The sequence below is a fragment of the Primulina tabacum genome, chromosome 12, assembly GCF_025594145.1.
Source record: "Primulina tabacum isolate GXHZ01 chromosome 12, ASM2559414v2, whole genome shotgun sequence".
Lineage (NCBI taxonomy): Eukaryota > Viridiplantae > Streptophyta > Magnoliopsida > Lamiales > Gesneriaceae > Primulina > Primulina tabacum.
In genome coordinates this window covers 4,672,623-4,816,076 of record NC_134561.1, presented here as the reverse complement: position 1 = coordinate 4,816,076, position 143,454 = coordinate 4,672,623, and the positions used below count along the sequence as shown (strand labels likewise).

The following is a 143,454-nucleotide window of genomic DNA, read 5'->3' as shown; positions in this document are numbered from 1 at the left end:
CCAAGCATAGCAGTGCGAGCACACCTCGGCCTGAGGCATGCGCGCGGCCACGCCACATCACGCGCTACCGCGCGCGCACACAAGCAATTCATCGAACAGAAGGGCGTGCGCGGCCGCGCCACTTCATGCGCAGCCGTGCGCGCAAGAACATAGGCGAGAGACCAGAAGCTTGCGCGTGGCCGCACGGCCGCGCCACTTCACGCGCAGCCGTGCGCGCAAGAACATAGGCGAGAGACCAGGAACCTGCGCGTGGCTGCGCGACATCACGCGTAACCGTGCGCGCACAGAAGAAACATGAAGACAGAGGCGCGCGCGGCCGCGCCACTTCATGCGCAACCGCGCGCGCCGTGCGTCCAGAAAAGTATAAAAGACGCGAGTTAGGTCAGAAACGGGGATTCAGCCGCCTTGGGAAAGAAACACACGAGAGAAACGCCGTTTTAGAGGAAAAAACACACGAGAGAGAGGCGCAGACAAGAGACTAAGATCCAGAGTGCGAAGAACGATCACGAATACGAAGAACGACAGATCTGGGGACGGAGACGACACTTCGGATTTGTCATCTATTCTCTCGCCTTTATATTTTCTTGTATTTCGATGTCTAAACCTTCGAATATGTGTTGGTTTTATTTAGAATTCATTATGAACTAATTTTTCTAGTCTAGAAAATGACGTAACTTTGTGGATACGATGATTTGGCGCAGTGGTTTATTTGATTGGATTCCGCCCTTGTTTAAATGTGTTCTCTGTGTTTATTTCACTGCAATTTACTGGCCATAAATTGTTTGTTGTTTGATTAATTCTATAACTCGGGAGAGAGACTAGGATTATAGATCATTAGAGACACATCGTTGAATGTTTATAGCGTTCGGAAGGCGTTTAACTTTAGCGAGGCTTAGGTAAGAACATTATTTGCATTTATCAATTAAACTTAGATTTTATTAGGAATAATTGAATCGAAGTTTGATTGATACAATTTATTCGTCACTTGGGAAAGGGGGAATAAAATAATTAAGTGTTCTTGGTCATTAAATAATTGGAATTCGTGAATATAAATTTAATTGGGAATAATTATCGTGGAAACTTGGTGAAATCATTTCTCTAGATATTTTCTCTCGTTATTCCTCAACTCGGTGATTAGATTAATTATTTGTTTTCAATTAATTCGTTTAAGTAAACCAAATCTCTTTTGATTTTTCTAAATAAAGTTGAGACTATTTTAATTACAAGCATTGATATAATTTTAGTTTACACTCCTCGTGGGATCGACACTCGTATACAAAATTTCATTTTACTATAACTTGACATCATGCGCTTACGAGCAATCAAGAAAACACGCAACAACAACTCCCTTCCAACATCCAACACCACATTCACACCCATTTCCACAACTCAACTAACATCTAACAATCACAATATCAAACCAATAGTAATCAAACACAAAGTAGAGCCACCACATGCAAGAGTAATAAATAACAATATATGTGGGGAAGGGACCCAAGTGAAGTGAAATGCATAGAGATGTATGCAAGAAAATTGCCTAACTGAAGTGCAATACACATGCATGTATGTGTAAAATGGGTTTGATTGAAGTACAATGTAGACATGCATGTCGGGTTAGTCGCTGGTAAAGTGGGAGTTGGACTTGTAGACGCGACTCAGAAAAAGCAAGCACATCGGCAGTTGGCTTGTATTGTAATGGAGGAACGAAGGCTGGGTGCGTGAAAGCGGAACACAGTGGCTAGGTGTCGCGCATAAAGGAGGAACACAACTAGTTGGTAGCTCATTGCAGCAGACACAGCTTTGTTAGGAAGGACCACATGACTGAAGCAGAAACGGCGATAGCTGGGTGTTAGGCGATGACAACAATGATAGTCAATGGTGGTGTAATACCTAAAGTAAATATCACAATTTGTTAATTTAGTGATGTGATATTATTAAATAATTAACGATTTTTAAAGAATGAAATATGACATATATTGGTCATATGAAGTCCAAATGATTTGAAACTTGGATATAACGTAGCAAACTCAAAGATATAGAAGTTTTATGTTTTGAGTTTTGGAAAATTTGATCATTTGACTGATCCAAACGGATATATCAGTATTAAAAATGTTAGATATTATATTATATTATATAATATTATAAAAAAGATAAATATGAAAAGTGACCAAATGAATCAGAATTCATTCCACGCTATTTATAAAAGAGGGGAGAGAAGCAGAAAATAAGAATACAGTTTTGAATTTTTTTTTCGATCTTGGGACTTATCAGTTTATCCAATCGACGAACCGACTTCAGTTCTTGAATCGTTGACACGAGATCTTCGATTTATGTATAAATTTTATATTTTTGGTGATGTTTGTGGTGATATTTGAAATTCGTCGATTTCTGGAATAAATCCGCTAAATTGTTAAATTATATATAAATTTAAAATTGTTGAATAATGTATGATTTTAACGAAGTAGAGAAGATTATAGTGATGTTGTTTTGAATTATTCCTAATTTAATATAACGAGGGATTTTAATCGTTGAATTGAAACTGGAGAGTTGTTTGTCAGGTGTTATTAATTCTGATTATATATTTGGAGTCTACAAAATATAGGCTACATGTTGATATAAATTTTTTGTAGTTTAACTGATGTTGTAAAATAGCCTATTATTTGAAGTTAAATGATTATGGTGTATTTGATGGTAGTATTGTGAACTAAATACACCAAAATATTAAATTATTGAACGATAAGAATTTATAATCGAGTTTTATATTTTGTTGAATTAATTGTTGTTGGGCTATTTGATGTTATATATTGAGGCTGTTATGATTGTGTTGATACGATGACAATGATCTGATAATTGTTGTTGAATTATTTAGATACGTCACAAGCCTCGAGATCAAAAAAATAGCCTGATTTTATATATAATCGATTATCAGGTACGTGTTGACGTACGAGCATATGTTGTCATTGTTTAGTATTGATAAATAATATTGTGTTGAAAGATGGTAAATCACCGGAATTGAGTGATTTGATATTATATTTGTTGTTGATTATTATTGTTGATATTGTTGGTTGTCGTTGTTGTTGTTCGATCGACGATATTGTTGTCGCCGGATTAGGGGTACGAAATATCGTTGATGTTACTCGATCGATGATATTGTTGTCGCCGGAGTAAGGGTGCAGCGTATCGTTGATGTTGTTCGATCGACGATACTGCTGTCGCCAGAGTAGGGGTACGATGTATAATTGATATTGTTGTTACAATAGTATGAGAGTGGTGTCGTTGATATCGTTGGTGGTTTGATTGTCTAGAAATAGCAAATGGAGTATTTTTGTTATGATTTCAGTTTTATTTTATATTGTTGTTAATATAACTATTATGTGTTAAGATGATGATTGTTGTGTATGCTCACCTTTCGGGGGTTGTTTATGTTTGACAGTTTACAGGACTAGTGTGTCTAGTCAAACAGTCATGTAGTTGATAGTGTATAGAGACAATATAGCTTATTGTCTTATTTGAGTTATGTGTGTATTTATTTTACTGTTTTTGCTACACTGATGTAGATAGTCTGATGACTGCACTATTTTGTCATGTATGCATTATATTATTACGTCGTTGAAAAGAAAATTTTTATGTATATGGCGTCACATGTTATATGATTACGTGACGAGGTTTGGGGCGCCAGAGGTGGTTACCGACTGTAAGGTCTAGATTTCGCATACCCAAACCCACACACTATTTGTAGAGGTCAGGCCTTATTTAAAGTACCGATAACCCATATAATCAACACAAGGCCTAACATTTATAAATAATCATAATTTATTTATTAAAAAGAAACAATGAGTCAATCTCTCAATCATATCAATGAGTAAATAAATTAGTCTTCCAAAGAACTAGCCAAAAATATATTAAGGAAAATAATCCGCAAATCCTAAAAGAACTCAAATGAAAGAATTCAAGTCTCCAAACTTTACGGAACATCCTCTAAGTCATCATCATCCTCAATGATCTCTTCTATATATTCTACGTATTCGTCTTCCTCATTCAGATTATTACCTGAAAACAAAATTATTCAGTACACTCTTGTATCCAGCCACTAATTCGATCTCAAGGATAACGACAAAAGCTTTCACAAAAATAAATAATAAATACACATTTAAATAGGATGACAGAATGAGATAATAACAGAATGACAAAACTCAGATAAGAATTTCTATCATGCAGCACTTTGACCATAGGGAAACAAGAGGTGGCTCGCATGCTTCCCCACATGCAGCACTTTGACCCGCAGGAACCAAGAGGCGACTCACATGACAGACATAACAAAACAACATCCACAATGGACCCCATCATGCAGCAATTTGACCATAGGAAAACAAGAGGTGGCTCACATGTATCCCACATGCAGCACTTTGACCCGCAGGAACCAAGAGGTGGCTCACATGACATACATATCATCCAAAATATCACCAAAACATAACCAAATACAGAATTCCAACAAATAAGGAACAGTAAAGCATCGATAACAGCAATATGCATCCAAATTCATTATTGTGGAGCTTTTACGAAATAATGTCGGAGTAGGAGTGTACACACCTGATGTCTTTAGCTTAATTGTGAATACTAAATCGGGAATCTTGAGTAATAACAAAATCTATAACCAAAGTTATTTTAATTAGATAATCATGACTATCCCACAATAATATCATTGTTAATTAATAGAAAACAAAATGACACTTTCAATTTGTTTTCTTAATATCATGATTGGTCATTATTAAACTTGACTATCTAGTTTGCACCAAATCACACCAGTAACATTCAACCATCTCTTACTTTGACCGAGGGACCAAGACTTTTATTTAGGTACTGAAGCTTGCTAATTACATAAAAACAATTGCAAGTTTTCTACAAATTAGACCTTTATTTCAACTAAATTTACTAACCAATTCAGTCACAACTCATACTTCCAGAATATGAAATTTAAAGATATTCTCTTTAACCATACACGTATAAAGAAAATCACAAATTTAATTACTTTGCTAAACTAACAGTGATCAAATTTTGAAGTCACTAATCTGTTATTATGAACTGTATTCTACGACAAACCCAAATTCTATTCAATCCACCCCATCAATCTCATTTCCAAATCAATATATATATCAAAGTTTCCTTGATAAGAGAAGGAGAACAACTTAACAATATTACCCCAAAATACAAACTAACCTTGAATTAGAAGTGCACACAACCTAGGCAACTTGTTGGGTGAAGAAGTCTTTTTTTTTTTTTTTTTTGAACGGAGCTGATGAGATTTTTCTTTGGGTAGGGTTCTCTTTCTTTCTTTTTTTTTTATTTACAAATGTATGTGTGTATACGTTATGCAAGAAAATGAGCCAGCAACTAATTATTGTTTATTTTGTAAGCCCATTAATTAGTTAGGTTCTTATAGACATATATTTACGAAATTTAATTGGCTAGGGTTTGGGGTGTTACATTTCATCTCTCCTAAGAAAATTTCGACCTCGAAATTAGTATGCATGTCACACATATGCTCAAACAAGGCACTCAACAAATAAAGGAATGCAATGTATGTGAAACGTCCTGCCCTTTTTATTGCTTTAAAAGTACTAGAATTTTTTTTTTTTAACACTCAATTTTCAGCCATGTACCTTTCTCACATGAAAATATTTTTATAAAATATTTTACCCTTTAAAATTAAACATTAATCATCTACCATTTTAAAAACCAAGTGAAATAGTGATAAAATGAAATCGTCGCATATTTTACCAAACCTAAAAAGCAATAATTTGAAAAGAATAGCCCATACTAAACCTCTCAAAAAGCTCTCAAATGCATAAATAAATAATCTTAAAAATCTTTAACTTAAATCATAAAGCATAATGCGAAAAATGTAGCGCTGGTCCTCGAGTTGTGTGCTCCTTCAGTCCAGTCAAATCACTCATCAAGTCCTCCCTCAATACCACCTGCATCCATCACACCTAGTGAGTCTAAAGACTCAACACACCATAATCTTTATAACGAGTAATACGTAATACAGTCAACATATAACGGTGAAAAATACTTGTACTTAAAATATCGTTTTCATGAAGATGCATAAACATAAACATTTTCGTAAACATTTTCATGATGCATAAAACTTTAAACATAAACATTTTCATAAAATACTTTTTCATGACATGCAATCATAAACCTTAACTTTTTTCCTTTTTCCTCAACATGACATGACATAAAACCTTTAACATGATCATGAACATTTTTCTTTTCTTTTTCTCTTTTCTTTTGTTGAATTCAGATCGTTAATTGTGACTTTCCTGATCATGCTCATGAGGGTCGATGGATCCATCTACATAAAACCACAGTACTGGGCGGCGGGGGACACCAGCAACACTCTCACCGGTCAACTAGGCCCTGACCTATCATGATTCCAATAGAAATACGATCGTCGGGGCTTCCTCTGAGGCCTTTTCCCATAAATGGGCTCCCTCTGGGGCCTTTTCCCCTCACGATATTCCCATTCTTCCGTTACCACATATCCGTTACCACATATTCGCAATGATGGAAACACGATCGTCGGGCTCCCACTAGGACCATAACCCTCACGACGTCGCCAACATTAACGAATTAGTCACAATTATTTCACATCCTTCAACATTTTTCATTCACATCACTTTAGAAAAATCATGAATATCATTACGTTTTTTCATTTTTGAAACCAAGCATGCAACATGTATTTTAAGTGTCTTCTTAAATCATAAAAATCCCTTAGACATTTAAAAATCATCATTTAATCATGAACAATTCATAAACATTTAAAAATAATCATATTTTCATAAAAATAGCATTTAGGGCCTTTACTAATTTCTAGGGGTAAAAAGACCGTTTTACCCCTAGACTCGACATTTTACGTTTTTGACTTTTTTCTTGATTTCTTGACTCTAACATGTCCCAAATAACTATTTAAGCTTACATGAATTTTCCCATATTTTTATTTAGCTTAAAACGAGGACTATTAATTTAATCTTTAAATAAGACGTATTAACGCTTTTTAATCCCGAATTAAACCAAACCTTAATATAAAATTCCCAAATTAAAAACTTAGACTTATAATAATTATTTAAGCTTAAACCTAATTTTTCATAATTTTATTAAGCTTAAAACTAGGCGTTTCAATTAACCCGTTAATTAGCGTTTCGTGCGGCGATTAAATTCCGAATAAATCCAAAACTCAATATTTTGATCCCAAATTTTAAATATAACATTTTTTATGATTTATTCTACCCTTCCAAGTCATGAGCTACCCCCGTGGACCCTTGGATTCATTTTTTAGTTCTTTAATTTCGTAATATGACACCTAAGTGAACCCACCGAGCCATCTCCCGATTTACTCGAGCCACGTCCGAGCCACCTTGAACCAATACCTAGCCAACCCATCTAGGGACCCTACTGTGCAAGCCCCGCCCAAACTCATGACCCTAACCCGTTCAAAAAGCCTGCTGAACTTGACCCAATTTTGCACTTATCATAGAACTCACGCCTATAGACTCCTAGTGCCACTAGGACACCTCCAGCCGAGCCACCACCGAGCCCAAACGACCCTAACCTTCCCTGGACCACGCCCAAACCAAGCCCAGACCAAGCCCAGACCAGCCCAACCCCTGGACCCCACGCAGCGAGCCACCACAATCAGCATAGCAGCCTCGCGTGAACTTGCTTCTCCCGCTTTCCTGTTTCTTCTTGAGCCAGCAGAGACTCAAGCCACTCCAGCCCCTGCCCCAACCCTTGACCATGACCCTGGGATCCTGCTGAACCTACCCTGAGCCCCCCATCACCAGCAGCGAGCCCCTTGGCCGCTGCTGTACTCCACCAGCGCGCGAGGAGTCCTTGCTTTAAAGGACTCCTCCTAGGCTGCAACCAAGGAGTCCTAGCCATGCTAGGACCCTTCCTGACCCTTACCCATGTCCAGCACGAGCCCCCCCTCGAGACCTGGTCGAACCCCAAGCCCCCATGCAAAGAAACGAGCCATGCACCTCAACAAGCACACAACAAACTCACGGTTCCTTGTTCTGTACAAATCCTACGGTTCCAGTTCTATTCTATCCTGTTGTGCGGTCCGTGGGTTGTGTTTCTAGGACTCTAACTTATGTAAAAACATGCTGGTTCAATCCCTAACTCATGGCAGTACCTTAACACATATTAAACAAGTTTTTTGGGTGAAAACACAAGCCTTAAAGATTACTTATGATGCAAATCCGAAAATAATACATGATGCAACTTGTTTTCCATGCAAAAAACAATTAAATAAATACTATGGTATGATGGATGAGTAAAAGGTGAATTATGGCGTGCCTTTACGTATTTTACGCACGGAAAAACGTTGACAATTGCGAAGAACGGCGACGAGGAGACGACGGCTTGAAACTCTTGCAAATTTTCAACTTTTTCCTTCAATTTATTGTGTGTGCCGTGTAGTATTTCCGATGGGGAGAGTTTTAATTGTGTAAAAGAAGTGGGCGTGTGTTATGAAAAGGGTTTGGGTGGGTTTTGAATATTAAATACTTAATTAAGTTACTAATTAAGCTTAGGCCCATTAGATAGATTAATTAGGCCCATTAGTGCTTAATTAGAATTTAATTAAAATATTAAAAATAATTTAGTTTTATAAAGTTTGGGAATTTATTAGCCGGGTGGCCAAAAAGCTCGTATTTTAGTTGAAAAACCCGCACCGATAAATTTTACGTCCCGGCGTATAAATCACCTCAAAAACCCCTTATTTTTTCAAAAAGCATCTCCCAAATTTTAAACAACTATTTAATAAAAATCATTTTCTATTTTTCAGCCCTCGGTCTCCGTTCCTCGATCACAACTCGAATAAACTTTAAAAATACATTTTAATGCAATCATGTAGAAAAATATAATTTAAACATATCAATATGCACCACAAAAATAATTAATGCGATTAAAACATTTAATTAAAATACAAAAAAATTTAATAATTGCATGCACGTGGTTTGCGTGGACCTTCGAATTTTCGTGGCGTTACAGTATGAATTGAATAAAAAATGTTTTGGGACTACCTATGTGTCTTACCCAAATAGCTCGGGTTTGGATTTTCTCATCTGGTCCTCTAGTTCCCAAGTCGCTTCTTCGACACCATTTCTAAGCCACTGGACTTTCACCAAGCGAATGGTTTTGTTACTTAACCTTCTTTCCTTGCTGTCCAAGATCTTTCATGGCTTCTCTTCATATTGTAAAGCATCATTTAACTCTACTTCGTCGACTTTCAACACATGACTTTCATCAGGTTCATATTTTCTAAGTAGTGAAATGTGAAATACATCGTGAATCTTGGATAGTTGTTGTGGCAATTCCAATCGATACGCCAAGTCACCAATCTTCTCAAAAATCTCGTAGGGACCGACATATCGAGGCGATAGTTTCCCATGCATCCCAAATCTCATAGTTTGTGGGGACCCGGGCTCTAACTCAATTCTTTTCGGGATTGATCGGATCCTTGTTCAAAAATACGGGTCAAAATTTTTCTTTTAACATTAAATCAAATGTTTACAACTCAAGCACAATATAATTCTATATTCATTTCACAGTATAATTCTATATTCATTTCATTACAACAACATAATATACATGCCTCGTTTTATTCATATTCTACAAACCAGTATTTAAGTACAGTACATGTCAAAAGTACACTACTAGTTCCTCTGCTACGCCCGTGATCACCACGCTATGTCCATCTCTCATCTCTGTCGCGACCCTGATCCTGCCCCACCTGTTGTTATGCACACATACAGACCATAACAACAGCCGGAAACTTCGGTGAGAACAAATCCCAGTATAAAACATGTATGCATGCTGATACATAATCATAAATCATGAATGAAAACAATAACAATAGGTTCCATAGTCTATGAAACCAATCTATATAAGCATACAATTCAAATCAAATCATGTCTTGACTCGACTCAACTCTAACTCTAGGGATCCCGGTGTGAATAAGACGTCACTGTCTGTCACCTACCCTCCCAATCGGGGTAACTGTACGTCTTATTCCTAGACTTCGGTCATGTCCGTATCGAATGTCTACAATCGGAGGATATCTGCTCCTATGCGTCGATACACCGAACGTCTAGAAGTTTGGCAAATCTGCCAGTGACTCTCCTATCTCAAATGCATGGATATAAATCTATAAATGCATAATCATATCAAAAGATTTGAATATAATCTATAAACAAATCATAATCATATCAAAAGACAAGCAACTAATCTAATATGTGATTTTGTTGGGAAACTCAAATTGAATCTTATTTGAGTTGTGTCTTCCCCAAACAAAACATGCATTATACCTTTCGTCGTAGTATAATCGTCGTCGTAGTCGAAGTCTTGTTCCCAAATTTACCAATACAAATCTGAAATGGAATAATCAATGTGTATTCTATCAAACTTCTACTCAATTCAACACATATATGAATTGATAATCAATCTCAATACAAATCGACGGTACAACGGCATAATCCTGCGATACCGATCACTCAATAACATCATAATCAATCACAATCAACTCATACTCCTCATTAAAATATAATGTATCATACTAAACTCTTCACTATCTTAACTCAATATACATGCTGGAAAATCGACACCATCTCAAACGGTATCCGAAAATCGATCCGATTGTATTTCCATACTCACCATAATCATAAGAACATATAATATAACTCATATCTGATTTTCTCATACAACTCAACTTCAAAACATGCTGAAAGGAAACAATACGTACATTCCCTTGTAGCCTTCAAAGAGAGGAATCCAAATCTATATTTAGATTCAAGTTTTAATGTATAAATCTCACACAATCACAATTATAACTTTGGGAGAACATGAGGAATTGTTGAAGATGCTCTCGGTTCTGAATTCTGAAATGAGAAAGACTAAATCAGTCCAATATCTATATATATATATGCCATGTGTCACAACAAGTAACAAAGGTGGATTTCTCGCATGCAGCACCGCGGGTGCGGTCACTCTTCACCGCGGGTGCGCTGTGCCCACGGCATGCCTTTCATTTTCTGAAATTCGATGACCGCGGGTGCGGTCCCTCCTTGACCGCGGGTGCGGTCTTGCTTCGAATAAAATTTCCTACCCTACTGGACATCAACCGCGGGTGCACTCTCTCTGGACCGCGGGTGCGGTGACCCTACGGTAAAAATGGCCATCTTTCTGTCCATGCACCGCGGGTGCGGTGCTTCTCTAGGCGCGGGGGCGGTCTCCCTTCAAGCAACATTTCATCTTTGCATTTTAAATATGACCATCTAGGGCATTACATTTCTCCGCCTCTTAGATATTAGTTCGTCCTCGAACGTGAAATCAATTAATCAAAGTATGTAAAAACAGCAGTAAAATCAAAAGCTGAATAAATACTCACATCATGAGAATAACTCGGGATATCTCTGTCTCATATCTGCTTCTGTCTCCCAAGTCGCTTCCTCGGTGCCATGACGACTCCACTGGACTTTCACTAGTGGAATAGTCTTCGTTCTGAGCTGTTTCTCTTTCCGATCAAGAATCTGTATCTGTTGTTCAACATAACTCAACGTCTGATCCAGCTCAGCTTCGTCAGGCCGAATGACATGAGAATAATCTGGCATGTATCTACGTAGCATCGATACATGAAAAACGTCATGTGTCCCGGATAGAGAAGGAGGAAGAGCCAGTCGATATGCTCGATCGCCAATCTTCTAAAAAATCTCGTATGGACCGATGTATCTAGGAGATAATTTCCCACGCTTGCCAAATCTGACAATGCCTCTGAAGGGAAAAATCTTCAAGAATACTCTGTCCCCTTTTTCAAATACAAGCGGTCTACGTCTGATATTGGCATATTTGGCTTGCCTATCCTGTGCTGTTTTCATTCTCTTCTGGATTATCTTCACCTTCTCAGTCATCTCTCGAATCATATCAGGCCCAAGTTCTGGTACCTCAGATATATCATCCCAGTACAACGGAGATCTGCACTTCTTGCCATACAATGCTTCAAATGGTGTCATCTCTATGCTCGTTTGATAGCTGTTGTTGTACGAGAATTCACACAACGGTAGTGAATCTTGCCAACTAGTGCCAAAGTCTAGCACTACAGCTCTCAGCATATCCTCTAAAGTCTGGATAGTCCGCTCTGACTGTCCATCTGTCTGGGGATGATAAGCAGTGCTCAGGTTCAATGTCGTACCTAAAGCTTGCTGCAGACTGTGCCAAAAGTGAGAAGTGAATCGTGGATCACGATCTGATACGATAGACTTCGGCACACCATGTAATCTGACTACCTCTTGGACATATATCTCAGCCATCTGATCATGTCTGTACGTCATTCTGTACGGAATAAAACACGCTGATTTGGTTAATCTGTCTATCACAACCCAAATCGCGTCACAACCCCGGGATGATCGAGGTAACTTCGTCACGAAAACCATGGAAATGTGATCCCATTTCCATTCAGGAATAGACAAACTCTGAAGTAAACCTCCGGGCTTCTTTCTTTCGGCCTTCACCTGTTGGCAATTTAAGCACTTACACACATATTCGGCAATATCTGATTTCATCTGTTTCCACCAGAACTGTGTCTTCAAGTCGTTGTACATCTTTCTGCCACCAGGGTGAATACTGAACCGACTACAGTGCGCTGCTGACAATATCTGTTGTTTCAACTCTGAAACATCTGGAACTACAATACGGTTATTCACATACAGGACAAAATCATGTACCTGATATTCAGACTGATGTCCTGATCTGACCATCTGAATTGACTTCTGTATATTCTGATATGTTCTTTGAGCTTCTTTGATTTTCATAATCAAATCTGGCTCAACTTGAATCGTGCCAAGTCTCAATGGTCTACTATCTGTGTCAAATGCTAAACCAGACAAACAACAATCTTCAACTAAATTCGAAACACCTATCGTCGATAAGGATAGGGCACAAACCTTTCGACTCAAGGCATCTGCTGCTGCATTTGACTTCCCTGGATAGTACTTGATCTCGCAATCAAAATCTTTCAGTAGATCAAGCCATCTACGCTGCCTCATGTTCAACTCTGACTGAGAAAACAGATACTTCAGGCTTTTATGGTCAGAGTAAATCTCAAATTTCTCACCATAAAGATAATGACGCCAAATCTTTAATGCAAATACGATAGCCGCCAATTCAAGATCATGAATGGGATATCGAATCTCGTGTGGCTTCAGCTGTCTAGAGGCATATGCAATCACGTGACCCCGTTGCATAAGAACACATCCCAGCCCTCTGTGAGATGCATCACAATATACAACGAAATCGCCAGTACCTGAAGGAATCATCAAGACAGGTGCATTGGTCAGCCTCTTCTTCAACTCTAGGAAGCTAGACTCGCAATCCTCCGACCACACAAATGGTGTATTCTTTTGCGTCAACTGGGTAATCGGCTTCGCAATGCTGGAGAAATCTTTAATGAATCGTCTATAGTACCCTGCTAGACCCATGAAATTGCGTATCTCAGGCACCGAAGTCGGTCTCGGCCAACTGATCACAGCTTCCACTTTACTCGGATCCACAGAAATACCATCTCCAGATATAATATGACCCAAGAAGACAACCTGTCTCAGCCAAAACTCACACTTTGACAGTTTCGCATATAATCCTTCATTTCTTAGTGTTTGCAACACAATTCTCAAATGATTGGCATGCTCATTCAGATTCTTAGAGTACACCAAAATATCATCAATAAAAACAATCACAAATTCATCTAAATACCTCTGAAAGACACGGTTCATTAGTCCCATGAACACCGCTGGAGCATTCGTTAAACCAAAAGGCATGACAATAAATTCGTAATGTCTATACCTGGTTCGGAATGTTGTCTTTGGTATATCAATATCTCGTACTTGCAGCTGGTGATATCCAGATCTCAGATCGATCTTGGAATAGATAGATGATCCCTGCAACTGATCAAATAAGTCGTCGATACGAGGCAAAGGATATTTGTTCTTTATCGTTGCCTTGTTCAGTTGCCTGTAATCTATACACAATCTCATAGAACCGTCTTTCTTTCGCACAAATAGCACTGATGCGCCCCAAGGAGACACACTCGGTCTAATGTATCCCTTGGTCAGAAGATCTTCTAATTGTGCTTTCAATTCTTTCAACTCTATAGGCGTCATCCTATACGGAGCTCGAGATATAGGAACGGTACCTGGAATAAGATCAATACTAAAATCTACCTCTCGGGCTGGAGGTAACCCCGGGATCTCATCTGGAAATACATCTGCAAATTCCCGTACTACTGGCAAATCTGCCAATGCCGGGCTCAATTTCAGTAAATCTATTGAATAAATAAGGAACCCCTCCGCTCCTTTTTGTAACAATCTACTCATAGTCAGAGCAGATACTAAGGGAATCCGAGATCTGGAACCCTTACCGTAGAATTTCCACTCCTCTGTCATTTCAGGTCTGAATCTGACAATCTTGTGAAAACAGTCTACGGTGGCTCTGTACTTAGTCAACATGTCAATCCAGACAATACAATCAAAATCAGATAAACCAAGTACAACACATTCTAAATCGATCTCATGCCCTTCAAACTGTAGTAAGCAATGTCTAACTGAAGTCACAGATATCAGACCACTTCCCAACGGAGAAGAAATAGACACTACAGTAGACAATGACTCTACAGGCAATGCATGTGTCAATGCAAAACATTCTGATATGAATGTATGTGATGCACCTGTATCTATCAATACATATGCAGGATAACCGCAAAGAAAACAGTTACCTGCAATCACATCGTCTGGCGCATCCTGGGCTTGCTCCTCGGTCAGTGCAAACACCCTAGCCTGCTGTCTAGGAGGTTGACTCACAGTCTGGCTACCTCCCGATCTCTGCTGGGACTGTGCAGATGGCGGCGGGAACGAATGTACGGACGTCTGTCTCTCAATCTGAGGCACTGATGCAGATGACCCTGTACTCTGGGATCGCTGTGCACCTCTATGGGGACAAACTCTGGCAAAGTGTCCCTGTTGCCTGCATATGTTACATCTGCCCATCACTCCCTGACACTGCTCAGTGGCATGCCTGCCTCCACACGAACTGCAATAAACACCACTATACTCTGATCTCTGACCCTGACCTCTCTGTCGGGATCCACTGGAGCTCGACGAACTGCTCCCTGATTTCTTAAACTGCTTGCCCTTTGCTTTCAAAAAAATCCTTCTTCACACTACTACTGATTCCACTATCAAATCGAGGAGGAGGTGGTGGAAACTGTGTGGCGAGCGGTGGCGGTCTCTGACCCTGAACACTATAGGAAGTTCCTCGCTGCCTCATCAAGCCAGCCTCTGCTCCCTTCGCTCGATTCAGCGCCTCAGAAAAGGTGTTGGGTCGCCCCGTGTTCACCAAGGTGAAGATATCCGGATTCAAACCATTTATGAATTGATCGGTGACCGCCTCGTCATTCCCTGCTACATGAGGTGCAAATCGAAGCAAGGACGAGAATTTGGCAACATACTCCTCTATGTTCCATTGCCCCTGTCTCAAGTTGGCGAACTCTGCCCCTTTGTCTTTTCGGTATGACACTGGAAAGAAACGTTGATAAAATTCATCTTTAAAGACTTTCCAAGTAATATCAATACCTCGATGTTCTAAGGCTCGTTTCGCCGTTAGCCACCAACTCTTGGCCACTTCTTGCAATTGATGCCCAATCAGCTTCACTCTACGTTTATCTGTATAGGCAAGTGATTCAAATAACATCTCTATATCATCCAACCAGCTTTCGCAATCCGCTGCATTCTCAGTGCCTTTCAAAGTCGGGGGTCGGAATGACTGAAACCGCTTCAACAGAGTCTCCATCGGGGTAGCGGTTACGTCCATATGGGTACCTGACGTACTCCCTTGTTCTGGCACTTGTCTTGCAGCTGGTTGCGGTATCCTTCTAGGCGGCATATCTGGTTATCAAACAAATTAGTACACAAGCTATACAATCTGTCCCAGCCCTCCTCTGATCATATACCTTTGATCCAGAATCGGTTCTGATTCAGTCTTGGCAATTATATGTTGTAAATCAACTCAGATACAATACAACATATAATAAGGAAAGCAATAAATCATGCTAGCACATCAAAAGCAAGGAAGAAGACTCGATCTACCCCGCTCATTCTATTCTATCTCAGTTTACAGAACCTACTGCTCTGATACCACCTGTTGTGGGGACCCGGGCTCTAACTCAATTCTTTTCGGGATTAATCGGATCCTTGTTCAAAAATACGGGTCAAAATTTTGCTTTTAACATTAAATCAAATGTTTACAACTCATGCACAATATAATTCTATATTCATTTCATTACAACAACATAATATACATGCCTCGTTTTATTCATATTCTACAAACCAGTATTTAAGTACACTACATGTCAAAAGTACACTACTAGTTCCTCTGCTACGCCCGTGATCACCACGCTATGTCCATCTCTCATCTCTGTCGCGACCCTGATCCTGTCCCACCTGTTGTTATGCACACATACAGACATAACAACAGCCGGAAACTCCGATGAGAACAAATCCCAGTATAAAACATGTATGCATGCTGATACATAATCATAAATCATGAATGAAAACAATAACAATAGGTTCCATAGTCTATGAAACCAATCTATATAAGCATACAATTCAAATCAAATCATGTCTTGACTCGACTCAACTCTAAATCTAGGGATCCCGGTGTGAATAAGACGTCACTGTCTGTCATCTACCCTCCCAATCGGGGTAACTGTACGTCTTATTCCTAGACTTCGGTCATGTCCGTATCGAATGTCTACAATCGGAGGATATCTGCTCCTATGCGTCGATACACCGAACGTCTAGAAGTTTGGCAAATCTGCCAGTGACTCTCCTATCTCAAATGCATGGATATAAATCTATAAATGCATAATCATATCAAAAGATTTGAATATAATCTATAAACAAATCATAATCATATCAAAAGACAAGCAACTAATCTAGTATGTGATTTTGTTGGGAAACTCAAATTGAATCTTATTTGAGTTGTGTCTTCCCCAAACAAAACATGCATTATACCTTTCGTCGTAGTATAATCGTCGTCGTAGTCGAAGTCTTGTTCCCAAATTTACCAATACAAATCTGAAATGGCATAATCAATGTGTATTCTATCAAACTTCTACTCAATTCAACACATATATGAATTGATAATCAATCTCAATACAAATCGATGGTACAACGGCATAATCCTGCGATATCGATCACTCAATAACATCATAATCAATCACAATCAACTCATACTCCTCATTAAAATATAATGTATCATACTGAACTCTTCACTATCTTAACTCAATATACATGCTGGAAAATCGACACCATCTCAAACGGTATCCGAAAATCGATCCGATTGTATTTCCATACTCACCATAATCATAAGAACATATAATATAACTCATATATGATTTTCTCATACAACTCAACTTCAAAACATGCTGAAAGGAAACAATACGTACATTCCCTTGTAGCCTTCAAAGAGAGGAATCCAAATCTATATTTAGATTCAAGTTTTAATGTATAAATCTCACACAATCACAATTATAACTTTGGGAGAACTTGAGGAATTGTTGAAGATGCTCTCGGTTCTGAATTCTGAAATGAGAAAGACTAAATCAGTCCAATATCTATATATATATATTCCATGTGTCACAACAAGTAACAAAGGTGGATTTCTCGCATGCAGCACCGCGGGTGCGGTCACTCTTCACCGCGGGTGCGCTGTGCCCACGGCATGCCTTTCATTTTCTGAAATTCGACGACTGCGGGTGCGGTCTTGCTTCGAATAAAATTTCCTACCCTGCTGGACATCAACCGCGGGTGCACTCTCTCTGGACCGCGGGTGCGGTGACCCTACGGTAAAAATGGCCATCTTTCTGTCCATGCACCGCGGGTGCGGTGCTTCTCTAGGCGCGGGGGCGGTCTCCATTCAAGCAACATTTCATCTTTGCATTTTAAATATGACCATCTAGGGCATTACATAGTTCCTCGGAAAGGAGATATCTTCAAGAATACTTTATCTCCCACTTGAAATTCTAGTGGCCTTCTTCGATCGGCATATTTCTTTTGTCTGTCTTGAGCCGCTATCAATCTTTCTTTATCAATTGAACTTTTTCGATCATTTGCTGGATTTCATCCAGACCTGTAAGACTTCGTTCGCCTACTTCTTCCCAAAATAGTGGAGAACGACATTTCTTTCCATAAAGTGCCTCAAAAGGTGCCATACCAATGTTGTCATGATAGCTATTGTTATAAGCAAACTCCACCAACGGTAAAGCTTCTTGTCATCCCATGTTAAAATCCATCACAATGGTTCTTAACATATCTTCGAGTGTCAAGATGGTTCTTTCAGAGTGCCCATCCGTTTGAGGATGGTATGCAGTGCTCATATTCAGTCTTGTTCCCAAAGCATCTTGAAAGCTTTCCCAAAATCTTGAAGCAAATCTCGGGTCTCTGTCTGACACTATCAAATTGGAACACCGTGATACTTCAAGATTTCTTTAATGTATAATTGTGCCATTTCCTTGAATTTATAACTTTTTCGGTATGGAATAAAATGTGCAGACTTTGTCAATCTATCCACTATTACCCAAACTGTATCACAATTCTTAGGGGATTTCGGCAAGTGAGTTACAAAATCCATAGTGATATGATCCCATTTCCATTCCAGAATTTTGAGATTCTTGAGTAATCCACCGGGTCTTCTGTGCTCAATTTTAACTTGTTGGCATGCTAGGCATTTCAATACAAAATCTGCTATATCCCTCTTCATGCCTTTCCCCCAAAACTTTTCCTTCAAGTCTTTATGCATTTTCCTGCCTCCTGGATGTACGCTAAAATAACTAGAATGAGCCTCTTTCAAAATTTCTTGTCTCAAGTCCTTATCACTTGGTATAACCCATTGACCATTTAGTTTCAATGAATCATCTGTTGCAATCCCAAATCCAGACTTGTGGCCTTCAGTAGCCAATCTTCTCAACTTCTGAATCTTTTTGTCATCATTCTGGGCATCTCTTATTCGTTGATAAATACTTGGCTCAACTGTGATTGTAGCAACTTTGATTGGTTGGTGCTTTCCACTGAACATAAATCCCAACATACAACAATCCTCAATTAGCTTAGAAACTCCCTTAGTCACTTGCACAACATTCAATGTGTTTCGACTCAAGGCATCTGCAACTTGGTTTCCCTTGCCTGGATGGATTGTAAGATATATTACAATCGTAATCTTTCACTAAGGCCATCCACCTCCTCTGTCTCATATTCAAATCTGGCTGAGTGAAGATATACTTGAGGCTCTTCTGATCAGAAAATATATCAAACTTAACCCCATAAAGATAGTGTCGCCATATTTTCAATGAAAACACTACGGCTGCTAGCTCTAAGTGGTGAACTGGGTATTTCAGCTCATGCGGCTTTAATTATCGTGCGGCATAGGCGACTACATGTCCATTTTGCATCAAAACACATCCTAAACCTTTGTGTGAGGCATCAGTATACACTGCAAATCCTTCAGTACCTTCAGGAATAGTTAAGACAGGTGCACTCGTTAATTTCTACTTGAGCTCTTCAAAGCTTTTCTCACATTCTTCTGACCATTGAAACTTTACTTCTTTCTATGTTAGCTGGGTTAATGGTTTTGCTATTTTTGAGAATCCCGCGATGAACCTTCGGTAGTATCCTGCTAGACCCAAAAAGCTCCGAATATCTGGCACGGACTTTGATCTTGACCAATTAAGTACTGCTTCAACTTTAGTCAGACCAACTGATATGCCCTGTGCTGATATCACGTGGCCTAAGAAAGTTACTTGACTTAGCCAAAATTCACACTTACTCAGCTTTGCATAAAGTCGATGTTCTCTCAAAGTTTGCAATATTATTCTCAGGTGTTCTTCATGTTCGTCCTCTGTCCTTGAGTATAACAAAATGTCATCGATAAAAACTATGACAAATCGATCCAGAAATTCCTTGAACACTCGATTCATCAGATCCATGAATAATGCTGGAGCATTGGTCAATCCAAATGGCATCACTAAAAATTCATAGTGACCAAATCAAGTTCTAAATGCTGTTTTTGGTACGTCTGCCTCCGTCACTCTCAATTGGTGGTATTCAGATCTTAGGTCTATCTTTGAGTAAATAGCAGTACCTTGCAATTGGTCAAACAGATCGTCAATTCTCAGCAGTGGGTACTTATTCTTTATTGTTGCTCTATTAATTTGTCTATAGTCAATACATAAGCGCATCAATCCATCCTTTTTCTTCACAAATAACATTGGGGCACCCCTAGGTGAATTGCTAGGTCTGATGTACCCTTTATCTAGTTGCTCTTGCAATTGATTCTTCAATTCGGCTGGGGCCATCCGGTATGGTGCTCTTGAAAAGGGTTCGGTCCCTGGTGGTAGGTCAATACAGAATTCCACTTCTCTCGTTGGTGGAAGTCCCGGTATTTCTTCTGGAAAAATATCAGGAAAGTCTTGGACCACACGGATACCATCAATACTCTTCTTGGCTTCTTCTGCTTTCGTTGCATAAATCAAGCACACATCACATCCAGTCTTTAGTAGTCTTTGCATTTTTATAGCAGATATCAGAGGGACTTTTTCTCTCGAACCTTTCCCATAAAATATGAATTTATTCCCGTCTTCAGATTCAAACTGTGCCACACGTTGATGACAATCTAGTTTCGCCCTACATCTCTTCATTATGTCCATACCCACAATACAGTCAAAATCATTCATGTCCAATACTATTATGTTAGATATTATTTTGTGGCCCTCTTGAGTTAATTCACAGTCCTTAATTATTTTCTTGGTTATCAACTATGGGGACCCGGACGCTAATTCATTTCTTAATCATTTTTGGGAATGATTAGATCAATTAAATAAACATGGTCTAAATTTTTTTTTAAAATACAAATGCGGAAACGTAATGTAATCAATCTGATATACATATCAAAAGTAAAGTACATGTCTTGTACTCAATACATTAACTCAAGCTAGGGTTCAACTATTATATATCAAGTGCTGAAGCCTATCTACTTCTGATCCGGATCTCCACGCTAACCTGTCCTCTCTCATTCTCTTCTTGACCCTGATCATGTCCCACCTATTGTCATGCACACATACAAACACAACAACAGCCGGATAACTCCGGTGATAATATAATCCCAGTATAAACTATGTAAACATGCAATCATAAAAAAACATATATAAAAGCATATAACAGTATCAATAACATGTATCAAATCTCAAAACATGAATGATGTAAAATTGTAAATCAACTCGTGACTCGTCATCTGAGACTCGACTCATTTCTAATCTAGGGATCCCGGTTCCTGGACATTGTCTCATATATCGAATCTCAGCGATAGGAATAAATCAACTCCTAAGCAAACATCGATATAAACCAAACATCCAGTGTCTTGGCATATCCGCCACAGACTTGGCATATCCTGCCAATGACTAGGCATCTCCGCCCATGATTCAATACACGCTTTGCTATAAATCAATATAATAAGCATCTCAATCTCAGACATTGCAACATATCAAGGCAATGACAATTAAGTATGTGATTTTGGGAAACTCAAGTTAAATCAAACTCGAGTTGTGCAATCCCGGATAAACATTGATTTATACCTTTCTTTTCTGTCAATCTGACTCTGTCGAAGTCTCGGATTCAAAGCATGTCAATATCAATCTGGCAATGACAATATTGAGGAGTATAATATCAATATGCCACTCAATCAATACTGGATATAATCAGAACTAGATCAAATTCTGTTTCAACGGCATAACGGCACAATCTCAATATACCCAGCGATACAATATCAATCAGATATCAATTCCACAACTCATGATCAATCACATTACAAATCTGATATCAATCTCAATCAAATCGACTCTGAAAATCATAACAGTTTCATACGGTAACCGTTCCTCGATCTGGCTTCGATTATACGATGTTTACTATATCAAGAACACCATATATGAATCATATTTGATTCCTTCAATGTCATATTTTCAAATCATTATAAAACATAGTAAAACTTACGTCCAGTTGAAGCCTGTGTTGATAGGAACACAATACTGAAGTCGGATTGAAATTCTGACGGGCGGATCTTTCACAAACTTCAAATTCTTAAAATAAAAGGCGTAAGGATTTCTAGTAATTCTCTGAAGCCTTCTTTTCGTTCCTTCTTGTTTCTTGCTGAAAGAATTGATACAACATATATATCTTGCATGGTGAGGGCAAGTGGCTTCATCTATGCACTGCACGTCTCGCGCATATGCGCGACCCTACTCGGCGCATATGCACGAGACATTCTGTCTCGGCGCGTAACATCACGGCAGCTCGCGCATATGCGCGTCGTTGCCCGGCGCATATGCGCGAGGTCCTTTGCAACTCTCTGCCATCCTCGCGCATATGCGCAGGTCCTGGTCGCGCATATGCGCGAGGTTCTCTGCCTACCTCGCGCATATGCGCGATATCCGGTCGCGCATATGCGCGAGGGGTTCAGTCCTCTCACATAATTCGTATCTTCGCTCGTCTTTCCCGGTCTGATCCGTTCTGTCTATAATCACATCAATTTATCAACAAATCATTTCAGATTACAATAATCAAAATCTCGGGCATTACATCAACACTTTTCCCAACGGTGTAGAAACAGTAAGAGTCTCAGACATAATAGAATCATGCAATGAATGTGCCGATACAAATCTCAAAGATATGAAAGAATGAGTAGCCCCACTATCAATCAAAACATATGCACGAATTCCATGAATAGAGCTTGTACCTGCAATTACATCATCTCCAGCCTCCTCTGTTTGTTCTTCAGTCAATGCATAAACACGAGCCTGTGGTTTTTGTTGTGCCTGGCCTACATTAGTGTTCTTATTCTGGACAGGACGACGAATGACACGAACTGTTCTAAATTTATGTCCTTGCTGCCCCACCTGGTCTGGTCGAGCTTTTGGCTGGGTACAGTCCTTGGCTATATGATCTGTCTTATCACATCTGAAACACGTCCTAGTAGTTCGGTAACAAGTAGAAGTATGATGGTTCCCTCCACAAGTATCACACTTGGCTTTCGCAAAATAATCTTGATGACTAGTCCTTTTATCCTCTTCAAAATAGTCCTTTGTAATATTGGTGTTGATCGCTTCCCTGAACTAGTAACACCACTCAAAATCTCCTGAGTAACTGCTGCAAGGCCACTCTCGGCGAGCTTTGCCCGATCTAATAATTCAGCATATGTGTTTGATCTGTTAGCTACCACACGATCATAGATTTGGGGTTTCAGCCCCATAAGAAAACGATGCATCTTCTCTTGCATGTTTCTTGCAACCCAAGGGGCATATCAGATCAAGGTACTGAACTTCTTAGCATATTCGGCCACACACATGGTCCCCTGTTTTAATTCAAAGAACTCTGTAACTTTTGAATCTCTTTCCGCTTAAGGAAAATATTCTTCCAAGAATGCTTTCTTAAAATCCCCCCAGGTAATCACACCTTGTGTTTCTTCCAGAAGAGCCTTGACACTTTCCCACCAATCATATGCATCATCTTTCAATAAGTAAACTGCAAGACGTACTTTGCTCCCATAAGCCTCCAAACTTTGTTCCATGCGATGCATCCAGCTATCAGCCTGGAAATGACATATGCATCATCTATCAATAAGTAAATGACACTTTCAATTTGTTTTCTTAATATCATGATTGGTCATTATTAAACTTGACTATCTAGTTTGCACCAAATCACACCAGTAACATTCAACCATCTCTTACTTTGACCGAGGTACCAAGAATTTTATTTAGGTACTGAGGCTTGCTAATTACATAAAAAAAATTGCAAGTTTTCTACAAATTAGATCTTTATTTCAACTAAATTTACTAACCAATTCAGTCACAACTCATAAATCCAGAATATGAAATTTAAAGGTATTCTCTTTAACAATACACGTATAAAGAAAATCACAAATTTAATTACTTTGCTAAACTAACGGTAATCAAATTTTGAAGTCACTAATCTGTTATTATGAACTGTATTCTACGACAAACCCAAATTCTATTCGATCCACCCCATCAATCTCATTTCCAAATCAATATATATATTAAAGTTTCCTTGATAAGAGAAGGAGAACAACTTAACAATATTACCTCAAATACAAAATAACCTTGAATTAGAAGTGCACACAACCTAGGCAGTAGGAGTCAGTAAACTTGTTGGGTGAAGAAGTCTTTTTTTTTTTTTGAACGGCGCTGATGAGATTTTTCTTTGCGTAGGGTTCTCTTTCTTTCTTTTTTTATTTACAAATGTATGTGTGTATACGTTATGCAAGAAAATGAGCCAGCAACTAATTATTGTTTATTATGTAAGCCCATTAATTAGTTAGGTTCTTATATACATATATTTACGAAATTTAATTGGCTAGGATTTGGGGTGTTACACCGACCTAGAGTGAAGTTTTGGTGAGTCTATGTGATGGAGCAATAAAAATGTTTGAAAAAAGTTGTGCAGAAAATCGGTGAACAAAAAAAGAAGAACAAGGCATTTGAAATTTTGAATTTGTCATGTTGATTAGAATGAGGACCAGCATTCCTCTTTTCAAAGTTACAATCGAATTTGGAATGAAATGTTGGCTTAATGGCTTTGTGAGAATGGTAGCGGGCTTTGATAATTAAAATAAATAGATTTAGATTAGAGAACTTGTATAAATGTTATTTAGTCCAATCAACCAATGCTTGCAGGGTATTTGCGCATGCAATAGTCAGAACTAGATTTTAGTTATGCCCAAACTGGTGCCCCAGATGGCAGTAGAAGCGAGAAGATCAGAAAAACATCAAACCAATTCAAATTTTTGAATCATATAGCGTGTAGACAGGGAAGATCGGGGGAAGATAATGGGAGTTGGGAAACTAATCAAAATCTGAAATGACACAAAATCTGCAAAAACATTTTGCAAAATTTCATGTTTTTCAATCTGATACCCCATGGATGGGCTTATAACCCCTGGTTCATCCCAAGCCCAAATGGAAGACAGGCCCATCAAGGGCCCATGTATTCTTCTATAAATATCAGGTTTGAGTGTTCAGTTGATAAATTCAATATATGGTTTTCAGCAGCACCCTTAGCTGCTCCCCTCATATATCCTCAGTCTCTAACTTGAGCGTCGGAGGGGATACGACAGGACACCTTCCTGGCCCCCTCCTAACGATCTTATTTGTGATTTCGGGCTCAGGGTAATTTCAAAACCTGCATCTGGACTAGTGACACTTGCGAGAATCGGACCCTAAATTTCCCGTGAGTATCACTTGGCGCCGTCTGTGGGAAAACTTGAGTTGAGACGTAGAGATTGTAGGCAAGAGAGGGAGTAGAAGAGCTACCTCAGCATCATCGCGTCCTCAGAGGGGACCAAACAATCTCATGTTGAGACAAGACAAGAACAATCGCATGACGAGACAAGGGTCCAGCAACCCCGTCCCAATGAGAATGTGGGGAACTTGACCCTGGAGCAGTTGGGCCGCTTTATCACTCGGACAGTAGATGAGGCTATGAAGAGGAACCAAGAATCTATGTTTACTGAAGAGCAGGCCACTCGCCAGGAGCAAGAGGAAAATGCTGAGGGCCACCAGAGCAGGGTTGAAGAGACAAAGCCCCACCAAAGTGGGGAGATTGGTGAGATGAGAGAAATGTGGAAGGAAATACAGATGTTGAGGCAGCAGTTGGGAAGCAGAGCGCCGGCACCCAAGAGAGGAAGTCCCTTTTCACTAGCCATTTTAGAAGAAGAACTTCCTCCAAATTTTCGACAGTCGAATGTGGGAGAGTACGATGGACATACTGACCCCGAGGAACACTTGGGGAGATTTGAGAATGCGGCCCTGTTACAACAATATTCAGATTGGGTCAGGTGCAGGGTATTTCTGGGCACATTGGTGAGGTCAGCCCAGCAATGGTTTAACACCTTGCAGCCCAACTCCATACGATCTTTCGAGGATTTTTCCGCTGCTTTCTTGCACAGATTTGTTAGCAGCAAAAAACACCCAAAAAACTATTTGAGCCTGTTCGTGATGAAACAACAAGAAGCTAAAACTTTGCGAGTGTTTGTCCAGCGTTTCAACAACGCAGCGCTGGAGATACCAGCGGCCACTCCTGACATCATGATAAGTGTCTTTACCTAGGGACTTAGAGGAGGAGAGTTCTTTAAATCATTAGTGAAGAAACCTCCATCAAGTTATGATGATCTATTATCTCGGGCGGAAAAATATGTAAATCTTGAAGATGCCCAGCGGCATAAGAGGATGGAGCAGCGGCCTGGAGGAAGTAGAGCTGAGGGAGCAGAAAGAGGAGGTAGGAAGAGAGGCGCGGGCGAGAGGGAGGGTGATAAGGCTAGGGGCAGAGGACAATTCTCATCCCATATTCTTCTAGATGGGAGTCGTGACAAGGTGATGGAAGTGAGGGAGCCCGAGGGAAGGTGGGAGAAGTCGCAAAGGGTTGAGTGCAGTGCTGGATTGCCTTCGCGGGATAGACGAGAAGGATCCTCATCCAGGAGTCGACAGAGGTCTCGCTCATCCCCTAAGCGTGGTCAAGGCCCTCCATGGATAAATCAGAGGATCGGGGAGCAGAGAAGGGAAGGTAGAGGTCAAGATGTCCCTCAGGAGCCTGTTGAGCCGAGAAGGGGAATGAACGAGGATAACCACCCTACGAGAGGAATTATTCATATGATCTCGGGAGGTGCTACTGATGGAGAATCTGGGCGAGCTCGGAAGGCATATGGGAGAAGGTTGGAGAACTTTTAGATATCTAAGGGTGAAGACTTACCACAAGATCCCATCATCAGCTTTGGACCGGAAGACCTCCGAGGCGTTGTGACTCCACATAACGATGCATTGGTGGTGACGGCCACCATTGCCAATTATGATGTGGCGAGGATATTTATTGATAATTGAAGCTCCGTAAACGTCTTGTTCAAGAGCACTTTGGATCAGATGAAGGTGGAAGGATTTGAGTTCGAACCGATCTCTACTCCTCTATATAGGTTTGCAGGACATGCCATCCCGCCGCTGGGTCAGATTGTTCTCCCTCTATCTTTGGGACATGAACCTCGGCGAGTAATAAAGATGACAACATTTACCGTGGTGGACACCCCATCCGCTTATAATGGAATTCTGGGGCGGTCAACCCTAAAGAATTTCAGAGCTGTAGCTTCCACCTATCATCAGAAATTGAAATTTCATGTCGGGAAGGGAGTTGGAGTCTTGTGCGGAGACCAAAAAGCCGCGCGTCGATGTTATGAGGGGGTAGTGAGGGAGGAGGGGAAAAGAGCGCGTTTGATAGTTAGCATGATTATGAAAGGAAGAAGTGTGTGACTTGGTCCTGTTGAAGGTACAATAAGAGCAGAGGAGAAAGATGGACCCAAAGTGGGATGGACTTTTCAGAGTGACTGAGAAATTTAATTCTGGAGCTTATTGCTTGGAGAATGCTCAAAGCAAGGCATTAAGGAGTCCCTGGAATGCTTACCACCTTAGGGAATATCATTCTGGATTTTATCGTTGATGTATTTCATCTTTGCATTTTCCAATGTAATCAGTTGGAATTCAATAAAATCAAGTTCTTCTTTTCAATTCATGAATGTTGGTAAATTATGAAAGTTAGAAAAATTTAATTTTCCTGCTAAGGCATCGCCTAGCAGAGGAGCAGAGGTGAGTAGGAGAGAAATTTATTTTTCTACTAAGGCATCGCCTAGCAGAGGAGCAGAGTTAGAGAGGAGGAGAATTAAATTTTCCTGCTAAGTCATCGCCTAGCAGAGGAGCAGAGGTGAGTAGGAGAGAAATTTTATTTTCCTGCTGAGACATCGCCTAGCAGAGGAGCAGAGTCGGGGAGGAAAAAAAAATTATTTTCCTGCTAAGGCATCGCCTAGCAGAGGAGCAGAGTTGAGGAGGAGAAAAATTTTATTTTCCTGCTGAGACATCGCCTAGCAGAGGAGCAGAGTCGGGGAGGAAAAAAAAATTATTTTCCTGCTAAGGCATCGCCTAGCAGAGGAGCAGAGTTGAGGAGGAGAAAAATTTTATTTTCCTGCTAAGGCATCGCATAGCAGAGGAGCAGAGTTGAGGTGGAAAAAAAATATTAAATTTTCCTGCTAAGGCATTGCCTAGCAGAGGAGCAGAGTTAGAGGAGGAGAATTAAATTTTCCTGCTAAGGCATCGCCTAGCAGAGGAGCAGAGGTGAGTAGGAGAGAAATTTTATTTTCCTTCTAAGGCATCGCCTAGCAGAGGAGCAGAGTCGGGGAGAAGAAAAATTTTATTTTCTTGCTAAGGCATCGCCTAGCAGAGGAGCAGAGTTAGAGAGGAGGAGAATTAAATTTCCTGCTAAGGCATCGCCTAGAAGAGGAGCCGAGTTAGAGAGGAGGAGAATTAAATTTTCCTGCTAAGGCATCGCCTTGCAGAGGAGTAGAGGTGAGTAGGAGAGAAATTTTATTTTCCTTCTAAGGCATCGCCTAGCAGAGGAGCAGAGTTGGGGAGGAGAAAAATTTTATTTTCCTGCTAAGGCATCACCTAGCAGAGGAGCAGAGTTAGAGAGGAGGAGAATTAAATTTCCCCGCTAAGGCATCGCCTAGCAGAGAAGCAGAGTTTGGGAGCTGTTGAATTTTATTTTCCTGCTAAGGTATCACCTAGCAGAGGAGTGAGAGGGTGGGGGTGTTGAATTTTATTTCCCTGCTAAGGTATCACCTAGCAGAGGAGTGAGAGGGTGGGGGTGTTGAATTTTTATTTTCCTGCTAAGATATCACCTAGAAGAGGGGTTAGAGGGTGGAGGTGTTGAATTTTATTTTCCTGCTATGGCGTCGCCTAGCAGAGGAGTTAGAGGGTGAAGGTGGAGAATTATTATTTTCCTGCTAAGGCATCGCCTAGCATAGGAGTTAGGGAGGGGGGTGTTGAATTTTTATTTTCCTGCTAAGGCATTGCCTAGCAGAGGAGTTAAAGGGTGGAGGTGTTGAATCTTATTTTTCTGCTATGGCGTCGCCTAGCAGAGGATTTAGAGGGTGAAACTGGAGAATTATTATTTTTCTGCTAAGGCATCGCCTAGCAGAGGAGTTAGAGAGGGGTGGTGTTGAATTTTTATTTTCCTGCTAAGGTATCACCTAGTAGAGGAGTTAGAGGGTGGAGGTGTTGAATCTTATTTTCCTGCTATGGCGTTGCCTAGCAGAGGATTTAGAGGGTGAAGGTGGAGAATTTTTATTTTCCTGTTAAGACGTCGCCTAGCAGAGGAGTTAGAGGGTGAAGGTGGAGAATTTTTATTTTCCTGCAAAGGCGCGGCTTAGCAGAGGAGTTATGAGATGATAAGGAAAGAGTTTTATTTTCCTGCTAAGAACTATTTTAGCAGAGGAGTCAAGGGTGCGGGGAAGTGGAAACTATTTTCCTTCAAAAGTTTAGTAGAGGACCTTGAAGATGGGGGCGACGAGGGCATACTGTGTTAGAAAAATTTATTTCGTTTTTCGTTAACGAACAATGTTTGCCGCTGTGAAAATTACGGGGATCGACCTGCCCAGTCAGGTCACGGGGATCGACCTGCCCGATCAGGTCACGGGGATCGACCTGCCCGGTCAGGTCGTGGGGGTTTGGGGGCAACGCCCTCAAAAGCTATTTAGTAATCACACAATCATTCGCAAGGGAATGTATCAAAATTCTCAACGTACTGGATGAGCGCTCGGGCGAGCAAGGAGCTGGGCGAGCTGGCGAGGGGTGTCTTGGGCAGGCGAGCAAGGGCCTGGGCGAGCTGGCGAGGGGTGTCTTGGGCGAGCCTGCAGCGTTGGCTTGGGCGAAGCTGGGCAAGCTGTCCAGGGGTGTCTTGGGCTGGCGAGCAAGGGCCTGGGTGAGCTGGCGAGGGGTGTTTTGGGCGAGCCTGCAGCGTTGGCTTGGGCGAAGCCAGGCGAGCCTGTAGCGTGGGGCAAGCCTGCAGCGTTGGCTTGGGCGAAGCTGGGCGAGGCGAGGGGTGTCTTGGGTGACGAGACAAAGGCGAGGCGAGACGAAAGGGGGCGAGGCGAGGCTAGGGCGAGGCGTGACTTGGGCGAGGCCAGGGTGAGGCGAGGCAAGGGCGAGGTGAGGGCGAGCTGGGCGTTCGGGCGAGCAAGGCGCTCGGGCGAGCACGGAGTAGTGGCTGGGCGCTCGGGCGAGAACGGGGCTGGGCGAGCGTGACAAGCGGGGCGCTCGGGCGAGGGCTGGCTGGGCGAGGCGAGGCTTTTGCTTGGGCGGTGGCTGCGTGTTGGGCTGTGGTTGCGCGTTGGGAGAGGAGCTGTCTCGGGCGGGGTGAGGCGGTGGCTGGGCGAGCATGGCGAGCGGGACGCTCGGGCGAAAACGGGCTAGGCGAGGCGAGGCGTTGGCTTGGGCGGTGGTTGCGCGTTGTCTCGGGCGGTGTGGGGCGATGGCTGGGCGAGGCTCGGGCGGTGGTTTGAGTGAGGCGGTGGCTAGGGGGGTGTACGACGGTGATGACGGGCTGATGATGCGGTTGCGTTAGGGTTAGCACGGCTGGGGAAAGCTGATAAATGAAATTGAAGAAAAAATTCTGTATGGGTAGAGTGAGAATGAAAGCAGGATTACGATTTGATTTGTTTCCAAATCTTTGGAGACTGACAAACGGCTAGAAGAAAATGCACAACTTGTACCCGGTGACCCAAGGACAGCACAGCTAATCGAACTTCGAACCTGCGATTCAGTTCGACTCGGGAGGGGGAGACTGGTTATACCCCGTGGATGGGCCCATTACCCCTGGTCCATCCCAAGCCCAAATGGAAGACAGGCCCATCAAGGGCCCATGTATTCTTCTATAAATATCAGGTTTGAGTGTTCAGTTGAAAAATTCAATATATGGTTTTCAGCAGCACCTTTAGCTGCTCCCCTCATATATCCTCAGTCTCTGAGTTGAGCGTCGGAGGGGCTACGCCAGGACACCCTCCTGGCCCCCTCCTAACGATCTTATTTGTGATATCAGGCTCAGGGTAATTTCAAAACCTGCGTCTGGACTAGTGACACTTGCGGGAATCGGACCCTAAATTTTTCGTGAGTATGGAGACTGGTGATACCCCATGGATGGGCCCATTACCCCTGGTCCATCCCAAGCCCAAATGTAAGACAGGCCCATCAAATGCCCATGTATTCTTCTATAAATATCAGGTTTGAGTGTTCAGTTGATAAATTCAATATATGGTTTTCAGCAGCACCCTTAGCTGCTCCCCTCATATATCCTCAGTCTCTGACTTGAGCGTCGGAGGGGCTACGCCAGGACACCCTCATGGCCCCCTCCTAACGATCTTATTTGTGATTTCAGGTTCAGGGTAATTTCAAAACCTGCGTCTGGACTAGTGACACTTGCGAAAATCGGACCCTAAATTTTCCGTGAGTATCACAATCTATTTTTAAATATTTTACGTCTTTTTCATTTCAGATTTTAATATATTTTGCATATTTTGTGAATTTTTTGTGATTTGTAATATATAATAATGACATAAGTTTATTTATTCAATTTTCAAATTAGTTTAATTTATTTTTATCATATCAAATTTGAGATTCAATTTCGTTTGCTTAGTTATCGAAATTTGTGCAAGCAATACTATAGATATTTCTTTATATTCAGATTTTCAAAAAAAATCACTCCAAAACATATATAATTTGGCTTGAAAAAAAACATACGTAATTTAAAAATAAATTTTAAGGCAAATTCCAGATCTCAAAGATTAATTACTTGCATTATACTCCAAAGTCTTCACATTCTCCTGACAAACTCCAGCTTGCATCAACCAAGACTCGTGCATTGGATCTTCGGAGAACTCATCGTGTTTGTTAATTTGTTTCCTGCAGAAAATTGTCGGACAGATCGGTGTGTCCGATATCTAGGCCTGTGATTTTTGCTCACGGTAATGGGTTTCATTGTTTTGATATGTATCCGTTCGTGGAGTTGTTTTTGAATTTATGATTTGTTCTCTGTTTTCGATTCATGTTTTCTCTTCTGGGTTCTACGCGTATGTGTTGTAGGTGAAATGGGATTATATCAGTTTTCGAAGCCATAACAGGAAAAATAGAAGTTTAATTTCAATTAAATACTTATTTCGTTCTTTAAATAATTTTGTTGTTGTGAGATAACGCGGTGAATAAAAATGTATACTTTATGATGTTAAAGTACATTTTTCTAAATGCTACCCATGTGAGTGGGGTGGCAGCCAGTGTTATGAAAATGAACAGGAACTGATAGAAATAAGCTCTGATTTATTTTAATGAAGGATGTTGCTCATGAGAAAGAATATGTTGACATCTTGTGTTTGTTATTTTTGTCCGAGGACTTCTCAAAATGCCGAGTGTACCACATCAATACCACTTGGTGTCATTGATATAATAAGAAAATCTGTCAAAATGCTGAGTGTGCCGATGATGTTAAATGTTTTAAGGCAACTTGGATACACATGGCATGTGCTCGGTCACTGAATGTATTTGGAATCTGTTCTATTGAATCTTGTTTCTACTTTAGTTCGGATAAATCTGTTCCTCCTGAAACTTCCTAGTTATTTATTTGTTATAACACTGTTGCCTGTCTAACTTGTATGAAGTGGGCAAACATGATGTATAAAGCAGTAAGCCTGCTCTCGTGTTGTCCAGTAAAAAAGAACAACCATTTTAAGGTATTTGTAAGAGCGAGAATTAAGATAAGGAGGATTGAATCAACATTATGATCTAGCCGTCCATGTTGCTTCAGATATTGAACGATAACTTTAGGACAATTAGTTGCTGTTTTCCTGCTTTATTAAAATTTTTATCCAGCCTAAGTTGCAGCCTCAGCCAGAAAATAAACGTTCTTGAGAATTTTAACTTCAGTCCTTAGTGTTCAATCTTTACTCTTTTGTAGCCAATAGTTTATGGTTTGATGCTTTATTCTAGTTTTACTAAAACTACATGGACACCCATTTTATCTTTTTCTTCAGTCGTGGTCTTTCTATACACCCTCAACCTTTTGAATTCAGTAACCTTCCTCACCTCGTAAGTCTGGAGGTTTAGCGTATAATGCTACCTGTTTATATGCAATTCTGGAAGTTAGACGTGTTTTATTTGATTTTGGTAAGTGAGGATATGTCTTCTATGAACTGTTATTTCCTGCCATGTGTTTTTCCTCTACCATTTTAAATTGATGATGTGTTTATGTCAGGATCTGATATCATCCTCAAGGTATCGGCGACCTGGGAAATAGTGCATAAGAAAGTGTTTTGCTTGTATAAAATCGAATGAAATGAAAGGTTTGAGCTCACCGTTGAACAGCACGGCAATTTTACCATCCCCAGTTCTGCTGTGGAGATTCAAGGTAGCACTCTTATTGTTTTCATAGAAACACTAATCGTTTAGCTGAGAAATGAGAAATTGTGGTACAAAGAACAACTATGAACTTTCCAAGTGTTTTTTTTTCTTTTCATTTTTTTTAATCTTTGTTGAATTTATCTAAAATTATTTAGCATAAAGTGAAAGGTGTTGAGGGGCAATGCATAATCTATTTGTTCAAATTTGTTTTTGCTGTTTGAATGGGAATCAACCGAAAAAAGAGAGTCAATTTTTAAATAAAATAGATGGAAAATCGTAGAATGGTGACATTGAAAATTTGTATTCAGGTAATGAACGGAAACAAGATCTGTTTGTGCAGTAGTATTATCCTTACTGTGCAAAGTGTGTACTATAAGGTTTATTTTCTGTTTTCGTCTTTTACTGTGGTATATAAACGTTCCCTGTGATAAATGCCGAAGTACGTTTATTATTTGACTCTGGTCGCAAAGCATTTTTGAAATGTTTTGTTTGATAAGATTATGTTGCTTGGTGATTCTTTTACTTAAATGTCTTGTTTAGATCTTGTTGTATGCTTTTCTTGCTAACTGTAGAATTCTTGCGCAATTTTAGTTATACACTTTTGGCAATAGACTGAGTTTTTCGCTATGCCTTCTTTACGGTCTTCAATTTTGATTAAGTGATTGGTATCTCAACACACAGGGCTATTTATGGTTCCAATTTAGTTTTATCATTTTGTTTATGGAGTTGACTCAAATCATTCACTTTCGCTTTCACTGTCTTTATGACATCTTACCACAACTTCAGTTTAATTTCATAAGCTTTTGGTAAGCATGCAATGTTGTTTAACTCTCTTGGATTAAAGTTATATTCTTTTCTGCATGTTGAAAATTTTAGCTCATTCTGATGTGTAGGTACTCTTATTTATCTTATGGGGATTCAGTTGTTGCAAGGTCAGCTTCCATACTCTTTTGATAACACACATATGCATTTAATGATTCCTTTTATTCATATAATACAAATATATGGCATTTTACCTACCTGTTCGGCTTGGGGTTGCCTAATTCTTATTTGGAAGTGGAAACTATTGGAATTTTGCATGGGAAACAATCTATTTCCAGTTGGCGCATTATGCATTGTTACACTCTAAATGTGCAGATTGGATGGGATTCGGTTATGAGAATGAACACAGACCTGAGAGATTTATTTTTATACGAGGCTTTTTTGTATTATAATCCACTTCTTCTTGTGGTAAGTTAAGCTTTATTAGTTTGTTTTGAGCTAACATATGGATTCTGAAACAAAGCATTGCCATTTGAGTTGCATTATCATGTATCAACTCCTATTTCTGCTTTAACACTGTTATTTTTTGTCTCTCGTAGACCATGATGGTTTGGCTTTGGGGAATATGTTTATGGGTTTTTTCCCAGGCTAATGTTGGTTATGCTAAAATTTTTGACTTAGATCCAAATCATCTCACTCATCGAGAAATATGGAAGGTATGCATTGTTGTGAAATTTCATTGATTTGTGCTCTGCCCATTTATTGACCCCCTGTCTGTGCCCGTAAATGTAGCTGAACCTGTCTATCTCTAGGCTGATTTTGTACACATCTTTAACTTAATATCTGGACCTTCTTTTGATTGACCATACTTGTTCTTCTCTATGCATTCTGCTGGATCTTCTACATAGGAACTTTATTTCTTCTCATTGTGTTCTGCTCTTTTTTTTATCATTCCATAACTTATGTATTTTTCGAAATATGACAAAGTTTGGTCTTCATATGGACTTGATTTTTGCATTCCCAAAATTGAGTAGAAAATTGTCCGCAACTGCAAATAATTCAAAAATCTGTCTCTATGTGTCTGTTTCTCTACTTCAAATTTTATTATCATGTTACCCATAAACCATTTAACATTGCAGAGTGCTACCTGGATGACGATCATTGTCCCAACTAGCATGACAGCATATCTATATCTTTATTCACATGGAGAAGTTTTATTGGCTGCATTCCAACCAGTGTAATAGATAACTCCTCTTCTTCAATTCATTTTGATGCTTCATCCATTTCAGATGCCTCTTGCTAATGATTTGATGGTATATCATATATGATGAATTTTTTGGAGCTCTAATTTTTAAGCACATTTCTATATTGCATTTGTTTTGCCACATAGCTTGAAAGGGAAAAGAACCAGGGACACTGGAACCATTCTCAAAAAGAGATTTTAAGCATGTTCTATTTTGCATTTGTGTTGCCACATAGCTTGAAAGGGAAAATGAATAGGGACAGTAAAACCATTTTCAAAAGAGATAATTTAGCAACTCCTCAATCGATAGCGGAGCTTTTAGACGGTTTGAGAAAGAAAAATAACTGGATACACGAGAAGTATGTTCATAAAGGATATTTTGGCGACCATTTGTTGTGAATGCAGAATTTTTGGCTAACACGACCCCTTTCTGGCCCTTGTGTCTTCCTTTCATATGTTGACAATTGTCAGTTATATGACAACTCCCATACCTAACCGGGCCACATCAAAATCTTCTATATGCATTTTCTTCTTCTGCAATTGAATGAACATGATATGACTAATTTGATCAATTGATTTTTGCTGAAATTTTTCTGCACTTTGATCTTTTCAAGTAAAATATGAGTACATGTGGTAGGAAATCATTATATTGAAATTTATAGATGTATTTGACCATCTATTGCTTCAGAATTGTGGTATAAATGTTTCTTGGTCGATATAAATAAATGGACGACAAGAGGAATAAGAGAAAATTTTATTCAGTTTATTCTTGCATAAACAAGGCCAGTGTAGAGTACACTTAAATAGACAAACACCACAAAATCATATAAAAATAAAATCCCAATAAATTGGGATAATATCTTGGCATACTAAACTTAATCAAATCAATTATTATTGATTCTATCAAATCAAAGAATATTATTCTAATTGATTCTATCAAATCAACACTCCCCTAAGTTGGTGCAAAGAAGTCCATCATGTCCAACTTGCTCACTTGCTCTTCAAAGAGTTGTCTTGACAGGCCCTAAGTTAGGATGTCTGCAAGTTGCAGTGTGCTTGGAACGAATGGCATGCAAATAAGTCATTCGTCAAATTTCTCTTTTATAAAGTGTATGTTGATTCCAATGTGTTTGGTCCTTTCATGAAAAACAAGATTGTGAACAATGTTGGTCGCTGTTTTATTGTCACAAAACAACTTTAACGGAAAATTCACTGACCTCTTCAACTCATCCATGAACCTTTTTTAACCATAAAAATTCTCAAACTCCTTGAGCCATGGATCCAAATTCGGGTGTTTCTTGCAACGACATTTTACTTTTTACTTCTTCAGCTTACCATGTTACCCTAGATCAATGTTCACTAACCTGAAGCTGATATACGGTCAGTGATTGATCTAGCCCAGTCAACATCAGTGTACAATTCAATTTCTTTCTTCTCACCTTTTTCAAAGAAAAGTCTTTTTCCTGGTGTCCTTTTTAGATGCCGCATAATCGTGAAGATGTTCTTCATACAGTGAGTGCATACATCGAAAGCAATGTCAGGTCGGGTCTTAGATAGATAAATCAGTCTTCCAACCAATCATTGATATCTCCCTTTATCAACCGGAAGGAACATGACACGACAATTAAAATCAGTAGTTAATTTACCTATAGACGATAAATTATACGATAGGAAGGAACATGCAACACATTTTTATGTGCCAAAGAAGTAGAGACGGTAACGGTTCCTTTCCCGGTACCAGGAGAAAAAGAACCATAAACAATTTTAACCTTTTGATTCTCGGCGTAAGGAATATAGGAGGAAAAAAATTATGAAGAACCCGTCATATGATCCGTAGCACTTGAATCCAGAATCCACGAGCTATTACGAATCGAAGTTACAACGTTTGGAAGAGATACCTGTTTGGGCTAGTGAACAGGAAGGATTGGAGGGGTTCGAGCGAGTTTGAAACAATTGGTACATGTGATCCAGTTGATCCTCTGTGAAGGGAAGAGGTTCTGAGTAAGATGGTTGCTGTCCAGAGTCGATACTGCTTGTTTGAAAGACGCATCTATTGCTATCATCCCTGTTGGATTGTTGTCTGTATTCTTTTTTAGATGGGTGGCTTTCCTGTGTTTTTGCCAACAAGTATCGATGGTATGTCATAGATTGTTGCACTCTTGTAAAAGGGTTTTGATTTCCCACTCTTTCGGTCCTCATAGAGGTTATTGTTCTTGTTAACCATTGCAGAGCTTTTGTAACTATCAGCAAATCAATGGAATTTGGTAGCATCACATGGCGTCGAGCCTTTTCCCTACGCACTTCAGAGAAGACTTCACAAATTTTTGGAAGAGGGTTGCGGCCAAGTATGCGGCCGCGAACCTCGTCCATTTCTTTATCCAGACCAACAAGAAAGATGAACACACTGCCCTTTTCCTTCTTTTTTCATACTGAATGATGTTCTTTCTGCTTTCCCATTCCTCCACTACAAAGAGATCCAACTCCTATCGGAGAATCATAAACTCATTGTAATATCTTGTAACATCACGAAATCCTTGTTGTATCCTCCACGTGCGAGTGTTAAGCTTGTATAGTTGAGAGTAATTTTCCAGATCCGAGTATGTCTGTCGAATAGCCTTTCACACTTCTCGAGCTGTCAGAAGAAACATAAACGGTTTTTCGATCGCGGGTTCCATTGAGTTGATCAACCATGATGTGACCAAGGAATTTTCAGATCGACATTGTTTATATTTTGCATGAGTCGAGGTTGGAGGCTTCACCTCTCCATTCAAATAACCTAATTTTCTTTTGCCGTCGATAACAAGACGGACATATTGTGATAATTCATCCCATTCAATAGGTAAATCGTTATTTGAAAGGAGGCTGTATCGGAGAGGACAATGCTCGAAGGAGGTTGTCCTCTGATGTGTTATCATCGCCGTTTGTGGCAGAAAAAGCAGATCCGGCGCCAACAATAGCTGCTTTGAAGTTCATGACCAATCATCGGTCTCTTATTTCATGTAGAAATAAATGCACGACAAGAGGAATAAGAGAGCTTTATTCAGTTTATTTCTGTATTATACAAGGCTGGTGTAGAGTACACTTAAAACAGGAAAACACCACAAAATCATATCAAAATAAAACCCCAATAGATCTTGGAGGAGATTTTGCCTTACTAAACTTGATCGAATCAAATATTATCCTAATTGATTCTATAAAATCAACCAATATTATCCTAATTGATTCTATCAAATCAACAGATGTGAAGAGTTGCTTAAGGTGCTGTTGAAGAAAGAAATGAATAGATTGAGGTGTGAATATAATTTTGAAAGAGGTTCTTCCTCGAAGGGTCATGAGATTTTGTTATGAAGATTCTCATTTGGAATATCAGGGGAAGGGGGGACGTGAAAAAAAGAGAACTAGTTCGAACGGTGACACGGAAAGCAAATCCGGAATTAGTGGTGATCCAGGAAACTAAGAAAGAACACATTGATAAGTGTTTTGTGACTAGTTTGTGGAAGTCCAGATTCGTGGATTGGGTCTTTTTGCCCTCGGAAGGACGTGCGGGAGGTATAATAGTCATGTGGGATCCGAGGGTGGTTGTGGTTAGTGATAACTTGATAGGGGAATTTTCAGTTTCAATTCGAATTTGGGGTGTTGATGATACGAGCTGGTGGTTCTCGGCAATTTATGGACCTGTTAAGCCGCAAGATAGGGAGAGATTTTGGGATGAATTATCAGGTTTGAGTTCTATTTGCGATGATAAATGGTGCTTGGGAGGTGATTTCAATGTGGTCAGGAATACCGGAGAAAAGATGAACAGTCTTACATCCACCACAAGTATGTTATGTTTTGACAGATGATAGGAGAACTAGGCCTCCATGACCCTCCACTGTTGAATGCAAAGTACACGTGGTCAAATTTCAGGCGGATCCTATTTGTTGCCGACTAGACAGATTTCTGTTCACTAATGGATGGAGGGATATTTTCCCTCACTTCAGATAAACAGTGTTACCCAGGATTACTTCGGACCACTACCCGGTGATGTTTGATACAAATAAGTCGAAATGGGGGCCGTCACCGTTTAGATTTGAGAATGTTTGGCTTTCACATCACAGTTTTAAAGCCCTGGTTCAGAATTCGTGGAATGAAGGGGTGATTCAAGGTTGGGAAGGGTATAAATTCATGACAAAGCTTAAAAAATTGAAAGTTCAGATTGTGAGTTGGAATAAAGAGGTATTCGGCGATGTAGGTGTCAGATATGAGGAGTTGAGATCCAAGATAGAGCAGTTGGATGAGTTAGAATCTGATGGAGTATGGTCAGAGATTTTGCAATCCGAGAGAAGGGCAGCGAGATGTGAGCTGGAAAAGGTGGCATTTAAAAGATTCCAACTGGAGAGTCAGAAAGCTAAACTGAGATGGTTGAGGGAAGGTGACCAAAATTCAAAATTTTTCCATTCATTGTTGACTAACAGAAGGAGTGGATCGATTGTAGATAAGGTGGAGTTGGAAAATGAGTCAGTGGTTACGGACGAGGGGGAAATTGAGGAAAACATTATCAAATATTTTAGGAATCTTTATAGGAATTCAGAGGGGGATGGGGGAGGTTTGGATGGATTGGAGTGGTGCCCTTTGGATACGGTTGAAGCGGAAGGACTGGAGATTCCTTTCTTGGAGATTGAAGTTAAAAAGGCGGTGTTTGAGAGTGATGGTTCCAAAGCTCCAGGGCCTGACGGGTACACATTGGCATTTTACCAAAAGAATTGGGAAACGATTAAGGAGGATCTTATGAAATTTTTCGCTGAATTCTTCGAAGGAGGGGTGGTAAATGGCGTTACTAATGAAACGTACGTTTGCCTCATTCCTAAGAAACAAGATGCCATTAAGATCAATGATTTTCGGCCAATAAGTTTGACAACAAGTTTGTATAAAATCTTAGCCAAAGTGTTGACTAACAGAGTTAAGAAAGTGTTGAGCAAAACAGTCGCCGATAACCAATGTGCATTTTTACAAGGTAGACAAATTATGGACTGCTGCCTTGTGGCCAATGAAGTTGTTGAAGAGCACCGCAAGAAGAAGAAGGCGGGTTGGGTTTTTAAGATTGATTTTGAGAAAGCATATGATAATGTCGACTGGAGATTTCTTGATTTCGTGTTACTTAAGAAAGGATTTGGAGATAGATGGAGGAAGTGGATAAGAGGGTGTGTGTCAAATGTCTCATTTTCGATTTTTATCAATGGTAAACCGAGGGGAAAGATAAAAGGGGAAAGAGGTATTCGTCAAGGAGATCCTCTTTCTCCTTTTCTTTTCAATTTAGTGGTTGATGCCTTGGGGAAGTTGGTTGACAAGGCTAAGGATTTGGATGAGGTAAAAAGGTTAGTGGTGGGGAGAGGAAAAGTAGAAATTTCGCATATTCAATTTGCAGATGACACGTTGTTCTTGGTACAAACAAAGAGACATGTGAAGGCACTAGTGGAAATAATTAAATTATTCGGACTTAAATCGGGGTTGAAGATTAATTTTCAAAAAAGTTCTCTTCTGGGGATTAATCTCGATGATAATGAAGTACTCGATCTGGCACATGAAATTGGATGTAAAAAAGAAGATTGGCCAATAAAATACCTCGGGGTACCGTTGGGAGGTAAGCCTTTGACTTTAGACTTTTGGGAACCAGTCATTTCCAAGATGTTGAAAAAACTTTCAAGTTGGAAGAAGGCCTTCTTGTCAAAAGGGGGTCGACTTACTCTTATTAAGTCCGTGTTGAGTGCAATGCCTTCCTATTACATGTCTTTGTTCAGGGTCCCAGTTAAGGTGGCAAAAATGATGGAAAAAATGATGCGTGATTTCTTATGGGATGGAATGGATGGGGATAAACATTGTCATGTTGTTGGGTGGGAGCAAGTTTGCAGACCGAAGGACAAGGGATGATTGGGGCTGGGGACTATTGTGTTGAGAAATAGAGCGCTTCTTGGAAAGTGGTGGCGGAGAGGTATTAAGGAAAGGAGACTTTGTGGAAAAATGTGATAACAAGCATTTATGGTCTTCAAGACAATGGGTGGGACTTGGGTTTGTCTAGGAATGATACTTTCAGAAGCCCTTGGAAATATATTTCTCGTACATTCCCGACAATTCTTAGGTTGAGTGGGGCTGTTTTGAGGGGGGGAAATTTCATTCGTTTCTGGGAGGATGTTTGGGGGGGAGTGGGTACGTCTTTCAGAGTTCGGTTTCCTTCTTTGTATTCTATTTTTACACAGACTAATAAACCTATTCGCTGCTTCTTAGAATATGTTGATGTAAGTGACAGTCAATCTTACCGATGGGACGTGTGTTTTAGGAGAAATCTCAATGATGTAGAGTTGGGGGAATTTACTATTCTTCAGGGTGTTCTAGATACGGTTAGGGTTCAAGTGGGTTATGAGGATTTCAGGGTTTGGTTGGGGGATTCTTCGGGTGTGTTCTCGGTCAATTCTTTTATGAGTCCTTTTTTCCTGTCCAATCCTTTCCTGTTTTCTCCTGCAATGAGAATATTTGGAAAGTTCCTATCCCACACAAGATTCAGATTTTCTCGTGGACTGTGGCTTTGGGTAAACTTCCTACAGCAGATTCAGTGCAAAGACGATGGCCGACTTGTGCTTTAAGTCCTCAATGGTGTACGTTATGTCAAAAACAAAACGAGACAGGATCATTTATTGCTTCACTGTTCTTTTTCACGAGTTATTTGGACTATGGTGATGCAGGAACTCAGAGATGTTATTGGGTTTTTCCTCAGAGAGCACGAGACATGTTCATTATTGAGCCAGGTTTATCATCGGGTACAAGAGTTAAGGTCTTCCGGTACGTCATCGTTCACTTAACATTTTGGTCACTCTGGCTCGAGAGGAATAACAGAATTTTCAACGACTTAAACAACAATGTCAATGAGGTTTGGGAGCTTATCAAATTCAGAGTTGCATCGTCGACATCAAGGATTAAAGAGTTCAACAATTTCACTATATATCGGATCTTGTTAGGGATTGAAAGTTTGTAATGGTTTGACGATAGTGTGTTGTTTTATCCTTATGTGCGGACTACTCATCCGCTTCTTTTGTAACCAAAACTTTTTACTATATATATTTTAATGTTTCCTATAAAAAAAAAAAAGAGTTGCTTAAATATCTTTTAAAATATTTTTTTCTCATGTATGATTGTAAAATATGTGCTGTGAATCACACCTGGTTTTTGTCATGTTCCGTACTTCCTATAATATATTGCTGTAATAACCTTTACGGTGGGAACTGCAGATACTCTTGTATGCAGCTGTTGCAATGATCCTCATATTTCCATTTGATATATTTTATTTGTCATCTCGCTACTACTTCTTGCGGACCATTTGGCGGATAGTGTTCCCATTGCAGGCAAGTTTGGTTCCTTGATAACTTATGGTGCATATCCTATCCATTTTTTTGGTTTGAGAAAAATAGGAAGAAAAAATAAGCCGACTTTCATATTTGTTGCCATATCAAATTAAGTTAATTTTTACTGGTAACAACTAACACATTTTGTAGGTAATATGCATTTTGTGAAGCCGAGGTGCAATTTCTGGACATAGGAACTCGTGTCTAGTTTCTAGTGGAACATATCTTTATTGACTTGATACTTGTGTAATAGTCCATTGAAACTTTATTGAATTTTGCAACCAGACCACTCAATTTGGGACCTTTTATCCCAAAGTTTTTGATAGGGATGTTAATCGTTATTCTTTTTCTTGAAAGTCATTCTTTATAATGTGGTAAATACTTTCAATTTTTGTGAGTTATGGGATGCCTAAAAATAAGCTTCTGGTCACACTTGTATTCAAATATGTGTATGCGGGTGCTTTCACAGTCTTGTACCCCTCAACCTCCTAAACATCCATTAGTTCATATATTAGATTTTCATCATACTTTTCATTACATTTTGTTAGTGTCTTTCTTGTATTTTTTAGAGAGTATTTCCTTGTAAATGTTTCCTTCCTGGAATTCAAGTGTATAACGAATGATAGCCGATACCCTTTTGGTGGCAAAAGGCTAGCAACCTCAACTTGCCTTCCAGTATATGTAGCCCCTATGAAACCCCTCATTAACAACAAAATCCATTCCATCCACTGCTTCTGTTGTTCATATACCATTATAATTTGCGACTGTTGCCTTTTTTATTACCTACCTCAATCCAAACTTTTATCCAGATGAGTATGTACCACTCCAAGCCTATCGGTGCTATGCCACCTTAAACCTTCTCCTGTTTTTTGAAGTGCTAGCTGGTTGACTATGTCCAGAGTTTGCTATGCTTATATTGTAATCTGAGTTAAATTCAATGTTCTCTTTCATCTAAACTGAGATATATAGCTTCTAGATACTTGAAATTTTTAATCATCTTGTTTACTTGTGAACTTTCATTTTGTGTGCGCAGGCTATAACGTTTGCTGACTTCTTTTTAGCAGATATATTCACTTCTATGTCAAAGGTACTGTCTGTTATCATTTTTGCTAAGATTATATTTAACATAGAAAACATGTCCCTGTGTATACCTGTGATTTATTTTCATCTTCTAATGATGTTCTTATTTAAATGGGTAATCAGTTTTCTTAATTCTCAAACCTTGCTAATAATATTTGTTCCATTGTTAATTTTTCTTGGGTGCAGGTTTTCTCCGACCTGGAGCGTTCAGTATGTCGAATGGTCCATCGACAGGTCAGCTTTTCTATAATTTCGAACTTTTTATCTTGTGATGTTGCTGACTTTGGTTGGAAGGATTATGCCTATTGTCTTGTCTTGTGACTACGAGGATTTGTTTAGACAGTAAGATTTCTGGCAGCCCAAGATACTTCTTGCTTTGGTTGAACTAGTTTCTAAAACTGCATGCTTCAACAATTTTCCTGTTAGATTCAATGTGTAACTTGATTGAATGTTGTTTCTTTGTTTACATAATTTCTAATTCAAGCACCTAAATTTTCCTTTAAAGTGACCTTTTCTAACAAATTATCTCTTAGTGCATGCAGGTTGCTACTGTTGCATGGTTTGAGGCGGATTCTGTTTGTGGAAGCCACTCTGTTGCGATACCCATTGTTCTAGTTTTGCCTTACATTTTTCGTCTCTTTCAGTGTCTTCGGCAGTACAAAGATACTAGAGAGAGGACAACTCTTTTAAATGGTACATTGTGGCACTTGCCTCTATTTCATTATGAGATCAGACTTGTCGTAGTGATTGTATGAATGGTAACTGATCAAGTACCAGCTGGTCTTGATTTTTTCTTTAATTTTTCATATCGGTTATATTTGATCTGTTTTACCTGTATTGTCTAGCCACTCACAGTTGCACATCTCTTTGTTCATCGAACGATAATAAATGAGTGATCTGACACATCAAACTACTAAATAATGTAGGTATTCAGAAATTGTGGAATTCCTTTTTGTGGTTGCAACTTAGATTGTGCTTGGACAGATGGATTTGAGATGACTTATCTCAAATCCATTGATTTCATATTCCTTGTGTTGCGTCAGAAATTTCACAAACCATGTGATTAAATGAACCTATATGAGGATCCGCTCCACAAGTAACTCATATCGAGAACTAGAAGGAACCATATTATGTAAGATAGCTTGAAAAAATAAGTTAGTGATATCAAAGTTATCCTTCTAATTAGGTCAATCAACCTTGCGATATCATTATCTCTAACCACATTAATCGAAATTGGACTTGTGTTAATGTTACTATTCTACATTGTCGGGCATGCAATAAAGATTCTCAATCAAGATGTATTGTTGTTCCTCTTATGATCCTCTTGATTTTTCCCCGATGCTTCCAAAATTTCTGGGTTTTGGTTCCTTTCTCTGTGATCATCATCCCCATTAAATATGGTTTAGGAGGCCTGATTGAATCGTGAATCTAGGCCCTTCCCTTCTGGAGTTGATTTGGTTTATATTAACTTGTTGATTTATGTGTGGTTTTTGTTTGATCGATCAATAATTAGAGCTACCTATGCTTTCAGCCTTGAAGTATTCAACGGCAGTGCCAGTTATTTTTCTGTCAGCTCTAAAGTATCATGTGTTTCCTAACAAATGGACGGATATTTATCGGCCTATGTGGCTTCTGTCGAGTATATTGAACTCTTTGTACTCATTCTACTGGGATATAACTCGAGATTGGGATTTGAGGTACATCTGTTAAGAAACTGACTGGTTTAATTGATTTTATTATTATTATTATTTTCAATTGATCTGGTTTTAATTCAGCTATTATTTTTGTTGGAAAATGTCATATTTTCTTTGTAATTTGAGGAATTACTGATTTATGTTATTTAATTGTTTACCAGTTGTTTCACTCGAGTCTTCAAGTTCAGCAGACCGCATTTCTTGTCCCACTTGTTATATGGACGGACATGGGTAAAGCAATACTTGCTTTCTGCTTCTGTCTGTGTTTTGAAAAATGAATTTGATATATGGATTGGTTACAGAGATTTCATTTCCCTGCTTTAATGTCTGTAATATGCTTCTGCTATTGCTCATCAATTCCCCATAATTTCATGCACCAGTTGGATGTTCCCATGCTTCGGACTGGAGGATTTGTTCAGTTGAGAAAAATAGTGTGACACTGGCTACTACCGACCAAAAATACACTTGACTGAATGCTTTCCATTTCCTAAAATCACTAATCTGTTATATGATGAAACACCTGGTTTTTATCTCGATTTGATTCATGTGAGTTCAATATTTGTTAAGGTACTTTTGGTTCTGGGAATCCGCAGGTTTACTTTTGGGTGATTGGAAGCAATCTCATCCTACGATGTACATGGACGTACAAGCTGTCGGCTCATCTTCGCCATAATTACATCACTGTTTTCGCAATATCGGCCCTGGAGATGCTTCGACGCTTCCAATGGATTTTCTTTCGTGTTGAAAATGAGTGGAACAAGATGAACTCGAAGTCTTCTCATGTTCAATTATCTATTCTTGACATTCCAAATGAAGAAGAGAAACTACTCAATTCCAACAGTCATAATGTGTAGGCCGACTGGGATATTCATCCCACGCAGGGAAACAGGAACCCCTTCCATTTTTTGACAGTCACAATATCTTTCTTTAATAATATATAGATAGCGTTGAGGAGTATGATTTATCTACAAAAAGAAAATTGGTTGATAGACGAAAATCTTTACGGCTCTGGTTAAAGGACTCGGTCGCGCGCATACATGAACGTCCATGGTTCGGGTTGTCGATTTTGGGCTCTGAGTGATCGGTATTTTATCATGTAGCCATTGTGTGCAACGTAGAGTGACATGTTTTAGATTTTAGTTAAGATGTCAAATGACCGAATGAACTTAGTCCAAACATCCGACGAACCAAATTTCACTCACTACAAAAAAAAATGTTGTGTGACGAAACAAAGCGAGATTTTCTCGATTAAAATTAAGATGGTTTTTTAAAATCTATCGGTTTTTTCCAAACCGTCGCTATTATGAGCAGTCTTGTAGTGTTCTTTGCTTTATTTTTTTTGTTAAAATCGCTAAATTGAAAAATTTTATTCTCATTGAAACCAAATCATTATTAATTCACTAGTTTAATTTTTTTAAAAAAAAAATTAGAAGTAGCCTAGCTGCAAGTCGGATGAAAAAATCAAAATCACATGTTTAATTATTAGACAAAAATTTGTGTGAGATTGTTTTACGGGCAGTATTTTGTGAGACAGATTTCTTATTTGGGTCATCCATGAAAAAGTATTAATTTTTATACTAAGAGTATTACTTTTTATTGTAAATATCGGTAGGGTTGACCCGTCTCACAAATAAAAATTCGTGATATCATCTCACAATAGACCTACTCTAATTATTATATGAAAAAATGTGTTATTAATTTTTACTATTTCCTAGTATCTATTATTTTTCTATCTATACTATTTTATTAAGTTTGAGACATTTAGAGTAACTAACTTTGGTGTCATGGTCTGTTTTAATAATTATTTATATTAATAAAATGTTAAAACTTTAATGGAAGTTATATATGGTTTAGATAGAGGTTCAATTCTCACTGAGGTCATTTTTTTATCCTTTTATTTTTCATTTTATTTTTTAATTTATATATCAAAATTACAGTGTAGCACGCAACGCATGCGTCGGTGCTTTAGTTTTTAAGAATGATAAGCCAAAACACACCAAAATGTTTTTCCATTTTCATCCTCCAATTATTTGTTGTAGAACCTTCCTTGCATGGATTTTTCGGTAATTTGAGCACACAACGTTTTCAAAACTGCATCCCCCCACGATTCCCTTCGTTTCAAATATGCCAATGCCTTGAGATTTCTCGCATCTGCATTAAAACAAAAAATCGATTTTTTTGTAAAATTCTTTTTCTAAATTCTTCTTGATCTCAATGTCGTTTAGTTATACTTGTTTCCATTGTTATTCTGTTATGCGATGGTTCCCAATTCATATCATACTATTTCTTTAGGATTCCTGTGTCGGTAAATAAGTCAACAAAGATGGCTGAAGTTGTTGAAATTGTGGTGGTAGGCAATTCAGACGGAAATAAAGCGTCAGATGCAGCGGCAATTATATCACATGTATTTCTACGTTACTATACTACAGCTAAAGGACCTTGTGAACATATCACATTTAACGACCAAATTTCATTCATCTATATTATTATTATTATTATTATATTAAGCGTGAGATTTTTAGAGTGGCTATCTTAAAAGACACCAAAATATTTAATTTCATAATTACCCTTCTTATCCTATTAAAAATCTCCTCGAGTCACTCCATATTTTACATAAAAAAATCTAAACAAAACTTTCTTTTTAAATCGAACAATTCTTCTAAATTGAAAATAATTTCGTGTCAATTGTTTAGTATTATTTGTTCAAATTAAAAATAATACTAACATATGCAACGTGAGTGCATCTTTTACTAGTTTGAATAAATTCCACGTAACCTATAACTAACAATTAATATAATTATTTAAATTTTATTTAACACATTTTCTGATTCTATAAATAAGTAGTTTGTTTTAAATATATAACGAATTACATATATCTACTACTATTATAAATATATGAGTTTGAATTCTGAACTTATCTTTTTACCCTTTTATTTATTTTATATTTTGTCATGTTCATTTGATTTTTTAAGTAATTTTCTATGTTAATTAATAGTGTACTTAACTTTCATTTGTGAGTTTTCTTTTTTATCCTTTCATTTGTTTTATATTTTGTCATGTTCATAGGGTTCTTTAAGTCATTTTTTATGTTAGTTTAATATGATAATTAATAATGTACTTAACTCAATCAAATTAATTATTATTTTGATTTTACTTATAAATTTATCATAATGTTATACATATAAAAAATTTGCTAATATTACTAACATATATTTTTTTATTTTATTATTATAAATATGTGACTTTTATTTGTAAACTTACTATTTTACCGTTTTGTTTATTGTCATTTTTCATATTAGTTTAATTTGATAATTAATAGTGTACTTAACTCAATCAAATTAATTATTATTTTGATTTTACTTTGTAAACTTACTATTTTATTTTATTTTTTTTGTTTTATAATTTGTATAATGGTCATGATGTTTTTTAAGTTATTTTCTACGTTAGTTTAATAAGATTGTTAATAAAGCACTTAACTCAATCAAGCTATTTATTATTTTAATTTTACTTTTATTTTTAAATTTAAATTACTTTAATTTATACAATGACATCAAATTAATAGAAAATCACTCTCATAATGTTATACATTAAAAAATTTATTAATATTACGAACATTAAAGTAATAATAGGAATACGAATGGAGATGAGTGACATTGAAAAAAAATAAATAATTAAAAAATATTAAGGTCATATAAAACATCTTCTTCCCATTTACAATAGAGATATTTTAAGACTACTTATGTATCAACAAATATATGTGATTGAGAGAAAATATTTGTATGTAGGTGATTTCAATATAAACATTTAAGCTATTTAGTCAATTTTCGATATATGATGTTAAATAAATATTATCTATTAAATATATGATTTTTATTTGTAACCTTACCATTTTACCATTTTTTTTTACAATTTGTCATGTTCATGATGTTATTTAAGCCATTTTTTATGTTAGTTTTATAAGATTATTAATAGTGTATTTAATTCAATCAAACTAATTATTGTTTTAATTTACTTTTAAGTTTAATTTTAATTACTATATTTATACATTTCGATCAAATTCATGAAAAATATCTACCATATTGATGATAGGTAGTAATGGGCAGATGAATGGAGATGAGTTGGATTGAATAAAAATACATTATTAATAAATATTAAGGTTATATAAAACTTCTTTCTCCCATTTAGAATAAAGATATTTTTAAACTCTTTATGTGTCAATAGAGATATATGATTGAGAGAAATGTTTGTATGTAAGTTATTCCAAACACTGTTTTTAAGCTATTTAGGCAATTTTTTATACATGCTGCTAAATAAATATTACTAAATAATATGTTTCATTTGATCATTTTGTGTTCTTGCAATGAGATTGGTTTTTTAACACAGCATTACATGTTTTGGTGTTATATGTCGTTTGTATTGATCATGTTGTGTTTGGATTCCTTATGTGATTTGTTTGTTCAAAAATGATTATTTTTAATTTTTTTTCCTTGAGATATTTTGTTAATTCTTAAACACATGATACATGTTTTCAGTTTGCTTAGATTACTTAGTTTGAAGCGACTTAGAAAATATTAAAAATGATGAAATGTTTCTTCGTTTTTAGCTTATATATCAGAATATAAAGAGATAATATCTTTTTATTTATTGGGACAAATGTATTTTCAAACTTCTGTCTATAAATCAGTATTCAAAATTTTTACAACATTATTATATTCTATATTCAAAATTTTTTATTTAAATTGATTGAAGGTGTTTGAATTTGAATTTTTATGTGCTTGATTATATTATTTTTGTAGTATTATTTATTGTGAAATTAATAGGTGGGTGGACTAAAAAAATTAGTGGATCTATAAGCCCTCTGGTGGACGACAAACATGGATAAATTGTTAAAAGAGATAATATCAAGTAGATTTTTGGCATACGATTTTGTTCTAATTAAATTATTATGCATTATTTTAAATTTTAATTGTATCACAAGTTAACATATGTTTTATCGTTGCCAGATATATTTTGTCAACGATCTAATATTTTTCTTTGATTTAAGAAAAATTATGTGACTTCGTATTATATTTTTATTTCTTAAGGTTTTATTAAAGGATTTTTCATGATGATTTTGAGACCCCATTTTTTCCTTTGTGTGTTTTTTTAAAAAGTAAAATATTTATGTAACCATGACGTTAATAAGGCGCCTTCTCTTTATTTGAAAAAAATTATTGAAAAATTTATAAAATTTTGTTGCTCGTATATACTTCAATTTTTTTGTTATTGTACTAAATAAATTATTTTTGAACTTTGAGTTAACATTTTTTTATGGAGGTTGTTTGTGTCATGAATTTTTAAATTCATTTTGTTTAGTATTGTTGGCGGCAATTGATTTTTCTGATATTCTATTATTTTTCTTGTTGTTTATACGAAAATATATATGAGAGTACACCAATCAAAGCCACATATTTTTTGGTTGGTTCTTCATACATGTAGTTAAGAAATGAATCAAAATTTGAACAAAAAATTTATGACAAACATAATGGATGAAAAAAACATGTTAAAAAAAATAATGTTGCGTATTACTATGTCCCTATTTCTATATGATATAATTCAAACACATTTTTTTATATATTTGAAATTAGGTCTAACTAAGTGACATGAAACATATATATATATATATATATTTGAAGGCGTATTTAAAGCAAAATATTAAGATCAAGAATGATTCATATTTAAATTTCAACACAGCACAATGAAGAAGAAATTGGAAAATTGTATGTGTAAACCTTTAAGGGTTATATAGTAATTATGTTGCTACTTCATGGTTTGCAACATATTGATGTCATATAAAATATCAATATTTCTCAAAGAATAAACAAAAAGAAAAAATTCTTCATTCAAAAAAAGAAATAAATGAAAAAAATTGTGTATAATTCTCATTCTATTTTTAATGGTATGAGAACAATTCTAAAGCTTTGTGAACACAATAGATCAATTTTGTGCATTTTTAGTAAATTGGGACATTGAGCCGGTTGCACTTTATTTCTTCCAATATTATCTCGATAGATTTCGAGGTGGCTAAGAGGTTGTTTTTGTCTATTATTTTAGTTAAAGTGGCTAACAAACTAATTTATGAGATATATGATGGTAACATAGAGAACTAATCGTCAAATAAATTCACTTAGCCGAATAGTGAAATAAAAATTGAATTATACAATATTTCATTAAATTTATTTTGTCTATTATAAGATGCCCGTGAAATCTAAACAGTTGTATTATTAGATGAGATATTGAATAAGACAAATAGTTTGATACATACATATATATATATATATATATATATATATATATATTTGAATGATATCTCATATACATATCTTAATTACGTTATCCGTGTCATTCTCAAGATTTTTAAAATACAATAATTAATTTTGTATGTCGTTCCAAAATATATGTTGGGTGCAATAATTGTCCTTGCTTGGTAGAGCGATCGAACCGTGGTGCTTGATCTGTTGTGCGATTTAAAAGATTTGAGTTGTACCATTACCACCAACTATAGTTTTTGGTAAAGCGCTTGCAATTGGTATCAGAGCAAAGGTCACAGGTTCGATTCCCATTGATTGCAAGGAGTACAATTATTGGGAAGGAGATTGTTGGGTTTAATAATTGTCCCTGCTTGGTAGAGCGATCGAACCGTTGTGCTTGAGCTGCTGTGCGGTTTAAAAGATTTGAGTTGCACCATTACTACTAGCTATAACTTTTGGTAAAGCAGCAAGCGCTCGGTCCTACAATATATAAAATATTATAAAACAAAATGTAAACTCGATAGAATAAAATTTGTTTTGTTTATGAGATTGAAACTATATCATCCGATCTCCATGATATGATGCACGCAATCATTGTTCCAAATCTTCTAAAAAAATGCGAACGAAATGACTTTCCTGAATTGCGTCAGATTAAACGATGACACAGTTCTAATATATAGTCATTTGAAAAGATTTTCAAATTTTTCTCACACTGATTGAGAAATAATTGTTAAAAATTTATTAAACTTATAGTTATATGTTGATACTAAATATATAAAAATGATATTACAAATATCACGATGTTTGAAGAAATTACAGCACCATTCATTGGTTATGTTGTTGAAGAATATATAGGTTCTACATACTTTTAGTCACAAGTAAAAATCAATCACGACTAAAAACAACATTTATTTTTATGAGTTATAGTTGATGATTGTCAAAAACTGAAAAATCATTCAACAATACAATAAATATTTGGAAAATAATATTACTGGATAAAAACAATGTAGAAAACCAAAAAACGTCCTGATAGGGAAGTAAACTACGAGCATGTCATATCCCAGATGAGGATTTTAAATAACATAATAGATGTTAAAGACGATCATATATATACTTGCTGAGTATACCAAAATGATTATATGTATATTATAACAAACTACGATAAAAAGTTGTTAAGTTATCAAAATCAACCAAGAAGTATATTGAAAAGTGTTTCATGTGGATAAGATAACTTCTCTGATTCATATACCTTCTATGATCATAATTTTTGATTTTGTGGTTTGGTTTGTTTCAATTAATAAATGCTATTAGCCATATTTTAATTCATTTAAATATTATCAAAATTTCGTACTTATATTTCCAGCAATTTAGTTGCTCACGTGCAACGCACGTGTACTTTTCTAGTATATATATACATAATTTTGATATATTGTACGTCCATCCTCATACCAACCTCGTCTAATAAATTAAATGAGTTTCATTTCGTTACGAGCGTGTGAACAATATATATATATATATATATATATATATATATATATATATATATGACAAATTGACGGCCACTAGGACGATACAATCGATATTCTAAAACATGGAACTTGATTTATTGACGAGATTATAAAAAAATACAAAATACTAGAACGATATATTATTATACTTGAATAAGAAGATAACACAACGAAAGAAGAACATCTCATCCACTTACGTTTTTGCCAGTGACAGTTGGTTCATGCTAGCATAACCCCGATCATTTATCAAAACTGTCGCATATATAAAATAGCGAAGGTTTTGTCAAACATTCTGTCGCTAATTGTGACGAAATTATTTAACCTACTATTCGTCGTAATTTTGAATTTTGAAAATCATATTCAAAATAACGACGATTTTTTCATGTCATATATATATTTCATTGTTAAGATGCATGTGAAATTATATCCTTAATGTTAGGTCTTTTAATTTATGTACTATTTAATTTTATGTTAGATATACATAGTATATATAGATCAAGGTTCTAAAAAACGTAAAACGCCCCGAAGCGCGGATGTCGAGCTCCAAGCTTTTCAAGCTTAAGCGAGATTAGCACGGGGCGTGAAAAAGCGTTTTTTATTTTTATTGTAATTGTAATTATCTCAAACCAATAAATAGATAAAATAATACATAAATATGATAAATTTAAGTCTGATGCATTAATTATCATATTTATAAAAGCATAAAAATCTCAAAATTGCAATCTTTATTTGTTTTTTCAACTAGACCACATTAAAAATGATAAATATTTGTCAAATCATTATCAGACATACTTAATCATAATTAAAATTAAAAAATAAACATCGAAATTATAAGCCTAATTTATTATTTTAAAATAAAAAGACATACCTTCAAAATAAAAAAATTTAAAAACAAATAGATTCGATTAATTGTGCTTAAACACACTTAATTAAACACATTAATTACGCTTAATTCGGTCAAACTACAGTTCAACCTCTTTTTTCCGCTTTTCTCCGAAACGGGGCGTTTTTGTCGAGCTTCAAGCTTAAGCGGAGCTTAAGCGGGCTTTTTAGAACACTGATATAGATATATGCATGTTGTTGTAGTGTATTTATTTCTGTATGAATTTAATTTAATTATTAATGTACTCAATGTATATTATTTGTAACGATTTTTTTGCCTTGTTTCCCAAATTTCTTGATTTGTAATTGCTATAAATTGTTTTTTGTTTAATTTTGCAGATCTGGTCTTCTGATTCAACCTTCTAAGTCACGCTTCAAACAATTTTTATTTCATATTGTTTGTCACGAAAATTGCGGGCGTGCCAGGCACGTGTTCGTGCCAAATTTGTGAAATAATCCGACTTCTAATCAAACGTTGCGAATCTTGATTCGATCGTTCGTTCTAATTCCCTCAAAATGGCTCCAAAAATAAGAACGTGAAGTGGCGAATATAATGAACTTAAAGGGGGAACTCATAAATAACATCAAAATTTGTTATGCCATTATAAATTCGAACAAAGTTTTTACAAGAAACTTGAATAAACATTTTGAAATCTATGGAAGACGATTGCTGGAAATAAAAATATACGACAAAGTATATGAGAGCAAAGTTGCAGAGAAGTCGCTGTAGACTTTTTGTCGATTTTTTTTTGTGTGTCCTTCCTATCTGATTATCTTTTTCCTTTTCTCACATTCCGCACAGCAATTTTCCCTTCCCCCATCACTCCACGTTCTTCCACGTTCTTTCACGTCGGGCAAAGGCAGCAACTGATACTACGTTGATTCATTGGGCCAACTGCAATTTCACTTGGGCCGAATTTTGGGCTTCTTTGATTTTTGGACATAACAATTGGCTTTCATCTGTTGGATTTGTTTTGGGCTTCTGAAATATTAGGCACAACAATTGCCCCCCGTAGCCAATTTGGCCCATGGGCCGATTTGGCTATGTTTTAGCGTGTCCTTTTTCTCTAGACCCTTGAATGAGCCCAAATAATAACTCGTTTATGGGCAGAATAAGTCTTCCTAAGATAGGATAACAGCTAAGACATCCCTTTTTTCAAAAAATTAGGATTCCCTCGCACAGTTCCCAAGCATTCCAATTTTTCTGGAGTCTTTCAAAATGAGATTAACCATTGAAATCATTTCACAATAAAAGATCCTGATTTATTTTGTTTCTCTCAACTTTCATCTCTTAAACTCCATTCCTCGATCTCCGCACCAAATCCCAAAAAATCCCACACACTCCCTTCGTTTCTTCCTTCGATCGCCTCCTTCCCCAACTCCTCGCCTACGCTGGATAACAAAAGCATCGATTTGCCTCATCATTCCACGTTCCTCGATTTCGCCCATCGCCCAAACCCCTTCGGCTTACTGGGAGCTGCGGTCTGTAATATACCGCGTGCACCACCGCCCTCCTTCTCCTCGCTTGGTTTTCTCTCATCGCCACGCCGCTCCCCAAATAGTGTAAGCTTCTCTTCACGGGTCTGTGATCCCTCCACTCGCCATCCACCGTCCGGGAAACTACAGGGAACAGGTAGATTTCCCCCTTTCATGTTTCATTATCTCGGTTGAATCGATCGGATGGTATTTTGTGTCTATTCAAATTTATGTTGGAGTATTGCTCTGTGTGGCTACGTGTTCTTGAGTGCTTTATGGGGATGACTACTGCACATTGGCAATTCCTCATTGCTCGTTAGATACGTAACTTTAGCTCACGTGATCCTTCATAACGTCGATGTATATTTCTTCGATTTTCTTGCATGTGACGTGAAGCGCCTTTCGTATTTCACCTTGTAGGGATAACCGGTGATCCTTTACTTGTGAGCGCACACTTTTCAACGCATCGAAACCAATACTCTACGCTTAGCGGCGAATTCGTTATTGGGATGTCTACTCCCGGGTATGTTTCATCTTTGTCTGGGTGTACTTTGTTAAGTATCAATTCCCGTTACTTTGAATCTTATGCCATTTGCAGACTTTCGACGATCATTGAGGGTGATTCCAACTCGGTGGAAGTCTTTGATCATACCATTGATCATTCCTATAGTCACATTCCCTTATGCACCGAGGCCACCAACATGCTATTTCCTCTATCCACCCTTGATCCAACTGCTTTATTGCTAAATCGCGCAGTCGTACCGCCCTTTGAGTTTGCAAAATTCAAATCTTTACCCCGGGGGGATGTTAACTGGAATGTTTGGGTTGAGAGGTTGAAAAAATTTGATGAGGGAATGTGGCGAAGACAGGGCCTTTACCAATTCATCCAAATGTCCACCACCGACCGTACTTTTAATCTCGACCTCATCGAAGGTGCCATTCAGCTGTGGGCGCCGTTTTGTAATTCCTTTATATTCCCCCTTGGCCCTATGTCCATCACTCTTCAGGATGTTTTGCATCTCACCGGTCTTCCCGTTCTAGGAAATGAATTTGCCAGCCTGGTGGATACCCGTGACTTACCTCAGCTCCCTGAACAGTATTGGAGTCTGTCATCTTACTCCCAGATTATTAGGTCCTGGAGCGCTCTCAAGAGGACTTCCCCTACCAGCGAGGAACGTATATCCTTTATGTGGGTATTGATATGTAAGTATCTTTTTTGTCCTTCTTCTGGTAAGCCGACCATGGAATATTTGGCCCTTGCCAGGTCCTTGAGCGCTGGAAATGTACACGGTCTTGGTGTGATGTTTTTGGGATCACTCTACCATTGGTTGAATGTTGCCGTGAATGACGTGCCCCTCTCTAGACTTAATGGGGTTATGTGGTTTCTTCAGATGTGGTTGTTCTCTTATTTTCCTGAGTTAAAATCCCCACCCGGACTTCTTTCTGAGAGGTTGTCATGGAAGGAACTCATAGCTTGCCAGAGTACTTTCACCGTTGCAGGGGTGTGTACTTTTATGCGATCTCTGCCCTTCTCTCGAGAAGTTCATCGTCCTCCTTTCCTCACAATCACCGCCGATGATAACCCGTGGATTGGGTATATGGCTACCAGTAAAGCGATAGACGTATCCTCCTTGGTTAAAAATGTGCGGACTGTCACCCTACATCCTCGTTTCCTAGTACATGCGGGGTGTCCCCACGTGATCAGAGTACCCATATTTTTGAGTTTTACAATCCAACCTTGTACCCCTCCCAGTTAGGTCTGTGTCCGACCGTGCCTTCAAACGCTTTATATCTGCCTCGCTCCCTGAATGAAATGATGAAAGCGGAGTTGTCTAAAAAAAAATTCACTTCACTCTCGTTGATCGAATTATCGGAGCAAGCAGAATATTTCAAGACCCCTGTTGTGGAGGCCCCCATTTCAGCCTCTGATGACTACCTTGCGTGGTGGACTGCAAGATACAATTGTCTTATCCCCGAGCTGGACATTTCAGGTATATTTCCTCCTGCTTTTGGTATGGTTTGCTACTCTCAGCTTTTAAAATATTATATGTTTGGATATGCAGATCCTCAAAGTCCCCGACAAGCCCTGGATCTGTCGGTTGCGAGGAATGATAGAAAAGGCAAGGAGAGGAGACCAAATCCTACCCAAGTGACTCCGTCTGCTCAAGCGACACAAGTATCTGTTCCTTCGCCGTCAAGACGGCGGACTCGATCCACCACTCATTTGTCTCGGGCAATCCAACCACTCACCTCCATTCCTTCAGCTGGCCCTGTGACAGTGGAAAACCTTGACTCCTCCTCAACCTCCAGCCCTTCCGGAGAAACCGAGTCGGATGAGCACATCCCTTTGGCCACTCCTTTGGCCTCACTCAAGCATAGGAAAGTTCTTCCCGGGGGTTATTCCGATGATGTGGCAGAGAAATCTCCCTCAGCTGGCTCCCACTTTCAGGTAACAACCATTCTACTCCCCCTTTAATTGTCAGTTATTGTTTGGGTCTCACCTTCTCTTTGGCATTATAGGATCTATCGGCACGGAGGGTGATGGTCTCTTTGGTTGAAGAGAATCAGGAATTTGACTTTAGCTTTTTAGATTCAGGGGCCTCTCCTACGGTTTCCTCCTCTAATATTCCTACTGGCTTGGAAGTAGCCACAGCCAAGGCTTCGCTGCGGCATTTTCTAAATATAAATCTTGATGCCTTAGGAACCATGGAGAGAAGCACCATTCTGTTTGCCATGTCCATCTTGCAAAGTAGCCCTGATTTTTCCTCCGCATCCCCGTTGCATGATGTACTGAATACTCTGCCATCTATGTTCTCTGCTTTTCAGGCTTCGAGCTCCACTTGTTCCGAGACATTGATTCAGGTAATAAACTTCAAGGGACAGAAAGAAAGATTGGATGGCCTACTCTCCGAGAGAAAAACCGCCTTATCCACTTTGCATCAAAAGACCGCAGAGTTTGATGCCAAGGAGGAGCTGGTGAAGAAATTAGAAACGGAGCTCGCTCAACACAAAGCCGATATGGTAACTCTTCTGCACGAGAGTGAGGTTCTAAAAGCTTCCTCCGATAAACTCAAGATCGACATTCAATGCCTGGGTGATGATTTGATAAATCAGAAACAAGCCTATCAACAATGGGAGGATAACTTGAAGGCTGCTGAACAGACTCGAGCCGAGTGCCTGTCCAAATGGGAAGAATTGCGCCAACTTGATCTTTCTTGATCTTTATGGCGATCTTATTTTAGGTTTTGGCATTTTTATGGCATTTCTGGACCATAGTGTAGTATTTTCTTGACATGTTGCACCTGCTTTTGAATTTGCCATGATTTGGCTGGTTCTTTTTTCTGTCTTGTGAATGTTGGAGAATGATTAAAATTCATTTTGTTGTGATATCTGCTGCTTGGGATTTATTTGCAGGCGTTTATATTTTTGACATATTACATTTACAAAGGAAACTCTGCCAAAATTTTTCTAAAAAACTGAACCTTTAATAATGACGCCAACACGTGCAAATCAACGCACATTCCCAATGAACGGCCAAACCACATTCTCGAATAAAGCCCGTCGACATTTCAAGACATGCACTAAATGAACTTCGCTTTGTCACCAATTTGGCCCACTAACACAACGAGCATTTTACCTAAACTAATTACAACGGACTCCATGAGCCAACATTTATTTATTTACATATGCTTCATCACTATTTACAAACAAGTTCGGCAAGGAATGGCTTAAAAGTCTATTCCTTGTATATTCACAGGAACTCCTTACGAGTTAATTATGACAGATCCAAACAAAGTGGCCATTTAGCCTACTCTGTACTGAACTCCTTCGCATCCAGCTTCATGAACCCTTCGGCTCCGACATCTCTACCCAACTACTGGGATAATAGTGCTTCAAATACTTGCCATTAATGCACCTTCTATGTGGCTCCCCATCCAGACTTGCCAACCAATATGCGTTTCCATCTAAAACTCGATGAACTTTGAATGGCGCTTCCCAGTTGGGCGACCATTTGCCGAGTTCCCTGTCTTTGGACCCAAGAGGTAGGATCACCTTCCAAACCACGTCTCCTTCTTCAAATATTTTCTTATTCACACGTTTATTGTAACTTTCTGGCCACCTTGGATTTTTGAAGCATCAAAGCATTATATGTCTGCATTCTCAGCTCATCCAAATCCTCAAGTTCCATAATCATAGCTTCCGTGTAAATCTCTGGTTCCAAATCATTCTGCTTCATCACTCTCAAAGAAGGGATCACCACTTCCATAGGCAATACTGCATCATGCCCATAAGTCAAGGTGAAAGGGCTTGTACCAGTAGCACTTCTCTTTGATGTCCGATAAGCCCATAAAGTTTCTGATAGCAGTCGGTGCCAATCTCGGGGATTATCCTCCATCATCTTTTTCAACATCTTGATCAATACTTGGTTTGAAGCTTCAGCTTGACCGTTGGACTGGGAATAATGAGGTGAAGAATTAATCAACTGGATTCCGTAATCCTCGGCAAATCCCTTCATTTCTGAACCCACGAACATAGTTCCCTATCGGTGGTGATCGATTGCGGGATTCCAAATCTGTGAATAATATGCTCCTTCACGAATGTAACAACATCTCTCTGTTCCACCTTCTTCATAGGAAGGGCTTCAACCCACTTGGTGAAGAAATCGGTAGCCACAATTATAAAGGAATGTCCTTTAGATGAAGGAGGATAAATTTTCCCTATCAAATCCATGGCCCACCCCTGAAATGGCCATGACTTTATGACGGCGTGCAATTCATCAGCTGGTATTCTCAGGATATTCCCGTGTTTTTGGCACCGTTTACATCCTCTCGAATATCTTATACAATCCTTCAGCATTGATGGCCAGTAATGGCCATGCCTGCGGATTAACCACCTCATTTTAACCCCTGACTGGTGTGCCCCACATATTCCTTCATGGACTTGCTGCATTACTCTCATGGCCTCTGGGAAACCCAAACATTGCAGCAATAAACCATCATCCCCTTTCCTGTACAGTTCATCTCCCATCAAGATATAATGTAAGATCCTCACCTTCAAACCATAATGCACCTTCTGTTCAGGATTTCTCAATGCATCTTTTATCTCATCCCTCCAATCCCCAGCGAGGTCAACATCAATATCGAAAGTATTCACTTGTATTCCTCGCTGTTGCATAGAAGGATGATTTCTTTTTTGTATCAACAAGAGTTTGTGGGTGAGCTCGGGCGACATCTTTAAACTAGAAGCAATTTGAGCCAATTCATCAGCTTCCCAATTGTCTTGCCTTGGCACATGTTGGAACGTCACATCTTCAAAATCATCAAGGAGCTGTGAAGCAGCAGTAAAGTAAGGGGCCAACGCCAAACTCGAACATTTATATTCCCCTGACATCTGCTTGAGAACCAACTGGGAATCTCCGATAATCAACACATCTTTAGCGCCCAAATCTCGTAAAAGCTCTAAGCCAATCACTAATGCTTCATATTCAGCCTGATTATTGGTGCAAGGAAAGTCTAGGTTGAATGACAAGGCAGTCTTCACTCCTGTTGGGGATGTTATCATGACTCCCACCCCTGATGCCCTCTATGTGCTGGAGCCATCAAACTTTAAAGTCTAGGGTTGATCAACATAAAATACTGGGATATCTACTGGTGCACTCCCTGCCGCATCAACCATAGGGTGGTCTGCCAGAAAATCCGCAATGGCTTGGCCTTTCACGGATTTTTGGGGGCAATAAATGAATGTGAATTCGGCCAATGCCAGCGACCATTTGCCAATTCTCCCAGTCAAGATAGGCCTGTGAAGCATGTACTTGACAAGATCTGTCTGCGAAATAACATAAACTCTTGAATGAATCAGATAATGCCTCAGTTTAGTACATGAATAATAGAACGCCAAACAAAACTTTTCTATGACTGAATATCTAACCTCCACCTCTGTTAGTGATCGACTCAGATAATAAATGATCTGCTCATGATTCTCTTGGTTATTTTATGCCAAAAGACACCCAATAGAATCCTGAGCGGCCGATATATACAATTTGAGGGGAAAACCATGTTTTGGGGGCATCAAAATAGGAGGTTTAGACAAATACTCTTTTATTTTATCAAAGGTTTCTTGGTGACATTTGTTCCATTTAAATTCCTCCGAGTCTTTCAACTTTAATAATAGAGAAAATTCACGAGTTTTACCTGCCAAGTTTGAAATAAATCTTCTTAAATAATTTACCTGACCGAGGAATCTTTGTAGCTCCTTCTTATCCTTCAGTAGCATCGCTGCCATAATGGCTTTAACCTTATCTTTGTCCACCTCTACTCCCCACTGGTGAACCAAAAACCCAAGGAAATTCCCAGCTTGTACACCGAAAGCACATTTCAAAGGATTCAACTTCAAGTTGTGCTGCCTCATCCTTATAAAACTCTTCTTAAGATGGCCAAGGTGATCTGCTGCTTTTTTTGATTTCACAACAATGTCATCAATATATACCTCTAAGCACTGACCGATCATGTCATGGAAAATGGTATTCATGGCCCTTTGGTAAGTTGCCCCCGCGTTTTTCAATCCAAATGACATAACAAGCCATTCGAACGTGCCGATCGCTCCAGGGCATCTAAAAGCTGTCTTGGATACATCCTCCTCTGCTATTTTTATTTGGTTGTATCCTGAAAATCCATCCATAAATGACATCAACTCGTTTTTTGCCACTGCATCGATTAACATATCAGCTACTGGCATGACATAAACGTCTTTCGGGGTGGCACAATTTAAATCTCTGAAATCTATGCAAACTCGAAGCTTCCCATTTTTTTTCATGACAGGGACTATGTTTGCCAGCCACTCCGTGTATCTTACTGGACGGATGAATTTTGCTTTGAGCAATTTTTCAATCTCTTCTTTTACTCTTGCTTCAATCGCCTTGGACATCCTTCTAGCCGGCTGTTGGTATGGTTTGAAACCATCTTTAATTGGTAGTCGATGTTCCACCAATTTACGGTCTATACCCGGCATATCTTCATATTCCCATGCGAAACAATCTTTGAATTCCGTGAGAAGTTTCACCATTTCCCCTTTCATCTCTTCCCCCAATAAATCACTGATGTACGTGGGTTTAGGGCATTCCACAGTTCCCATATTCAACTCTTTCAAAGGGTCCTGAGTCTCCGGCTGCCGATCTTTCATCTGAGCCGGAGCTAAGACTATGTCTTCCAACTGTAACTCTGTTTCCTCACTATTATCAAATTCATCTTCAAATATTACTTCAGTTCCGTCAATGTCCCATAATTCCTGAGATTGTACTTCAGTCACCAGCTGCTACAATGTGGCTTTCCATTCGGAAGTTGCAGCCACTTCCATCTCTTCCTTAGTGAATTTAATCATCGACCTCCTCGATAATAGGTCGAACCATGGGTCTAGGAGAGACCATGGCACTGGGTTTGAGAATTTTTTCAACTGCTTCTCTTACTTTCTTGGTGTCCATGTAGACTGCTCCTTGCTGTCCATTCACCTTGTAATCACGAATTCTGATAGGTCCGAAGGCTCCATCATAATATCTAGCCTCAACTGCGTTGGAATTAGATTCATACGGCTGCGAATCAGCCTGTACCACTTCCACTTCATCCCCTTTCCACATCAACAATAACTGGTGCATGGATGATGGTACACAATGATTGGTGTGAATCCAATCCCTTCCTATCAAAGCGTGGAAAATAGCACTGGAATTTACCACGAAAAAGGCTGACAACGAAGATCGGGACCCTACAGTGAAGTTTGCTGGCAACACTCCCAAGGTTTTTGTAGACTCCCCGGTAAAAGCTGCCACGGAGACTTCGGTAGGAATTAATTCTTCCACATTCTTCCCCAACTTCTGAAGGACTCTGTACGGCAAAATATTCACAGCAGATCCATTATCTATCAGCACTCTAGACAACGGCTTTCCATTCACATGCGCTACAATGTAGAGTGGTTTGATATGCTTAGTCATTTCATTTGTAGGTCGCTTCATCAATACTCTTTTCTCTTCATCAACAAAAACACCGACGCTTTCACTCACCATATCAAATTGAACGGATTCTGCACCATTTTGATTTCCAGTAAAGACATCGGTTTCACACGTCCTTTTGCGTTTAAACTCCTCTGGCAACATTAACGAGCCAGTGGCACACTCAAATGAAACGAGGATCTGCCCCACCTTGAAAGTAGCCTTCTTGACTGGTTCACCGTCCTCTTCTGATAACAAGTCGTCATCTTCCTCACCATAATCTTCAGTGGACCTCCTTCCAAATTTTTTCTTCTCTTTACCTGGTTCCTCCATCTTCAACCTGCGCTCAGCAGCTTTTTCCCTCAACAAACGTCGCTTTTGGGTCCGAGAAAGAGGTTTTGGAAACTTTGGATGTTCTACTCGCCTCCACACGCCGTCGGGAACTGCTCTAGGAGGAACAACAAAGCGGGACTTCCTCTCATATTTTTTATCAGTATCCAGAAAGGATGGCCTCTGTCTTGTCTTCTGAAATAACTGCCGGTCAGCTCTCCTCTCGCCATTCATCGACCAAGGAGGTGGGCCCCTTCTGAGGTACTGGTTCCCTGGCCTTTTGGCCATGGATTCCCTGTCATACCTCATATTCCTCCCAGTATAATGCAGACCGCCTCCACTGTAATAGTGATCTTTTTCATGAACAGCTTCTGTCTTCTTCTCCTTGACCTCAAATATCATTTTTCGAGGCACCCAACACTTCTTTATGGTAAATCTTGGTTTGATGGACCTGTTCCCGTACCCGTTCCTTCTCCTCTCATTGATCAAGAAACGCAAGTCAGTACTGCCCATGTTCACATTGGCTACCGGGGGAAAAGGATCTTCATCCACTATCATCGCTTCCTTTTTCTCGGGAAATTTCAGGACTCCCTTGTTGATTCTTTCCTGCAAGACATTCTTGAACGCCCAACAAGCATTAGTATTATGGTTGAAGGAATTGTGATACTTGCAGTAATCTCTTCCTTTCAACTCCTCCTTCATGGGTAGCTTGTGATCTGGGGGGAATGTTATGAACTTTTCCTTCACTAAGTGATCGAAGATTTCCTCCGTCTTTGATGCATCGAAAGTATAAGGAGTTTGCACCGGAGGAATGTTTTTCTTGGAAAGTTCTTCACTCTTGCGCTTCAATAAAGGGACAGTGCGTGATCTGGAATTTGCTACTTCTGCCAGTGCAACTTCCTCCACTTCCTGAAAATAAGAGCCCACTGTAGACTTTCTTTTATGACTCTCTTCTCGTAACAATTCCTCATACTCTGACACTTTGGCAGCAAGTTCATAAAAATCACGGAATTCCATCCCTTGGAACTTCTTTCTAAGTTCAAAATCGAGTCCTCGCTGTGCCATCTTCACGTATTCTGATTCAGGGAGGAAAACTCGGCATCTGCTTCTCACCTTCTTGAACTTACAAATGAAATCATTGGCAGATTCCCCCGGTTTTTGGACCACCCTTGACAATTCCGCTATACTAATCTCAGGTACTGTCCGGAAGAATTGTGTATGGAATTGACGTTCCATATCGTGCCAAGTCATAATAGAGTTTCGAGGTAGTGTTGCATACCATGTGAAAGCAGTACTGGTCAGGGAATTGGGGAACAAACGTAACTTGTAATTAGAAAAGTTCTCCAAATTTGCCAATTCCCCACACTGAATTGTAAACCTGGCCACATGTTCCACGCTGGATTGACCGTCTTCCCCGGAATATAACGTGAAGTCTGGAATGCGGTATCCTTTTGGATAAGGGTTGTCACGATCCACAACATCAGGATACGGTTGATGGAATTCTGGTCGGTTGATTGACCTCACTCCTGGGCCATACAATTCTTGAATCACATCACGTACCATCTCAAAATCCAACGTTGGAGTTTGTCTTAACTGGTGAGGAGGATAGATTGCCCCCCGAGTGTTATTCCCCAAACCTGGCGCTGAATATCCACGCATTCCCCCATCAACATACATCCCTGGATGTAAGTTAGGAGACGTCACAGAGAACACGTTACCAGCCATTTGTTTATTGTTGCTGCAGTTTTGGAATTTCAACCCCAGCTCCTCATCCCTTTTGTGCGGATGAGTGTATCTCCCTTCCCTGGCAGATTCAAGAATTCGTGATTCCCCCAAGCGGCGACTTTCACCTGCCTGAGAAACTCCTGATCCTTGGCCTTGATCTTTCAGCAGCTTGACGCCATTCTCTTGAAGTTTATCACTCTCTGGTATAACCACTTCGCCTTTTGCAGACTTTCTCCATTCTTTCATTTCTGCCACAAATTCCATCATGAGTAGCGAAAGTTTGAGTCATTTCCTTGAGATCGCTGCGGATATTTTTCTCCATGGCCAACATGAAGTTCGGCGAAGAACCATCACCACCAGAAACAGCAATTCCTTCCTTCATAGTCTTTTCCTCGAATTGGTGTACGAGCCTTTCAACCGTTCTTCCTTCTGCATCAGTTTCCTGAAACTCTTCTTGTGAGCGATGACCTTTCCCCAGTGATGGAGGAATTCCTTCACTCTTCTCAGTACGCTTTGGAGGCATTGTGTCCCACCGGGCGTGCCAACTTGTTTGTCACGAAAATTGCGGGCGTGCCAGGCACGTGTTCGTGCCAAATTTGTGAAATAATCCGACTTCTAATCAAACGTTGTGAATCTCGATTCGATCATTCGTTCTAATTCCCTCAAAATGGCTCCAAAAATAAGAACGTGAAGTGGCGAATATAATAAACTTAAAGGGGGAACTCATAAACAACATCAACATTTGTTATGCCGTTATAAATTCGAACAAAGTTTTTACAAGAAACTTGAATAAACATTTTGAAATCTATGGAAGACGATTGCTGGAAATAAAAATATACGACAAAGTATATGAGAGCAAAGTTGCAGAGAAGTCGCTGTAGACTTTTTGTCGATTTTTTTTTTGTGTCCTTCCTATCTGATTATCTTTTTCTTTTTCTCACATTCCGCACAGCAGTTTTCCCTTCCCCCATCAATCCACGTTCTTTCACGTCGGGCAAAGGCAGCAACTGATACTACGTTTGATTCATTGGGCCAACTGCAATTCCACTTGGGCCGAATTTTGGGCTTCTTTGATTTTTGGACATAACAATTGGCTTTCATCTGTTGTATTTGTTTTGGGCTTCTGAAATATTAGGCACAACACATATATATGTTCATAAATATATATGTGCATATGTTTTGGAAATATATAAATACATATATGTATTAGAGATATATATATGTAGTATAAAATCTTTATAATTGTGTTAGATGTATATAAATATGACATTAACTATTTATACTGCGTGTACAATATATATATATATATATATTATTTTTAAGCTGCATGTGAAATTATATCCTTAATGTTAGGTCTTTTAATTTATGTGCTGTTTAATTTTATGTTAGATATACATAGTATACATAGATATATGCATGTGTTGTAGTGTATTTATTTCTGTATGAATTTAATTTACTTGTTAGTAATAATTATTAATGTACTCAATGTATATTATTTGTAACGATTTTTTTGCCTTTTTTTCTCAAATTTCTTGATTTGTAATTGCTATAAATTGTTTTTTAGTTTAACTTTGCAGATCTTGTAAGGCCCGAGATATTACCATTTTAATCCGAGATTATTTAATTTATGAATTTTGGAATGTTGAATTAGATTCCATGGTTTTTGTAATTAATTAGGATTGAAATGGAATTAAAAAGAGTTATTGAGGACCAAATTGCAAATAGTTAAGACTTCAGGGGCTAAAGTGCAATTATGGGAAGTGAATATGACACTTGTCTTTGCCATGTTTGCTGGAGATATATAAGATTCATTTCCTTCATTGTATATCAGCAAGAACCGAGGAAAAGCTACAGAGATTTGTCAAAATCCTTCGTACAATAGATTGGTGATTTTACGAGATTCGGTTATCTGATTTTCAATCCGGACACAGTTTTGTACTCCTCTCGCTACGAGCTACAACTGGACGTAAGTTTTATTGAGTTCTGCTATCATGTGAAAATATGATGTTGTAGGAATTTGATATGATTCATATATGGTGTTTTGGATATGTTAAACATCGTAGAATCGAAGTCAGATCGAAGAACAGATTGATTATGGAATTGTTATGAATTTCTGATTATATGGACTGAAAACCGGACATATTTAGATTATTGATTGATTACAGATTGTATCGGATATGGGTTATGATTTGTAATTTATATTTGTTGATATGGTATTTACGGGGATATTGAGATTGTGTCGTTATGCCGATGATTTGAATTAAATTCAGATTAATCAGATTCAGTGGTAAATTGAGAATGGAATATTGATATTATGATTCTCGATATATCGTTTCAGATTTACAGAGACAGTCTTGAGTTCAGAACTGATATTGTTTCAGATCGGGACTACAAACGAAAGGTATAAGTCAATGTGGTACCGGGAGAACGACTCGAGTATGATATACTTGAGTTTCCCTAAATCACATACTTATTGTTATTATATGCATTGATTTGATTATTATATGTTGTTCTATTGATTTATAGGAAGCATGTAAAAGATGAGTATTAGACGAGTGATCTTATGACAGAAGTGCCTGATAGTGGTGGGATCGCCACGGGCACATTGCACGATGTCACAAGATAGTGTGTTGGCGATTGTGCCACAGTCTGTGACGGATAGGTCAAGACATTGGATGTTTGGTTATATCGACGTGGATAGAATCGAAGTTTCTTCTATTACTGTTGGTCGATATAGGAATGCCAACGTCTGGAAACCGGGATCCCTAGACTAGGATTGAGTCTAGTCTGAGAAGTGGAGTCACGAGTCGGATTGACATCATCATATTGATTTTATTTCCAGATTTTGATATATATATAGCTGATATCTGTTGCATGCTTTGTATTGATTATATGATTGCATGTTCGTTGATTTATACTGGGATTATATTCTCACCGGAATTATCCGGCTGTTGTCGTGTCTGTATGTGTGCATGGCAACAGGTGGGGCATGATCAGGGTCGAGGAGATGAGGAGAGATCGTGATAAAGTGGAGACTACGGACTTTATTGTAGATAGGGTTTGAACACTTGATATTTAGCTGTTAAACCTTAGTTTGTATTGAATGTATGTTGTACACGACTTGTACCTTATTTATACTGATATGTATAATAGATGAATTCCATTACGTTCCGTATTTAATACTGTATTTTAAAAAAAAAATTAGACCCTGGTTATTATAGTTGATTAATTTGTCCCAATGATGATTAAGAACATGATTAGCGTCCGGGTCCCCACAACAGGTGGTATCAGAGCGATAGATCCTTTAGACTGGAATAGAAGCTAGTGAGCGGGGTAGATTGAGTTTTCTTTCTTGCTTTTGATTGCTAGCATGTTTTACTGATTTCAATATTACATGTTTACTGAATTATCTGATTTGATATGGTAACCTGTATATTGAAAATGAATCAGAACCAATTCTTGATCAGAGGTAAGATGATCAGAAAGGGACTGAAACATATTTGTTTTATTGGATTGCTAACCCTTTTGATAATCAGATATGCCTCCCAGACAAATCCCAGAACAAGGTGGTACCTCAAATCCTCCGATGGATGTCACAGCAACTCCAATGGAAACATTGCTGAAGAGATTTCAGTCTTTCCATCCATCGACTCTGAAAGGTACTGAGACTTCAGTGGATTGTGAGAGTTGGCTAGATGACATAGAGATGTTGTTTGATTCATTGGACTATACAGACGAGTGGAGAGTGAAACTGATAGGGCACCAGTTGCATGAAGTTGCAAAGAACTGGTGGATTACAACGAAGAGGGCATTGGAGCATAGAGGTACGCCTATTACCTGGAATATCTTCAAAACCGAATTCTATCAGAGATTCTTCCCTGTGTCATAAAGAAAGGATAAAGGTGCTGAGTTTGCGAATCTGAGACAAGGGCAGTTGAACATTGAGGAATATGTGTCTAAATTCTCTACACTACTGAGATTTGCTCCACATGTGGCCGAGAATGAAGAAGCGGTGGCTGATCAGTTCATCAATGGCTTGAATCCGGAGATATTTACATTGGTGAACACTGGACGACCAAACAACTTTGCTGACGCCCTGAACAGAGCAAAGGGAGCAGAAGTGGGTCTGATGAGACAGAGAGGAGCTTCATATGTTGCCCCAGCACCGATACCACAGCAACCCCCTCCCAGATTCGAGAGTGGTAACAGCAGTGGTGGAAAGAAGGACTATCCGAAAGCCAGAGGAAGACAATTTAAGAAGTCTGGCAGCAATTCTTCCAGTTCCAGTGGCTCGAGACAGACTGGTCAGAGCCAAAGTTATACAGGACCATATTGCATCACTTGTGGAGGGAAGCATTCCACAGAACAGTGCCGAGGAGTGTTTGGCTCTTGTCGTATATGTCGACAGCAGGGACATTTTGCCAGAGTATGTCCCCAGAGAGGTGCACAGGGATCCCAGGCAGCAGAGTCATCTGGATCAGTGGCTCAGACCGGGAGACGACCATCTGCTGTCCATTCTTTCCAGCCAGCACCGTCTACCCAGTCACAGCAGAGGAAGCCAGACAGTGAGCCAGCCTCCGAGACAGCAGGCCAGAGTTTTTTCTTTGACTGAGGAGCAGGCACAGGATGCACCTGATGATGTCGTTGTAGGTAACTGTTCTATTTTTGGTTACCCTGCTTATGTATTGATTGATACTGGTGCATCACATACATTTATTTCTGAGAGATTTCCATTGATGCATGCATTACCTGTTGAGTCCCTATCTACTGTAGTATATGTTTCTTCTCCTTTGGGAAAAGATCTTGTATCAGTGACTTTTGTTAGATCTTGTATACTACGATATGACGGGCATGAGGTTGACTTAGACTGTATTGTGCTTGGGTTGTCTGATTTTGACTGTATTATCGGAATTGATATGTTGACCAAGTACAGAGCTACAGTTGATTGTTTCCACAAGATTGTGAGATTCAGACCTGAGATGGCTGAGGAGTGGAAATTTTACGATAAGGGTTCTCGAGCCAAAATTCCTTTGATATCCGTATTATCTATGACTCGATTACTGCAGAAAGGAGCGGAAGGATTCCTTGTCTATTCAGTTGATTTACTGAAGTTGAGTCCATCATTGGCGGACTTGCCAGTGGTGTGTGAGTTTGCTGATGTCTTCCCAGACGAGATTCCTGGATTGCCTCCGATTCGAGAGATAGACTTCAGCATTGAGTTGATGCCAGGTACAGTTCCGATTTCTAGAGCTCCGTACAGAATGGCACCGATTGAACTGAAAGAGTTGAAGGATCAATTTGAGGATTTATTGGCCAAGGGATACATCCGACCGAGTGTATCTCCTTGGGGTGCTCCCGTGTTGTTTGTGAGGAAGAAAGACGGTTCAATGAGACTCTGCATTGATTACCGGCAACTGAACAAAGCAACGGTAAAGAATAAATATCCATTGCCCCGTATAGATGATTTGTTTGACCAGTTGCAGGGTTCTTCTATTTATTCCAAGATCGATCTGAGATCTGGATATCATCAGCTGAGAGTCAGGGATTCTGATATCTCGAAGACAGCGTTCAGAACCAGGTATGGACACTATGAGTTTATTGTCATGCCGTTTGGTTTGACCAACGCTCCAGCTGTGTTTTTGGGTCTGATGAACCGTGTATTTCAGAAATATCTCGATGATTTCGTGATCATTTTTATTGATGATATTTTGATTTATTCGAATAATATGATTGAGCATGCTGAGCATTTAAGAACTGTATTGAGAATTTTGAGGGCTGAGAAACTATATGTTAAACTGTCGAAATGTGAGTTCTGGTTGAGACATGTAGTATTTCTGGGGCATATTATATCCGGAGACGGTATATCAGTGGATCCCAGTAAGGTTGAGGCAGTGATTTCTTGGCCGAGACCGACATCAGTGCCCGAAATTCGCAGTTTTATGGATTTGGCCGGATATTACCGTCGGTTTATTAAAGATTTCTCGAGCATTGCCAAACCGATTACTCAGTTAACTCAGAAGAATGCTCCGTTTGTGTGGTCAGAAGACTGTGAGTCCAGTTTTCTGGAATTGAAGAAAAGATTGACCAGTGCACCGATACTGACTATCCCCTCAGGTACTGGTGGATTTGTTGTTTATTCTGACGCTTCTCACAGAGATTTGGGTTGTGTGTTGATGCAGCGAGGGCATGTGATTGCTTATGCCTCGAGACAGCTGAAGCCACACGAGACTCGCTACCCAATTCATGATCTTGAATTGGCAGCCATTGTATTTGCTTTGAAGATATGGCGACACTACCTCTACGGTGAGAAATTTGAAATTTATTCTGATCACAAAAGTTTGAAATATCTGTTTGCACAATCAGAACTGAATATGAGACAGCGAAGATGGCTGGATTTACTGAAAGACTTTGATTGTGAAATCAAATATTATCCGGGGAAGTCCAATGCAGCAGCTGATGCATTGAGTCGAAAGGTATGTGCTTTATCCTTATCGACAATAGGTGTTTCACATTTGATTGAAGACTGCTGTTTGTCTGGATTGGTATTTGAGACAGATTGTAGACCGTTGAGATTATATGCTATTCAAGCTGAACCAGAGCTGATTTTGAATATTAAAGCGGCTCAGAAAGTTGATCAGAAAGTTCAGAAATCGATTGAGATGGTCAGATCAGGTCATCAATCAGAGTTTCGGGTACGTGAGAATGTACTGTATGTGAATAAACGTCTTGTTGTGCCGAATGTTTCAGAGTTGAAACAGCAGATATTGACTGAAGCGCACAGCAGTCGATTCAGTATCCATCCTGGTGGCAGAAAGATGTATAATTATTTGAAAGGACAGTTTTGGTGGAAACAAATGAAGACTGACATTGCCGAATTTGTTTCCAGATGTCTGAATTGCCAACAGGTGAAAGCTGAAAGAAAGAAACCAGGAGGATTGTTACAGAGTTTGTCCATTCCTGAGTGGAAATGGGATCACATTTCCATGGATTTTGTGACACAGTTACCACGTTCCTCCCGAGGTTGTGATGCGATTTGGGTCGTGATTGATCGATTGACCAAATCAGCATGCTTTATTCCATACAAAATGACGTACCGATATGACCAGATGGCCGATATTTATGTCCGAGAAGTGGTTAGATTGCACGGAGTGCCGAAATCGATTGTTTCAGACCGTGATCCTCGGTTTACTTCGCACTTCTGGCAGAGTTTGCAGCAAGCTCTAGGTACGAAGTTACATCTGAGTACCGCATATCATCCACAGACTGACGGACAGTCAGAGCGGACGATTCAGACATTGGAAGATATGCTGAGAGCTGTAGTGCTTGATTTTAGCGCTACTTGGCAAGATGCATTGCCGCTTTGTGAATTTTCGTACAACAATAGCTATCAAACGAGTATTGAGATGGCACCATTTGAAGCGTTGTACGGAAAGAAGTGTCGATCCCCTTTGTATTGGGATGATATCTCTGAGGTTCCTGAGATTGGACCTGACATGATCAGAGATATGACGGAAAAAGTAAAGCTGATTCAGAAAAGAATGAAGGCAGCTCAGGACAGACAAGTCAAATATGCTAATATTCGACGTAGACCGTTGGTATTTGAGGCAGGAAACAGAGTATTTTTGAAGATTTCACCTTTCAGAGGAGTTGTCAGATTTGGCAAGAAAGGGAAGTTGTCTCCACGATACGTTGGTCCATATGAAATTCTCGAGAAGATAGGAGATCGTGCCTATCGACTCGCCTTACCGCCTTCATGTATCTATGCTGCGGAAGTATCTCCCCGATGATTCCCATATTATTCAGCCAGACGAGACCGAGCTGGATGAAACATTGAGTTATGTCGAGAAACCGATTCGGATTATCGATCGTAAAGAAAAACAGCTCAGAACGAAGACTATTCCTCTTGTGAAAGTGCAATGGACTCGTCATGGCACTGAAGAAGCTACTTGGGAGACTGAATCAGATATGAGACAGAATTACCAGAGTTATTTCACTGATGTGAGTCTTGTATTTTAGCTTCTGTTATATCTTGTTATCTGATATGATTTGACTGCCTACGATTTCGAGGACGAAATCATGTCTCAGAGGGGAGAATTGTAAGGCCCTAGATATTACCATTTTAATCCGAGATTATTTAATTTATGAATTTTGGAATGTTGAATTAGATTCCATGGTTTTTGAAATTAATTAGGATTGAAATGGAATTTAAAAAGAGTTATTGAGGACCAAATTGCAAAAAGTTAAGACTTCAGGGGCTAAAGTGCAATTATGGGAAGTGAATATGATACTTGTCTTTACCATGTTTGCTGGAGATATATAAGATTCATTTCCTTCATTGTATATCAGCAAGAACCGAGGAAAAGCTACAGAGATTTGTCAAAATCCTTTGTACAATAGATTGGTGATTTTACGAGATTCGGTTATCCGATTTTCAATCCGGACACAGTTCTGTACTCCTCTCGCTACGAGCTACAACTGGACGTAAGTTTTATTGAGTTCTGCTATCATTTGAAAATATGATGTTGTGGGAATTTGATATGATTCATATATGGTGTTTTGGATATGTTAAACATCGTAGAATCGAAGTCAGATCGAAGAACAGATTGATTATGGAATTGTTATGAATTTCTGATTATATGGACTGAAAACCGGACAGATTTAGATTATTGATTGATTACAGATTGTATCGGATATGGGTTATGATTTGTAATTGATATTTGTTGATATGGTATTTACGGGGATATTGAGATTGTGTCGTTATGCCGATGATTTGAATTAAATTCAGATTAATCAGATTCAGTGGTAAATTGAGAATGGAATATTGATATTATGATTCTCGATATATCGTTTCAGATTTACAGAGACAGTCTTGAGTTCAGAACTGATATTGTTTCAGACCGGGACTACAAACGAAAGGTATAAGTCAATGTGGTACCGGGAGAACGACTCGAGTATGATATACTTGAGTTTCCCTAAATCACATAGTTATTGTTATTATATGTATTGATTTGATTATTATATGATGTTCTATTGATTTATAGGAAGCATGTAATAGATGAGTATTAGACGAGTGATCTTGTAACAGAAGTGCCTGATAGTGGTGGGATCGTCACGGGCACATTGCACGATGTCACAAGATAGTGTGTTGGCGATTGTGCCACAGTCTGTGACAGATAGGTCAAGACAATGGATGTTTGGTTCTATCGACGTGGATAGAATCGGAGTTTCTTCTATTACTGTTGGTCGATATAGGAATGCCAACGTCTGGAAACCGGGATCCCTAGACTAGGATTGAGTCTAGTCTGAGACGTGGAGTCACGAGTCGGATTGACATCATCATATTGATTTTATTTCCAGATTTTGATATATATATCTGATATATGTTGCATGCTTTGTATTGATTATATGATTGCATTTTCGTTGATTTATACTGGGATTATATTCTCACCGGAATTATCCGGCTGTTGTCGTGTCTGTATGTGTGCATGGCAACAGGTGGGGCTGGATCAGGGTCGAGGAGATGAGGAGAGATCGTGATAGAGTGGAGACTACGGACTTTATTGTAGATAGGGTTTGAACACTTGATATTTAGCTGTTGAACCTTAGTTTGTATTGAATGTATGTTGTACACGACTTATACCTTATTTATACTGATATGTATAATAGATGAATTCCATTACGTTCCGCATTTAATACTGTATTTTAAAAAAAAATTAGACCCTGGTTATTATAGTTGATTAATTTGTCCCAATAATGATTAAAAACATGATTAACGTCCGGGTCCCCACAGATCTGATCTTCTGATTCATCTTTCTAATTCATGCTTCAAACAAGTTTTTCTTTCGTATATATTCTGCCATAAAACTTATTCATTAAATCAATCATCACATAAATTAGATCAGTTCAATTAGTTGGAATAAATTTTTTTAATTACAAATGTATTAAATGTTAATGGAACGATGATGTAATCAACTCATGTGTTAAAGTGGAGCGTGTGATAATTAAATTTAAGATAATTATATAATTATTTTTAAACTTTAATTAATGTAAAAGTCAAGTCATGCAGGGAGCACACACATTGAATCCCATTTTTCACACCAAATCATGCATAATTGTGCTGAAAGCATATGGTAAGTAATAATATTACAATCATCCTTTCAAACGAAAATTCATTCAACATATTATATTCTTACATATTCATTACCATTTTATTTTGGAGTCATCCCTTCATCGAATTTACGCGTCTCGTGTTAACATGAGACGGCATGAGACGGCATATGCAATAAGAAGCTTAACAAAATGATTTGGATAAAAACGTTATGGGTAAAAATGAATTCCATTCTTTCTAATGTGCATGAAGCAACATAAAATTGTTTTTGAGCTGAACTACATATGTATATCTGAGGTAGCACAATCGGTGGACTTTTGTCCATCTACTCTACTGGTATTAGAAATTCAATAATCTCCTATAATATTTCTGTACATCCTCTGGCCTACTTTATATATTAGGTCGTAGTCCTAAGCTATTTGCGAACGGCTAAATGACTTCTGTACAGACTTTTTCGTCCTATAAATGAATAATGAGAGGCGAAAATCAAGAGCTCGGGGAGATCACGAACCTTTGCATGTAGATGATGAATCCTTTCCACTTTGTAGGAGCACATCATGATTGATTGATGCCAATTGTGATATATTCTGCAGAATTTTTTTTGTCATTCAACTGTGTATCAATCAATACAAGAGTACTCGTATAAAGAAAAACAAAACAATGAAAACAGCATCGTGGAAAGGCCTGCAGTACAGAAATGAAGTTTGATCCACATTTAATGGATGAAGCAGGATCATGGAATTGAACTTTATATTGAAACAGATCAATCAAGAATGTTGATGAAGGAGACTTGAGAAGCAAGAGGATGAAAAGACCAACCTTGAAAGAGAAATTGATCAATGAAAGATCAAGCGGAGAGCTGAACTCAGCTAGATCACCACATTCGTCCATGTTCTGATACAAAATGAAACAAAAAAATATTTAAGATGATGATCACCACTGCAAATATATTATGTGAGAATGACCTCTTGCATGTTAGCAAAATAGTGGTGTAAGAAGAGTCGTGAAAGATACAACTATAAACCATGATTTCTGAATGATATTGTGCTATTTTGGTCATGAATTTGCATACAAACAAAAGAATGTAAAACTCTAACTAAACCCTTGGATATGAATTTTAATTTCGAGCATTGAGTAACATAATTTACCTCGGGTCCAGAATTTGAGCGCAATTCAGAACTTTCAGAGGTTGAATCCAAAAAAATTTCATCATGTATTCCAGTTGAGTTATATCGCGAGACAAAATAACTGGTGTCATCGATGCTGTCAGGTTGTGGTACAAAAGCAGCCTACAGGAACATAAATGGATAATAAGTACACAGAATGATAAAAAAATGTTGGTCCCACGTGCGGAATTTGAGATAATAAAACCCGAAAATAAAGAATAAACTGGAGTGGAAAACCTCTAAAAATTATTAGGGTAAAAACCACGGGCAAGATGAAAAGAATTCCAGTATAATATTTTGTGGTGTACAACTCACTCACTGTGTTTCCAAAGAGAACGCACACTCTCTTAATACAGGAGAACAAACACCTCACAAATATTATAGAACTAAGCACTCAAATGCTATAGGATGAGAGAAAACTCGAAGAATGGATGATTTCAGAATGAAGGAGGAGCTCTATTTATAGAACCCCTTGACCGTGTGAATACGCGTTAAAAACGTGTATGAACATTCCTCTTCAAATTTGATTCAAATTTGCCAACGGTCTCTTTCATCCATTTAATACACGTTTTTCTTGACTGGCCCATTTTCTTTGAAAAAAAATCTTGCCGACATTTCTCACACTTGGAGATTTGATTGAGAATCAAACACATCTCCACACATCTTTTTAATCTTGTCATTCCCTGCTGCTTATGTTTTTGCTAGACCACTTGAGGATCTACGCCTCTCAAACTTATCAGTGTTCACTGGCTTGGTCAGAAAATCAGTTTTCTTTCGTATGGATCTTCTGTATATCCACATTTTCTTCCTCTACTACTTCCCGCACAAAGTGAAATTGAACTCCAATGTGTTTCGTCCTGGAATGAAAGGCTGGATTTCTTGCGATATGCAAGGCACTCTGACTATCACAAAACAAAGGAACAGTCTCTTGTTTGTGTCTGATCTCCTCCAATAACCTTTTAATCCATATTGCCTCCTTGCAAGCTTGAGTAGCTGTCATGTATTCTGCCTCCGTTGTAGATAACGCCACAACTGTCCACAGTTTTGAAACCTAGCTTACAGCTCCCCCTGCAAGTGTAAACACATAACCAGTAGTAGATTTCCTCTTATCAGTATCACCTGCATAATCTGAATCAACATAGCCCTTGAGTGTAAAATCTGATCCTCCATAACATAATGCAGCATTCGAGGCACTCTTAATGTATCGAAGGATCCTCTTAACAGTGCTCCAATGCTCTCGTCCAGGATTCGCCATATACCGACTAAGTGCTCCCACTGCTTGAGCAATGTCCGGTCTTGTACAGATCATGGTGAACATCAAACTTCCCACTACATGATGCATATGGTACTCGAGACATCTCCATCCTCTCTGCTTCACTGCTAGGACACATATCGGAGGATAACTTGAAGTTAACAGGAAGAGGGGTCGAAATTGGCTTACTATCTTGCATGTTGAAACGTTGCAAGACTTTCTTCAAATAATTTTTCTGCGAAAGCCAAATCTTTATGTTACTTCAGTCTCGGTGAACTTGCATCCCTAGAATCTTGTTTGCTAGTCCCAAGTCCTTCATATCAAATTCCCTAGCTAACTGTGCCTTCAATCCTTGGACCTGATCTTTGTTGGGGCCTGCTACCAACATGTCGTCCACATACAACAGCAAAATGATATAATCATCACCAGATCTCTTGAAATACGTACAAGGGTCTGCACTCAATCTGTTGTATCCAAGGCTCCTGATATAGGAATCAAATCTCTTGTACCAACACCTCGGCGCCTGTTTGAGACCGTACAGAGATTTGTTCAACCTGCAAACCAAGTTCTCTTTGCCTTTTTCCGCAAAACCTTCTGGCTAGAGCATATAGATTTCTTCTTCAAGATCTACATGAAAAAATGCCGTTTTCACATCCAGTTGTTCTAGATGTAGGTCAAACACCGCACACAATGCCAACACTACTCTGACTGTTGTAAGTCGAACCACAGGAGAAAATATCTCATTGAAGTCGATGCCTTCTTTCTGAGCATACCCTTTTACCACCAATCTAGCACGATACCTCTCCACTTGGTTATTGCCATCACGCTTGATCTTATAGACCCATCTGTTTCCAATGGCTTTCCTCCCTCGTGGTAGTGTAACAAGATCCCAAGTTTTATTCTTGTCCAATGCCTCCAATTCTTCTTGCATTGCTATCATCCACAAGGATACATCCGAGCTTTGACTAGCCTCGTGGAAACTCGATGACTCACCATCCTCTGATAATAGACAATATGCAATGTTGTTTTCAGTGACATAATCTGAAAGCCAAACTGGTGGTCTTCTGTCTCGAGTTGACTGCCTCACATTGGAAACCTCAGACTCAACATGTTCTTGTTCTTCGTGCTCTGGTACTGCTTCACAAGAAACTTGACCTTCATCCGTCTTATTTTCCACCTGAAAAATAGTAGTTTCTGAATTCGATCTGTCTTTGTCTTCCTTTACTTTATCTTCCTCGAAGATAACATCGCTGCTGATGACAAGCTTGTGAACAGTAGGATCCCACAAGCGAAACCCCTTTACTCCATCAGCATAACCCAAGAAGATACATTTTCTGGATTTCGAATCCAACTTCGATCTTTCTTGCTCATTGTACAGAACGTACACAGGACTTCCAAATGTACGTAAATGAGAATAATCTGTCGGCTTCCCAATCCACATCTCCATCGAAGTCTTCAGATCAATCGCCATTGAAGGAGAACGATTGATAATATAACAAGCGGTTTTGACCGCTTCTGCCCAAAATGACTTTTCTAAACCTGCAGTCCTCAACATAGCTCTTGTTCTGTCCAACAAGGTCCTGTTCATCCGCTCCGCCATTCCATTCTGTTGAGGTGTGTAAGCCGTCGTGAACTGTCTTTTGATGCCCTCATGTTGACAATATGCATCAAATTCGTCACTTGTATATTCTCATCCATTGTCAGTCCTCAAACACTTGATTTTCTTTTCTGAATCAAGTTCAACCCGCGCTTTGAAATCTTTGAAGATCTGGAAAGCATCTGATTTCTTCTTGATTGGATATACCCAACATCTCCTAGAGAAATCGTTAATGAACGAGACAAAGTATCTCGCTCCTCCTAGGGATACAACCGGTGCTTGCCAAACATCCGAATGAATCAGCTCCAATATGCTTTTGCTCCTGGCAGTAGAAGTGCCAAACTTTAATCTGTGTTGTTTACTGGTAACACAATGCTCACAAAAGGTTAGTGACACTTTTGTAAGTCCCGGCAGCAGCTTCCGTTCTGAGAGAATTTTCAACCCTCATTCTGACATATGCCCGAGCTTTCTATGTCATATCACCGTTAATTCTTCTCTCAAACCAATTGATGCAACAGCTAGTGCCTCTTTGTGTGTTTCTCCCAAAAGTACATACAGATTTGCAGCAACTTTTTCCGCCTTCATAACCACAAGCGCACCCTTCACAATCTTCATGATCCCGTTCTCGATACGAGTTTTGCACCCGATATGATCCAATTGCCCCAAGGACAAAAGATTTTTCGTCAGTCCTTTCACATGTCGTACCTCCTGTATGGTGCGAATGGTTCCATCAAACATTTTAATTTTGATAGTACCGACCCCAGCTATTTCCAAGGCATGATCATTTCCCATGAATACAGATCCTCCTGAGATTGGTTCATAATGATCAAACCATTCTCTCCGAGACGTCATGTGCAACGTCGCTCCTGAATCCATAATCCATATGTCACAAAATTTGTGCCTGTCTTCTGCAACAGTTGATGCTTCGCTGAATAATATTTCACCACCGCCTGAAGTACTGGCCACATTTCCTTGAGAATTTTTCTCGATACTCGTACACTATTTCTTGAAGTGCCCTTTACCGCCACATTTAAAGCAGTAAATATTTTTCTTCTTACTTCTCGACTTTGATCTACCTCGTCTTTGACTCCCACTAGAGTCACGGTCCATAAATCTTCCTCTTATCATCGGCAAAGCCTCTGCCTGCTTCGAAGTTACCAACATGTCTTCCTTATTCTTGCGCCGGCTTTCTTCTCCGAGAACCGCAGTTAAGACATCGTCGAATTTTAGAAAGCCCATAAGAATATTGTTGGTAATGTTGATGATAAGTTGATCATATGAATCTGGTAGACTTTGAATTAGAAGCTCCGCACGTTCATTTTCCCCTATTTTATGCCCCATGGAAGTGCGTTGGGCAAATAGAGTATTTAGTGTATTGATATGGTCGGTAATTGATGAGGATTCCGTCATCCGAAGAGTATAAATCCTTCTCTTTAGGAAAATCATGTTGTGTAGCTTCGTACATCTTTGTCAGAGTATCCCAGATAACTTTAGCTGTTTTTATCTCAGAGATACTTGACAAAACTTCGTTAGCTATAGCCAAGTGTAAATTGGCAACAGCATTATCATTCATCTCGTTCCACTTTCCATCGTCCATAATTTCCATCGGTCTATCTCCAATAGCCGCCAAGCAATTTTCCTTTCTTAAAACTGCTTGTATCTTTATTTTCCACAGCATAAAATTGCTTCCATTGAACTTTGCTATCTCGTACCTTCCCGCCATTATGTCTACAACAATTTTAGTAGACTGGACAAAATAATACCGCCTTAAATAAAAAATCTCAAAAAATCTTTTCTGATGTGGAAGATCCGTCTAGGCTGCAACCACAGAGCATACTCGGAATTTTAAGAAATTTTAAACCAAGGCTCTGATACCACTTGTTGGTCCCACATGCGGAATTTGAGATAATAAAACCCGAAAATAAAGAATAAACTGGACACCGAGATTTACGTGGAAAACCTCTAAAAATTATTAGGGTAAAAACCACGGGCACGATGAAAAAAATTCCACTATAATATTTTGTGGTGTACAACTCACTCACTGTGTTTCCAAAGAGAACACACACTCTCTTAATACAGGAGAACAAACACCTCACAAATATTATAGAACTAAGCACTCAAATGCTATAGGATGAGAGAAAACTCGAAGAAGGGATGATTTCAGAATGAAGGGGGAGCTCTATTTATAGAGCCCCTTGACCGTGTGAATACGCGTTAAAAACGCGTATAAACATTCTTCTTCAAATTTTATTCTAATTTGCAAACTGTCCCTTTCATCCATTTAATACACGTTTTTCTTGACTGACCCATTTTCTTTGAAAAAAAATCTTGCCGACAAAAAAAATATGCTAATTTTGACAAAAACAGCAACCCAATTGCCCATATGACAAGAAGACTGATCCAGAAACTATTTGAAATTCTTGAAGGGGAACGTCAATGGCTCTTCTTCGAGGAGTAAACAGCATTTGCAAGAAAATTTTTTGAACTGAGCGCCGTTCAAATGCAAAGAGTAAACAAGCATTGTAATCTAGAAAGCTCCTTTGCTTTCGAATATATAATTTTAAATGCAAATCTTGAAAACCAGGATTGCTCTACGAGAAATTGGCTTCCTACGACCGCTGAGAACAGGACTTTGGATGTAAAATGGACAGCATTGCATAAAATGAACGCAGTGTAAAAAACATTATCACAATCCAAGATATGTGAGCTGGTGTTCCACCTTTTGTAAAGCAAGATTATCCCAGTCCACTCCTGCGAAAAAGGGATGCGCTTTCACCTGAGAGGGAAATGGGGAAACAAAGGTGACAGTGTAAGAACGTATCTTCCAAATTATTGCAAGTGTTTTATCATTTTGCATATTATGATGATCAGAAAACAATATTATGGTTCAATTTATGATACCACTGATGCTCCTTTTGCTCCTAGACGTAGATTTGGATCGTGAAGAAGAAGCCTGTCAGAAATATGTGTACAAAATCAACAATGAACACAAAAAGACGGAAAATAAGTGCACAGAGACAAAGTGGCAAAGTAGAAATATGTGTACAAAATCGGCAATGAACCACTTCAGTAAGGGGTTCCATATTCACTAAGTATTGTGGAGTTAATCTAAAGTTTCCCATTAAGTTTATTATTTTATTCTATCAAAGAATATTGATACATTTTTGCTCTTTTTAAAATAAAAACAAGGATCAAATTCCTGCTACGATCACAGTCCAAGTCATCGGCATTTGAACTAGAAGCTGCTATTATAGGAGTGCTAAGAAACTAGAATGACAGCGCTAACTCTCCAAATCTCAATATACATGTAAATGGCGTTCATCCTAATCATATTTACAAACCTGTCAATCAGATCTTGGGCCTCAAAAGACATATCTGTTGGAACAGATGGCCAGGGGATTTTTCTGTTGAGAATGTTGTCAAAAATAATCTGTCAAAGCATGAAAATGACCAAATGTAAGGAGAATGAAACAAACATTCATACCGAAAACAATTAGGCAATATACACAGAAAGATGAACAAAACAGTGCCGTCACAGAGAGAAAATTAATCGAACACAAATTAAATTCAGAAGCAATCCATAATAAAAAAAGAAGTAACTGGACCATTACGAGTCCAAGTATAGGAATTGATCCGTTGTGGAGGCAATGAATTTCCAGACTAGATTTGAGTAGTCATCGGTCTTATTAGAAATAGATTGGATGCTGAATGCTCTGTTTGTCCAATTTAAAAAGATACATAGAGGACCCTAAAATTGAAGTCCTGATATCACAGGATAACAGCGGATGTTATACAACCAGACTGTGTTTACATATTCAAGGAAGATATTAAAAATGAAAACTAGAATAACTACTGCTAGCTCTTCAATTTTTTCACGCAGTACAAGACAGATCATGTTTATACTATTTGGTCATCTATAGACCACTGCTAAAATGGAAAGCATATAGACTGCAGCAATTGGTAAAGGTAAATGCAATTTACAAATTTAAGATCCAATTATCAAAACCTCTGGATGATCAGCAGTGAAAGGTGGAATTCCAGTAATAAATTCAAAGAGGATAATCCCCACAGACCACCAATCTGAGGCATAACCTGCAGGTGCATCCAAAAGGTAACATCAGCAAGCAAACACATATTTTCCTTCACTCAGCATGTTAGTGTCAAAAAGCTGAAGATGTGCTAAAGAAACAGAGGACTGTCGGCACAAAAGAATATATTTTCCTTACCATGTTCTGTGCCTAGAAGAATTTCAGGTGCCAAATAGTCCGGGGTGCCTACAGCTGATTGATGACTATCCTCTGAATCAGTATTGAGCCGACCGTGCATTTCTGGGCCTTCAAATGTCTTGATCTCTGGTCCAGATAAATCAGTGGTGCAATTCATGAGGCCAATTTTTGATAGTCCGAAATCTGTTAGCTGATCAAATGGTTCAGGATTTAGTGAAATGATCATGAAAAACATAAAATGGAATAGGTAGGCATTTAACACACATTCTATTGACATCTTCACCATTGAGATTCTGTCGTTATATTTTTAGTATGTTAGTCCTATGAGATGAGGAATAAGAATGATAAAATTGAGGAGAGCCCAGGTTGAGAGTTTATAAGAGGTCATAACTTATAATCGGCACATAAAATCGTACAATCACAAAGTCGTCATAAAAATTTTATGTCTTTGTTTCACAACCATCATTCTCTAGTCTCTGCATCAATGAAGTCTTTGGAGCAGATATTGTACAGTAGTCCATGGAAACAAGGAGGTGACTGCATCACCATTGTTCTTCCTTGTACACCAGTCCATGGAAACAAGGAGGTGACTGCATCACCATTGTCCTTCATGACTCAGGTAGGAATAACAATAAATGAATTAACTGTTGATTATCGCAACAGAGTTTAATTCTTTGTTACAAAGTAAGTTTTCCGCAGGAGAGATATTAAATTGTGAGGCATATTCCCAAGTCCTATTGTCCTAACCAATATATCATATACTGTTGTACTCATACATCAACAGATGTTCCAAAAAAGTGCTATGATTTTAGTCTCTCAATTGTCAACAATACCTTGATGTGTCCATCATGTGCAATTAAAATGTTATCTGGTTTCAGATCTCGATGCACTATTCCAAGAGAATGAAGGTATTCCAGAGCAAGAACCTGAAACATACCACAAGTATATTCACAAGCTGTCAATAGGATCCACATGAGAATTTAGATAAAACTCATAAAACATCTGCAAAGCAGTACCAGTTCCGCAATATAGGTACGAGCTACCACTTCTTCAAGACAGCCAACTTTCCTCAGCAAAGAGTATAAATCTCCACCATTGAGATACTCCATGACAAGATAGAGGTGGTCTGTACTTGTAAATGAGTAAAAAAATCGAACCTGCAGCATCAAATAACATAATTCTGACAGGTTCACACATTTTCTTGCTAGACAAAAGATAAAACTGCAAGTCGATTGTTACGAGTCAAATAATATATGCTAGATATGTGATTATCGAAATTACAGGTAGATCTTTGACAAGATTTAATGGTGATTCTTAGTTTAGAAAAGATTTCCTTCCACATTCACTCCACTGTTTTTCACCACTATCAAAAGGTAATGGTTGTAATCTAATCTAAGAGATCAGTCAGAGGCTGGATTCTCTAGATATTAACGTGGATATAAGACTTTATGATCAAACGGAGTAAAACTCATATTGTACTGCATTCTCTATTCACTAGATCTCTACTACTCTGGTATCAAAGCGGGAATCCCAACCTACAGGTTTTTTGTTTGTATTGTCTAAATATCTATGACTTCCAAAAAAAACAAAAAACCCCACCAGGTTGCTGTTCACGTCGTCACATGTATGGTAACCACACCAAAAAAAACTAATCTTGGATACTGTTCACGTGAACAGCCATCACATGGTGTTAAGAAGAAAAAAAAAACATGATTCTACCTCCTATCTGTCCTTGCTGCATGTAGAACAGCCAATGATTTTAGATTCTACCTGTTACGGACCTGTTATCAGTGTGCCGCCCAAATTCAAACAACCCAAGAGTCATAAACCTTAGAATGATGGCAATAAATAAATATGTGAGGGAGCAGAGTAAATTTTTTTATTCTGTTAATTTCTTTGCTCGAGTGTTTTCTAGCTTGTGCTAGGGACTAGCATTGGCTAGGGTACTGAGATTATCTCTGGGATATTTTTCACTGTAATTCTCCTTTATCATTATATATATCGTGGTTGCAACACAATCAATCTGATCTACCCTTTGTGAGCCCAATAGAGATCGTGGGCTACTACTCAATTTAAATCCCTACTTGTCTGCTCTCCATTTTCTCTTAATTTTTATATAACATCATGCAAGCTTCAATTCAAATTTCCATGTTCAAGTTGAGGGGGAGTAATATAAATCATAGATATTATGCAGAATCAGATCTCATATTATTAAGGTTATAATGTATATTAATATGACTTAAATGTGATATAGGTTAGTGAAGATTTTCCACCGTGTTTATACAAATGCATTTGCACCTATATATAAAGAGAAACTAAGAGAAATTAAGAAAATTTTAGCCTTTTGAGCTGTGTGTTATGGATGTAGATCTTTACTGCTGAATCACGAAAATCTTGTGTTATGTTGCATTTTATCGTCACAATATTTCTATTACCCTGAAATTCAACTTGATGTTTGGACTTGGGATTACCAAGGATAAATTATAGTCGATAACATACTTGTAGACACTAAAAGTAAAATGCATTTGGTAAATATAACAAAATTTTCATTTCACTATAAGCTGATTTAGATAAAAACTTAATCAAAATGAAGCATTACCACAAAGGGGTTCCGCACTGTAATCAATATATTACGCTCAGCCAGTATGCGCTCAATATCATTTTTTCGTAGGATGTCCAATTTCTTGAGCACCTGCATTAGCAACAGATAAAATGATCATTAAACAAATACTCAACTGGAAATTTAGTACAAAGAAGAGAAAAACTGGAGTATCTATAAAATCGAAATGTTTAGCAGTTGTCTAACATGGGTAAGTGAAAAGTCACTGTCACTAGGTAATTTATAAGTAACATGTTGCTCGTTGTGGTTGCAATGTATAGGCAAACAGGAAATGTGAGCTTAAACATTTACTAGATAATACCAAATCATAATTTGCAATTGATTAAACCCCTTTTCCAAAAGAACCGTACAGAGACTGGTTACAGTTGCCAGTGATAAAATTTAGAAAGACGAGAGGACAAAGAGCAACGGGCTTTTGAATGAACAAAGACACGGTGTTTTGAAGTTTCTCTCAGCTACAATGCAGGCTCAAAGGTACACCTATTTAGCTTTTAGGCTGGTTGCCATACTTCATACAAGCATTACACAAGTATTTCACAAATACAGTCGGGCAACCCATAAATTATAATGACAAGGTATAATCTCCCCCAATTTGCTGCTTAATGGTGTGAGCATGGATTTACTGAGTTATCATCTGCAGCATTAGAAGGTTATCATCTGAACCATATACCTTGATAGCAAATAGATCTCCAGTAGTTCGCTTTCGAGCCAGAAATACTTTGCCATAAGCTCCTCTGCTGATAGGTTTGATAATATCAAAATCATCTATACTAATACGTTCTTTATGCGTCCTATGTGAAGGAGTAGATGTTGTACTACTCTGAGATGTACTATCAAACAATGATCTGGAGCTTTCTGGATGTGGTACATCATTAGCATCGTCCACTAGGTTGCAAGCAAGAATGTATTTCTCCCTGCATATCAAGGAAACAAATGCTGGTTACTGCAGCACACATTAATGTTAATCCTGCAGTCTCAGTTATCCAGTCAAACATACTACCTCAGAAGGCTTTCAATTCGGCTACCAAATGTATCCACCAAAAGAGCCTTATGCTTAGAATGTAGCAAAATGTCCTGTAGGTCTTGCGTACAATCAAGTAAAAACTCATGGGATCCTTCTTCTGAAAGATCAGTCTCAGCCACACACCGGGCAATATCAGCCAGGTCAATTATCTGAAAACAAAACGATGAAGTATAATTGTATAAGCATTCCAGGATAAACTGTTATTTAGATGAAATTCATACATAAATTGTATCTCCAATGTATGTCACATTTCATTCATTAAAAGGAAAATGATCTGGTATTAAAATAAAAGACATCCCTTAAAAAATTCAGATATCTAGAATGAATTATGAAAACCAATTAATTATGATTCAGGAGAGCGAGAAAATTAAGGACGTGTAAATAAGAAACATGTAAAATATATCTTCCTAATAAAGCACAATAAAAACAATCAAAGGAAAATATTGTTATCATTTCTTTTGTATACAAACATCTAGCCGTACAACCAGTTCCGCAATATTGCCTTATAGAGGATTGATGCCCCTGAAAGAATCAAATGACCACACAAATTAAACTAGGTGTAGATTACGATAAATCTGATGGAAATTTAAGTTTATATCAATAAGTTGTATTGATGTGATAGGATATGATAATCTTGTAAATTTGGTAAGGTAATATTTTCTAATATTTGTTTCCCCTTAATAGTTGGGATTTGATATATCCATTGTATAAATTTATGTATTATTTTAAATGAAATACACAAGTTTTTTCTCTCAATATTTTTCTCATGGTATCAGAGCACTAGGGTTTCAATACATCCTACACTAAAATGTCTTAAACTTCATGCGTCTCTTCTGAAGAAACCATGCCAGAAAAAACTCTTGGGCATGTCACTACTTTTCCGGTAGTGACATTTCTTCAATCCAGATCACTACCCACAAATTAAATGGGCGTAATTAACTTCAGTGGGCTCAATCGGTAAAAATCGTTATTCGTGGGCGTGGGAAACTTGGTTACGTTACAGGGGAATTAAAGTCACCAACGCAATCTGACCCAACACATAAGAATTGGTTGGCTGAAAATTCCATCGTTCTTGCTTGGCTAATCAACTCGATGGAGCCTGAAATCAGTCGGCGATATCTATGGTTTCACACAGCCAAGGAAGTGTGGGACGCTGCTCGCTGGATGTACTCCGACCTTGGAAATGCATCCTAAATCTATGAGCTCCGATCAAAATTGAAGGATATGAAGCTAACGGAAAAATCTGTAACGAAATATTTTTCAGACCTCCAAGATATTTGGCAAGAACTAGACCTGTTTCGTGATGATTCCTCGTCTTGTGCAGACTGCAGCATCAAAATCAGGAGTAAACTTGAGAAAGAACGGGTCTTTGATTTTCTAGCTGGGCTTAATCGCAATCTTGATGATGTTCGTGGTCGGGTAGTTGCAAGAGACCCATTTCCATCTCCCGACGATGCCTATGCGGAAGTTCGACGTGAAGAGATGCAAAGAAAAGTCATGTTTTCTAATGATTAACCAATCCTACCATCTGCTCCTGACGTGTCTGCATTAGCCACACAAAAAGCTGCATTTCCTGGCCAACATTTCCACAAAAGGCCTTGGTGTGATCATTGTAAAGTTCAGGCCATACCAAAGACAAGTGCTGGGCGATTTATGGCAAACCAGCCAATTGGCAGCCCAAGAAAAAGAATGAACAGCATGGTTATCAAGCCCTATCTGTTAAAGAACAACCTGGAAACTCAGAAAATTCTGCTCCTTACACCACTGAACAGATTGCACAGATTGAAGAATATTGTCAACTCATCCGCCAGGCCTCACTTAATCCACCACAAAACAAAATTGTTGGTTCTTGTTCTATGACTCAATCTGATAATCTTTTCTCGGCCCTCCGCTCTTATTCCATTGGTTCTTGGATTGTTGATTCCGGGTCCTCTGACCAAATGACTAGCGATTTTAATTTATTTTGCACTTATAAAACCTGTTATGCCCATACTTCTGTGAAATCGCTAATGGTTCAATGACTCCAGTTGCTGTTTTTGGTAGTATACGTTTATCTAAGGATGTCATCCTAAAGTCAGTTTTCCATGTTCCTACCCTAACTTGCAATCTGATCTCAGTGAGTAAATTCACACTTGACAATAATTGTATTGCTAAATTTGTTCCTTTGTCATGTCAATTTCAGGACCTACTATCGGGGAAGACGATTGGCAGTGCTAAGATTCACAGTGACCTTTACTACCTAGAGATTCCTCAAGATTGTCTTCCAACTTGAGTGTCTTGCTTCTCTCTCTGATTCTAGTATTAGGACAATAATGTTATGGCATCATAGACTTTGCCATCCTTGTTTCTCATATCTCAAAAAATTGTTTCCATCTTTATTCAATAATAAAAGTCTTGATTTGCTTCAGTGTGATATTTGTCATTTAGCTAAGCACACTCGTAATTTTTTTCCTCCAAAAACATATACACCAACCGCTTCATTTTCTCTTATTCATAGTGATCTTTGGGGTCCTTCACCAAGTGCTACGTCAAATGGCAAAAAATGGTTCCTCACATTCATTGATGACCATAATCGACTCACGTGGGTGTATCTTATCAATAATAAATCTGACACAAGCAAAATTTTCAAAGATTTCCACATAATGATTCAAACTCAATTTCATACCCATATTCAAACTCTTAGAACCGACAATGGTAAAGAATATTTCAATACCATTCTAGGTGATTATCCGTTGGATAACGGGATTCTTCATCAAAGCTCTTGTGTTGATACTCCTCAACAAAATGGCGTATCCGAAAGAAAGAATCGTCATTTGTTGGAAGTCGCACGTGACCTAATGTTCACCATGAATATTCCTAAGTATCTTTGGGGGACGTCATTCTCACTGCAGCTTATCTCATCAATCGCTTACCAAGCCGCACTCTTGACTTTGAAACACCTTTATTCCTTCTTCTTAGAAAATATCCACATGTGTCTACTTCAAACAATCTTCCCTTAAAAACCTTTGGTTGTACGGCCTTCGTTCATGTCCACAATCACAACAGAAGTAAACTTGATCCTCGATCCATGAAGACTGTGTTCATTGGTTATTCTTCCACTAAAAAAGGTTATAAATGCTACTGCCCACACACAAAGAAGACCTACGTCTCTCGTGATGTCTCCTTCCTTGAAAACACTCCTTACTTTCATCCACCTTCGCTTCAAGGGCGGAACCTAGATACAGAATCTTGGTGGGATACTCCATCTCTTCCCATATGTGATCCACTCCATGAGATTCCTCGAACACGAGACACAAACTCTCCTCAAAATTCTCACACAGATTCTCAGGCACATATTCCAATACAGGAAACAGAGGAAGAATCAACACTGTCACAGGATTTAAAAGTCTACTCAAGACGGAACAAACCTCAGGCAACTAAAGACATTGTGAATCCTAAAAACAGTCAAGAGGATGAACCAGTAGTGGATCCTCAGTCAAATACTACCCTTGATCTTGATCTACCTATAGTAGTCAGAAAAGGTAAGAGATCTTGTACCCAACATCCTATCTCAAATTTTGTATTTTACTCAAATTTATCTTCATCATTGCGTGCCTTTACCTCAAGATTGTCTAGTAGAATAATTACCGGGTCTGTTCAAGAGGCACTTGTTATGCCTGAATGGAGAAATGTCGTCCTTGAGGAAATGAAGGCCTTGAAAATGAATAATACTTGGAATCTGGTCGAATTACCACAAGGAAAAACTACGGTAGGATGCAAATGGGTATTTATTGTTAAATATAGGGCAGATGGCTCGATTGAAAGATACAAGGCCCGACTTGTGGCTAGAGGCTTCACTCAAACATATGGCATTGATTATACTGAAACGTTTGCTCATGTTGCCAAAATCAATACTATTCGAATTCTGTTATCCTTGGCAGGAAATCTTGACCGGCCATTGCACCAATTGGATATAAAAAATGCATTTTTGAACGGTGATCTTGAAGAGGAAGTTTACATGAGTCAACCTCCGGGATTTGAAGAAAGATTGGGGAGTTTTACAAAGTTAACAAATCTCTTTATGGGTTGAAGCAGTCACCTCGTGCCTGGTTTCAAAGATTCTCTCAAGTAATCAAAAAGTAAGATATGTTCAAGGACAAGCAGATCATACACTCTTTTTTAAACATCCTGAGAAAGGAAAAAGCATCATTCTCATAGTGTATGTTGATGACATCATTGTCAGTTGTCACTGGAGATAACAATGATGAAATGGAGATGATTAAGTTGATGATGGCAAAACAATTTGAAGTCAAAGATCTTGGAACAGTGAAGTATTTTTTAGGTATGGAAATCGCTAGAAGCAAGAAAGGAATCTTTGTCTCTCAAAGAAAATACACATAGATCTCCTGAAGGAAACAGGTATGGATGTAAACCAAGTCATACACCTATTGATCCAGGGAACAAAGGAAAAATGTTTGAGGGTGGATAAAGAGAGTTATCAACTCATTTATCTCTCACATACTCGCCCTGATATTGCCTTTGCAGTGAGCTTAGTAAGCCAATACATGCATTCACCTTGCCAAGGTCATCTTAATGCAGTATACAGAATTTTGAGATAACTTAAACAAAACAAACTCCAGGAAGAGGATTATTTCTTGAGAAAACTAATGATATAAGGGTTACTGCATTCACTGATTCTGATTGGGATGGATCCATCACTGATAGAAAGTCAACTTCGGGTTATTGTACATTTGTCTAGGGAAATCTAGTGACATGGCGCAGCAAGAAACAGTCAGTTGTTGGTGCCGAAGCTGAGTATAGAGCTATGGCCCATGGAGTATGTGAACTCATTTGGATTAAAAGAATAATGAAAGAACTAAAGATAGAGTTTGAAGGTCCTATGAGGTTATTCTGTGACAATAAATCAACTATCAGCATCGTTCACAATCATGTTCATCATGATAGAACTAAACATGTTGAAGTTGATCGGCATTTCATTAAAGAAAAACTCGAGGAAGGAATTCTAAGTGTTGAATATATTCCCACTTTTCATCAGCTAGCTGATCTACTTACAAAAGGACTTTCAGAACAGACTCATGAACTTCTCGTTGGCAAGTTTGGTCTCATCAACACCTATAGCCAAGCTTGAGGAGGAGTGTAGATTACGATAAATCTGATGGGAATTTAAATTGATATCAATAAGTTGTATTGATGTGATAGGATATGATAATCTTGTAAATTTGGTAGGGTAATATTTTCTAATATTTGTTTCCCCTTAATAGTTGGATTTGATATATCCATTGTAACTATAAATTTATGTATTATTTTCAATGAAATACATGAGTTTTTTCTCTCAATATTTTTCTCACTAGGCATAAGACTTTAATTCACAAGAATGGTAGCATAAATCCTTTTGGCGAGAAAAGACCGAGTAGATAGATCTCATCTGATCTAGAACAGCTGTACTTTTATAAGGAACATTAAGATTTGATACTTTTGTTGGTTACAGCCTGATTCCCCATTATTTGATAAAATTCTTGAGGAGGTAGTGGGATGAAAGCCCTTCTATATAAGTATTATGTTGTGCATTTTATCCATATTTTCCTAAATTAAAGACCTAACAGCATGTGCCCAAGCGCTGAAAGAATGAATCGACATAAATGATTTTCCAGAGTTCAAACTACAATGATGTATGTGCTCCAGCTTTGGCTTATCCTGTAGCAAACATTAAAAATAAGCTGTAAGATTATTTCTAGTGATATCAATGTCTATCGTAGAGCGATTTGTGTCCTGTTCTCTGTGTGTGCTAGTGATATCAATGTCTATCGTAGAGCGATTTGTGTCCTGTTCTCTGTGTGTGCTAAACCTAGCCAAAATCCTGTGGTGTTCATAGGTGAATTATAATTTAATAGGGAAAAATATGTTAATTCTTTCAAATTCTACACCCGCTATAACATAATATATTCTCAAAACTTCAGCATAAATTGTTCATCATTTAGGCATCTACTCTTTATCTGCATTCTTTAAACAGCAAAAGATTGGCTGAGGAAGACAAACCTGTTGCAAGTCGTCTTGTTCGGACAAGTTATTTTGATCTATCCAAAAAATTTCAAAATTACTTGCCCTAGGACTGTTTGTGGATGACGCTGATGTCATGCTTCCATTTGAGGATGGAGGGCCACATTGGTTTACAAATTTTCCCAAGTGGCTCTTCAAGTTCACTGAGTTTGCTACATGAGAATCTTCAATGCAGGCAGTATCCATCTCATGCAGATCCTCCAGCATTCCATCCATACCTTTACTTCGCCACTCACTGCACTTTGGTGAATTACTTTCTGATGTTGCCGGAAATTTTGCAGCCTGCAACCTCAAAATATCTGGATTTACATGAGTTTCATGATTGCTAGAATTGCACAGTTCTAACAAGTGTTCTAGTAACTCAGCAAGCTTAAAGAGACGGTCATCAACATCTAAACGTTTTGAAACACATTTATCAGCATAAGCGCATACATAGGAATGAGGCTCCAAATGAATAGAAGGAACTAGCTCTTCACATATTCGGCATATCACTAGATTAGAATCCTCTAACAAGTTCTCGTGCTCCCGGTTTATTTGACACCCACCATCCACGCCATGGAATTTGTTAACTGAAAGAAGATCAGGCTGCAAATTTGAAGGAGGTGTATTTTTACCAACGTGCATGTAATTCGTTCCTAAATGAGGTTCCTCCTCATGAAGAGGCAACTGAGAGCTGCCATCAATTGCCCAAGAAGGAACGCCAGTTTGAGCTTTTCCCCGTAACTTATGCTTAGCATCACCCTTCAACTTCAAAACATTGCCAGCATCAGAATCTTCAAATCCTCTATTTGCAACCCAACTCTTGTCAACAGACGGGATCCTTTCTAAACATTCCATGACTTTGTCGAGTGATCTCTCATGGACCGAACCATCATCTGTATCAAAATGCAACAACCTTGTGCACCGAGTCAATATAAAAAGGATGCGTGTGAATAGTACTTTTAGTGGTTCTGCTTCACATTTCAGTCTCTTTTCAGTCAAATCTTGGACAATCGCTTCACATTTAGTACGAAAGTCTATCGAACTCATATCAACACATTGTTGAGCAAGACCAGAAAGTTCCTCTGCCATTTTATATTCACCCAGTGTTACAAAATCAGATTTTTGCAGAATATCATGCATTTCTCGCAAAAAAAATCCCAACTCAATGTCCACAACATGTTTTGCAGTATCAAATCTTGAGTGAAGTGATCCCAAGAGCTCCTAAATGTCATGCAAAAGGACAATAAATATCGTTGAAATTATAAACACAAAAAAGTATCACACTGACAACAGTATAGACAGTCGATAGTATCCAGAAGTCAAAGTAGTTATTTTACCGAAAATACCGTATAGGCTCAATTTGACAAGAAGGAAATAACTTTGGCTATCCTAATAAGCACAAAACAATAGATCAGAACAAAAAACATTGAAACTAATGTTATAAGTACCTTCAAATCATTGAAACTATGAGCCCTTGGATTCACGGAGTGAATGCTGCCCATCAGACCCAATTCATGTGAAAAACTTTTTAAACCTTTAGGTACTCTTTCTGTTGATGTGTTTCCAAGTGAAAACTCTTTTTTAGAAGAATTCTTCTGCCCCTTGTGAAATTTTTTTCTGGTCATTTCTTTGTCGGGCATGTTGCAAGCTGATGTGGACTGTCAGATTTGTTGCATGTATGAGCAATTCAGTGCCAACTAGAAAGGAAAAAAACAAAAAACTTCTTCTTGCAAACCCATATCATTCTCCTAATGCCTCACCTTGCTCCTTGTAAAATCACCCAAAGTTTGGTCAGGATCCTTAAACAAGGACGCAGTGAACCACCGAGCTATCTTCCTTCCTTTCCGGAATCCTGGCCCCAAAGTAATTTCAGGTAAATTGTTTGTCTATTGAAGAATTCAGTAAGAAGATTGGATTAGCTCTAGTGCATGCATACAGACATTCGCATGAATTCACGTGAGTGTGCGTGTGTGTGAGAGAGTGAGAGAGTGAGAGAGAGAGAGAGAGAGAGACTTCGGAGAACTATGAGGTATGCAGTCTATTCTCCTCATTTAAACATAATTTCAATGCCTACATTTTTAAGATCTCAATAATTGTAAATGTGATTTTTGTAGCTTGATTACATTCATATCCAATATCTGATTAGGTATAATCTCATTAAATGAGAATCGCACAAGGCAGATTGCCTGAATTTGTACACAGCTTTAGTTTAAGACAATTATCTCACCTCAACTTTTATCTCTGCTTTTATGGTGAATGAGGGCAAATTGTCCTAGTCATGTGTGTTTAAAAAACACTTGCTTACTTCACTTTTTACTATGGGCACCCACTTTACAAACCCCTTATATATCATCAGAATCCTAAAAGTTTTATTCATTTTCGACTCATAACTGATTAACTCCCGGTGTCCTAGCACCATATTTGAAAAAGTGTATCTCACTTCTATACTGACAAGTCAAAACAGCACCACTGTCTTGTGTAATATGAACTTAAAAATCAAAGACTGCAAAAATTCATCGCTTAAAATAAATCAAATGAGGTCAGCAACAGCAATAATCCCAATAACAAAACTGTCCCATAAAGAGCAATTTGTGTCATTATATTTCTAATGGAACAACCCACTACCTCAAATCTAACTTTTTGATTGCTACAGCCATGAGTCCTTGGACCTCATTATCACTTACCAAACAGGATTATAAAATAATAGTAACAGCACGAATCAAATTTCTCAATGATCATTGATTCAACAATACATTGAATGTGGATAAAGTTTTAGTTAATTACACAAAGAATACCAAATAGAGTCTGGTCTTCCGCTCAAAAAATTCAATCTTCAAACGCAAATCCCGTCTTAAGGCAAACATAGTAAAAAAACAATTTAAAAACATGAGAAAAAGATCGCTAAACTTACAAAAACGGAATAAAAATTAAAATCACGTTCCACACATGCGAAAAATAAAAAATAAATAAATAAAAATAAAAATCCGAACCTTCTTTAGGATGAAAGAATTTCACGAGCCCTTTATCGACAACCTTAGGTCTCTGCTTCCTAAACGTCCTAGAAATCGAAGCTCCAGCGGATGGAGACTCACTGTACTGATCCGAATCCTCAGCTCCCGAACTCACCCTTTCGCGAGACACGATCCTCCGAGTCCTGATTCTGTTCAATCCGGTGGGAATCCCGACTTCCGGCAAGTACTCCGCCGCACCGTTCCGGTTCTGGACCGCCATTTTTTACCCCGTCAAACCGAACTGCTCAGTACAAAGCTTCCGGAATTGGGAATCTGTGAGGTGTTGGAGAAGAATTTGTGAGCTGCCAAGTGGTGAAAAATCTCAACTGAAAAACGGATTTTCCGGTGGAGAGGAGTTTGAAATGAATCAACGAGTGCACAGAATTTGATTTCGTTTATATCTTTTTCTTCAAATTTGTGGTGAAATTGAGGAAGAAAGAGAAAGTGAACGGGGTCGGTTTGAATATTTCTCCAGCACTGAAAGCTTGATTTCATTACTTATCAAGTAATTAAATATCATTATTAATATTATCGATTTATGATCTTCCAATTATTATACGATTTAAAATATTTAAATTATATAATTTTATTAATTAAAATATTTTGAAAAATCGAAAAACGATCGATCTTATAATCAAATTTAATATCATTTATTTGATTTTTATGAAAAAATAAATTGAATGTGAACGATAATTATCTATTTTGTAGAATAATTAAAACGATATTTTTTTGATTGATGTATCGTTTTAAATATATGAGTTCTATAATTACTGTTATTTATGGTTTTTTATCAAAATAAAATAATAGTATTCGACCTATAACAAATAACTGTGTTTGAATTATTGTATGGTTTAGAATATTTGAATTATATAATCACCGTGAACTACATTTTTTGGAAAATAATAAGTGTTTTATTATACGATCGACGTCAGAGTCAAGATCATATATTTGATTATCCTGAATTTCAAAGTTGTGCGATCATTAAGATGTATGTAGTAGAGAAACGATAATTTCCAAACTGATAGAGCGATCGTTTCGATCATATAACTTATATTAATTTTTAAAAATTTAAGGATAGTTTTTCCACATTATTGTTAGAAATTACTTTAAAATAACATTTGATTAGGTTTTTTTTAGTTGTTCACAAGATTCATTTTGATTTTTTTAATGATTTTTGTGAAGATAAGTTTCGAGCTCAAGACATCTCTATATATTGAGACATGACACCTCAACTGAGCCAAAGGCTAGTGGCTATTTCGATTCATTTTAATGTGTGTGAATTATCATTTGTTGTAGCAATGATATTTTGGGTGTCGTGAAATTGACATACGAATGAGAATGGATTTGGTTCGGGTATAATTCTATGTCTCTATCATCATTTTCATTTATTGTATTCACCTCATCGTCATCGTCATCATTACCATCATCTTCATTTTCATCCTCATCCCCGTCGGTATTCAACTTTTATCAACATCATCGTACTCATTGGAAACCTATATATCTATATCCTACCGAAATATCTTATTACAACATACAATTATATTTTCTTTCAAATTTGAATTATTTTGATAGAAATATGCTTATTTTTCAAATTTTTAAGAAAACAATAAGAAAAAGATTGAAGATTAAAAAAAGTAGCAAATTAAATATCATATAAGAAATAACAAAATATTACAAATAATTTATTTCAATGTCATTATCCAATAAAAAAATAACATTAGTTTTATGCTAATAATTTTATTCGTTCCATCCAACTACCATCATTCAACAAAAGAAAATTATAATTAATATTTTTTAATATAAATAAATACATAAATATATGTATATACAAACATATATATATATATATAATCGAATATGGGTAGATGTTACTACATTCACCTCTATCTTCGTACCCGAAAATTCTCGTAGATTATCTATTTATTTAATGAAAGAAAAAATAACATTCATATCCTCCATCATTCGATTTAGAAGAAATTGTCACCCCTGATTTGACACTGGGAACAAAGAGTCATTATCACCAAGTCAACCATTGTAATATTGCATAAAAATTTAATCTAAAAATATACATTACATAAAAATTAGTGATAAAAACAATATTTCATAAATTATTTATATATTTTACTGATTTCAAAGGTAAGATAGTAAATATAATATATAGCAAGAGGTGTTTTATAAAATCGAAAAAACTTAAAAATTTCTAATAAAGTTTTTATTAATTATATATGGTATTTTAAGAATAATAAAGGAAATATACAAAGAGAGCAATATATTATTTATATAATTATTTAGTGAATATATATAAATATATATATATATATATATATTTGATATATTACGCGTCTAATCAGCACATATTCTATACATTTAAAAGCAAAATTGATTAAAAATAATCATCAGTGCCAAATTTAGAGAATTTTAAACACCCAATCCAAAAAAAAAAAAAAAAAAAACCAACTACTAGTAATAAATTTTTTCTGATTTAGAAAATAAAAAAAATAAATTTTACAAAATCCCAAAGTCAAGCATTAATTTGGTAATTTTATTCCATATATATATATGTGTGTGTGTATTAAATGTACCTCATGAATAATTATGTGCAAAATCATTGCATCATTAAGCAAATTTTTTAATGAATTTTTATTAAATCTTAATTAAATTTGTCAACTATCACAATAATTTCTATTTTTAATTTTTTTTTATACACAATGACATCGGCTTTGGATTTGACTTTAAAATTTCTTAGGCCATCTCCAACCACAAATTCTATTTTGGTGCAAATTTTGCACTAAAATAGTGCGATTTCTGCACCAAATACAACATCCATCTCCAACACATTTACTTCAAATCTTACACCAAAAAGAATATTCTCGAAATATTCTTTTTATTTTACATATTTTAATTATTATATTTTATTTATTATATTTAAATTTTGACTAATGATTGATTATTAATAAATTTAAATAATAATATTTAAGTTTATAATTTAATTATATAACACAAATTAATTTATATATAATATGAATTAATATACGAAAATTATTTAAATTGAAAATATGCAAACAAATTCAAACACAATACAGATACAACTTCAGGACCGTAGGATTAGATTTCCCATCTAGATCATGGCCGTTGGATGGATTCTATTCCTATCTACATCATAATCATATCCTTTGGATGGATTACATTCCTATCTACATCAAGACCGTAGGATTAGATTTCCTATCCAAATGATGACCGTTTGATTAGATTTCAATCCTATCTACAAAAGTACCGTTAGATCAGATTACATGTGATCTTGACCCTTTGATAAGATTACAATCTTATCGTCTTTTAAGTATAAATAAACTATATCCGGATCATAAAATCATAACACCTATAATCTCAATCTTATTATCATTTTTCCAAGCAAGCTAATGGCATCCAATGCTAGAACTGCTTCTTACAACGTTGAAGAAGACAAGATTATATGTCATGTATATCTTGACATAACACAAAATCCTATCACAGGTATCAACCAATCCAAAGACCAGTTTTGGACTCGTGTCGAAGAAGCTTACAACATCACCAAACCAAACTCTCTACAAATACGTAACAAAAGATCACTGCAGTGTCGCATGAAAGTTGTACTCCGTCACATTGGAAGATTAAGAGGATGCATTCGTCAAATTGAAACTCTCAAACCCAGTGGTGCATCTGAAGAGGATATTGTAAGTATTTTTTCTATAGATTATTTTCTTTACTAGTTTAAACTCTTATATGAGTCGTGTATTTTCATGCGGTTCAATAGAGCAAAAGATCTGTTCATGCAAGATTCTAATTATAGTAAAGGATTCAAATTTGATCATGTGTGGCATATTATGAAAGATATTAAAAATTCTCCAGTTACATCAATCCATCGAGTTCAGTTCCTAAAATTAATGTGACAAACTTGGATTCGTCACAGTCAGAAGCTCAGACACCAGAGACTCCAATAGCAGGTTCTCCTGCATTGCACTCATTTTCAATTAATTTAAGCAGAGATGAAAATACAGGTGACACTTCATCCGAGCGACCTATTGGAGTTAAAAAAGCTAAATTAAAGAAAAAAAAGATGATAACATTTCAGAATTATTATCTACGATGAAACAAGGGCATCACAATCTTATGAATATACTAGAAAAAGGCTTCACCGAACTTCATCAACATTATGATATTCAAATGCTAAAATTGCAAAATGATAAATTGAAATTGGAAAATCAACAAAAGAAAATTGAAACTCGACAACAAGAAATCGCATTAGTTGCCTTTCAAGAGGAGAATAGAGTTTTGTACATGGATTTAAGCACAATTGGCGATCCTGAAATGCGTAAAATAGTTCGAATTGAACGAGCAAAAATTATGCGGAAAAGAGAAAGACACGGACAACAAGATGTTGACACGTTTGGAAAATATTTGGGTGATTTTGGAGGATCCGGATCAAATTTACCAGATTATTGATTATCTAGTTTGTTTATCTTTTAAATGTATTTTCCTTTCGATTATTGTCTTTATATTTGCATTTGTATTTGAATTATGTGTTTCAAGTTGCATTTGTATTTAAATTATCATTTTCAATTTAATTATGAATTGTATTGTTATATTAATTTTTTGTATTTGTATTAAATTATATTAATTAAAAATCATTAAATCAAATTAGTTTTAAAATATTAATAATTAACATAAATAAATATTTTAAAAATAACAATTATTTTTTAAAAATTTTTATGATTAAATATCTATTTATTTAAAAAATAAAATAAATATTATATTATTATTTGAATAATAATTATAATTTTTAATACAAATTTTTATAATAAATACAAATAAAAAAATTTAAAAAAAATAAGACCCCTGCGCCAAATTTGGTGCAGAGGAAGGGGGCTCCGCTATGCACCAAAATAGCGCAGCCCCCATTGGAGATAATAAATCTACACTATGTTTTACACCATTTTGATGCAGCATTGGAGATGCTCTTAGGCTGCCTTTTGGGCCTAAAATCAAGTATATTATTTTTCTCGTTAGCTTGGGTGAGCCTAAAATATTACGACTGGGTAATATAATATATTCAATTGGGTAAGTATTTTTAAAAAAATATATAAAAAAATATGCTTTGATGCAATAATTGTATTCGTTAGGACAAAAATCGACACATGATGTTTGAGTAGTTTTACATTTAATCATGCAACGAGAATCATAGTCAAGATCAAATTTACTCTCATGAATTGCAAAGTACGTATTAGGAGGACTTAGAAAAGAAACAATAATTGTACCTGTAAGGCCCGAGAATTTGGATTACCATAATCTGAAATGATTTGGCGATAATTGATATGATTATAGAAGGAAAGGAGTAGACCGAAAAGACGGAAGAAAACATGGAATATGTGCGAGGACAGAGCACCTCGCGCATATGCGCGACAAGGAGCCGCGCATATGCGCGTGAGTGGCAGAAGACCTCGCGCATATGCGCGAGATATGTGCGCGCATATGCGCGAGATGTGCACCAGGTGAGTGCTGAGTCCAGAAGGCTGAGCGCACATGCGCGACCTAAAGACGCGCACATGCGCGAAATGTCCAGAGAAGTTGGCGCATATGCGCCGGATGGAGGCGCGCATATGCGCGAGTTGCATATGCGCGAGACGTGCAGTACGCACAATGCTCCACTTGCCTTACATGCAACGTATATATGTATATATATATATATGAATCACCTGTCATTCCTCTGAGGAAATGAACGAAAGTCTCCAGGAAAGATTTTAGTTTCGTGTGCTTCAAATTTTAATCGTGTTAAATCCGCCCGTCTGATTTTGAATCCGAGTACGACACCAAGTTCCTAGCGACGACAGCTACAACAGGACGTAAGTTTTGTTACGTTTAGATACGATTTGAAATTATGGTATTTCCAGAATCGGGTAGAATTCCTATATGTTGTTTTTACGATATCAGATATTGTATAATCGAAACCGGATCGAAGAACGAATATCGTATGAAATTGTTATGAATTTTCAGGGTTGATTTATTATGATTAGACCGATTTGATATCAGAATTGAAATTATAATCTATTATCGCTGGGGTTATGAGTTGTATTGATATCGATTATGCCTCGTAGTATTATATCTGTGACGTTGATATTGCTGGGGTTATTGAGACTGTATTGTTATACCGTTGAAACATCAGTGGATTGATATTAATCAGATTCAGTAGTGACTTCGATTATATTGTGATATCGTCGATATGGATTAGATTGTGTCTTGATTCGATATGGATCAGATTATGTTTGATTTGAGCATTGATCAGACTAAATTTTGAATTGAGTTGCATATTGAGATTGTGCCTATGCGATATTGTATTTCAGATTGATATGGACAGATTTGACTTCGAGACTTCGACTTCGTCAAACTGCGAAGACAAAGGTATAAATTTATGTTGATGTGGGATTGTACAACTCGAGTCCGATTGACCTGAGTTTCCCAAAATCACATACTTTACTTTATTGCATTGATATTTGCAATTGTATGAGATTGATACCTTTGATTTATTGATTTATGTATTGATTCATAAGCGGATACGCCTAATTGTGAATGAGTAATCTTGTGACAGTAGTGCCGGATAGTGATGGAATCGTCGCTGGCACATTGCACATTGCCACAGGATAGGATATTGGTGAAAATGCCAAAGTCTGTGACGGTTAGGTCAAGACACCGGATGTTTGGTTATATCGAAGTGGACAGAATTGGAGTTTCTTCTATTACTGATGTTCGATATGGAAAGAACCAAAGTCCGTGAATAAAAACATACCACCACCCCGATCGGGAGCGTAGGTGGGTGTATGTTCTTATTTCGATCGGGATCCCTAGATTAGGACGAGTCGAGTCAGAGTCCATGAGTCACTGAGTGTGATTCAGAGTTTATGTTTAGTCATGTGTCGGATTTGATACATGTTATATTCAGAGTTTATATTGATTCATGTTTCTGATTTTGATACATGTTATGAATGTTTATTTCATGCTTTTATAATGTTTATATGAAATGCATGTATACATGATTTATACTGGGAATATAATTCTCACCGGAGTTATCCGGCTGTTGTCTTGTTTGTATGTGTGCATGACAACAGGTGGGACATGATCAGGGTCAAGACAAGAAGAGAGAGAGATCATGATTAGAGTGGAGACTACGGACTTGGATTAAAGATAGGGTTAAACACTTGATAATTAGTTGTTAAACTTTAGTTTTTATTGAATGTAGATTGTACAGGACTTGTACTTTATACGAATCTGTATATTAGTTAGATTCCATTACGTTCCACAATTAAAGAAATTTTTTTTATGACCCAAATTACTTGAATTAATAAATTGATCCTAATGATGATTAAAAATTGAATTAGCATCCGGGTCCCCACAGTACCTGTCATAAGAGTAATTGACACGTGACGATTTGAAATCTGAGTTACAATTTTATCACTAATTATAATTTTTTTTAAACCAACAAAATATTTCATTTTCATTTTCTTTTTTTTCAAAATTTTGAAAACAATATTGCCCTTCCTCCATATGGGCCCATCTCTATTCCTTGCATGTAGATAGATACATACCATATAATAAGAGAAGAAATATACGAAATAATCAAATTTTGAATTTTGAATTTTGAAAAGGTCATGTGAAAATTATTTTCTACGAATAAAAAAAAATTTTGCTTATAATTTTTTAAAAAATCACCTTATTTTATTATTTGAACTTCATGTTTTGACTTTTATAAGTCTATACGATAGATTATCAGAATTTGATACTTATTTAGCTATATATTTTTATTTTTTTTAAAAAAAAAGCATTCTTATTAATTCTTATCATGATGCTTAATGGTAAAATAAATTCTTTTTAATTTAATTATAAAATACATTCTTATTAATTCTCATGTTCCGAAACATTCTTTAATTTGAGATATTATGAAAAGCATTATGATCATTTAAGACAATCTGAGTATTGTTGAAAATCTTATTTCCCGACATCTAACGATTTATATTATAAGATCGGCAAAAAAAACTTATAAAAGTACGTTGTTAAGTCAATATGGACAAATTTGTTTCTTCTGTTCTATTTTACTATCAATCACAAATAGGTTTTTTTTAGTTGTTCATAAGATTTATTTTTATTTTTTTTATGATTTTGTTGAAGATAAGTTTCGAGCTCAAGATGTCTCTATATATTGAGACATGACACCCCAACTGAGCTAAAGGCTAGTGCCTATTTCGATTCATTTTAATGTGTGATAAAATTGTGAATTATCATTTGTTGTAGCAATGATATTTTGGGTGTCGTGAAATTGACATAGGAATGAGAATGTTTAAGGACCGTGTATTGTATTATCATAAATCATATTTTGATTATCGATAATTTATGACATTGTAATGTTATAAAGTGCATGAAGTATATACATGACACATGTTACGGTTTTCAGCATAATTATCTGAGTATTATTTCAAATAAAATGAAACCAATTGCATTAGAAAGCTAATACATAGTACTAGAACTTTCATGTTTTGAGTTTTGTCCAAATCCATTTGGAAATAGGGGCAAAATCATCCCCAATTGTATCGTGTGCATTGCGGTTCTTGTACTGACTCATTTTGGGAGAACGAGCATAACTTGCGAATCCGATATCCAAATTGAGTGAGGTCAGTGGAAAATGAAAGTCAAGACATAGATCTACAAATTTCATGTTGATCACTTTTGCTAATTCAAAACCTAGCATTCCGGACAGAACATGGCGCGCTAGAGCACTACTTCTTTTGGGCCCCAAAGCGGCAGTATACCATCTGTTAGACAGAACCCGGAGCACTAGGGCGCAACATCATTATCGCCCCAGCGTGGCACGATAAAGTACGTGCAGGCAGAACTCGGCGCGCTAGGGCGCTATTTTGTTTTCGCCCCAGCACGTACCGCCTTAGTTGCACATGATTTAAGGCTGATAAGAATGAAGGGCTCTGCAATTCCTTTGGAGGCTTCGAGAGAGAAACGAGGAAATCGAATTCTATCGTCCAAATTGTTAGAGTAGGTGCCTGGCAAGCCACTTGTGGCTAAGGTTTTTATTGATTCTAATGTAAAACAATCTTTATTTCCATAATATTTTACAATTTTATTCGATTATGACATTATACTTTATCTGTATACCCATGCAAGCTGCATAGATAAAGTCCTTGAATATACAATAGGTACCATGAGGTCTGCGTCGCAACGTAAGATCATGAAACTCATTAAGAAGTGTACCGTATATTCTAAACAGGTTCCTAGTCGAATCAGCTGCCTAAAACAAGGATAAAAGTTGCTCGAGCTTGAGACTAGCATCTGTGGTGTAAATGCCATGTTTCATTGGCAAGGGCATGAAGATGTCCATACACACAGATGGTGATCATATGATGATGCACTGAATAACCCTCCCTCGGACTGTCCAAGTGGTTCTCACTTATTGAAAAGTGCAAATTGTGCACTTAAATTATCCTTATAATGTATATAGATTGTTAGTTTTCTTGGGCGGAATTATGCTTTTTTGTTATTTTTGGTGTGATTTCAGGAATCTAGGTAAGGCTACTACTTGGACGTGAAAATGAACGAAAATGACGATTAGAAGAAATTTGTGAGCACGGCCCAGCTCTGAAGGCAGCGAGACTCGCGCATATGCGCCAACAGAGGACCCCGCGCATATGCGCGGAGCTTGGGCGCGCATAAGCGCGCGAGAAGAAGCCCAACACAAAAGGACCCGCGCATATGCGCGAGTTTAGGGCGCGCATATGCACGCGACGCGATTTCCAGATTCCTCAGGTTTCGTCGTGGGCTTTAAAAAGGGAACAAAAAGAAAAAAAGAAGGAATAGCCGACATAACAGAGAAAAAAAGAGAAAAGTACTAAAAAGTTAGAGCCAACGGAGGATGGAACACGAAGAACGGAGATAGAAGATGTTGAGTCCGGATACGGAGACGCACTTTCATCTCTCGTCAACACATTTCTAATTCGGTTTTTTACTTTTACGTTTTTAATGATTACAAACAGCTTTTTGTATTGTTTTAGATTCGAGTATGAACTAATCTTATTTTCTAGAGATTGACGTAGTCGTGGTCGAACCTATGTTATTGACGTTTTGAATTTTTATTGAATTAATTCATTGTGTTTATTTGTGATTTCTTGTCTTTAATGCTTTTGGATTACTGGGCATAATTCGATTGATCAAATAATTAAGATCTAACACTCGAGAGAGTGAATTGAAATTAGGACAAGGGAAATCACATCGTCAGATGTTTATAACGTGCAAAAGACGTATAACTCTAATAAATCCATAAAAGGAACCTTGTTTGCATATATTATATGTTACGTGATTTTGAATATATATATTAAAATCAGTAATAGATAATATAGTTCTATTTATCACTTGAAAAATGGAATAGGAAAATTGCGAGTTCTTGGTTAGTAAACAAGATGCAATTTAATAATATGTTAGTCAATTTTAATTTAGCATAGGGGAGACCAGACGAAATCATATCTCTAAATTGATATATCCACTGAATTTCAACTGCGTGCTAAGAATTACAGGATTCATTATTATCTTTGAATTGATTATAAACTATCTCCTTGATGTTTCTAAATAAAGTTGAATTATGTCAATTATGGTACTTAATATAAAATTTTAAATACTTACTCCTCATGGGATCGATATCTATACTCATACCAGTACTAAAACTTGACACCGTACACTTGCGGTAGTGAAAACACGCGGCAAGTTTTTGACGCCGGGAGCAGGAGCAGGAGCAGGGAAGAAGGGAGGAGGAGGAGATGAGAGGAGAAGACGAGGAGTCCAGTGCCGGGTCTAAATCTCCAACTGTGGCGGAAGAGTTGTTGGAACTAAGACAAAAGATAAAGGTGTTGGAAGGGCAGCTGGAAAGTCGGGGTACCCCTCGGGCAATTGCTAAAGGATGCCCGTTTGCTGAGGTCATTGTCCGGGAACCTCTTCCCGGGAACTTCAAGTCCTCCAAAGTAAAAGAGTACGATGGAAATGCGGACCTCGAGGAACACCTGGCCAGGTTCGAGAATATGACCATGTTACACTGTTACACTGATTGAATCAAGTGTAAGGTGTTTCTCACAACATTGGTGTATTCTGCTCAGAGATGTTTGAGGGGTTAGCCCCTCAAAGTATTAACTCATTCAAGGACTTTCAGAAGGTGTTTTCACACCATTTCAACAGCAGCAAGAAGTACAAAAAGACTCCTTTTATTCTTTTTGAAGTCAAACAAAGCCTGGAGGAGAGTCTAAGAGCTTACATCTGAAGATTTAACAGAGTGGCTTTGGATGTTCCCACTTGTGCCACCGAAATGAAGACTACAGCATTCACCCAAGGTTTGAGGGAAGGTGAATTTTTCAAGTCGTTGACCAAGAAAGTGCCCGGGGACTTCGAGGACTTATTATCCCGGGCAGAAAAATACATCAATATGGAAGAAGCCCAGAAGCAGAAGAGGGAGGCCATAAGGAAGGAGAGAGGGTACGAGTGTCTAAGCCCGAAGAGAAAGGACAAAGAAAGGGTAATCCATGGCACTTTTCTCACCATGTGCCTCTAAAGATTGCCGGGGACAGGGAGGTCCAGGAGTGCAGTAGAGATCTGGCCCCGGATTATGAGCTATCCCGGCCTGAGAAAATAGGATTTTGCACTCTCCACAAAGTATGTTATCACAACACCGAGGATTGCAAAACGTTGAAGGGAGACTATGCCTTACCTTCCGTCCCGGGACCTAGTCAAGTCAACAAGAGACCGAGATTGCCGCCATGGACATCTTGGCAACCAGGGTCCAGTGCCCGGGGAGGAGATGTGAGGAGTAGTCCGAGGAGTGATCCAGGTAGGAGGAGAGAGCAAGACCCCGAAAGGAAGAAGACTTCACCCCCGGCTATGGGGGTAATCAAAATGATTTCTGGAGGATCCACTGATGGTGACTCTAACCGGGCGAGGAAATACAGGAGTAGGAGGGACTGCATTGAAGTAGATGGGATGAGGAGGGATGAGGAGGAATGAGGCGGTAATCAGCTTTGGCCCGGAGGATTTCAAGGGAGTGAATCTGCCCCATAATGATGCCCTAGTCATCCGGGTGGCCAACTATGATGTCATGAGGGTCTTTATTGACTCAGGCAGTTCTGTGAATGTAATCTTTAAAGAGGCCCTCATACAAATGGACTTGCAGGGTTATCATTTAGAAGCTGTGGAGACTGCACTCTTTGGCTTTGCTGGCCATGTGGTTTATCCGGAAGGAGAGATTGTCTTGCAACTAACTTTGGGCTCCCAAGATCTTAAAAAGACAGTGATGACCTCTTTCACTGTGGTGGACTCCCCATCATCGTATAACATCATTCTGGGGAGGCCGGCTATGAATGAGCTTAGGGCCGTGGCATCCACCCACCACCAAAAGATCAAGTTTCTAGTGGGAGCCCGGGTAGGAGAAGTCCGGGGAGATCAGCCTTCTTCTCGGAAATGCTATGTGGAAGCAGTTCGGGCCGATCAAAGTAAAACCAAGAGGGAGGGAAAGAAGGCCAGAGTTGATGAGTAGGAGGGGGAGTAGTGGAGAAGGGGGAAGTACATTTTGTGGCTGAGGAAGAGCAGGAGGTTGTAGAAGTTGGACCAGGCCAGCAAATCCGGGTGGCTCGAGACCTCGGTGCATCCACCCGGGTTAGTTTGATTAATTGTTTAAAAACTAATATGCATGATTTTGCCTAGTCCCAGCAGAAACTGACAGGGATCTCACCCCTGATATCTGAACATCATTTAAATGTTCTCCCGGGATCTCACCCGGTGAAGCAGAAGAAAAGACACTTTGGTACGGAAAAAGACAAAGTTATTGATGAACAGGTGAGAGATCTGCTGAAGGTCGACCACATTCGGGAAATTCAATTTTCTACATGGCTCTTGAATGTGGTGTTGGTGCCTAAGTCCACCGGGAAGTGGATGATGTGCGTGGATTTCCATTATCTCAACAAAGCTTGCCCCAAAGACCATTATCCCCTGCCCAGGATTGATCAATTGGTGGATTCCACCTCGGGTCTTGAACTGTTGAGTTTCTTGGATGCTTACCAGGGGTATCATCAAATCCCATTGGACAAGAGTGATCAAGATAAAGCCAGCTTCATCACCTCGGGAGGTACATTTTGTTATGTTGTAATGCCTTTCGGGTTGAAGAATGCAGGGGCCAGTTACCAGCGTCTCATGAACAAAGTCTTTGAGAAGCAATTGCGCCGGAATGTGGAGGTGTATGTAGACGACATTTTGGGCAATTCTAAAGAGGTTGCGGACTTCATTGCTGATTTGGAGGAAACCTTTGCCACTCTGATGCATTATGGAATCAAGCTCAACCCTGCCAAATGCATTTTTGGCGTAAAGAGTGGCAAGTTTTTGGGTTTCATATTGACAGACCGGTGGATTGGGGTAAATCAGGAGAAAGTCAAGTCCGTGTTGTGCATGCCATCTCCCCGATCTGTCAAAGAAGTGCAGAAGATGACCGGGAGGATTGCTTCCCTTTCTCGATTTATATCCCGGTCAGCACACATCAGTTACCCTTTCTTTCAGGTCCTAAGGAAGGCCCAATAATTCGGATGGGATGAGAAATGTGAACAGGCCTTCCAGGATTTGAAGATCCACCTTGCGGAGCTTCCTGTATTGCTCAAGCCGGAGCCCGGGGAGAAACTGTTTGTTTATCTATCTACTACGGAGTATACTGTCAGCTCAGTTCTGATAAAAGAAGAAGGCCCTGATCAAAAGCCTGTCTACTATGTCAGCCACGCTCTAAGAGGCCCCGAGCTTCGATACAGTGAAATAGAGAAGATTGCTTTGGCCTTGATCATGACCGCCCGGAAGCTGTGACCTTACTTTCTGTCGCATCAAATCATTGTTCTTACCAATAATCCTCTTGGCAGGATTATGACTCACTCAGAATTATCCGGGTGGATGATCAAGTGGACAATGGAGTTGGGAGAGTATGACATTGAATACAAGCCCCGGGTTGCCATCAAAGCGCAAGCCTTACCAGATTTCTTATCCGACATGGTTCAACCCGAGGAAGAAAAGGTGTGGAGGGTTTTCGTGGATGGGGCGTCTAGCCTTGCTGGATGTGGAGTGGGGGTGGTGTTAATATCTCCCCCGGGAGAAAAGATTAAATTGGCCCTAAGGATTGATTCCCGGGTAACTAATAATGAGGCCGAGTATGAAGCTGTCATTGCGGGTATCCGAGCTGCCCGGGAAACTAAAGCATCCAGGATTATTCTGTACTCTGATTCATAACTAATCACTCAGCAGATAAAGGGCGTTTATGAAGCTAAGGATGACAGGATGCTCAAATATTTATAGCTCATCCAAGCCCAAGCGGAAATTTTTGTGGATTGGAGTATTGAACAAATACCCCGGGAGGAGAATTGAGAGGCATATGCTCTGGAGAAAATGGCTGCTTCTTTGTCAGAAGTCAGCACCCGGGAAGTCTTGCATGTTTCCCGATTGGTCTTTTCTACTGAAGAAGAAGCATTATCGACATTTGAGAATTCCTGGATGACGTCTCTGATAAAGTTCATTGTGAACAATGAATTCCCCGAGGACAAAGCCCGAGCTCAAAAGTTTAAGAGACAAGCTCCCAGGTTTGTTCTCTTAAATAATGTTTTGTACAGGAGATCATTCCAGGGACCTTTATTCAAATGCTTATATGAGGGAGAGGTAGATTATGTCCTCCGAGAGATTCATGAAGGGTGTTGTGCTGAGCATCTAGGAGGAATATCTTTCGCCCGAAAGACCATGCTTGCCGGATTCTAGTGGCCAACTATTAGCCAAGACTCGGCTCGAATGGTCCAGGCTTGTGAGGGTTTTCAACACCACTCAAATTTTCAGCATATCCCGGCCACTCCTATGAAGCCTATTTGGGCATCTTGCCCGTTTGATCAGTGGGGTATGGACATTGTGAGTCCCTTCCCAATTTTCCAGGCTCAGAAGAAATTCTTGTTGATGGCTGTGGATTATTTTTCCAAATGGGTAGAAGCTGAGCCCTTGGCCAAGAACACTGAGCAAGAAGTTTTGAAATTTCTGTGGAAGAACATAGTATGCCGGTTTGGAGTACCCAGAAGACTGATCTCAGATAATGGAAGACAGTTTCAGGGCAAAGAGATTACATCCTGGTGCCGGGAAATGAAGATCACTCAGTCTTTCACCTCTGTTGCCTATCCTCAAGCTAATGGCCAAACAGAAGTTGTGAATAGAATTATTGTACAAGCACTGAAAACCAGGCTGCAGGGAAAAGGGAAGGACTGGGTGGAAGAATTACCCAGTGTTCTTTAGGCATACAGAACAACTCCCCGGGCACCTACTCAAGAAACTCCCTTCAACTTGGTATACGGTTCTAAAGCAGTTCTTCCAGTTGAAATAGGGCAAACCTCGTAGCCGGGCCATGGAGTTGGACTTGGTAGAAGAAAAGAGAGACCGAGCGTTGATCCGAATGGAAGCATACCGAGGCCGGGTTATGAAATCGTATAATAGGAAGGTCTGAATCCGAGACTTCCAAGTAGAGGATCTAATCATGAAGAAAGTCAACCTAGCTGGGGATGTTGGAAAGCTGGAAGCTCGGTGGGAAGGACCTTATAAAATCACCCAGAGGGTCAACTCAGGTTCTTTTTATCTAGAAGATGTCCAAGGACATTCTCTCAAAAGGCCCTGGAATGTATTTAATTTAAAGAAGTATTACGCTTGACAGATGTAATTATTTGATGGAAGATATAATGAAAGATCTGTTTTCTCAAAGAAAGTGTTGTATGTTTCTTATATCTTAACCCGGGAGGTACAAAGCCCCGGTTACGTAAAAAGCCCAAGGCACTGCACCCTGGCTCGGGGCGTCAAACCTCGACCATTCCCAAGTCCTGGGACATGCTCCCCGGCCCAAGGCTCTGTACCTTGGTTCTTAAAAAGCCCAGGGCACTACACTCTGGCTCGGGGCATCAAACCTCGACCATTCCCAAGTCCCGAGACATGCTCCCCAACCCAAGGCTCCATACCTTGGTTCTTAAAAAGCCCAGGGTACTACACCCTGGCTCGGGGCACCAAACCTCGACCATTCCCAAGTCCCGAGACATGCTCCCCGGCCCAAAGCTCCGTACCTTGGTTCTTAAAAAACCCAGGGCACTACACCCTGGCTCGGGGCATCACACCTCGACCATTCCCAAGTCTCGGGACATGCTCCCCGGCCCAAGGCTCCGTACCTTGGTTCTTAAAAAGCCCAGGGCACTACACCCTGGCTCGGGGCACCACACCTCGACCATTCCCAAGTCCCGGGACATGCTCCCCGGCTCAAGGCTCCGTACCTTGGTTATTCATATCCCCAGGGCACTAAACCCTAGCTTAAAGGATCTATACTTCGGGCATTTATTAAAAATACCAGGATTCTTGCTCGGGAGCATGGTTCATTATCCCGGTTACTTACTAAAAAGACTAGCTATTTCTCAACACTTAGAAAATTTTCTGAAGTTTCTGGTTATTTACATACAAGCAGTTATGTTACCCAAGTCTTTAAAGACTTGTCAATATATTGTTACGGAGCAGTGAAAAGGAAAATTTTCATTGATAAGAGCCCGGAGGCCGAAAAAAACAAATTACAATGAAATAAAAAGTACAATCCTATTCTATGAGATAGGCTGTTCCTCGGTTTCCTCAGGAGCCTTCTCGGTCTCTTTCCCTTCTGCATCGTCTTTGGGAAGGGAATCGATGGCCTTATCAATGTCCGGGAAGCCCTCATTATCTGCCGGGATGAGACCCTCTTCCTCAAATTGCTCCTAACTTTGAAGTAATTATAGGACTTATCTTCAACAGCTGCTTGGAATTCCGAGGAGTGGAGGGAAAGGGCCCGTCATTCCTCCTGAGTCAGCTGCAGGGCCCTCAGCTTTTCCTCAACAGTAACAGCTCGATGTTGTTGTACGATGGCTTCGTCTTCGAGGAAGTGAATTCTGGATTCCAAGAAGGAATTCCGCCGTTGTATATTCTCCTCTCGGACCAAGCCTTCATCCCGGGCAGTCTGGGCAGAGGCCAATTGTTGGGTGGCCATTTCAAGAAAGGTCTTGAGACCGGCGGTCTCTTTCTCGTGAGCCCTGGTAACCTTGGCCAGCTCTTCTTGCATCTTCCCAAAGAGATCCTGGCTGGCCCGGGCTTGTTGGCCCTTTTTGGTGACCACTGCGGCCACCTCCTCGAAAGCCGAGACTATCATCTGAGTAGCTTGTACAAAAGAAGTGTAAAAAAAAAGGAAGAAAGAGAAAAGAGAACTTACAGATAAAAGTCGGTTCGAGCCCCCCAGAAACCAGGCACCCGGCAGGGAGCTTTTCAAAAATTCTTCCTCAGCAGGGATGAGCATCTGCTTGAGGAGATGAATGCTGGTTGCAGTAGCAGGCTGATCAGTTTGAAGGGGCCCCTGGTGGGGTTCATCAGTAGGTTGTTGGCGGGGGGGAGGCGATCGGGAGGACCGGGAGGTGCCTTGACCACCCTCGGGGAGATCTTCGAGGACGATCAGCTCTGGTTCCGTCGTAGCCTTTCGCTTCCTCTGCCTAAGAGGAATATGATCTTCCGAGTCCTCCGTGGTCCCGGGCGGAGTATTTTCTCGAGTGGATTCAATACCCGGGACTGCCTCCTCCTCGGCCTGCCTTTTCTTTTCTTCAGCACCTGCTCGGCGAGCTGCCATTTTCTTCTCCTGAGCCGCTTTCTCAGTGGCCCGCTTCCTGGCGAATGCTGTTTGCATCACGGGATTATCTGCACAAGAGAATAGCAGGTTTGTATGAAAATTAAATGTACATACCAAGAAAATAAAGGAGAAGGAAAGAGAAATTACCGGGTTGAGATTGCCCGGGACAGCAACCGCATCTATTACCCGGTCCACAGGGTCCTCAACCCGGGCACTCAACCCATAGGCAACCAAATTCTCATCCGAGATAAGGGTAGAAGAAGAGTATTTGCGCCCCTCAACCAATGTTTGGCTTAAAAGAAAGGGCTCTTCGAATTTGTAAATTCTGGGGAGGGTGGGTTGTGAAGGTAGAGAAGGAAGGAAGCCAGTAATACAGGGGAGGGGACCGGGAGTTGGATGAAGAAATATCTTCCTTTCCATCCCTTCTGGGAAGAAGGGATATCATCAAGGAATCGAGCGTTTAACCAGGCAGTCAGGGAGAAAGCATTATCCCCAAGTCTGCATGAAAAGAAGTAATGGAGGATGAGGGGGGAGATGACAAAATTGTTCATTTTAAAGAGGACATAGGCCGAGGCCATAATCCTAAAAGAATTGGGGTGGAGTTGGTTAACAGGCACGCCAAAAAAATTGGTGACTGCAATATAAAAAGGAGGGATAGGAAACCGGAGATCATTTCTGTGGGGACCCGGATGCTAATCATGTTCTTAATCGTCATTGGGACTATTTAATCAATTATAATAAACATGGTCTAATTTTTTTTTAAATTGCGGAACGTAATGGAATAAAACTTATATACATCTCAGTATAAAATGAAGTACAAGTCCTGTACCGTCTACAAATCAGTAAAAACTAAGGTTCAACATCTAATTATCAAGTGTCAAAACCCTATATACATCAAAGTCCGAAGTCTCCACTCTATCACGATCTCTCCTCATCTCCTGGACCCTGATCCTGTTCCACCTGTTGTCATGTACACATACAAACAAGACAACAGCCGGAGCATTCCGGTGAGAAATACATCTCAGTATAAATCAACGAACATGCAACCATATAATCAATAAAAAACATGTAACGGATAACAGTAATATATATCAAAGTCTGAAAACACAATCAATATAAAACTGTCAATCGTACTCGTGACTCCACGACTCAGACTAGACTCAATCCTAGTCTAGGGATCCCGGTTTCCAGATGTGGTATTCCTATATCGACCAACAGTAATAGAAGAAACTCCGATTCTATCCACGTCGATATAACCAAACATCCAGTGTCTTGACCTAACCGTCACAGACTTTGGCGTTTTCACCAATTTCCTATCTTGTGACATCGTGCAATGTGTCCGTGGCGATCCCACCACTATCAGGCGCTTCTGTCACAAGATCACTCGTCTAATACTCGTCGAATACATGCTTCCTATAAATCAATAGAACAAGCATATCAAATCAAATCAATAAACACAATCATAATAATAAGTATGTGATTTAGGGAAACTCAAGTATATCAAACTATACTCGAGTCGATCTCCCGGTACCACATTGACTTATACCTTTCGTTTGTAGTCTCGGTCTGAAGCAATATCAGTTCTGAACTCAAGACTGTCTCTGTAAATCTGAAACGACATATCGAGAATCATAATATCAATGTTCTATTCTCAATTCAATACTGCATCTGATTAATCTGAATTTAATTCAAATCATCGGCATAACGACACAATCTCAATATCCCCGTAAATACCGTATCAACAAATATCAATTCCAAATCATAACCCATATCCGATACAATCTGTAATCAATCAATAATCTAAATATGTCCGATTTTCAGTCCATATAATCAGAAATTCATAACAATTCCATAATCAATCTGTTCTTCGATCTGACTTCAATTCTACGATGTGTAATATTCCCAGAACACATAATAATGATCAAATAATAATTTCTCCAATATCATAATTTCAAATGATAACAGAACTCAATAAAACTTACGTCCAGTTGTAGCTGTCGATGAGAGGATCACAGAACTGTGTCCGGATTTAAATTCTGATAATCGAATTTGCCAAAATCGAAATTCTACGGTACGAATAACTTTGAGGGAAATTTGCTCTGGATTTCTCGATTCTTTCTTCTGAAGTTTGATATATATATATATATATATATATATATCAAGTTGCATGTAATGGACGTGTGGCTCATCCTTTGCAAAACACGTCTCGCGCATATGCGCGACATCACTCGGCGCATATGTGCGAGACAGTATGTCTCGGCGCGTAGCTCGCACAGCCCCTCGCGCATATGCGCGCCCTTACTCGGCGCATATGTGCGAGGCCCTTGTTCATTTTGCCCAACTCTCGGGTACCCTCGCGCATGTGCGCGCTCCCCGTCGCGCATGTGCTCCCACTTCTCTGGAGTTGACTTTGAACCCTTGCACAGCTCGCGCATATGTGCGCACACCCACCGTGCATATGCGCGAGACCCTCTGCCCGTTTCGCGCATGTGCGCGTCTCATGTCGCGCATGTGCGCGGAAGGCATTGTCCTCGCACTTACATCTTTTCATGCTGAATCAAATCGTGTCCCGATTAATCCTCTCATAATCATATCAAATTATAAATCAATAATTACAGATTACTAGGATTAAATTCTCGGGCATTACATTTCTCCCGCCCTAAGATACGATTTCGTCCTCGAAATCACAGGCAATCAATCATATCAATAAGAAGGAATGTAATAGAAACGGAATAGGAACTTACATCAGTGAAACAATGCTAGAAATTCCTGTCTCATGTCTGATTCAGTCTCCCAAGTAGCTTCTTCAATGCCATGACGAGTCCATTGAACTTTTACAAGCGGAATTGTCTTTGTTCTGAGCTGTTTTTCTTTACGATCGATAATCCGAATCGGTTTCTCGACATAACTCAATGTCTCATCCAGCTCGGTCTCGTCAGGTTGCATAATATGAGATTCATTGGGGAGATACTTCTGCAGCATAGATACATGGAAGACGTTATGTATCCCTGATAATGAAGGTGGTAATGCGAGTCGATAGGCACGATCTCCTATCTTTTCGAGAATTTCATATGGACCAACGTATCGTGGAGACAACTTTACTTTCTTGCCAAATCTGACAACTCCTCGGAAAGGTGAAATTTTCAAAAATACTCTGTCTCCTGCCTCAAATACCAACGGTCGACGTCGAATATTGGCATATTTGGCTTGTCTGTCCTGTGCTGCCTTCATTTTTTTCTGAATCAGTTTCACTTTTTCAGTCATATCTCTGATCATATCAGGTCCAATCTCGGGAACCTCAGAGATATCATCCCAAAACAGAGGGGATCGACATTTCTTTCCGTATAACGCTTCAAATGGAGCCATCTCAATACTCGTCTGATAGCTATTGTTGTACGAAAACTCGCAGAGTGGCAATGTATCCTGCCAATTAGCGCTAAAGTCAAGCACTACCGCTCTCAGCATATCCTCCAATGTCTGAATCGTCCGTTCTGATTGTCCGTCAGTTTGTGGATGATATGCGGTACTCAGATATAACTTCGTACCTAGAGCCTGCTGCAAACTCTGCCAGAAGTGCGAAGTAAACCGAGGATCACGGTCTGAAACAATCGACTTCGGCACTCCGTGCAATCTAACCACTTCTCGGACATAAATATCGACCATCTGGTCATATCTGTATGTCATTTTGTATGGAATAAAACATGCAGATTTGGTCAATCGATCAATCATGACCCAAATCGCATCACAACCTCTGGAGGATCTCGGTAATTGCGTCACAGAATCCATGGAAATGTGATCCCATTTCCATTCAGGAATGAACAAACTGTGCAGTAGACCTCCGGGTTTCTTTCTTTCAGCCTTTACCTGTTGGCAATTCAGACATTTTGACACAAATTCTGTGACATCAGATTTCATTTGCTTCCACCAAAACTGTGTCTTCAAGTCATTATACATCTTTCTGCCATCAGGATGGATACTGAATCGACTGTTATGCGCTTCAGTCAATATCTGTTGTTTCAACTCTGAAAAATTCGGCACAACAAGACGATTATTCACATACAGTACATCCTCACGTACCTGAAACTCTATTGATGACCTGATCTAACCATCTCAATCGATTTCTGAACTTTCTGATCAACTTTTTGAGCCGCTTTAATCTTCAAAATTAGCTCTGGTTCAGCTTGTATAGCATACAATCTCAACGGTCTACAATCTGTCTCAAATACCAATCCAGACAAACATCAGTCTTCAATCAAATTCGAAACACCTATTGTCGATAAGGATAAAGCACATACCTTTCGACTCAATGCATCAGCTGCTGCATTGGACTTTCCCGGATAGTACTTGATTTCACAATCAAAGTCTTTCAGTAAATCCAGCCATCTTCGCTGTCTCATATTCAGTTCTGATTGTGAAAACAGATACTTCAGGCTTTTGTGATCAGAATAGATTTCAAATTTTTCACCATACAGATAATGTCGCCATATCTTCAATGCAAAGACGATGGCTGCCAATTCAAGATCATGAATTGGATATCGAGTCTCATGGGGTTTCAGTTGTCTTGAGGCATAAGCAATGACATGCCCTCGCTGCATCAAAACACATCCCAATCCCCGGTGAGAAGCATCACAATAAACAACAAATCCACCAGTACCTGAGGGGATAGTCAATATCGGTGCACTGGTCAATATTTTCTTCAATTCCAGAAAACTGGACTCACAGTCTTCTGACCACACAAACGGAGCATTCTTCTGAGTTAACTGAGTAATCGGTTTGGCAATGCTCGAGAAATTTTTAATAAACCGACGGTAATATCCTGCCAAACCCATAAAACTGCGAATCTCTGGCACTGATGTCGGTCTCGGCCAAGAAATCACTGCCTCAACCTTACTGGGATCAACTGATATACCGTCTCCGGATATAATATGACCCAGAAATACTACATGTCTCAACCAAAACTCACATTTCGACAGTTTAGCATATAACTTCTCAGCCCTCAAAATTTTCAACACATTTCTCAGATGATTAGCATGCTCAATCATATTCTTTGAATAAATCAAGATATCATCAATGAATATGATAACAAAATCATCCAGATATCTCTGAAATATGCGGTTTATCAACCCCATAAATACCGCTGGTGCATTTGTGAAACCAAATGGCATGACAATAAATTCATAGTGTCCATACCTGGTTCTAAATGCAGTCTTCGAGATATCAAAATCCCTGACTCTCAGCTGATGGTATCCAGATCTCAGATCGATCTTGGAATATACGGATGAAACCTGCAACTGATCAAACAAATCATCAATGCGAGGCAAGGGATATTTATTCTTTACCGTTGCATTGTTCAGTTGCCGGTAATCGATACAGAGTCTCATTGAACCGTCTTTCTTTCGAACAAACAGTACTGGACCACCCCAAGGAGACACACTCGGTCTAATATACCCCTGGGCCAGTAAATCCTCCAACTGTTCTTTCAACTCTTTCAACTCAATCGGTGCCATTCTGTACGGAGCCCTCGAAATCGGAACTGTACCTGGCATCAACTCAATGCTGAAGTCTATCTCTCGAATCGGAGGAAAACCAGGAATCTCATCTGGAAAGACATCAGCAAACTCACACACCACTGGCAAATCCGCCAATGATGGACTCGATTTCAGTAAATCAACTGAATAGACAAGGAATCCTTCCGCTCCTTTCTGTAACAATCGAGTCATAGACAATACGGATATCAAAGGTATTCTAGATCGAGAACCCTTACCGTAGAATTTCCACTCATCAGCCATCTCAGGTCTGAATCTCACAATCTTTTGGAAACAATCGACAATAGCTCTGTACTTGGTCAACATATCGATACCGATAATACAGTCAAAATCAGACAACCCAAGTACAATACAGTCTAACTCAATTTCATGCCCATCATACTGCAGTATACAATGTTTAGCAGACTTCACTGATATCAAACATGTCCCCAATGGAGAAGAGACAGACACTACCGCAGACAATGACTCAATAGGCAAAAAATGCATCAAAGCAAATCGCTCAGATATAAATGTATGTGATGCACCAGTATCTATCAATACATATGCAGGATAACCAAAAATAAAACAGTTACCTGCAACAACATCGTCAGGTGCCTCATGTGCTTGCTCCTCAGTCAAAGCGAATACTCTGGCATGCTGTCTCGGAGGCTGACTCACTGTCTGGCTTCCTCCTGGCCTCTGCTGTGACTGAGTAGACGGTGCTGGTTGGAAAGAACGAACAGCAGATGGTCGTCTCCCGGTCTGAGCCACTGATCCAGATGACTCTGCTGCCTGGGATCCCTGTGCACCTCTCTGGGGACATACTCGGGCAAAATGTCCCTGTTGTCGACATATACGACAAGAGCCGAACACTCCTCGGCACTGCTCTGTGGAATACTTCCCTCCACAAGTGCTGCAATATGGTCCTGTATAAATTTGGCTCTGTCGAGGACTCCCAGAGCTAGAAGAACTACTTCCTGACTTCTTGAATTGCTTCCCTCTAGCTTTCAAGAAATCCTTCTTTCCGCCACTACTGCTGCCACTTTCAAATCGAGGAGGTGGTTGCTGTGGTCTCGGTGCTGGTGGCACAAACGAAGCTCCTCTCTGTCTTATCAGACCGGCTTCGGCTCCCTTGGCTCGGTTCAGGGCATCAGTAAAATTATTCGGTCGCCCTGTGTTCACCAATGTAAAAATCTCGGGATTCAAACCATTGATAAACTGATCCGCAATAGCTTCTTCATTCTCGGCCACATGTGGAGCAAATCGCAGCAAGGTAGAGAACTTAGTCACATATTCCTCAATATTTAGCTGGCCATGTCTCAAGTTTGCAAACTCCGCTCCCTTATCCTTCATGTACGACATTGGAAAGAATCTCTGATAGAATTCAGTTCTAAAGACATTCCAGGTAATAGTCGTACCTCGATGTTCCAAGGCCCGCTTTGTGGTAATCCACCAGTTCTTTGTCACATCATGCAACTGGTGCCCTATCAGTTTCACTCTCTTCTCATCAGTATAGTCCAAAGACTCAAACAACATCTCGATATCATCTAGCCAACTCTCACAATCCATTGAATTCTCAGTACCCTTCAGAGTTGGTGGATGAAATGACTGAAATCTTTTCAATAGTGTCTCCATAGGGGTGGCTGTAACAACCATGGGAGGATTCGAAGTACTACCCTATTCTGGTATTCTTCTCGGAGGCATATCTGATAATCAAAAGGATTAGTAACCCCAAACAAGAATTCTATTTCAGTCCTCCTCCGATCATCTTACTGCTGATCCAGAATCGGTGCTGATTCATTCTCAATAACACATGTTTTCACATAAAGTCAGATAAACAGATAAACATGCATTATAAAGTAGTAAATCATGCTAGCATTCAAAAGCAGGAAATAACACACCTTCTACCCCGCTCCCTAGTTCCTATCTCAAATTAAAGGATCTATCGCTCTGATACCACCTGTTGTGGGGACCCAGACGCTAATCATGTTCTTAATCATCATTGGGACTATTTAATCAATTATAATAAACAGGGTCTAATTTTTTTTTTAAATTGCGGAACGTAATGGAATAAAACATATATACATCTCAGTATAAAATGAAGTACAAGTCCTGTACCGTCTACAAATCAGTAAAAACTAAGGTTCAACATCTAATTATCAAATGTCAAAACCCTATGAAACATCCTGCCCTTTTTATTGCTTTAAAAGTACCAGAAATTTTTTTTTTCTCGTAAATAAATATACTTATATACAAACGTTTTAAAATACCTTGTCACCATTTTTAAAATAAAACATCATACTAATGCTTGAAAATCCAAAGAGAGAAGTCAAACATGAAATCGTAAATCGTTTACCAAACCTAGATAGCAATAATTAATTGAAAAGTGTAGCACATACTACCTCTCAAAAATCTCTCAAAATCATAAAGTAAAATGTCGTAGAAATCTTTAACTTAAAGCGATAAACTTAAATGCGGAAATAGAAGCGCTGGTCCTCGGGTTATGCGCACCGACAATCCAGCAAGTCACCCGTCAAGACCTCCAATATCATTGCCATTAATCCCACCTGCATCAACACACCTAGTGAGTCTAAAGATTCAACACGTCCTATCTTTGGTAACAAGTAATACGTAATACAGTTAACATATAACAGTGAAAAATACTTGTACTTAAAATATCATTTTCATGAGGATGCATAAACTTAAACTTAAATATTTTCGTAAAAATTTTCATGATGCATAAAAACAGTTTCATAAAAACGTTTTCATATAAACATACACATATCCCATAAACATATTCATATTCATATCCATATTCGTGTCCATATTCATATTCATATTCATATTCATGTTCGTGTTCGTGTTTGTTGAATTCAGATGGTGATTGTGACTTTCATATACGTGTTAGGCGATGGATCCATCTACATGTAACCACAGTACTGGGCGGCGGGGGACACCAGCAACACTCTCACCGGTCAACTGGGCCCTGGCCTTACGTATTATCATATCATCATATACAAATACATATACATATCCGTATCCAAGGAAATACGATCGTCGGGCTCCCACTGGGACCATAACTCTCACGATATCTCCAACATATCATCGTGTTAGTCACAATCCCTTCACATCCTTCAACATATTATCATCACTTAATAAAAATCATGCATATAACATTTTTCATTTTAAACCAAGCATGCAACATGTCTTTTAATGTTATTGTTTCATCATGAAAATCCATACGCATTTAAAATGAACATTTTAACATTTTAAATCATAAACATATAAAATAATCATTTTACCCAGTAAACATTCATAAACATTAAAAATAATCATATTAGCATATAAAACAGCAAATAGGGCACTGCCATGACGTTTACTAATTTTCTGGTGTAAAAAGACCGTTTTACCCCTGGACGTGACGTTTTACGTTTTTGACGTTTCCTTGATTTTCTTGACTCTAACATGTCCCAAATAATTATTTAAGCTTAAATTAAAATTTCCATAATTTTATGTAGCATAAAAACGAGACTTTTTAATTAATTCGTATTTGGACGTGTTTGAAGGCGTTTTAATTCCGAAAAATCCCAAACTTTAATATAAAATTCTTAAATTCTAAGTTTAGTCTTTTATATTATTTTAGTCCCCATGAACCACGAATCGACCCCCGTGAGCCGTTGTTCAAGTTTTAAAGCTTAGGAAACCCTAATATGACACATAAATTTCGACCCCGAGCCATCTCTTGATTTTATCGAGTCACCCCCGAGCCATGTTGGTCCAAACCCTGACCAACACCCTAGATTACCCTACTGGACCTAAGGAACACACGGAAACCACCCCAAACAGAAAATCGAAGCCCTCACACAACTACCCTAAGCTGGCCGAGAGTTACACCTTGACAAGGACTCTTGTTCTAACTTCCAGGACTCTAACCTACCGAGCCAGCCCTGAACCATCGTGATGAGCACTCACTTAAGACCCCAAGGAGTCGACCTAACCCAGCCCAGGCCCCCTGGACCGCGCCCACAAGTCTGCAACAAGCACAGAAGTTGCGCCCGTCCATGACTCTTCCCGGGTAGGAGTCCTTGCTGTCAAGGACTCCTCTCAGCCTCTTAGCTCGAGTCCTAGCATGGCTAGGACTCTTCCCTTGACTCCATCACGACCTTGGCTAGCCCCTGGAACCAGCCAACGCCCAGCCTAGCCGTGAAGAACAAAAACCGAGCCCCTTGCTTCCCATGACAGCGAGTTGCTTCCCAGCATGCGTTTGAACCGTGTGTGGTGTTTAGGTGTCTGAAATTCATGTAAAACCATACCATAACCTTCCCTAGACATGGCAGCCCCTTTATGCACACAAACAACACAATTTGGATCAAAAATCCCACTTGAAACTTACATGATACATACAAAAACGAAAATACATAATATGTTACTTGTTTTTCATGTTTTTCATGCATAAAAGAATACTATGATGTGATGATGGTTTTGAAAGGAATAATAGGCGTGCCTTTGCGTTTTAAACGCACGAAAAACCGTTGACGACGAAGAACGACGACGACGAGGGCCTACACTTGATTTCTCTTCAAGCTTTTCGAAAACTTTCTCTTCCAAAAATCTGGTGTGTGCCGTGTAAAACTTTGCAAGGGAGAGTTTGATTTGTTGGGGGAAGTGGGACGTGTGCTTTAGGGATTAGAGGGTGGGTTATGGGGTTTAATTGTATAATATATAGTTTAATTAAACACTAATCAAGCCTTGGCCCACTAAGAGGTTAATTAGGCCCATTAGTACTTAATTAAAATATTAAAAATAATTTAATTTAACTACGTTTGTGAATTTATTAGCCGGGTTGCCAAAACGCTCGCATTTTTGTTAAAAATCCAACACCAATAAAAATTACGTCCCGCCGTATAAAATTACCTCAAAACCCCATATTTTAAAAATTAATAAAAAAAGCATCACCCATATTTTAAATAATTAAAAACATTTATTTAATAAAATCATTTTCCATTTTTTTAGCCATCGGTTTTCGTTCCTCGATCGCAACTCGAATAACCTTTTAAAAATAAATTTTAATACAACCATGTAGAAAAATATATTTTAAACATGTAAAAATGCACCACATAATTAATTAATGCAATTAAATCATTTAATTAAAATACAAGAGAATTTAATAATTGCATGCATGTGGTTTGCGTGAACCTTTAAATTTTCGGGACGTTACAATCTCCCCCCCTTAAATTGAATTTCGTCCTCGAAATTCGCTTATCCTTAGTAACCCAAATTTTAGACTTAGTTCTAGGATCCCAATTAATTTTACCTTCTAAATCTTTATTTTCAAATCACAACTTAAAAAGACCAAAATGACTTAGTGCTATTACTATTACAACCTCGAATTTCAATTTTTCTTACAATTCCCAATATTAAAAGATGGATGACCATACTTATCGTATTTTGTTTTCCTTATTTTAAACCCAAAATATTTATCAACTTATCAAATTTCAACCTTAAATTCCCAAACGCATCCACTAACACTTAGATATTCAAGCCTAATATTGTTTCATCCTTAAAAACCCATGATCAACATTCCTTATAATACTATAACCAAGGTATCCCAAAGTTTCAAATATTCTTAAAAGTCTAAATCCTTAAAATTCTTATCATTTAAACCATTTAATTATCGCTTATTGCTACACTAGTCCCCAAATTCCTTAATATTTGCAAAATAAATTCTTAATTTCCTCAAAAATTATTTTAATTGGTCCTTATTTTCGAAAATCTTACGATTAATCCCTAAGTTCTTGGTATTCTTAACCCCCTTCTACGGGTTTCTCATAACATAAATTTTGATAATTTAAACTTAATCACCCAAAAATCAATTCCTATAAACAATATTACCTTTCATCAAAACTTAAAATCCCAATTTATACATTTCTATACTCCCAAATATCATTGTAGTCTTCGAATCATTATTCCTTACGTCTAATTCCCAAAAATTAATTCAACTAATAATCACGAATCATAAGTATTTTCTTAGAAAATCTACGTGTCCCAAAAGCATTCATAATAATCACGATTGACTTATGGCCCCAAAAGTAGAACGTCAATACTAAAACCCAAAAATCAACATTGTCCAATTCCACCACGTAGCCAACATGCGTTAAAATCAAATAATCGCGTATAAAAGTTCTAGAGCATATAAAACATTTATCATCATAATGCTATTAAACATGAGACGTGAGCATATAAGCCATGTACTTATGCAGGTAACATCATAAAATCATATAAAGCATGTAAACTTACAGATTGAGACTTGACGACTGATCTTTCCGTCGCTGATGGTGACACAACCCTTTACAGGACCTTTGCACTGATACCAACTGAAACGTCCTGCCCTTTTTATTGCTTTAAAAGTACTAGAAATTTTTTTTTTCCTCGTAAATAAATATACTTAAATACAAACGTTTTAAAATACCTTGTCACCATTTTTAAAATAAAACATCCTACTAATGCTTGAAAATCCAAAGAGAGAAGCCAAACATGAAATCGTAAATCGTTTACCAAACCTAGAAAGCAATAATTAATTGAAAAGTGTAGCCCATACTACCTCTCAAAAATCTCTCAAAATCATAAAGTAAAATGTCGTAGAAATCTTTAACTTAAAGCGATAAACTTAAATGCGGAAATAGAAGCGCTGGTCCTCGGGTTATATGCACCGACAGTCCAGCAAGTCACCCGTAAAGACCTCCAATATCATTGCCATTAATCCCACCTGCATCAACACACCTAGTGAGTCTAAAGATTCAACACGTCCTATCTTTGGTAACAAGTAATACGTAATACAGTTAACATATAACAGTGAAAAATACTTGTACTTAAAATATCATTTTCATGAGGATGCATAAACTTAAACTTAAATATTTTCGTAAAAATTTTCATGATGCATAAAAACAGTTTCATAAAAACGTTTTCATATAAACATACACATATCCCATAAACATATTCATATTCATATCCATATTCGTGTCCATATTCATATTCATATTCTTATTCATGTTCGTGTTCGTGTTTGTTGAATTCAGATGGTGATTGTGACTTTCATATACGTGTTAGGCGATGGATCCATCTACATGTAACCACAGTACTGGGCGGCGGGGGACACCAGCAACACTCTCACCGGTCAACTGGGCCCTGGCCTTACGTATTATCATATCATCATATACAAATACATATACATATCCATATCCAAGGAAATACGATCGTTGGGCTCCCACTGGGACCATAACTCTCACGATATCTCCAACATATCATCGTGTTAGTCACAATCCCTTCACATCCTTCAACATATTATCATCACTTAATAAAAATCATGCATAAAACATTTTTCATTTTAAACCAAGCATGCAACATGTCTTTTAATGTTATTGTTTCATCATGAAAATCCATAGGCATTTAAAATGAACATTTTAACATTTTAAATCATAAACATATAAAATAATCATTTTACCCTGTAAACATTCATAAACATTAAAAATAATCATATTAGCATATAAAACAGCAAATAGGGCACTTCCATGACGTTTACTAATTTTCCGGTGTAAAAAGACCGTTTTACCCCTGGACGTGACGTTTTACGTTTTTGACGTTTCCTTGATTTTCTTGACTCTAACATGTCCCAAATAATTATTTAAGCTTAAATTAAAATTCCCATAATTTTATGTAGCTTAAAAACGAGACTTTTTAATTAATTCGTATTTGGACGTGTTTGAAGACGTTTTAATTCCGAAAAATCCCAAACTTTAATATAAAATTCCTAAATTCTAAGTTTAGTCTTTTATATTATTTTAGTCCCCATGAACCACGAATCGACCCCCGTGAGCCGTTGTTCAAGTTTTAAAGCTTAGGAAACCCTAATATGACACATAAACTTCGACCCCAGGCCATCTCTTGATTTTATCGAGTCACCCCCGAGCCATGTTGGTCCAAACCCTGACCAACACCCTAGATTACCCTACTGGACCTAAGGAACACACGGAAACCACCCCAAACAGAAAATCGAAGCCCTCACACAACTACCCTAAGCTGGCCGAGAGTTACACCTTGACAAGGACTCTTGTTCTAACTTCCAGGACTCTAACCTACCGAGCCACCCCTGAACCATCGTGATGAGCACTCACTTAAGACCCCAAGGAGTCGACCTAACCCAGCCCAGGCCCCCTGGACCGCGCCCAAAAGTCTGCAACAAGCACAGAAGTTACGCCCGTCCATGACTCTTCCCGGGTAGGAGTCCTTGCTGTCAAGGACTCCTCCCAGCCTCTTAGCTCGAGTCCTAGCATGGCTAGGACTCTTCCCTTGACTCCATCACGACCTTGGCTAGCCCCTGGAACCAGCCAATGCCCAGCCTAGCCGTGAAGAACAAAAACCGAGCCCCTTGCTTCCCATGACAGCGAGTTTCTTCCCAGCATGCGTTTGAACCGTGTGTGGTGTTTAGGTGTCTGAAATTCATGTAAAACCATACCATAACCTTCCCTAGACATGGCAGCCCCTTTATGCACACAAACAACACAATTTGGATCAAAAATCCCACTTGAAACTTACATGATACATACAAAAACGAAAATACATAATATGTTACTTGTTTTTCATGTTTTTCATGCATAAAAGAATACTATGATGTGATGATGGTTTTGAAAGGAAGAATAGGCGTGCCTTTGCGTTTTAAACGCACGAAAAACCGTTGACGACGAAGAACGACGACGACGAGGGCCTACACTTGATTTCTCTTCAAGCTTTTCGAAAACTTTCTCTTCCAAAAATCTGGTGTGTGCCGTGTAAAACTTTGCGAGGGAGAGTTTGATTTGTTGGGGGAAGTGGGACGTGTGCTTTAGGGATTAGGGGGTGGGTTATGGGGTTTAATTGTATAATATATAGTTTAATTAAACACTAATCAAGCCTTGGCCCACTAAGAGGTTAATTAGGCCCATTAGTACTTAATTAAAATATTAAAAATAATTTAATTTAACTACGTTTGTGAATTTATTAGCCGGGTTGCCAAAACGCTCGCATTTTTGTTAAAAATCCAACACCAATAAAAATTACGTCCCGGCGTATAAAATTACCTCAAAACCCCATATTTTCAAAATTAATAAAAAAAGCATCACCCATATTTTAAATAATTAAAAACATTTATTTAATAAAATCATTTTCCATTTTTTTAGCCATCGGTTTTCGTTCCTCGATCGCAACTCGAATAACCTTTTAAAAATAAATTTTAATACAACCATGTAGAAAAATATATTTTAAACATGTAAAAATGCACCACATAATTAATTAATGCAATTAAATCATTTAATTAAAATACAAGAGAATTTAATAATTGCATGCATGTGGTTTGCGTGGACCTTTAAATTTTCGGGGCGTTACACCCTATATACATCAAAGTCCGAAGTCTCCACTCTATCACGATCTCTCCTCATCTCCTGGACCCTGATCCTGTCTCACCTGTTGTCATGTACACATACAAACAAGACAACAGCTGGAGAATTCCGGTGAGAAATACATCCCAGTATAAATCAACGAACATGCAATCATATAATCAATAAAAAACATGTAACAGATAACAGTAATATATATCAAAGTCTGAAAACATAATCAATATAAAACTGTCAATCGTACTCGTGACTCCACGACTCGGACTAGACTCAATCCTAGTCTAGGGATCCCGGTTTCCAGATGTGGTATTCCTATATCGACCAACAGTAATAGAAGAAACTCCGATTCTATCCACGTCGATATATCCAAACATCCAGTGTCTTGACCTAACTGTCACAGACTTTGGCGTTTTCACCAATTTCCTATCTTGTGACATCGTGCAATGTGCCCGTGGCGATCCCACCACTATCAGGCGCTTCTGTCACAAGATCACTCGTCTAATACTCGTCGAATACATGCTTCCTATAAATCAATAGAACAAGCATATCAAATCAAATCAATAAACACAATCATAATAATAAGTATGTGATTTAGGGAAACTCAAGTATATCAAACTATACTCGAGTCGATCTCCCGGTACCACATTGACTTATACCTTTCGTTTGTAGTCTCGGTCTGAAGCAATATCAGTTTTGAACTCAAGACTGTCTCTGTAAATCTGAAACGACATATCGAGAATCATAATATCAATGTTCTATTCTCAATTCAATACTGCATCTGATTAATCTGAATTTAATTCAAATCATCGGAATAACGGCACAATCTCAATATCCTCGTAAATACCATATCAACAAATATCAATTCCAAATCATAACCCATATCCGATAAAATCTGTAATCAATCAATAATCTAAATATGTCCGATTTTCAGTCCATATAATCAGAAATTCATAACAATTCCATAATCAATCTGTTCTTCGATCTGACTTCAATTCTACGATGTGTAATATTCCCAGAACACATAATAATGATCAAATAATAATTCCTCCAATATCATAATTTCAAATGATAAAAGAACTCAATAAAACTTACGTCCAGTTGTAGCTGTCGATGAGAGGATCACAGAATTGTGTCCGGATTTAAATTCTGATAACCGAATTTGCCAAAATCGAAATTCTACAGTACGAATAACTTTGAGGGAAATTTGCTCTGGAGTTCTCAATTCTTTCTTCTGAAGTTTGAGGGAAATAACATTATATATATATATATATCAAGTTGCATGTAATGGACGCGTGGCTCATCCTTTGCAAAACACGTCTCGCGCATATGCGCGACATCACTCGGCGCATATGCGCGAGACAGTATGTCTCGGCGCATAGCTCGCACAGCCCCTCGCGCATATGTGCGCCCTTACTCGGCGCATTTGCGCGAGGCACTTGTTCATTTTGCCCAACTCTCGGGTACCCTCGCGCATGTGCGCGGATACACGTCGCGCATGTGCGCGAGGTTCTCTGGACATCTCGCGCATGTGCGCGCTCCGCGTCATGCATGTGCGCCCACTTCTCTGGAGTTGACTTTGAACCCTCGCAAAGCTCGCGCATATGCGCGCACACCCACCGTGTATATGCGCGAGACCCTCTGCCCGTTTCGCGCATGTGCGCGTCTCATGTCGCGCATGTGCGCGAAAGGCACTGTCCTCGCACTTACATCTTTTCATGCTGAATCAAATCGTGTCCCGATTAATCCTCTCATAATCATATCAAATTATAAATCAATAATTACAGATTACTAGGATTAAATTCTCGGGCATTATAATTTCTAACTTGGTCTCGGAAGAAAGTAGTATACCCGGGAGGAGGATGGTCAGCCCGATTAGAGGGGCCGGGGATAAGAATAGAGAAAGAAGAGGGGATAGAGCCCAGAACCCGGAGTTCCTCGTCTGCCCCCGAGCGCAGAGTGCTGCTCATGGAGGAGAGGGAACCCCCGGGGCCTCAGTAGATGGAGGGTTGGAAGCTCGGGCCTTTCCCTTGCCCTTGTCCTTCTTCAGAACTCGGGAAGTGCCTGAGGAAGAGGGTTTGGAAGAAGAATGTTTGGTTTGATGGACCGCTGGTTTTTTGGAAGGTTGGGTAATAGAACGGCGAGGGGGGAAGGGGATGAATCGGAGCGCAGCGCGGTGGATTCATAACCCGATGAGCCTCGCGCATTGGCTCCGGAGGTGGAAGTAGTGGAGTTAGACATCTTCTAAAAGGGATAGGAGAAGAAAACTTACGAGTTTTGGAAGACGGAGGTGGTGGAAGATCGCCGGAAGAGGATGATTTTGTGTAACAGAGTTTCGAGAAAAAAATTCGCAAGAGCTTCGTTGCAAGTTTGAAATTGAAAGTGATTTTTGAAAAATAGGTGGGCTACTATATATAAGGGAGGGAATCAATCTCTACCGTTGATCTAGATCAGATCGGACGATCAGGATTAATCCAGGAAGTTGTGCATGCAGGTGAAAGGACGTGTACGGATATCGAGGAGACATGCTCATTATTATCTCGAAATACGAAACGATTTTTCGACGGTATAAATGCTAAAGCACGCGTCATAATGACACCCTTTTGACTTCCCGAGAATACTAAACGACAAAATATTCAAAGCCCGGGAGACATAGGCCCCGGCATATTATCTTAATCCCGGGTGGTACCAGACCCCGTTATCTCATCCCATCTATGGGATATTTGAAGCCCCTGATGCTCTTACACATCCTGAATTATGTTTCTTCGAAAGTACAATTATGATTGATCGGGACAGCGAGTAAGACTCTAGCCCGACTATTTTAGGGATAGGTGGTGATACCCCAATAAGGATCCAGGTCATAATTAACCCGGCTTATTACTTGGATAGCCTAGATCAGAGCCAATATGCCGGGCACTTTCCTCAAGACCCGGGCACTTCTTCTCTTCCCGAGTAATCACCTAATAGCCCGGGCCCTCGGACAAATACCCGAGTATCTTACCACCCGGGCCACCTCAAGAATTGCACCACACTCCAGTGTGATTGATACAGGATGTCTAATCTGTCAGAGCAACTTGGACTTGGAGTATTTTAGAAGTCATCAGAAGCTATAGTATGGGCAACCGACTTGTCATATTTAGTAGGTGGCACTGGAATCGAGGTACCTACCCCATTTCTACTATAAATAACAGGTATACTTCTCATTTAATGATTCTGAATCTTTGAACTCTCAAGCACTCACATAAACTCTCTCATATATTTGCTTGTGTTCATCTTCAACCTGCTGACTTAAGCATCGGAATGACTACGTCGGACACTCCTCCGGCGCTCATTCACGAGTTACTTTCTTGTTTGCAGGTGTTAATCCAAGCCATTACCTTCACTCAAATTCCTAAACACTAAAAATTATTGATTTGATCAGGTGGAGCCCCTTACCCGGCTCATCCGTTTTAGCGAGATCACATCAAAAAGCATTATGATCATTTAAGAAACAATCTGAGTATTGTTGAAAATCTTATTTCGCGACATCTACTGATTATCTTATAAGATCGGTAGAAAAATTTATAAAAATATGTTGTTATGACGGTAAGTCAATAAAGACAAATTTGTTTCTTCTGTTCTATTTTACTATCAATCACATCATCAAAACTAAATATGCTCTAACAATTTCTTGATTTTTAGTGATGCCAAAATTCAACAAAGAAAAAAAAAACAAAGAAGCTTAGATTATCAACAAATATCATGAGTAACTCAAGTAAATTGCATCATCAAGACAAAATAACAAAGATTAAAGAAATAACCAAAGACAAATCATTTAAAAATCATGCTGATGGGAATGGTGAGGAAGTATATGAAAATGTCTTGGTTTTGGAACACCTCCTCCTCTAGACCAGTGACCAACAACCCTTGAACTTTCACCTATTTCCCTTTTTTTGGGCATCAGTATCCTTTATATATTTTTGGAGAACTACAAAGTTACACACACTTAGAGAGTGTCTATTTTCTCATCAATGATCTGAATTTTGTTCTGTAGGACCGAGCGCTTGCCGCTTTATCAAAAGATGTAGCTGGTGGTAATGTTGTAACTCAAATATTTTAAACTGCACAGCAACTCAAGCACGGTTCGATCGCTCTACCAAGCAGGGATAATTATTGCATCCAACAATCTTACTCCCAATAATTGAACTCATTGCAATCAATGGAAATCAAACATGTGACATTGGCTCTGATACCAATTGTAGGACCGAGCACTTGTCGCTTTATCAAATGCTATAGCTGGTGGTAATGGTGTAACTCAAATCTTTTAAACCGCACAGCAGTTCAAGGATTACAATTCGATCACTCTACCGAACAGAGACAATTATTGCACCCAAAATTTTCACTTATGTAGGTAGATCTTGAAATGTTGCCGAAAGAGATGATTGAGATAAAATGATTGTAGACATCGTATCTTCATAATTGGCTCTAATCTTACCGATAGAAAGTTGTAGATCCTCTACACATTTCTCCATGGCAAAAATATAGTTCAGCCCTCTCTCTTCGAAAAAGGAAAATTATGATTTGTTTCTTAGCTGATCATACTTAATAGCTTATTTATTATGTTTAAGGCTCAAGTTCGGTTCGTGAAGCGGCCTCCTTTTCGAGCTCCTTAAACAAAATGATTTTCGAACTTGTTAAAAAATCTCGTTTTCGAGATTGTCGAATATTCTTTGTCAATAGATCAACTAAGATTTGAGAATTCAAGGGTATAGTGTTCTCATTTTATGGACTTTTAATCACTTTCCTCACACTCAAATTTTGACGTGGGACAATGTAAGTTATTATTATATACTCAAGACCCAACAAACTAGTCGTTTTGATCATTCGTTCGGTTTTTTTGTGTTTTCTTGACTTATTTGTGTTCAATTAATTGATCACTAAATGAATCGTTACAATTTTTTTTTTTTTTTGAAATCTAGCACTTGAAAACAGATTTTGAATAGGAATATTGGAAAATATATCTTTGGTATTTATAAAATTCAAGAAGTCTATAACTCCATTGAAGCCATCACAAAAATTATTGTGCGATTTATATTGTTTGATATTTGATTTTTAATTGGGATGCTAGAATCGATATTGCTAATAAATTTCTATTTATCACTTGGAAAATGATGTAGAAAAATTGAGAATTCTTAGCTGATAAACTAGAAGAATTTATGATATAAACATTGATTAAAATTAACAGTAGAGCATAATTCTCAAGTGATATCAAATATATAACACTTATCTCGAATTGATTTTCCCCTTATTATTCTTTCCGATTATTAATCATTTGTTTCTATTTTTTAAATCTTTTATTTGATTTTGTAGATAAATTTAAGATTACTTTAATTCTAATACTTAATATAAGATTAAATCATTCATTCTCTGTTAGACTATATTCAAATTCAACCAAGTACTAAAACTCGACTCCGTACACTCACGACAACAAATTAACTGAGTAATAAAACTCAAGTCCAAACACTTGCGGTAGTTACGCTACACTTGTATAGAAGACTCTCAAATATATTAGAATACGCACAAATACACATGTAAAAAGTTATTTTTCATCTTCAAAATGAAAAACTAACATTGCCCATATTTCAGAAGCACTGGTTACTTTAAAATGGCAAGAACCAAAAGATATTTTTTTTTTTGATGAACTAATAAGAAATAAAAGATAAACACTGTTATATGATAATTGGTAGAGTAAGAGGACCACCAATATTAAAGACAAAATTTAGAAATAGGAGGGAAAAAAGAAAAATAATGGGGGAATATTATAATCTAATGGATTAAAAACTATACTATTTGTTTCAATCCAGTGCAGCATAGATTTCAGCCTTGTTGAGTTAACTTCTTCCTTGTATCTTCATTGTTGTCTTTGGAACTTTGAAAGAAAAAATACTCTTTGACAGATCAACTGTGGTGTCTTGGTTACAGATATTGGATTGCGATGATGGTCGCTTCAAGATTTCGAGTAATGAGGTTGTAGAAGCAGCAGTGTCTATGTTCTTACTGCTAAACTTGGTCTGTGAGCTGCTAAGTTTAGCTGTAAAACTCCTGGTCGGTTGGATCTCTCGAGAAACCTGCAAGGTAAGAAAAAAATTGACATCATTGAAACTCAAATGACAATGATTTTGGTGCACAATTTATTAAGCAAAAGTAAATATTTTATTTACTAATGAAAAGTTCAATTTCAAATTACATCAGATAGAAAATTGGAATTTTGCTTCTAAATTATTGACATTTTGTACTATTCTACCATTAGAGTATGTGTTTTACATCACGGTACAATATTTCATCATAAAATTTCAAGCTTCTTTATTTGTAGTAAATTGTGTTTTGAAAACAAGAGTTCATAACAGAATTTTTATTCATTGTACTAGTGAAAAGAGATTTTTTAAAATGAAGCTCAACTAAATTCCATCCAATATGAATTACTTAGACTGCTTTCAATCATTAATACATCGAAGTGAAAATTAACTAATGTTCCCTACACTGAATAAATTTAGTCGTGTCGAAATGGAGTAAGATAAGGAAGAAATCTCAATTGACCAAATGTAGCCTTCTAGCTAACTGCCTGTATAATTGGCTGCGAGTCTGGTATAACTCAAGAGAATGAATATACTTACTGGATCTGAAGTATCTTCAGACACAGTGATAGAACTCCAGCTACTGCTGTCATCCCTACCAAATATGAAAGATCGAACTGTTCCAGACCCCTGCTTTTTGGATGATTGAATTGGATGGTTTGATACTCGTCCTAGAAAAGATGACTGGATGAAAAAGTTGTGATCAGTAATCTTATATATTTGCAAGTTATTAAAAAAAACATGAGCAAGAAAGTTTGACAACATACTGCCACTTAAGGCTTAAGTGTTTAGTTGTTATATAATGACCTTATTTTCTTGTTGGGTTATAGCATCCGTTAATACGAATTGGCATAAATAAAGGTTACCTTGGAGGAGGAGTTGCTGTTTCCTCCTTTCAGTACGGTATCAAAATACGCTGCAAATAATGAATTACTAATAAGGGACACGGTAAAATTTAAGAAATATCAATGATATTTGACATTCAAAGTCCACATCTTACATGATGGTTTGGGTTTTTTCTTATTCCCAGTCGCCATATCAAGTTTCTTTATGATACCAAAAACTTCACAGGAATCTTCATCATCAACTGGTGACTCCGATGTGCCCTTCTCTTCCTGTTGATGTTTAAAAAAGCTTCAGCAACTTTAATCGAAACAAACTTATATAGCTGAAAACGACGTAAATAAAATAATATTGAATGTAATGAGCACATTTTATCATTCGAAGTGTGGAGAGGGAAACTCTTGAAATCTGTTAACCACTTTTAACATCATACAAAAACATGCTCACATTTTTAATGAGGCGCTCCTTTGCAATTCTTCCGTGTGTATCCTCATCATCTGACAAATAAACATCTTCTTTATCAGAAAACATCTGTAAAATTATTTGCTTCGCCATTCTTGTAGTTACTCGAGCAGAATTCCCTGGGACCATTCGTTCTTGTGCTTCATCATCCTCATCATCATCAAATCCTTCATCATCCTCATCACTTTCAGGTTCCTTGTCTGGCAAAATTGTGTCTCTGATTCCCTGACCGCATTTCAATCGCTGCAGAAGATTATCAGTTCCCGTTGCATCTTGTTGTTCAAGCCACTGCTGATGCAGTGTATTGCGTGTTTCCTTATCAATTGGCCTCTCTTCATATTCAGTTGCTATCATATCTTCAAGATCCTCATCATTTTCAACATCTTCACCTTCTTCATTTTCATGTAAGAGATCTGGGTCATGATCACTGTCATCTTCTTCCTCAGCTTCATCATCAACAAAGTTTTTAACATAATCCCCTATTGCAGAGGAGCCACCAGGAAATACATGAATGGGATCAACATTTTCTTTGTCATTGTCTTCATCATCTGAAGAACTGGAAATACTAATCACAGTTACTATTTGGGTGCTAATATCCAGTTTTAGAAACTTTATTATAGTAGCACAATTAAGAGGCAATACAGCAAGAACATGCCATGTCAAAAATCCATGCATCAAGAGTGCTACTCCACAAAGTACAATAAAACTTAGAACCACCAGACAAGTAATTTATCAAATCCCATTTGTCTCAAACCAGTAAAAAAGGACACCCTGAAACCCAATTACCTATCATCCGTAGGAACAGAATCAAATTTCAAGTTGATATCAAGTACAGATGGAACAAATTTCTCGTCCAGCGGACCACTCTGCTTTTCCGAGTCTGGTTCAACTGCATTATCATTTGATTGTGAGTCATCAAAAAGATCCTGCAAGTTGAAACCAAAATGCATTTCAACACTTTTGTAAAAACAGTCTCAACAGAAGCCTCAGTTTTTTCAAACAGAAACACTCTGATGTTAACCTCAGTATCTTGTAACGGAGCTCGAAATGGGAGCATAGGATCTTGATTTAACGCCTGCAGCAAAATTGTAGCAACAATTTCTTTAGATCACATGATTTCACCACATGAAAGGCACAACACTGTCAAGAATCATCATCATACAATGACTTCCCATTTTCATTCTCATACATTTACGGGACTAAAAGTGGAGTACTTTCTATCTGAAACCACATGCATGAGTGAACTAGCTTCACAAAAAAAAAAAATTTAATATATATATTTTCAAGTAATATATAATGCAACACACTGATATATCTCTGCACAACCTTGTTAACATCCTCATGGTTTATCGGTCTCACATCCTCACATCCATCCAACTTGGGAGGAATTAAACTTCTCTGCACATCCACGCCAGATGTTACCATGTCCTTTTCTACTGTTTTTATTTCATTTATATTAGGAACTTCAAAATCAACTTTCTCTCTCAAACTGTTGTCGTCTTCAGAGCGAGTCTGGTCATTCGGAATGCTGAATCTGCCACACAATAAATGATGTCAAAAAATCATAATGGCCGTCACAGATATTGTAATCTAAAGATTCTTGCACAAACATAACAGGAGAACATGACAAAATAAACCTACTTTTTTGATAATTCAAGCTTTCGCTTCCGAATTTTTTCCAGGATTGAAGATATGGGCTTCCTTGTGACTGGAGCCGGTTTAAATGCCGCACCACTAGATTCTAACCGGACATCACCCAGAAACAAAAATCAATTTTTTTTAATAAAAATACAAATTAATTAAAGAAGGATGGGAAAGTAATATCGCCAGCATAGCTCTCCAACACACTAAAAAAGAAGTCAAACCTCGTAATAGTCTCTGAGATTCAGCGTGAAGTTCCTTTAGGTAAGCCTTTCTTTCCTGTAAAATCAAAGCAACAAAAAGAGTTTCCAACTTAAATTCTACGCAAACTAGCATAACCAAAGAGTTGCAAGCACAAAATGCTGTTACCTTCTCTTCTCTCCTAGTGTTTACAGGCTTGTCAGTATCATGGCTCTTTCTTATTTTATTCTTCTTCTTGCTCCCTCTTTTCTCGGGAAAAATCTCTTCAGCAGATTGTTCCTTCTCCATCTCAATATAAGTGCTTCGTTCTCCAACATCCCCTACATTTTCCGAATCAAATTCCAGAACCCGTTTAGTCTTCTTTTTTACCCCTGCATTCGATCCAACATCCAAATTATCCTTGCTCGCATTCTCATTCTCGTCGATATTTCCTTGGGGGACAGATTCTTGATGTAGTAATAGATCGTCGGCAGAATTCGAATCGTTGAAATCAAGGTACAACTTCGAGAAATCAACTGAAGAAATTAGAAGGGGGTCACCCGTTGGTTCGAGAGAGGAATTCACGGGGGATTTGTGATTGGCTTTCTTTAAGCGCTTAAGCCTCCGGCTTTGAAATTGCGGAGATGGTTCCTCTTGGGGTAGGATTGACTGGAAATCTTCATCGCTGTCCATATCAGTGATGATCGGGAGACAGGAAAAGAAGGGTTTTGATTGATCGATTGGCAGATTTTGGTGGATATCTTTTGAAATGGGGGAGATTTAGGGTTCTGAATTTTGAGCGCCAAAATGTTCAAATTTCGAGAAGGGCGGACTACTTGGAACCGCGAAAGGGATAGATTAGTTTCATAAAAAACAAAATCAAAAACAAAAATGGGCAATAGTTTATCGTAAACAAGTTGCATATGTAAAATACTGTTTGTTTTTGAAATGTCGTCGGAGCCGGTGGAATGAGTGAAATTTTGATAAATTGTTAGAAATTCGATTCTACCTACAAATATTTTATCGGACAAGTATGTCGCACAAAATTTGCCCAGTGCGATTTATATTAATGGTGCGATTTGCATATTATTGCATTAATCCGGGAGTTTACCTAGTATGTATCAAATGTAAAGACCAATAACAAGGGTGTCAATTCTGGTTAATTTAGGTTGCCTTGAAGTAAAAGTATTATAAAAAAAATTTCGACCCGAAATCGATCAACTCGATCGACCCAAACTAAACTAACCCGAGTTGATTTTTGCACTTTATTATTTAACATAAAAATAAAAATAAATCAAAACACATAATTATATTTTAATTTAAATACATAATTACAAAATATCGCGTATATATAATTTAAATTAATTGTAGAAAATTTAAAGTATACTTATTACACAAATAAACAATTGTTTTAAAAAATAAAAATATTTTACAAAATAACATTACATAATGAAAATTTATGATATCAGTATATAACAAAAGTATTTTTTCAAACATACAATATATAAAAATGTAGCTAATCTGTAATGCCTGAAGTAAATATCACAGTTTGTTGATTTAGTAATGTGAGATTACTTGTAACGTACAGTATTTTGAACTATTTGAAATTTGCGGAAAAATAAAAATTTTATTAAATATAAAATAAACTTTCAAATTGTGATCATAAATAAACTGTCCAGCCAAAAGTATTTGCAATAAGATAGATCGCATATAAATTTTGCTAGAGAAAAATACTTGTTTAAACATCATAAACCAAAACGTAAAATCAGAGTAGTTGAAGCATTGCATAAAAACTTAAAAACATGGGCGGTCATCGGGTTTCGCCTCCCGCTCAGTCCAAGCCAGCTCACTGGTCCTCACCTCTCATCTCCTCAAATTCATCCTCACCTGCATCGATCAAGTATAGTGAGTCTAAAGACTCAACATATATGAAATGGGCATAACAAATACTACGTAGTAAAACCACATGCAATCTTTAAAATAGAGCGTACATACTTGAAGCTTGAACATGCGTGTAAAAGCTTGAACTTACATACATAATATAGACATGCCATAACGTGAAACTTTTCTGAAACATGCTTGCAACATACATACTTGAACATACATGAACTTCATCATTTTGTGTAGAGATATGTTTCAAAGCAAGTGACCCATATATAAATACGCCTGAACAGACTAAACCACAGTACTGGGCTGACAGGGAAGATCCACTACCACATACATGAAATCCCTGTTCATGCTTTAACGGGTGGATTGGTCCCTGGTCATACTTTACCGCTTTCCAATCTTGATCTAAACCCGGTCATGCTTTACCGGGGTAGATTGGTCCCTGGTCATGCTTTACCGCTTTCTAATCACATACATAATTTGGTCACAAGACATTTAGCATACCTCAAAAACTTGAAATATTTTCTTGTTGGAAACTAAATTCTGGAGTTTGACAAACTGATCAACCAACTGAAAATACGAACCAACTGAACTCAGCAACTGGACTTAATAACTGAAATCGACTGTCTGATCGGTTGGAAACTGATCAGTTAATACATCCAGCCGAATGCCTTAAAGTTAAGTATCTCTCAGCTGAAGATGTCTCGGGAAAGAACTTTCAACCGACAAAGAGACATAACAGATTACAACTGAATATGAAACGCCGCACCACAACCAAGACTACCTAGAACAACGCATTCCGGCTAAAGCAATTAAGACGCCGCAAACAAAGTCCAAAGAATAATGAAGTGGAAATCAACGGATACATAGATTCAAATTTATCTCAAGTTACCGTTGGAAAAGAAGCATATAAATATGACAGAAGAGCAGCTGAAAACAACAACGAAGTTAATACTATTCAAAAAGCTTGCTGTCACTCTATCAAAATCTCAGCTCACCTCTTACTTGATTTATTCGTAGCAGTTAAGGCTACAATTTGAGCTTACAAGCAAGTTGTAATAATCATTGAAATTCAATAGTGCTAAGATCAGTTAAGCATTGAGAACATTCTGTTATACTAAGAGTTTCAGTTTTTGGCAGTGTTAAGTCCAAGCTGAAGTGGGTCAGTACAATTCTTGTATTTGATCAAAGTCTTTTAGTGAATATCCTATCCTTGTGATAGAAGGGGTGACGTAGGAGTAATTGAAATCTCCGAACATCCAGAAACAACCCTTGCGCATTTTATTTTTGTATTCTATCTTTCAATCAGTTACCTTCCGCAACTGATTCAGTTTAACTGATTGATATTGATCAACAAGATTCCGAGAATCAGTTTGTCACCAAACTGAACTCAAAATTTGAAAAGATCAATTTTTATTGTGAGTGTTTATCCAACCCCCCCTTCTAAACACTTTTGATACGTTAACCGATCCTAACAAGTGGTATCAGAGCGGGTGAATCTTGTTCTTGAATACTTTTGATATATAAACTTGCTAGCATGACTTCATTCAACAAAATTCCTATGTTCTCCAGAGAAGAATTCGATGATTGGAAAATTAGAATGCAAGCTCATTTAGCAGCACAAGATGATGACATGTGGTATGTCATAACTGATGGACCCATGAAGATTCTAAAAGCAAATACAGCAATTGCCATCACAGAAGGGGTACCACAAAGAATAGAAAAGCCCAGAGATGAATGGACAATTGAAGACAAAAGAAAAGCAAATCTTGACAATGTGGCTAAAGACATTCTGTACAAAACGCTGGAAAAAGTAACTTTCAGCAAAATAAATATGTGTAAAACAGCCAAAGAAATTTGGGAAAAGCTGATCCAGCTGTGTGAAGGAAATGATCAAACCAAAGAAAATAAACTTTCTGTTGCTGTGCAAAAGTTTGATAACATCAAAATGAAAGCAGGAGAATCGATACACTAGTATGATGAAAGAGTAAGTAGTATCATCAATGAGCTAAATGCACTTGGAAAAGTGTATACCAACAAAGAAATTGCACTAAAGGTAATGAGAGGTCTTCCCAAAGAATGGGATGTCAAGACCATGGCAATGAGGGAGTCCAAAGATCTGAACCAAATCGAACTCCATGATCTATTTGCTGATTTAAAAGCCTATGAATTTGAGCTGCAGACCAGAGAAGGAGAACCATCTACTTCTGCAGCCACAACTGCTATAGCCGCTGTCAGAACTGAACAAATCAGTTCAGTTGAAAAATCTGCTGATCAGTTGAGTAACGATGCTATGTCATTGTTTATCAAAAAATTTGGAAGGTTCATGAGAAAGAATCAAGGGAACTTCCAGAAACCATATCAAAGAAACAACGCCAAGGATGAATCAAATGCATGCTACAACTGTGGCAAATCAGGCCACTTTATTGCTGATTGTCCTAAACCTAAGAAGGATGTTCAAGGCTCAATTGATAGAAGAAAGAAATCATATGAACACAAAAGAAGACCCAAAGAAGATAAAAAGTTCTTCAGAAAGAAACATGAAGTACTCTTAGCTGAAGAAAACAAATCAAAATGGGCAGAAACTGACAGTGAAGAGTCGGAACCAGAAAGCTCATGCAGTTTTAGTGATGATGAGGAAGTAAAGTGCTTGATGGCCAATGATGCAGCAGAAGAGTCATCTAGCCAACAGGTATTTGATTTTAGTTCAACTGATTTTACACGAGAAGAACTCATTTTCACATTACATGACATGGTAGATAAGTATCAGAAACTTGCATCATCATTTGAAAAACTCAAAGCAAAGCAAACTGATCCCACAGACAAT

At 38.2% G+C, this 143,454-nt stretch overlaps 5 protein-coding genes across 6 annotated transcripts; 3 read left to right on the top strand and 2 right to left on the bottom strand.

Moving 5' to 3' along the window:
* The first annotated feature begins 31,796 nt into the window (after positions 1–31,796).
* On the top strand, positions 31,797–46,690 carry LOC142520097 (uncharacterized). 2 transcript variants are annotated; one of them, XM_075623069.1, is made up of 13 exons: positions 31,797–32,001; positions 33,282–33,434; positions 34,321–34,359; positions 34,565–34,657; positions 34,789–34,905; positions 35,329–35,424; positions 42,692–42,805; positions 43,839–43,892; positions 44,072–44,119; positions 44,428–44,578; positions 45,417–45,582; positions 45,741–45,810; positions 46,173–46,686. In XM_075623069.1, exons 2-13 carry the CDS (start codon positions 33,363–33,365, stop codon positions 46,431–46,433), a joined length of 1,281 nt encoding a protein of 426 aa, XP_075479184.1. In that variant the 5' UTR covers positions 31,797–32,001; positions 33,282–33,362; the 3' UTR covers positions 46,434–46,686. The 2 variants fall into 2 exon arrangements, with proteins under 2 accessions (XP_075479184.1, XP_075479185.1); XM_075623070.1 differs by lacking the exon at positions 31,797–32,001 and adding an exon at positions 32,937–33,193 and having other exon boundaries at positions 46,173–46,690.
* Positions 46,691–57,027: 10,337 nt separating this feature from the next.
* Positions 57,028–59,090, top strand: LOC142521051 (uncharacterized). The gene is made up of 2 exons (XM_075624230.1): positions 57,028–58,184; positions 58,256–59,090. The coding sequence occupies exons 1-2, from the start codon at positions 57,549–57,551 to the stop codon at positions 58,952–58,954; spliced, it is 1,335 nt and encodes a 444-aa protein (XP_075480345.1). The 5' UTR covers positions 57,028–57,548; the 3' UTR covers positions 58,955–59,090.
* A 16,783-nt stretch (positions 59,091–75,873) lies between these two features.
* On the bottom strand, positions 75,874–97,300 carry LOC142521309 (putative serine/threonine protein kinase IRE4). The gene is made up of 17 exons (XM_075624529.1): positions 96,791–97,300; positions 95,561–95,652; positions 95,249–95,458; positions 93,798–95,021; positions 87,738–87,910; positions 87,408–87,651; positions 86,717–86,809; positions 85,134–85,274; positions 84,951–85,043; positions 84,118–84,307; positions 83,898–83,983; positions 83,233–83,321; positions 82,793–82,844; positions 82,611–82,667; positions 77,025–77,165; positions 76,696–76,770; positions 75,874–76,463 (listed from the first exon to the last, which is right to left on the bottom strand). The coding sequence occupies exons 1-17, from the start codon at positions 97,029–97,031 to the stop codon at positions 76,380–76,382; spliced, it is 3,285 nt and encodes a 1,094-aa protein (XP_075480644.1). The 5' UTR covers positions 97,032–97,300; the 3' UTR covers positions 75,874–76,379.
* A 2,927-nt stretch (positions 97,301–100,227) lies between these two features.
* On the top strand, positions 100,228–101,290 carry LOC142520162 (uncharacterized). The gene is made up of 3 exons (XM_075623160.1): positions 100,228–100,521; positions 100,758–100,845; positions 100,944–101,290. Exons 1-3 carry the CDS (start codon positions 100,228–100,230, stop codon positions 101,288–101,290), a joined length of 729 nt encoding a protein of 242 aa, XP_075479275.1.
* A 33,812-nt stretch (positions 101,291–135,102) lies between these two features.
* LOC142521371 (uncharacterized) lies at positions 135,103–139,560 on the bottom strand. The gene is made up of 11 exons (XM_075624573.1): positions 138,930–139,560; positions 138,785–138,839; positions 138,561–138,660; positions 138,246–138,453; positions 137,941–137,994; positions 137,706–137,845; positions 136,905–137,475; positions 136,615–136,729; positions 136,481–136,530; positions 136,155–136,298; positions 135,103–135,608 (listed from the first exon to the last, which is right to left on the bottom strand). The coding sequence occupies exons 1-11, from the start codon at positions 139,431–139,433 to the stop codon at positions 135,372–135,374; spliced, it is 2,178 nt and encodes a 725-aa protein (XP_075480688.1). The 5' UTR covers positions 139,434–139,560; the 3' UTR covers positions 135,103–135,371.
* Positions 139,561–143,454: the final 3,894 nt, after the last annotated feature.

What these genes read in the sequence shown, in the direction of transcription:
- LOC142520097 (XM_075623070.1), top strand. Translation starts at nt 33,363, where the DNA reads ATGAAAGGTTTGAGCTCACCGTTGAACAGCACGGCAATTTTACCATCC. An exon ending in TTCTGCTGTGGAGATTCAAG is followed by an intron (nt 33,435 to 34,320) that starts GTAGCACTCTTA and finishes TCTGATGTGTAG; the next exon opens with GTACTCTTATTTATCTTATG. An exon ending in GAGGACAACTCTTTTAAATG is followed by an intron (nt 44,579 to 45,416) that starts GTACATTGTGGC and finishes CTATGCTTTCAG; the next exon opens with CCTTGAAGTATTCAACGGCA.
- LOC142521051 (XM_075624230.1), top strand. Translation starts at nt 57,549, where the DNA reads ATGATGAAAGCGGAGTTGTCTAAAAAAAAATTCACTTCACTCTCGTTG. An exon ending in CAGCTGGCTCCCACTTTCAG is followed by an intron (nt 58,185 to 58,255) that starts GTAACAACCATT and finishes TTGGCATTATAG; the next exon opens with GATCTATCGGCACGGAGGGT.
- LOC142521309 (XM_075624529.1), bottom strand. Translation starts at nt 97,031, where the DNA reads ATGGCGGTCCAGAACCGGAACGGTGCGGCGGAGTACTTGCCGGAAGTC. An exon ending in GTGATTTTACAAGGAGCAAG is followed by an intron (nt 95,459 to 95,560) that starts GTGAGGCATTAG and finishes CAAATCTGACAG; the next exon opens with TCCACATCAGCTTGCAACAT. An exon ending in GAGCAAAAGGAGCATCAGTG is followed by an intron (nt 82,668 to 82,792) that starts GTATCATAAATT and finishes TTTCCCTCTCAG; the next exon opens with GTGAAAGCGCATCCCTTTTT.
- LOC142520162 (XM_075623160.1), top strand. Translation starts at nt 100,228, where the DNA reads ATGGCATCCAATGCTAGAACTGCTTCTTACAACGTTGAAGAAGACAAG. An exon ending in GTGCATCTGAAGAGGATATT is followed by an intron (nt 100,522 to 100,757) that starts GTAAGTATTTTT and finishes GATTCGTCACAG; the next exon opens with TCAGAAGCTCAGACACCAGA. An exon ending in AAGCAGAGATGAAAATACAG is followed by an intron (nt 100,846 to 100,943) that starts GTGACACTTCAT and finishes CGATGAAACAAG; the next exon opens with GGCATCACAATCTTATGAAT.
- LOC142521371 (XM_075624573.1), bottom strand. Translation starts at nt 139,433, where the DNA reads ATGGACAGCGATGAAGATTTCCAGTCAATCCTACCCCAAGAGGAACCA. An exon ending in ATCTCAGAGACTATTACGAG is followed by an intron (nt 138,661 to 138,784) that starts GTTTGACTTCTT and finishes ATGTCCGGTTAG; the next exon opens with AATCTAGTGGTGCGGCATTT. An exon ending in TCTGTTCCTACGGATGATAG is followed by an intron (nt 137,476 to 137,705) that starts GTAATTGGGTTT and finishes TAGTATTTCCAG; the next exon opens with TTCTTCAGATGATGAAGACA.